The sequence below is a fragment of the Conger conger genome, chromosome 13 (genome assembly GCF_963514075.1).
Source record: "Conger conger chromosome 13, fConCon1.1, whole genome shotgun sequence".
NCBI classification, from domain to species: domain Eukaryota; kingdom Metazoa; phylum Chordata; class Actinopteri; order Anguilliformes; family Congridae; genus Conger; species Conger conger.
In genome coordinates this window covers 29,629,159-29,773,337 of record NC_083772.1, presented here as the reverse complement: position 1 = coordinate 29,773,337, position 144,179 = coordinate 29,629,159, and the positions used below count along the sequence as shown (strand labels likewise).

The 144,179-nt window shown below is 43.2% G+C and overlaps 2 protein-coding genes across 9 annotated transcripts; both read left to right on the top strand.

The window, feature by feature from the left end:
* The first annotated feature begins 33,598 nt into the window (after positions 1–33,598).
* On the top strand, positions 33,599–95,387 carry LOC133108681 (muscleblind-like protein 1). Of its 8 annotated transcripts, none has more exons than XM_061218329.1 (11): positions 33,599–33,813; positions 45,713–45,879; positions 76,986–77,156; positions 80,043–80,249; positions 84,842–85,081; positions 87,095–87,245; positions 89,379–89,414; positions 90,129–90,220; positions 90,731–90,775; positions 91,531–91,604; positions 91,911–95,387. In XM_061218329.1, exons 3-10 carry the CDS (start codon positions 77,088–77,090, stop codon positions 91,585–91,587), a joined length of 897 nt encoding a protein of 298 aa, XP_061074313.1. In that variant the 5' UTR covers positions 33,599–33,813; positions 45,713–45,879; positions 76,986–77,087; the 3' UTR covers positions 91,588–91,604; positions 91,911–95,387. The 8 variants fall into 8 exon arrangements, with proteins under 8 accessions (XP_061074313.1, XP_061074307.1, XP_061074305.1 ...); XM_061218323.1 differs by having other exon boundaries at positions 33,655–33,813; positions 45,033–45,879; positions 90,749–90,775; XM_061218321.1 differs by having other exon boundaries at positions 33,655–33,813; positions 45,033–45,879.
* A 28,956-nt stretch (positions 95,388–124,343) lies between these two features.
* Positions 124,344–127,429, top strand: p2ry1 (purinergic receptor P2Y1). Its single transcript, XM_061217379.1, has 2 exons — positions 124,344–124,568; positions 124,819–127,429. Exons 1-2 carry the CDS (start codon positions 124,566–124,568, stop codon positions 125,905–125,907), a joined length of 1,092 nt encoding a protein of 363 aa, XP_061073363.1. The 5' UTR covers positions 124,344–124,565; the 3' UTR covers positions 125,908–127,429.
* Positions 127,430–144,179: the final 16,750 nt, after the last annotated feature.

The window sequence follows — 144,179 nt, the reverse complement described above, 5'->3', positions numbered from 1 at the left end:
AACTACATTTTGAGCAATTTTCCACTGTTCCCTGGCCCCTCTTCAATGCGTTCTGTAAATTTTTTCAGTCAACAAATAAAAAGAAATCATATTTTAATCAATTTTTTTCTGCAGCTTCTCCTGGATCTTTACTCACATGCTCATTTAAATATACCGTATAATGAGCTGTAGCTGCGATTGGCTCCTGATTCTCACTCACTCCACCCACAAACAGAAGGCTAGAGGAAAGCAAGATGACAGCAGCATGGAGGTTTATCAGGCCTTAGTGGGTCTACCGAGATCCCCTCAACATGTCTGAATGGTAATTTCATATTTTCTCAAGGTAGGCAGTACAGTAGGTCAAAGTTCAACAATCCCTATCACATTTGAGTAGAGATGAGCACTGTGGCTACCGGCTACTGTACCAGGTCTACTGCCTGAGGTGAGTTTGCATTACATTGTTTGCAATTAATCCCTTTCGGTTCCCTACTGTATATTGGATTTCCTTGATTCCAGTACCAATTGAATGTTCCTGGGAGCTACATTCCCATAATAATTTACAGATGTCCAACTCAATCCACCTGACACCTCAGCACAAAGGGAAATAATTTAACTATCAATATCTATGTTTGCCTTGTATTGCATATGTATGGATGCCCTGTACAAACAGTGGTTTGCTTTCGTTACATTTCAAAAAGTATAGTAATAGTCATTCACCAAAAATGTATAGGTAAAACATAGATTTACATGCAGAACATTTGCAGTCGGGTCTGATATAGTTAGAACTAACTTGGAGGTCAACCCATCATTGTTCTCAATTTCATTGAGAATAGCTGCACAAGGGACTTGCAATAAAAAGTAAATGAACTGCACCTCTTATATGCATCCATAGGGAGTTGGTGTAAAGAGTTGTTCTTAAATGTATCTTTTTTTGGAGCCATTGCTAGATTTATATAAAAAGCTTTCAGAGGCCCACAATATACACTCAGTCAGAACTTTATTAGTATGGGTTGTGTTTCCCTGATGTGGAGTAGGGAGGTCCATGCTTAGTCTGCCAAAGGAAAATCTTCCCTGGTGTAGCAATGCCTTGGTAGCGTAGGCTTATCCTATCATTCTGCACAACCAAATACATCCATAGTTTGTTGATTGCCTGTCAGTCAAACAGTTGTTTCAATAAAGCAGTTAGTCACTTAATGAAAACAACATCAATCAATCAGTCATTTCATCACTCAATTAGATGATAGTTAGCCTTTCATAAACATTGCGTGCCTTGCAAAGAACACACGTATTGCAGAACTCGTATTGAAGTGAATTTCAAGGTTTGATTTAAAGTTGCAGGTTTGATTCAAATGAACAGCACTGCTGTTGTGTCCTTGAGCAACTCAGTAGATAAATATTCATCTTGTTTATGTAATGGTGTTTGCCAAGAAACAATCGCATTTATGTAAGAAATTCCAGCAACTGTGTTTGTTATGATCCTGCCTATGGCAGAAATTAGAAAGCAGCATTCCTCTAAGAAACAGAGACACACTCATGTGCACTTCCTGTCAGTCTTTCACTCAGGGACGAACACGACTCGTTGTCAGCGGAGATCGAATGCTGGTGCTCTGTGTCCGGTTCGTGACTCACCTGGCTGGGGTTGATGTACTTCCTCTGCCTTGTGTGCAGCTGAACCTAGCTATTTAGCGCAAACCCGGGCCACTGTCGTTCATCATGGCTTTCGGATCTATACCGATTATTCAGCCCCACAGTAGACTCTCCGCTGGGTTGACAGGGTATCAGAGCCCGAATGCTGACTCACAGCTCCCTGACTGCTGGCCACTCAAGGCCTGCCTGCCTGCCATTCTCAATTTCTTATTCTAATGATATCAAAGGCTTAGAAGTGGAAAGGCTTAGTCAGTCTGGAGAGCCTCTGGGTGAGGGGGAAAAGGGGATGCAGTGCATGCACTATATGTTAAATCCATCATCTGTTTGTTTGTACTGTATGTTCCTTTTGGGCACTAGGGCTAGTACTTCCACATGGTGTGGAAGACTATCAGCGCCTTACAGAAGCTCAGTAAACCACTCTTTATTGTAAAGGATGCTCCTGTTGTTTCTATGATAACAGAGTGTCATTGCTGATACTGTTATCCATGACAGAGCTTCCACTGTTTACATGTAGTTTTTAATTCCAGGAACATTCACAGCTATTGAAACCATGCATTTAAGTCAGGGCTGGTGTGGGGGCAGGCTTTATAGCACAGCACTAAAACATCTGATTCAACTAATGGAATCGAATCTGATTCAATGGATCCTGTTCTTCAATAAAAACTTTGTCCCTTTGAATCAGCTGTTTTGGGTCTGGGTTACAGCGGAAGCCTGCCCTGCACCCACACTGGCTGCTCTCATCTGCTTCCATGATTCAGTCCTCAGATGGATTTTTAAGCAGGTTTGTTGTCATTATGGTTTAATTTGCCTCTAACATCTGCTTTCCACAGCAGGTGTTCGGTTTCATTAACCGTAGGTACACATGTTCAGCAGTGCGTTTCTACCTGTCTGTAAATCAAAGAGGGAATCATATCAACTCTTTTCATAGGCACCTCCACAGAACGCACGACAGAGAATAAATCTGTTAGCGACAGTGCTTGATAACTGCGTTCTGTTAACTTGACACTGATAACTACAATCATTTGATCAACGTCACCTAGATGTATTCTTCATGGACCATACATCTATTTCTAGCAAGCAGTGTCCTCACAGGGAAAGTCACTGAAATGGATCATTCTCAGGAGAGTTCATTAATAGCTTGTTACACTGGGGTAATTGACATTTCAGTTTGAGTGACACCTGGTGCTCCCAGGGGACCAGGAGGACCCAGTTAGGGCGATGCTGCCATAGGGCAACATTGTGTTGTGGAAAGCTTAAAATATCCCGTACATCTCTTGTGAAATCCGCAGTATAACCCATTTACAGGGCTGCTGTTGAACTGAAGGTGAAGCAGCTTGTTCAGGGGCCCAAGGTGTAAAAGCACCGAGATACACATTCCTTGGAGGGATCCATTTTATTGCAAGGTTATGGATAGTTCCTGTTTGCTTTTTATCCAATTTAACAAACGACCATCTGGGACCAAATAAAGCAAAATTATTTGTGTGGATAATGTGATAAGGTATCTTAGGCTGTGTTTAGTTAGCAGAGCTTCATGCTCAAATTGGATTTGTTTTTTCCAATACAACCTTTTTGGGTAACTGTCCACACAATATTTTTACTAGTGGTAACATCTGATTTGTGTGTTTAGACATACTACATTTCTTATTTCTGTTATGCAATGATGGTGCCACTTGGAGAAAAATAAAATGAAATAAATGTGCTGCATTGATATGTACAGTGGGGTGCAATAATTTGGGCACCCCTGGTTTAAATATCTGTTACAATTAATCTATATATGATCAAAAGCAAACCTGAATGGTACAGAGTTAAATATGAGACCTTTCTGTAAATTTTAAAGCAAGATTGCTTTTTATTTACATTTTTTGCTATTTATGAATTCTAGAAAAAGGAAAAAAGCCTAAGTTTTGGAACCCTTTTGGGTTATTCTTACTTTTTTAAGGGATGATTACTAAGGCCCAGATCCAGTTAATTTACTCGTTAGGGCTTCAATAAGTCAGGTTAGTATAAATCCAGGGCTGAACTTTTTATTCTGAAGTAACTGTATGACTTCTAAAGTATCCAGCTGCAGTGGCTGTTCTGTCTGGTGTTAACAACCATGTTAACTCTAAACAGTCTAAACAGGGTTTCAGAATGAAGATTGTTCATTTCCACCAAGAAGAAGTTGGCTACAAAAACTCTCAATGTTTCAAATTACCAATTTCCACTGTTAGAAACCTTATTCGAAAATGGAAGATAAATGGAATAGTTGAAGTCAATGCAAGGCAAGGTCTGGAAAACCAAGAAAGATTTCAAATAGAATGGCCTGAGACCTGGTGAGAAATGCTCAGAAGAACCCACACATAACTGCAAAAGAGCTGCAAAAAAAGAGTATCAAGGGACAACAATACAACATACTTTAAACAACAAAGGCCTACATGGCAGAGTTTGCAGAAAGAATGACCTCAACACAAAATTAAGCCTGTATGCGAAAGAAAACATTGAGAAGCCTGAAGCCTTTTGGAACGATGTGCTTTGGACTGACAAAACCAAAATGGAACTTTTTGGCCAGCAGCAAAGAAGGTATGTTTGGAGAAAAAAGGGGCAAGTGTTTGTAGAGGAAAAACACCTCGCCAACTGTTAAGCTTGGAGGTGGATCCATTATGCTCTGGGGTTGTGTGGCAACTGTTGTACATGCGAGGAGGCCGAAGAATATTTCTGAGCTAGAGGTTTCTGCCAGGAAGAATAGGGGAAAAGGCAACTCTTAGCTGGCTACAGGAAGTGTTTACAAGCTGTTATCGTTGCCTGAGGCATAATAACAAAGTACTAATTGACAGGGTTCCCAAACCATTGCACAGGGCCCTTTTCTTTTTTTTATTATTTAGAAACTGTAAAAAATTCTTAAAGTAATCATGCTTTAAGATTTGAAGAAATGTGTCACGTTTAACTTTGTACCATTCAGAGGTCAGGTTCGCTTCTGTTCACCAAGATTTTAATAATTTAAAAAGCCTTTTTGGCCAGGGGTGTCCACATTTTTGCACACCACTGTATTGAATTGATGACCACATACAAATGGGTTTGGATCAGAATTGAATATATCCGATTGCACATGCTCATTTGTGATATAGACTTCAGTGAAAATATCAGATATGCATCAGGCATTTGATAAAATTCATTTCATTTCAATCTTCCTCTGTAGAACAATTCGCTCTCAGTGCTGATCTTCCTCTGATTCAGACCATGTGTGAAATATAGTCCGATATGGACTGGCATGGTATGACGTAACACTGGTATACTTTCCAAGTCCAGATGCTAAAGAATTAAATGGTTGCCAGACGTACAGTACAAATCTTTTTTTATTCCCAATCATGTATCCTCCATCAGTTTGGGGAGGGGAGTATACACGAGTGTGCATTCTGCCAGTCACAGAAACTCACCAGCAGGGCTGCACTCTGTGCGTTGGAGGACTGCGTGTTCAGCAGGCACAGGCAGCCCACGCGATGCCCGACAACTGGCTGTGGATAATCGCCTCGCAGGGCTGGCCCTGGCACAGCTGGGATTGGAGTCTCATGGTGCTCTAGGCTCAGTCAGTCGCACACCGCGGGTGACAGGGAACCACAGGACATACTATCAGCAGCTCTATCCGACAGGTTCACAGTGAGCACGCTGCTATTTAATGACAGTAAGCCGTAGCACCCTGGACTAGAGCAGGAACAGGAGCGGCGGTGTTAAAACTGAGAATGAAGGGAGTTGAATGAAGGGCAGCACGTATCAGGTTCACTTAAGGACCGGACAGCTGGGCCTGGTGACTGTTGAACTTTGCTCATAGTTCCTCTTTCTCCAAATGAGGCTGCTGTTCAGAAGGAGGAACCATGAACCAGAAACTCTTGACAGGGGAACCGATCCTCTCCTGCATCCTCTGCTCTGTTGGACTATTCAAATCCTCACTTCCCTTGGTTTCTCACTGATGACCGCACACACCCACCCGACCACACACACACACACACACACCGAGGCAGACACACACACACACACACACACCCAGGCACACACACTCCATGAACATGTGTGCTCCCTATTGCCTCAGTAACACGCAACATCTTTCACTTTCATTCAGTTTGACTTACAGGTTCATCATCATAGAAAGACACATACAGACATAACAGCTAACAGTGGTAATTGAACCATTCTGCATAACCAATTAGACACTATACACCTCTGTAAAAATGTTTTGCTTGTGACACAGTATGTTTCTTGCATAGAACTACACAGAAAGCCAGAACATAAGAACTAAAGCTTATCATACTAAGCATGAACGCACTTTTAACTGTCATCCATATTATTGCATCCATCGTAAGTGGGGGATTGGAGATGTCAGGATGTGAACAGGATCTGGGTTCAGTGATGCAGTGCGATCAGGCAGATTCTGAGTTTCTCATTGTCTGACTGCTGCAGGTAGCACATGCCACCACTGGGGGGCCAGGAGGGAAGAGAGGAAGGTAAACACATACAGATAAATTACAGGAAGATACTGTAAACATAGGTGATGATATCATATATTTCTAATGCTTCCACGGTTTGGCCTAAACCTCATCCCCAGACAGAGAGAAATGTCCTGATGGGGTTTATAAAGGAGAATATTGCAGGTAGTCCATTACTCAAAGACCTGGTGGTTTTCCAAAAAACTAAGATTGCACAAATCCCACTGCACTAGCCTGGTCAGGACCATGAAGCCACTCTTCTAGGAAAGATGAGTGGAGTTGTTGGACCAGTAATCATGGGCCTGTGGCCTGTGACTCTGTAGGAACCCCCTAAATACACCAAAAAGCAGAAGTATCTGAGAGGTGAAGGAAACACATGTAGTCTTACCAGGTGCTACTGGAACAGGGTTCATTTAATGTTGTTCTCATTTATCTGACTCCAAAAGATAAGTTTCAACTGCTCTTCTGTTCTAACAGTTCGACAAAAGGAACTGCAAATGTCCGCCAATAGTGTGGCTTTATACGATCGCTATCTATCTGTGTAGACGCGGACGTGCCTGTGGCCTGTATAGCCTATAATGATACACTTAATATATCTTGTGACGGCACTAGTGTGTAGGCGAGTGACTATGGGGTGCAAGTATCCTATGTTGTCTATGTCTGTTAGGACTCTAAACTGCTTAGTGTGCAGTGGTGTGAGTCAAGAGGATGCAGGTTCAAATTAATACAATTTATTTGACAATGAACCTGACTAAAACTTTGAAGTGTCTAGTGGGTTGCAGATCCCCTTTAACATGCCATGCCCAACTCCTCCCTGTCTTCTGGCTGTTTTCCAGCATCCTCCAAGAGGGCCCACATCACTCCGCTGCTAAAAAAGCCCACTCCGGATCCCTCCATCATCCAGATATCTCTTCTTCCTTTTCATTCTAAAACCATAGAACGAGCCGCTTCTACTCAACTTTCTTCTTTCTTTTCTAACAACAACCTGCTAGACCCCCATCAGTCTGGCTTCAGATCGGGCCACTCGACAGAGACCGCGTTCTTCTCCATCAGTGAGTCGCTCCATGCCACACGAGCAGCCTCCCTCTCCTCTGTCCTCATTCTTCTAGATCTCTCTGCTGCCTTCGACACTGTGGATCACTCCATCCTCCTGTCCGCCCTGTCAGCAACGGGCATCTGTGGCACAACCCTGGACTGGATTGAGTCCTACCTCTCTGGTCGCTCCTTCCAGGTTGCCTGGGCTGGTATGGTATCGACACCTAGGCCCCTTGCCACAGGAGTTCCCCAGGGCTCAGTCCTAGGCCCGCTTCTTTTTTCTCTTTACACTCGTTCCCTTGGCCCTGTGATCACTGCACATGGGCTATCCTACCACTGCTATGCGGACGATACCCAACTCTTCATCTCGTTCCCACCATCTGATACGCAGGTTTCAGCCCGTATCTCTGCTTGCCTGAGTGACATCCAGAGCTGGATGGACAACCACCATCTAAAGCTCAACCCAGGTAAGACTGAAATGATATTCATCCCAGCTAATACCTCTCCCCATCTGGATCTCTCCATTTCCCTTGGGGATACCACACTCACGCCATCACGCAGTGCAAGGAAGCTCGGCGTGGTGATGGACAGCAGACTGTCCCTTTCCGAGAACATTGCGGCGGTGACCTGGTCATGCAGGTTCTTCCTTTACAACATACGGAGAATCTGCCCCTTTCTCACCCCCTACAGCTTCTGGTCCAAGCGATGGTTCTGTCCTGCCTGGACTACTGCAATTCCCTCTTGGCTGGCCTCCCAGCGTCCGCCATCAGACCCCTCCAACTTATTCAGAATGCAGCAGCTTCAACCTTCCCAAATACTCACACGTCACCCCCCTGCTTACTTCCCTCCACTGGCTGCCTGTCATGGCTCGCATCAAATTCAAAACATTGGTGCTAGCCTTCCAAGCAGTTAAGGGGTCTTCCCCAGCTTACCTACAAATAATCATCAGACCCTACACCCCTGCCAGACCTCTTCGTTCAGCCTCCACATGCCACTTGGCACCTCCCCCTCTCCGAACCTCCACCTCACGCTCACGACTGGCTCCACGGTGGTGGAACGAACTCCCCGTTGAGGTCAGAACTGTAGAATCTCTCCCCACCTTCAAGCGCAAACTGAAGATGCACCTCTTCAACAGCACCTCGCCCCGTCCTTCCCTACCTCCCTGTGAACCTTAATTGTTGTCTTTGTGATTTACTTTGTGTATCGGTATTTTTAGTTGGCTAGGTAAGCAGTGTTTGGATAGTTAAGTTTGGTCGCTTTTGCTTTGTTGTTTGTTTGTTTATTTGTTTGTTTATGAAAAAATAAAAATTAAAAATTAAAAATTAAAAAATAGGCCCTGGTCCTCCTCTTTGTTGTACAGGTAGCAGTTGAAATTGTACTTCCCTCTAGGGTCTTTCAGCGCACTTATCCCTGGTTATGGGTATTCACTTTTTTGTATGTCGCTCTGGATAAAGAGCATCTGCCAAATGCCATTAATGTAAAAATGTAACAATGTACATTTCAGAAATAGAATTACAATGTGTTACAAGAAATACAAGGTGTAATATGAATGGTTATACGTAAATGGAGGTCGTACTAGCGAGTCTCCTCAAACCATTCCACTTTTCCCTCGTACAGTATATGGAGGGTTTACAGGAAAACAACAAATCATCAAATAGAGGGTTACAAGATGGCTGTAACAACAATGGTCCTGCTGATGTTATCTCTGTATGTCTAACAAACCTGGTTAACCTTTGTAGCACAGCTGGATGCTGACTCATAGGTAACATGCATTACCTGTGGTTTATTTCTAAATGCTGTTTCAAGATCTTTATTCAGCAACCAGTGTACTACACCACCAATGACACCAAACTATTTCCCACAACATTAGCTATCTAAAGACACCAAACCCATGGTTTATGCAGTGCTATTGCAACTCAACAGCATTCCACTGAGGTGGCAGAATAACGCAGAGGCAGCCCAATGATGGGAGCAATAGTCCTGTATTGACGAGCACTGCCTTTTCATCAAGCCTTGCTGACCCTGTGTCAACATGGTAAACACAGTCTGTTTCCTTTTGAGGGGCTGCAGAGGCACACTTATGTAAAATGCCCTACAACTCCATCATGGTCTGAGGTGGCAGTACACATATTTTGGCCCCTGCCTGGGGACATACTGTTAACTGTCTTTCTCCAACAGATAATATTACATCCCAGCCTCCTTAGCGTATACTCAAACCTAGCTCATCAGTAAGAAATAATCTTGCGCTGATATGTATTTAACACCAGGCTCAAGTACCTCTTAGAAACATTTTGTCTTATCTACATTTTCAACTCAAGGATATCACTGTGGCGTACCTTTACCAGGGAACATTGTATACCCTCAGATCGTTGGCTTACTTTGACACATCAAGGTCATGTTGTGTGCATTGCAGATAAGTAGCTTTTTATTTCCTGCTCCATATCAACAGAATCCATCTCTTTTTGTTCTGTGAGAATCTGACCATGGCTATCTGCAGATTCTTGAATTCTTTCTGCTTTTTGTATTCAAGGCACATTTATCCACTGTAATGTTCTCAAAGATTTTAAACAGTACTCACTGTGTCACGTGAATAAATTGTAGTGACTTTAAATTAGAGTAGCAATGGGGAATGTTTTAAAAATACATATAATTTTATAAATATGTTAATTGGCCCAAAACGGCAATACATTTTAGGCTAATAGGTATTTAACTGAATTTGATGTAAAAACCCAATGCGATTCTTACAAACTGAAAACGTGATTGACATTTTTTAATGTAAATGAATGAAAATGAGTGATACAGTAGTGTAGTAATTGATTCAAGGATACATCAGCAGGCCTCCCACTCAGGCTGCTATGCCTACGAGCATCAAAGGGCAGCTTTCTAACCATGAACCCGCACACATCTCAGGAATGGAGCAAACCACAGAATAAGAATCAAAACATCCCCTGTGTACTGCTCCCTGTGGACCTGCAGAAATCACAGAAATGAACAAACATACACACACTTCAGTGTCGTGACTGATATCGAAATCAAACTGTCTGTGGAGGAGAAAGGGAAAGGCATACAGGTTTCCTCCAGACAAAGCGCCAGCCTCCATGTCATTCAGCTCTCAAGCCCAAATTGGCCATTTTTTCGTTTGGATGAGCAGGCAGGGGCTGTCATTCCAACTTGATTCGACTAGCTGAAATTGTGTTTGACATCCTCCTCCTTTATTGCTTTGTAAAATGGTTGTTCTCTCTCTATCTCTGTTCCTTCTGGGACTTGTGGGTGTCTCGCCTCTCTTTTACAGTCCACACTTTTATTGCTGTTGCAGCTGGAAGTGACTGAACAGAGGCGCTATTGGCAGCCTGTCTGTTTCAGCGGTTGACACGGGGCTTAGTGTTACATCATTTCTGCAGTTTGCTTCAGCAAATAAATGATGAACGAATGAGAAAAATCACAAGTCAATCAGCAGGAATTGGACAGACTGTCAGCTGCCACTTTGGCAGTGGAATAGATCCCCCTCAGATCATTAAAGAACAGGGTTTATGCACAGTTCACATTCGAAGCGCCAGCATCGGCAAGGAATTTGGGAAGTCAATGATATTCTGTTATGGAGCTAGGAGTGTTTCACTGTGATGCTAAATAATACTACTAATAATAATGATAATAATCATTTGAGTTGCTGGAGATCAGAGATACATGTGGGTGGATATCCAGGAGGAATTCTCTCTTAAACCACTGATCGTAATGAAAGGAGTCTCCCCCTTATACCAATACCAGTAAAAAAAGAAAAAAATGAGGAGATAGGAACTAACTGTCCTGGGGAAGTATGTAACATGTCTGTGTATGTACATGTGTGTGCGTGTATGTCATTTTGGAGAAGAGGAAGGGTGTTGTAAATAGCTTTGATGAGACCCATCTGTCTTGGTGAGCTATGTGACACATTCCTCTTTAATTGCACAGTGAGATTTTACCCAGTGACACTGTTGAAGCAGTCGGAGCAGTGAGGTAATAAGATCTGGCCAAAACACCCTCCCAAAGTGGGAGGCCCTGTAGCGTCGGGTCAGTGTTTCCAGTTTTAAAAAAACAGATTTTACTTGCTGGAAGCCATGCACTGCTGTTTTTACTTTTGTCTGGAGGTCTTTGGTTCACAACGAGGGGTAATAATGCCAAAACACCACCTCACCCTGGATTCAGGTCATAACAGGAAAAATGAACTCTGATTAATTGAGTGTGAATAACATTGTGCTTGAATATGTGCCATTTTCCTGGGAGGTCAGACAAGTGGCAATCATGATGAGGTAAAGAGAGGGGGGCTGTGGACGAAGAGATGCACTGTTTGAAACATGAGCAATTCAGCCAGAACTGAAAAAGAAAACAGAGGAAGCAGGCTTTTGCCACAACCCCAGCTGCTACAGGTTGGATTTAAATGACAAAAACTAAAACTGTCACTTGCCTTTTTCGAGAGAGAGAGAGATGACGTGGCATACTGAAACTCATTGTGGTGAGAGTAGAGGAAGTCTCACATCTGTCTTTGAAAAGCAGTGGAGACAAGGTTATATTTTTAATCCTAGGTGAAATTACCACACACTCAGACTTTCCTGCAAAATATTTCCAGCGAAGTGATTCACTGCATGTGGTCTCACATATATGAATCCTATTTTTCTTCCTATAGCTACCAAATTTAATTTGGGTGTGTCCCCCCTTCTCCAGTTCCCCTGTGTCTTAGACCTCCATCCCGATGGGTTAACAGTGGTCCCAGTCATTGTGTCACCATTATCTCTCTCTCTCTCTCTCTCTGTTCTTCACCCCTTCCCATTAGATTCACTTTCTCTTCCCCTCCAGCTCTCCATCTTCCTGTTCCTCTCTGGCCTTCTTCACATCTGCTCCAGGCCATATGGAAGAAGGAGGCATTCATGAATGAACAGAACTTGAAATTTCAGGGAAATTGAGTGAATTTCATAGTTACTGAACCCTAGCCCTACTCCATCCCACCCTATAGCCTCTTCTCCATCTCCATTTGCTCCTCTTCCTCAAGCTTATACCATCCATCTCCTTGACCTTCCACCTCTGAGCCACATCATATATAACATATTGTCATTTAGAATGGGATTCTCTTGTGTGAGTGCATTTTAGCATACAAAATAGAAGTGAATGCAAAAAATAAAAAATAAAGAATTGACAAACGATAAGTTTGAAGTGAAACTATGATCAGAATTACCCAAGGGGCCAAAAGATTATGAAAACGAAGGCCAGGTTACAGATTGATACAAAAAGAACGATGGGAGGCAAGGTCATACAAACAAAAGTAACACCAAATAAAAAGGATTAATAAATAAGAAAAAAGACCTGGTTCACAGAACAAAACAGAGCAAACAGAATGGTACAAACAGCAGGAGTGACAGTATGAATACAGAAAAAAAAAAAAAAAAAGAATCACAACAATCGCTTCCAAGAACACATTCTTCTGTTTTTACTTTGGGATGTTGCTCTAGGGGCCCTCATTCAATGTGTCATTACCCATAAGCCCTGTGGTGCGCTGCCCAGCGCTCCACAGACCTCAGCGTGGTTACTGCATCACATTCCATCTTAGGTCACCATGACATCATTATGCTCTTAAACGGTGATCATGTTCTGCGTATTCTCTACAGTTCATGGAGAGTGGCACTGTACATGCCACCCTGTGCCCTGTGCTGTGATTGGGTTTGCTGATGCTGGGTCAGGTGTTCTGGGCGCAGGATAACAGGATGTAGGAGCTGTGTCCCTCTGCTTCCATTCTCTGGCCTGTGATTACTGGTGCTGATCACTCTCACAGAGGAGCGTGAGTCACTGCGGGCTGCTATGTCGCATGCAGGGCACTAATGCATCCTGACCGCAGTGCATGGCTCCATGCCCGTTCTTGCTCATTCTCAAAACCCAGCGTTTCCATAACGTGTCCTGCAGCTCTCCTTTAAACCACCACATAAACTCCTCCCAGGGCTATACCAACTAGGATATCTCAAATTCATATTTCACATTTGGGGGGCATCTTATTTTTTGTTTGGAACAAGAGTCACCCTCCTTCCATATCCCTAGTATGTACTGTACTCACACAAACCGCTTCTCCAGAATGTAATCCTGGACATGAGTGAGTGTGTGTTGGTGAAATCAGAGCAACTGCCAACAGTTCTCTCTCTGTTTTTCATTAGACAGAAATGTCTCCAGTGATCCAGAAGCAATGCAAATCATGATTATATTTTCTATCTCTGTCTTCTGTAAATAGTGTCTGTGTATAAATTAATGATTATTTTTTAATAAGTGAGCTGTGATTACAGTGAACTCCACTTAAAGATATTGGTAGTTTTCTGATAAATTATTCTAAATTGTTAATGTTGTTTCATTAAGTGGTGCCCCCTGAGTGAAGAAAACACAGTCATATTTAACAGAGAATACCACTATACATAGCTGCTTCAGATGGCTCTAAGACATTAAGAGATCATTATCCAAACTCATGGACTCTTACAGTAAACAACACAACAAAACCCCTGGACTCTTACAGTAAACAACACAACACAACCCATGGACTCTTACAGTAAACAACACAACACAACCCATGGACTCTTACAGTAAACAACACAACACAACCCATGGACTCTTACAGTAAACAACACAACACAACCCCTGGACTCTTACAGTAAACAACACAACACAACACAACCCATGGACTCTTACAGTAAACAACACAACACAACCCATTGACTCTCACAGTAAACAACACAACACAACCCATGGACTCTTACAGTAAAGAACACAACACAACCCAACCCATGGACTCTCACAGTAAACAACATTGCACCATCCCTCATTTTCACCATCCCTCTTCTTCAACATACGGTACACATTATCCCACAAAGATAATTTGGAAGACAAGCATCATTTTACAAGTTTTACAGTTGTTTTACTCCTTATTCAATGTTTATTTTATCTATTTATTTTCTGGGACAGTGCACATTGATCAACATTTTCAGTCCCCACATCAATTAAATCATTCAAGGCAACATCTTGAAGTTAGAATTTTATACTGCCATGCCCATTGTTCTGAAAGCAATAGGGAGTAATATGTGTGAAAGAGTCCTTAGTAATATCAGTGGTATTTAAATTGCATTTGCATAATGACTTGCAATAAATACCCCATTAAATAAAAGTGCAGGTACACCCCCATTCCCCCCACACTTATCTTGGAACATAAAAAATGCATTTAAAAGAACATTTTCACATAGTGCTTTGTAGCCTTGGTTAAAAATAATAAAATACTAATTTTAACCTAGAGTTAAAATGGAAGAGGAGAAAATTAATTTATATGAAGCCAGCCTGCCGCAGGCTGTCGCCTTCTGAGAGGCATTGGAGCGGAGATTAAAAACACAGCCGCTGTACTAAAGGCTTTTCATCTGGTTTGGTAAAACCAAATGTTTGTGGTTGAACACAGACGCTCAGAATTAGCTGAGTCACTGTCAGTGTCTATCATGAATAAAGGCTGGACCCGACAAACTGTACTGTGATGTCAGTGACTGACTATGACAAGGAGTTTGCAGTGGCGATGTGTGACATCGCTAGCCATTACTTTAATTTTTTTTCATCACCAATACCCAATAGTAATTTCTCTAAAAATTTACTATGAGATTTGTGATGCTGTACCAGCCCCTAATGCTTATAATAAGAACATAATTGGCTCAAAATACTCTCCCGGATATATGGAGTAAAAGTTCGCAAAGTTTTATGATGATAGCATGACTATGCACTGAGAAAAATGGTCCTGTAATATCATCCAAAATAAGGTTTTGAGATAATCGACTCCAAAGATAGAAATGGTAAATAATTACACTAACTTACACATGGCGTAATCATTCAAAAGGTGGTATTGAGAATTGGATTTTTGAAGGATGATTTGCAGCAGTAAACAGACAAAGGTACATTTGACTAAAAATGAGATTTTTTCAGTGGAACAGAACCTTAAACAGAAGACATATTCCTTATAACAGGGATCTTATCTGAAACGTGTCAGTGTAGGTGCAAGTTTGTTTTAGTCCAGCACTACAACACCTGGTTCAACTAATTAACTAATCATGGTCTTCAATCAGGTGTGGTAGAGTTAAAACAAAAACCTGCACCCCAACGGCTTTTAGGATAAGATAGGATGACATTTAAAAACATTTCAAACGTGAATGAAATGTTTTGTGAAGAGTTCACAAAACATTTCAGATCCTCATGTGAGCCTCATCTTCACATTATTATGTGAATACAAAATTATTTTCGTCCCATCAGGGGTTGAATGAGTTTAAACCAGCTACAGTGCCGCAGTGTAGCGATGCACTGGGTGTCAGTTGTCATAAGTGCCTTTTCTCCGATTGGTGCAAACGCTGTGGTGTGGAAAACACTCACGTGTCAAGCGGCAGTGCGCCTTGTGAAGGTGGAAAAAAAAGAAGGAATCATTTGTGAATGATGCAACTGTAATGTGAGTATGGTTTATATCCCTTGGTTTCAGCTCTCCTGTGTCACCATGAAAAGGCTTGGCTGTCCTTGCAAGCGTTTTTGTTCAGCACATTTTAATTGGCCTTCAAGCTCAATACATCACTCAGCAGCATTCCTGATTGCAGCTCACAGCCATAGCCCTATTGGCAGTATTGCTTAGAACAGTGCATCAGAAAAGCGATTTTCTCCTTTTATTTTTGCCACAGCACTCTTGTCATCCCACCCACAAAATATCCCTCTGCATACACTTCATCTCCACTACAACTTTCATCCATCCTCCACTGCCATCCACCCCTGAACCGCTCCACTATTTCACCACTCCATTCCACTGGTAGCTTGTCCGAGCTAGTAGCTGCACGGTCAATTTCACTGCACGAAGCAATTCTGGCCAATTCCACTGCTCAAAGTCTGTGGTTTTGTGGGCTCGTTCCCTCAAGCCAACTCAGATTTGCACTTTTTTATTGCCAAGAAACCAATGGCACACAACTACTAATGGCAATAGGCAAAAAAATGATATCTTTAAAGTGGCAAGAAGTAAGATTCTCATTTTTCTCGATATCTGTTTGGTCGGTGTTTAGCCTTTCATATATCACCCTTGTTGTGATGCAACTAAACAGCCAAAGAAAAAACTGATGAGACCAAACCATTCTGACTAATTCTGGAGGGTACAAGCAGGATTACAAAATTAGCTGGATAAATTCCCCACGTGAACTTTTTTTCAGAAATTATATTTCCTGCATCAATTGACAACTGCAATGGACAACAGTCATAGGAAATGAAATATAGACAAGATTTATACAACATTCTTAGGGAATTACTGAAGTCTCATCAGTAATGCTATTTCTGAGCCATGGCAGCCATCCTGTTGAATGAGATTTAATGGAACCATATGAACATGTTTTGTGGCCATACCTTCAGCAAAGTTCTATGGGGACTAAGGTCACATCAAGAGCCCATGCCAGGCACAGACAAATATAAAATTACAAATGACTGCTTAATACAAAATATGCATCAATACAGAGCTCTAAGGAGGTGTGAAATAAAATTTCTGAAGGCAACAAGGCAAGGATTATGAAAGATTGCACAGTAGCTATTCAATTCTCACTCCAGCCATGAGGCAGAACAAAACAAAAATACTTCCTGTTTCCTGTCTGCAATACCAACATTAAATAAATTACAAGTATCGAGTTGTATTAAGTAAACTCAGGGAGCAGAATATTATTATTATTATTATTATTAACAGTGCTGGGGACATTCCTGTGTGTATTGATACTGCATAACTACTTAACTAAATAAACAGTGCACTATCTTCAAGTGTTTGTGAGTGATAAATAATATGCTACGTTTATTCAGTGGGCAATTAGCTAGGTGTGTTTGCTGAGGCAGCCTGTCCTGGTTCAAGTTATTTAGTATCTGCAAATGCAATGTCTCAGGCCTGCTCATGGCCCTGTAGAATCTGCCTGTGTGAGATTTCTCCAGGCTTTTGTAGTAACTGATTTTTAGGAGGATTTTAAAAGGCAATATGGCTGATGGGGCTAAATACTGTTGATGTGGCTAAAGCGTAGGTACAGGGCTTTCCTTGGGACACCCTAAATGGGGGGAGGTGGGGAAAGTCATAGTGTTGTTATGTTCTCTCATTTGGCCCAAACACCACAGTACAGTGTGAACTGGGTTCATCGACATCCATGGGGCGGCTCATTGGCATTAATGCTCACAGGAATCAGTTTCTCAAATGATAAGCAATTTAGACTAATGCTAGAAGGCTACTTTTACTTTTTGAATTTTGAAAAAGGCTTGTTTCAGTGGTAGGCTTCAGAAGGCCAACTTAAGTACCACTAATCCAGCAGTGCCATCATTAGAAAAGAAGGAAGGCAGACTTTGGGCTGGGCAGAATTTCACCATTTTTTAAATAATTAAAATTCACTACTGCTTTCAGGCTTTGCTGACCCTGTACGGCATGTGCTTGTGAGATTTTGGGGAAATAATATGCTAGAAATCAGGGAAAATGAATTTGAGTTTATCGTCTTCCTTGGTTAACATCACATGTACAACTGTGTACAGTAAATCGTTAATAATGAATAAAATTCATGAAAGTTCCACAAGCTGGTCAAAGTTTTTTTCGGACCACAGGAGCGAAAAAAAAACTTTGCGGTAGAATTGCGGTTTATTATTTTGGGAAATGCTTTGGGGATTGCATAAATTAACTTTAAGCATTCCTGAGATTCTCTGGATATCTTAGAATGCTCTCTTCCCTCCCACATTTTCCAGAACACTCCACCATTGAGATTTCAGTGCTTTATCGGCTGTCCGGCTGCTGAGAGTCATTACAGCGGTGTTGAAATTGTAATTCACACCTTGCCTTTTGTGTAAACTGAGGCTGAATGCATCATATTTGTTTGGCAGCTTGAGAAAATAGCCCCTTGATGCGTTTCTCCTTTCTAGTAGTTCCTTGCTGGCCTTCAATGGAATGAGTTCTCATTATCATGATTCAATAGTTATAATATACTATGTGAACAAAGAGCTTACAGCAGGCATCTCAGTCTCCAGCCACTGTGTCTGAATATTTCTATGGTTTCCTATTGAACAGCAGCCAATTTTGGTCTTGGAAACAAGTTTTGTGAACTCTTTAGTCTGTTAGTGACTTAAATTAAGGGCTCTATCTTGGACTCTACGCTACGTGGCAGTAACCGAAACGAAAGTCTCTTTGCTAGTTTCAGACAGATGCAGTTTTACGTTTTACTGTCCTGTGCCTACGCTGTTAAAATAGCAAATGACCATGCACCCATGTGGGCGGGTTGGTCTTAAAATGAGGTGTGGTCATGGCAATGGTCGATGAATTCCTATTTTGATGCAGCTGACATCATTTTTGTCATGACCAACCAAAACCAGGTTTGAGGTCATATCGTGTTTCATTGCTATTTTACACACGCAGAGACACAAACAACCATGCATAAAATATCAAGATTATAATGTGAAAGATTGTCATTGTGTATATCTTTTTTTTAATTTTTTTAAAAGGTTATAATGAATGGTCATAATATTAATCTGAATTGGACAATCACAGTAATAATGAATAAAATCAGCCAATGGCCACATTTTGGACAATGGCAATCCATTAAATATGATGACATGTACTAGATTAAGTGAAATGTCATTGAATGGAAAACCTGTAGTCTAACAGAGAGGGGTTTCGTAGGACTGAAAATGTGCTTCAGATGTTTGCCTAAGTCAAGTAGAACATTACAATGCAGACCTGAATATTTGTGGTGTGTTTTGTGTTGCATAAAATTGGCAACAATCATTGATAAGAACATAAATGACAAGTTAGAAGGCATGATGGTGAACCCCATGTCCAATTAATGAACCGAAATACTGGCAGAAGAGCTCCCTCATCCATCGCCTGGTAAGCGGATGGAATGGCTTGTTGCTTCGTTCAGCAAATATTGCATTTGTTTGGACATTTTAAATCACCGTAATGCATTGCAATGTGTTTCAAATACACAAAACAGGATTAATTCACATTTCACCAGTTTAACACTATTTTTAACGCTAGGCTTCATTCGACACATTTGTTAAATTACAGCAATCAAATTTCCATATTTCCATATTTCCAAGCCCAGTAATTTCACCTGTTGCCCCATAACGGAACCGAATGATTTTAACTGAAACTGAAGTCGAGAATCGATCAGAAATAAAAACAGATTTGCTCCACATTACCCAGTTAATTCAGAGGATTTTAATGGATTAGTGCTCTAGCAGGTCTTTATCCTCAGAGGTAAATCCTTTCCAGAGTCTTGCTAAATCCACTGTGATATTAGCAATTTGCTATGGGCAAATGCAGGTATTCTGATTGGTTTATCAGATGTTACAACGAAGACACACCTCTTAATTAATTTATCTACTAAGTCCAGACCTCTGAACCTTGTGCCTTACTTTGTGCTTGAACTATCCGTTGTGAAACTAGCAAAAGTGGATCTGCATATGCCCTAGATACACTTGTGAAAATTGAGCCGTAAGTATTTAAGTGTTAAAACATGAAAAGATTAGCAGGCACTGCAGCCCACCAAGTACCCATTGGTTTATAGTTTAGTATTAAGTCATTTTCTAGCATTTCTGTTCCCTCGACTACAGTAGGTTTTTCCCCACTGTTTCTTCAACAGAATTAAGGGACGGGCTTTCACAAGTCCATCGCTGTATTTTTGATAATGAGATAGAATTCTGGCCCTGTCTGCAGCAGAATAGTGACACTCTTGTACCTCCAGGCTGCTTCATATCAATAACTCATATCAGTCATGTCATTACCTGTAGACACATACAGCAGGAGCAATGAGAGACAATGAAGAAAGAAAGAAAGAAAGAAGGTAGCATTTGGTGAAAAACTGCCCTGCCTATTTTAATTACAGTGGTGTGAAAAAGTGTTTGCCCCCTTCCTGATTTCTTTTTTTTTTTGCAGTTTTTAAATGAAGGTTTTTATTATTAAGGGAGAAAAAAAATCCAAACCTACATGGCCCTGTGTGAAAAAGTGATTGCCCCCCCTGTTAAAACATAACTTAACTGTGGTTTATCAAACCTGAGTTCAATTTCTCTAGCCACACCCAGACCTGATTACTGCCACACCTGTTCTCAATCAAGAAATCACTTAAATAGGGCCTGCCTGACAAAGTGAAGTAGACCAAATGATCCTCAAAAGCTAGACATCATGCCGAGATCTAGGAACAAATTCAGGAACAAATGAGAAAGAAAGTAATTGAGATCTATCAGTCTGGAAAAGGTTATAAAGCCATTTCTAAAGCTTTGGGACTTTGGGACACAAATGGCGAAAACATGGAACAGTGGTGAACCTTCCCAGGAGTGGCCGGCCGACCAAAATTACCCCAAGAGCGCAGCGACGACTCATCCAAGAGGTCACAAAAGACCCCACAACAACATCCAAAGAACTGCAGGCCTCACTTGCCTCAGTTAAGGTCAGTGTTCATGACTCCACCATAAGAAAGAGACTGGGCAAAAATGGCCTGCATGGCAGAGTTCCGAGACGAAAACCACTGCTGAGCAAAAAGAACATTAAGGCTCGTCTCAATTTGCCAGAAAACATCTTGATGTTCCCCAGGACTTTTAGGAAAATACTCTGTGGTCTGACAATAGTTGAACTTTTTGGAAGGTGTGTGTCCCATTACATCTGCCGTAAAAGTAACACCGCATTTCAGAAAAAGAACATCATACCAACAGTAAAATATGGTGGTGGTAGTGTGATGGTCTGGGGCTGTTTTGCTGCTTCAGGACCTGGAACACTTGCTGTGATAAATGGAACCATGAATTCTGCTGTCTACCAAAAAATCCTGAAGGAGAATGTCCAGCCATCTGTTTGTGACCTCAAGCTGAAACGAACTTGGGTTCTGCAGCAGGACAATGATCCAAAACACACCAGCAAGTCCACCTCTGAATGGCTGAAGAAAAACAAAATGAAGACTTTGGAGTGGCCTAGTCAAAGTCCTGACCTGAATCCTAATGAGATGCTGTGGCATGACCTTAAAAAGGCGCTTCATGTTCGAAAACCCTCCAATGTGGCTGAATTAAAAAACAATTCTGCAAAGATGAGTGGGCCAAAATTCCTCCCCAGCGCTGTAAGAGACTCATTGCAAGTTATCGCAAATGCTTGATTGCAGTTGTTGCAGTTGGTGGCCCAACCAGTTATTAGGTTTAGGGGGCAATCACTTTTTCACACAGGGCCATGTAGGTTTGGATTTTTTTTCTCCCTTAATAATAAAAACCTTCATTTAAAAACTGCATTTTGTGTTTACTTGTGTTGTCTTTGACTAATATTTAAATTTGTTTGATGATCTGAAACATTTAAGTGTGACAAACATGCAAAAAAATAAGAAATCAGGAAGGGAGCAAACACTTTTTCACACCACTGTATATTCACCTGGTGTAAAAGTATACATAGATTCAACTCTGTACCACACCAAAAACACCTACGGTAACTCATTCTGTGGTCTGGTGCTCCACACTGAAAATTGTTATGTATTAGTTAATGCCAAAATATAATTGCTAAGTATACACTATGAGATATTACATTAGACGAAAATGTTCATATTATAGCAAAATATGTATATTTGATTAAGCTATATTATGTTGTTTCTCATGTATTCCTTGCTGCTAGGTGAAATAACTTATGAGTTATTAATACAATGATGAACAATGCACGCGCGCGCGCGCACACACACACACACACACACACACACACACACACACACACACATTTAGCTGGATTCACCTGGCTTCTAGTTAAGTGAGGTATAAGATTCACCTAGTGCTCCCATGAAATGTTTAATTCAAATTTTCCATGTTCCTCTGAAGAGTTCCCATAATGCAATCCTTTGCAGTGCAGGGCAGGACTGGGAAGGGCTCAGTTAGAGAGCGTTAAAATGGCAGGCATTTGAGTTTAGCTCCTGGCGCTGCATGAGGGAAACACTGAAACAGGCTTGAGTTCTGTAGGCTGAATTAGGCCAGGACTTTGATCTACACTGTCACATTTGGTGGTGAAAACTGGAACCTACAGATGATCAGTTACAATGGAGTGCTTGTGGGAGAGAGAGAGAGATAGAGAGAGAGAGAGAGCGAGAGAGAGAGAGCGATCATTAGCCATTAGCCTTACCTAAGCACAACCCCTCTCTGCCAGCCAGACTCTACACCCCTCATCATTATCCTCCAATTTGGAATGTCCTTTTATAGGGCCTTTAAACCTGTAAGTGTAATGCCACAGTGTGGCTGGACTGCCTCCCAGCACAACAGACACGTCATCTGACCAGCCAGCCTGGTTTCTGTTAAAAATAAAAGTGAATGACTGAATAATATGCTGCTTCTCCTTATGACAAGAATAGAAGTAAAAGAGAAGAAGATGGATTCTCAAGTAGAAAAAATGTGTGCGTTTTTATAACTTTGATACTCTTTATTGAAACCACTCTGTCTAGAATTGCCATGTTGGTGAAGTAAGCACAACCTGGAATTTTAAATCATTTGCAAAGAAAAAATCATTTTTCATGGATTCTAATTTATGGAAATGTTGTCTTGTGTGTAATGGTGTTTACGTGTGTGGGCTGTTTGTGAATTGAGGTTAGTTTGCAGAAGCCATTTATTTCAACCCCATTTAGCAGATCTATTGTATTTATCTTTTGTCTGTCACTTGTAGTTGTAGTGTGGATGCAGGTGGGTGGGAATAAGAACAATTTATTGATGCAAATGTTGTGTACTTGACTGAGGAGCCGGTCGCTGTTTGTGTGATGCACTGGCAGAGTGGACGTGCTGATTTCCAGATAATGGCCAAATGATACCATGTTTTGCATTCAGCCTTTTTTATATGCATAAACGATGATTCGAAAACACAACCTGGCCCATCCTGTTTCTCAACCTTTCGGTTCCCAGAGCAACTGCCAGCTCTATTGCACTCCCCTGCACCCCAACCATCATTTTTGACACCTCCTTCTTTCGCCTAATCTGGTTCTCTCTCCCCCAACTTAGTTCCCCTATTCTCCCCCACTCTGTCTGTATCTGGACTTCACTGTAACTGCGCAGATCTGCTGATCTTATGTTGTCTTGTTGGCCTGAAATATGATATATAGCATACATAGCATACATGATGTAGCAGACCCATTCATGTATTATAAAGATCAGTAGATTTGCATACATCCTTGCTGTGAACCAGTAATGTGTGTTTAATGTGCATCACCACATCTCCAGCCCTCCCCTCCAGCCTTTTCTCAGTCCCATAGTTGGAGAAATTGAACTCCACCATCAAATAGGCAGTGATGTTGAAAGTATTACAAATGATATGCACATTGCTCATTAACAGAAGCAGCCATAGACTTCAATACCATGCGGTCAGAGGAGGAACATGCACCTGTATTTGCACAAACCTCTGTGGTTACAGTTTGGACTTGAAGACTGCTGCTTCAGCCCAGCCCCAGGACTGTGGGCCTGAGGGTGACGTTCACAAAGCCGGTTTCTCAGCCCGAGGCTTATGAAAAACAGTGTTGACTTTGAGACACACAACCCTCTTCCACTCCCTTTTAAAGTCATGACACGATGTCTCTATACGAGTCTGCAATATTTCCACATTGCCACAGCCACTTAGTGAACGCACTGTTTGAGCAGAAAAGACTGTCAAGCCTTTGATACGGTGAGATTGCTCTTTTGAAACAGGCAGCCCTGGTTCTGGGCTACACTGAGAGAGGGGTGCGTCATAGCGGTGAATGAATTATGCAGGAGATGATGCCCTGAATGGTCAAAATAATAACTATCTACGCACATATATGCATGCACAGGATGGCATTCATTGCCAGGTTTAAAATGGAGGTCTGTGGTGACTATATTTGTGTCCCTGGGGATGAGTCTCCCTAAGACTGACAGGTGGCTGTGGAAACAGGTCTTGGGATGAGAAGCACCATCACACCCCCACCATACCATCTCCCCCTACTCCACAACAGAGAGAGCTGTCCATCAAGTGGTCACCTGGGAACAGCACATAATAATGAAAGAAAATGTTCTCTTTCAAGAGTCGCTCGGATGTTGAGTGCGGAGTCCACGTGGGCAAGTCTGCAGTGCCTATTGCTTCAATTACGAAGGACTAAATATCTTCTTATGTGAAAATTTCAATGACGGATGTGAGAAAGAGTGTGCGTGCGTGTGTGTATGTGTGTGTGTATGAGAGAGAGAGAGAGAGAGAGAGAGAAAAGAGACAGTAAGAAAGGAACTCCCAGACACAAAGGTAGTATACACTACTTGATGGCAAATTACTTGACAAAATGATGCTAATTTAACATTAGCATAATGGCCACTCTTTCAGCTTGTAGGAAAGTGCACTCTTTGGGATGAAGACATTCAGTCATATTGGAATGCGTTTCACTGCACCTTCCGTTCTCTGACCGCTGACCCCAGAGCAGTCAGAGCACTGTAATATGTTTACGGAATGTGCGATTAGCTGACCAAAATGGCCACGTTCATTAAGGAGGGGGTGAATGGGAAAAACAGCGTGTCCTTTACAGATGAGCGTGTAATCAAAGGTTATGGATACTGAGGGAAGGGACCATGACTGTGGTAGATGGATCAATATGATTCTGAAGAGGGGGGAGATTAGTTGATAGACAAATGTTCTGTGTCAGTATAATATACAGTATCTGTATATTTTGCGTGCGTGTGTGTATGCGTGTGTGCATGTCTGCGTGTGCATGATAGGAATTCACAAATGCATTATACACAAATGAAAAAATACGGGACTATATTCATTATTGTGACTTACGTATTTGTTCTATGATACTTTCTCACATTATATAACATTTTAATTACAATATGTGTGTGATATTTTTCGTGGCGTTGTGTACTATGGAAAATATGAATAATGAAAATATGTAACGCGACGGCTCTCTCGGCGAAATGGAGGAAACAGAAACGGGGGAACGCCGTATTGACCCTCACCGCCGCACACCGTCAGACCCGTCCTCTCTATTGATAACCCTGATTAATTAAGAGCTCCCACACAGGAGATATGATGGATTGCTCTAATTACATTCAGAACATGGTAGTTGCTGTGTGCGAGCGTGTTGGCTTGCTGACTCCTGCTCAGGGCCGCTGTGTTGTGCGTAACCACTCTCTGAGTTTATCTGCCCCCCTGCTCACCTGACCAGACTGAACATTGCCGCATACGGGGCTGTGATGAAGTCATTAAAATGATAAACAGCTCATCTGTATTGCTGGGTGCTGTTAGCCCACACACAGAATGTGCAATGCCGGGGACGCTCGGATGAAAGGCGGCCCTGTCTGCACGTAAATGATCGGCGAAACCGCCAACCTCTGGAGACTTCAGTTGTTAAGCTGGCGAGCGCTGGTAAATGTTCTCAAATAGCTTGTCTTAATAATACCTGCGCTCATACGTGCGTATTCAAGTGCACGCACGGCGCACACGCAAACGCGCTTCGGTCAACCAGAGCTCGTTTTCAAAGCCTGTAGTTTGTTTATTTATTTTCTTTTTATTTCTCCTTTATTTAACCAGGTGAGTCCCAATGAGATTGTTATCTATTTTACAAGGGAGCCCTGGCCAAGGGAGGAGCAAGCAGTGATGACAACATAATGTTCAATACAATACAAACGCACAACACAATTACACATGAATACAATCTCAAGTAAAACGGTCCGTTTGTGTTTCCTGGTTCAGATGTCTACGTTCCTGCTCGGAGTTCCCCCATCAGCTTGCGTTTCAGGAGAAGGGCTCTTGCGGAAGGAATGGCATAAATGTAATTTGCACTCGGACTTGATACTGTACGGTGGTGTTTCCAAGTGACGGCATATAAAAGCAGTAAAAAGAACAGGAAACGGTACACGAACAGGCCGTACGTGTGGGGCAGCGGGAGCTGTCTAAGGGGTGCGTGGAGCTCAGCGGAGGTGGGCTAATGAACTGAGCGTGTTTGTTGGAAGGGTGTTGCGTGTGAACAAACACAGACGATGAAGGAGGGAGTGCTATGAAAGAGGGGCAGCGGAGAGAAACCGGAGACTGACGGATGATAGAGGGAGGGAGGGGAGGGGATGTGACCGATATTTGCGTCTGCAGAGGACAATGATTGACACCTGCAGGAGAGCACTCATCCTCGTGTAAGTCTGTCTCCAGGGGAAACGCGGCAGGTGCTGCTCTTTGTATCTCAGGAGGAGTTCGCTTGTTTTTCGGTTTACCTAATTATTTTATTATTTTATTATTTTTTTGTGGATCGAAAACCCTGCACTCCAAACCCACCAGCTGCCTGATTAACCATGATTAAGGGAAATGGAATCTGTTACCATGGTGACAGGCTGGTAAATAGTTGGTCGTGTCTTGCTGTGTCTATTTTCATCACATTTTTGAGGGATGCTGCTGTCTGTCTGCCTTGTGAAGATGCCATCTCTCCCATTCCGCATTTTGGTATGATTTTATGTTCTGTCAGTGAATTTGGTCACAAGTGCACTACGTGAAGCATCTACAGTGTGTAAAAAAAAGTGTCATAGTCATGTAGGTGGAGCAAACTGCTTTGAATAGGGAGCCATCACAGATAATCACTATTTTATTATTGGAATTAATAATAATGTCAGAAAATTGCATTCAATCATTATATATAGAGACCAAAAATATAGTGAACAGGACTCGGGTGCTGTTCTTATGTGGTTACACAGTGGACAGATGATCCATCTCTATAGCCTGAGGGTATCACACCCTGGCATTATCTTCTATCTTATGAAATCCCATGTCAACTAGGAGACTAACTAGCTAGTCTAACTAACCAGACTACATAGTTGATCATAATCTTTCACGGTTTCATTTTTTAGGCTAATGCTGTTAGCTGCTGTTAGCCGCGGGCTTCTTGGCAAATAAAAGTGAAAATCCGGGTTTTAAACCTATTTTCGCTAAGGCACACTTTCTGGAATTTTAAAATAGCTATAATATACAACTACATTTTGTGCTCATTTAAAGACCTGTAACTGACCCTTTCGTTAATTTCCTATGAAAAGTTCACCAAACTTTCCCCCTCGGGGGTTGAGCCTGGAGAGATTATGAAATTTTTGTGGGTGTGTCCTCTCTTGCCGACTGGATCTATCCTCAACAGTGAACCAATGTACTCTAGGTTAATGGAAAAGTGCTTTCAGAATTCTTTATTTTTATTTATCACCATTTCCCTCTCTCTCTCCGTCTCCCTGCAGGGAGAAAAGGGTCAGACCATGTCACAAGTCGCATCGGAACCCCGTCGTCAAACGCAAATAGTAACTTGGGTTCCCCAAATCACACTAAGGCCTCATCTTGTGCTTAGCACGTTGCTTCTCCAATCAGATGCTATCTCGTGTTGTCCTGTGTGAGGGGGGGACTTCCTCTTATCAGAGTGTAAAACAGCCAGCCAGTAAAAATAGAGGAAGGTGAAGGAAAAAAAGCACAAGGTATTACCCTTTTCAACAGTGAAAATACATGCAAAGAGAGAAGGGGAACCAGCTTGTTGCTATAGAAACCCCGGCAACGGTCGTGCAGTGGGCTAATTTGGTGCTCTCTGAGACCTGCTGGGCTGTGTGGTCAGTAGGAGTCCTCCAGACGCAGGCCTTTAGCACAGAGGCCGTGCAGAGAGAAAGGAGTGCACGTAACCGACATCCCAAAATGCATTGCAGCACAGTCAAGAGTCAAGTCCGTATTTAGGATCTTGTTTGAACATTTATATGCTGCTGTGTTCGGTGTGATCTGGTTTGTTGGGAGACTTTAACAGCTTTGTTCCCTTGGATAGTTTTGGTCTCTGGTGCAAACAGCTGTTGAATTTGTTTTGAATATAGAATGCAGATGCACAATTAAAAAGTCATTACATATAATGTATTCATAGGTTGAGAAAATGTAACAAGTTTAAAACTGTTTAAAAACAATTCACAGTACCAACTATAATGATATTCCAAAGTGCAGCCTTGATTGCACCATTACCATGTGTTACTAGATATAAATAAACACTGTTCAAAGGGGTACATTTTCATGGCAGAAGACTGCTAATACAGTATATAAAATCCATGACCGTTTCCATTTTCCTATGACCTGGTATCTTTTCTTAAACATTTGTGTGCAATGGTATTTGTATGGTTATGATTTACATTTTCAAGAGCTGTGCTTCGAGCTTTGCATTTAGTCAAATGATGTCTTTGAGACTGAGCAGAACTCATACATAGAAGCAGGAGAGTGGGAACGTTAAAGAGGACTGACAAGTGTTGGGAGCCTCAAAGGACTGCAGCATTTGCCGCTTTTAGATCGACAGTCGAGGACGTGACTGCCTCTGCTACTGGTTGCTCTGAGCCTTTTCTCTTTGTGAGTGGGCTACCCGGTCTGTCACTCATTCACAAACATACACACACACACACACACGCATACCCGAAGTTTAAAAGGGTTCAACAAAGGTTATTTGAATGAATGTCTGTTAGAAAAAGTTCCAGACACATTTTTGGTTAAACTCATCTTGAAAATTATCTCAAATGAAGGAGGAAATTAAATATTTAGTTGTTTTCCTCTTCTGTACAAACTTTCACTACATAAACTTTGTCCAGACCAGGCAGACTCTCTGAGCACACCTCATGAATAACCCATGAGTGCTGCTGGTGAGGGCAGGGCCTTCTCTTCGTCATATGTGCAGTGCTATTATAAGAACCTGCTATGGAGAAAGGAGGCTTTTATTAATAAGGATGAAGCATGGCTGGGATTCACCCGGTCCGGTGAGAATTCACGTCCGTACTTCAGTCATTTGCAGGGTGCTGATAAATATCAGACCCTTGAGCAGAGCAGAGTGACGGCCCTCAGGGAGGATGGAGAGTTCGGGCTGGGGTGCTTCAGTTCACTTTGACCTGTAGAGTTACACACGCTCTCATGTTGTCCATGTTGAAAGTATCCAAAATCTTCCACACTTGTCAATGACAGACACACACACACACACACACACATCAGCTGACATGCACTCATGCACCATGGGTGCGAGAGTAACACACACACATACACACATCAGCTGGCATGCGCTCATGCACCCTGGGAGTGAGTTTAACACACACACACACACATCAGCTGCCATGCGCTCATGCACCCTGGGAGTGAGATTAACACATACACACATCAGCTGACATGCGCTCATGCACCCTGGGAGTGAGATTGACACACACCACACACACAAACACACACATCAGCTGACATGCTCTCATGCACCATGGGTGCTGGAGTAACTTTCATTCGTTAGAGGCAGAGTCATAAATTCAGAAGAGATACAGGGTGAAAGATTAATGATGCCGTGCAGCTGAAGGACATAGACAGAGAAAAAGTATTCAATTTGAGCCCCAGGCTTGTGATAGGTCCATTTCAGAACCATCTGTATGGAGTTCATGTGACCAAGTTTCACTGGTGGAGCCTTTCCTTTATCTCTTCCTGTTTTGCATGACACTGTGACTGTTCATTTGCCTGAGGGTCATGTCCAAACCCTCAAGGCACAGCACAAAACCACACAGCACCTGGGCCTGAATGTTCCTGTTGGTCACCTACTTTCATGTCTAAACTACCTATCCCAAAAAAGCAGCACCCTCCCTGACAGACACAGATACAGCATATGGAAAGGGTTCAAGGGTTCAGAGTAGGTAGGCTAGCTGTCTGATGAACTGTGTCCAAGCAGCGTGAAGCAGAAGTGCATCTTTATTTTGTGTATATTTGACTCTGTATACTGTATGCAGGTCTGTGTGTGTTTACTGATGGATGAATCGCATACGGTACTCTATGTATTTATTTGAGGATGTGGAGGTGTTAGTGTGGAGGTGAGAATGAGGAGATAGGTAAGATTAGGGAGGCATTGGTGTGGAGATGAGGTTGGGGTGGTACTGGTGTGGAGGTGTTGTGTGGAGGTGTGGATGGGGAGGTGTTGGTGTGGAGGTGAGGATGGGGAGGTGTTGGTGTGGAGGTGAGATTAGGGAGGCGTTGGTGTGGAGATGATGATGGGGTGGTATTGGTGTGGAGGGGTTGGTGTGTAGGTGTGTAGGTGTGCATGGGGTGGTATTGATGTGGAGATGTTGGTGTGGAGGTGTGGATGGGGTGGTATTGATGTGTATGTGAATATGAGGAGTGTGGATGGGGGGGAGGATGGGGAGGTGTGGATAGAGGGGTGAGGATGGGGAGGTGAGGATGGGGAGGTGTTGGCATAGCAGTGGTGAGTTTTCAGAAATGGCTTCTTATTTTAAACACTATACTGTTCCAACGTAACAGAAGGGGTTAGTGGGTGCATTGTTCAGTTTGGTGTAGTCACAGCGACAGTAGAGGTCACTATGGCGATGGCTGTTGCAATTAACTGATCTGAATTTTGTGTAGATACCCAGCAGGTGCTTCCAAAACTGTTTAAATGCTCTTCCAGCTGTTGATGTATGAAAAGTAAAAGGAATGAGACATCTTTCTCATTTTGTTGGTGTCTCTCTCTTTCTCCTACTCTTTCTCTTTCAGACCAGCTCACTTTTGCAACAGTTGTGTTGAGCAACTGTTGGCCTCATTGGCAATCTGTAGGGCTGTGCCAAAAACAAATGATCAGTGTCAAATTTGTGTCTACATTGCAGGCTCGCTATTACCAGCCAGGTGTCACATTTTAACCAGCTTTCAGGGCGTTTTTGAGAATGGCAAGAATATTGTACATTCATAGATACTAGGTTTTAATGAATTGCAGTCTCTATTATGTTAAGAAGTACACTTACATAATGATATCTGTTCATGGAGGAGGAAAGGTCTGTGATTTGGACAGGGCAGATGCCTCGGCTGGGGACGGTGGGTGAGAGTATCCATGGGGATTTGAGTCAGCTAGTTTAAATTGGAGCTGACATATCACCATGGACAGACAGGAGTTTTGTTTGTACTTCCGCTTGGGAACAACATTCAAGAGTTGCCTAGGGGTGCTTTCTGAGAATTATTCCAAACGTCACCTTTAATGATTGCAGACATTGTCTTCTATCGAACTGAAAATATCAAACAATTTTCAATCTGAATTGATAGCTCCTCTTGAAGAAGTTGAATTGAACTGCATTATGGGTGTGTGCATGTGTGTGTGTGTGTGTGTGTGTGTGTGTGTGTGTGTGTGTGGATGGGTATATAAACACCTTCACACTTGGGTGCCTGTGTGTGACTTGTTGACTCACAGTTTTCATTTTAGCTCTGTGGGCGTTGATGATTTGTCAGTGCTCGCTTTCCTATGAACCAGGAGTCTCACGGAGCGTCACTGGCCAAATCCCTCTGGGAAAGTAATGCATATTTGTTTTAGTCTTCGTCTTCAGAGACAACATAAAAAATGAGCGTGTGTCACTGCATTTCTCTGCTGAAACACCTCTATTGTGTTCTGACATCTCTGACACCTTGTAGTTCACAGGGTGAACGTCAAACAAAGGAGCTTTAACATGCAAAGTATTGTATGAATTGCAGGCACTCACTTTATCACTCAAAAGAGAACTTAATAGCTTATTTTCAAAAAGAACCAAAAATAGGTTAAGGGATAAATATTCCTCAGTGTCCAGCCATTTTGGGCTCTGGTCTGCAGTGATTCAAGACTGGTTTTCACATCAATGTTCGACCTTAGCCTTTCTGTAGTACACCTGTGGCTCAGATCTCATTTTGAGACCATCAGCTTGTGATGAACAGGACATCCAGTGAAGTAGATGCTTGTTTAGAGTGAGCCTGAAAATAGCTTCTAATTTTGCTCTTGCACTTTGCACATTTCCTCTAGTTCCATTCTTATCAAGGCCAATTATCATTACTTTTTATTCAAAATGAGGGAAACCTTTTGAAAGACTCAAATATGAAATTGGCAGTGACTGACGCAACACTATTACTCAGACACCTACTATACACTGCGCTGCTCAGAGATCCACACTACACTGTACTGCTCAGAGATCCACACTACACTGTACTGCTCAGAGATCCACACTACACTGTACTGCTCAGAGATCCACACTACGCTGTATTGCTCAGAGATCCACACTACACTGTACTGCTCAGAGATCCACACTACACTGTACTGCTCAGAGATCCACACTACGCTGTATTGCTCAGAGATCCACACTATGCTGTACTGCTCAGAGATCCACACTACACTGTACTGCTCAGAGATCCACACTACGCACTGACCTGCTGTACACTACACTATACTGCTCTGGGGCCCACACTATGCAGTGATCCACACTACACTGTACTGCTCAGAGATCCACACTACGCACTGACCTGCTGTGCACTACACTATACTGCTCTGGGGCCCACACTATGCAGTGATCCACACTATACTGTACTACTCAGACCCACACTATGCAGTGATCCACACTATACTGTTCTACTCAGACCCACACTATGCAGTGACGTACTGTACACTACACAGTACTGGGTGACATTCGCTCAGGCGGTAAGAGCAGTCGTCTGGCAGTCGGAGGGCTTTACTGTACTACTCAGAGACCCACACTATGTTGTGACCCACATAGAGGGCAGTTTAAGAGTGAGCAGCCATGGGGAATGGGGCTGTAGTCACTGTGGTCGCAGTCTAAGCATCGTAACCTGGTGTCTTTCTGCCATTACAGCCCAAATTTCCATCTGCGGGGGACAGCATTCCCGCTCCCAACATTCAGCATGCCTTTTTCGGTCAGGGATAAACACTCAGCCAGGTCCAAATCCCAGTGCAAAATGAGATTTTATGCCAAGGCCTTTGGTGGATTATAAATATTTATGAAAGCCTAATCTAAACATTCACACTTGAGCCAGCATGCAGATAATTCAAAGACCGTCAGAGCCCAAAGCCCCGCTGCTGAGTCTAGCTCTCCAAATCACCTGATGTACTAACTGGATGGCAACAATGCAGTTCACAGGTTACTGTACTCTCCAAATCAGATCAGATTGGACTGAACCAAATGGAGGAGATGGGCAGGGGGAGTTTCAGAGGAGATGAGAGAGTTTTGCATATGGTGTGTGTGTGTGTATGTGCATGCATACATGTTTGTGCGTTTGTGTGTGTATGTGTATATGTGTGTGTGTGTGTGTGTGTGTGTGTGTGTGTGCTTGTGTGTGGATGTTTAACTCCCCTTTTTCAGATTTCCCACAATGTGTCAGCCCTTCCTGATGTGATGTGTCTATAAAAGTCACATAACTACGTTACGTATTAAGTAAAATGTGTTTTTATTGCGTGCAGGGAGAAAACTGACCAATATACAAGGTGGATTCCAAGGGGACTGCAAAAAGCTATTTCATTTCTGCATCTTTTTTCCTTTACTGTCTTTCCTTCTTTCTCATTCCAGCCTTTTTGCGTTTTCTGTCTCTGTGTGGCCCCCCCTCTCCTCTCGGTAGCACACAGTTGAAAAGGCCAGTGTGCTGTAATAGAGCCAGCTCTTCCTGGTGGGGCTGGATTAGGGGCGGGGCCACGGTGAGTGAGTGGCACGAGGCGGCGGCAGAAGCACTGCCGAGCGAACGAGGGAGAGAGAGAGAGAGAGAGAGACCGCTGCACTGTGCAGCTGAATGAGTCCAGACAGGAGAATGCTCCGCTTGCGACGGCAGTCCGAGACGCTGCGGTCCTGAAGAATGATCCTCTCAGTGCCTGGGGCTCTGCCGCGGCCGTCCTCCCTCATCTGAACGCACACACACAGGCGCGCGCGGCACACACACACACGCTGGACGATGTGAGAGGTAAGGCTGGCTTTTCTCTCCGTCTCTATGCGGCTGCCGAGCGCAGCTGCTGCAGGAGTCCCGAGCCCGCTCGCATCTGGAGGAGGAAGTTGAGGACTGTGCTGACTGCGTGTGTGTGCGCGTGCGTGTGTGTGTGTGTGTGTGTGCTCTCTGGGGCTGTCGGGGGCCAGGTTCGTCAAAGCCCCGCGTATCGCGCACACGGTCCGGCGCCGGAGAGAGAGGGAAGGTCACACCGCTACAGATGCGCGGTGTAGCAGGGGCGTCCGGTGTGAGGGGCAGCCGGGGGCTGTGGGAGCCGGGCCCGCAGAGACCCCGGCGAGGTGGGGAGGTAGGCAGGTGAAGCGCTCGCCACGGCCGCCCGCACACGCATACGCTCTCCCGCACCTCCGCGCAGACGGCGGGGGGGATGTGGCGCGGCTCTTTTGTTTAAGCGCACAACTTGTGAGTTTTTTTATCTCCCCTCCCCGCCCCGGCGATCGGGATCCCAGCTGAAGTGGCTTGTTTTGCATGTGGTCCAAATATGTGCTGTGAAAGGCGAACTCTCGGGCCTGCCACGTATAAATTATGCGTGACATGTTTAGCAGCGCAGCCTTGTATGGCGAGCGCCGGATCGGAGCCCGGCGGGCCCTGCCAGGAGAGACGCGCCGAGCGTGAGCTCTTCACTTTCCACAGTGCGTCACTCGCTCCTCTTGACTGGAGCAAAGTGAGTGCAGGCGGGCTGCTGGCCAGTGTGCCAGCGGGGGCACCGAGGGGGGGGTATTTACCACAGCTGTGCTAGTTGCCGTGTTTACCTGAGTGAGAAAGCACCGTTTGTTTTTTGGAGCGCGTTATGAGTATTTCGAAGCTGAAATGTCGGTCGTTTGTCTGGCGTTTGTTTTCCGCGCGGTAGGTCAGACTGATGAATAAAGTTTTTGCCGGGGAAGATAGGAGTGAAACGCACGCTCCGCTGCGTATCGTGCGCTGAGAGAAAGACCGCCGCGGCGGAGGAGTTTCTGTGTTTGGACTTCGACAGAAACACTGAGTGATATTTGTCCCCCCGTGGGTTCTGTTATTTTCCCACACGATTGCGAGAGCGGGTGTTTACTCTGGAACTGCCCTCAGGAAGTGATTAAACTCCCGCGGTACTGCTCCATCTAGGTGCTCCTGAGTGACGGTGTTGCGCGGGCGTCTGTGTGCTAGCGCACCTCGGTGTGCGTCACTGGAGTGGGAGGCTGGCCAGCCTCTCCCCTGGACCCCACGCCCCCCCGTCCACACCCAGAGGCCCTGTCTCAGTGGCTGCTGGGAGGCGATGGACTGGGGGTAGGACACAAGACAGATTTATCAGCTGAACCTGGATACAGGCTAAAATAAATAAATAAATAATAATAATAATAATCATAATAATAATAATAATAATAATAATAATAATAATAAAAATAATAATGCCCTTGCATTTTCTATTTAGCTCTTTTCTCACACTCAAAATGCTTTAAAGTGATGAGGGGGAAACTCACCTCAACCACCACCAAGGTGAAGCATCCATATGGGTGAGGCAAGGCAGCCATTTTGAACCTTCACCACACAGTAGCTGAGGTGGAGAGGGAGGATTGGAAGGGTACTTTAGCAGGATGGGGTAGGAAGTCAGGAAAATCTGGAGCAGGGGGAAGTTTTGCTGGGGTTAGGGCCAGCTCATTACATGGCATTCAGCTCCTTCATGCTGCAGTGGGTGTGTGATCTCTACAGGCGTAGACTGCTCGGATAGGACCTGTTTCATCAGGTCCTCATCCTGAGAGGACTCCCAGGTCATCCGCAGTGAGTTCTCAAACTGTAGCCAGCTTTTCCGCCTCAGGGCTGCATATTCGATTGAACGGCACCCTCTTGTCTGATTATTTTACTTCGCTGAGTTTAGTTTTCCTCAAATGTGAGTTTCAGATTGTGGAAGGGTTGTTGTGGAAGGCAGATAGGTTTCTTTGCAGTTAGGAAAAAAAACGCCGCAGTAACCGATTGTTAGGAAGAGCCCAAACACCTTTCATTAGTGCATTATTGCTAAATTACTGCTCTCTGTTCCCCTGGGAGAGCCCACCGAGCCCAGACTGCCACTCAGACAGGGCCACGCTGTAATTTGGAAGATTATGGTGTCAATAAGACAGCCGACTCTCCGCTTCCCCCTCTGTAATGATACTAAACTGCTGGGGAAACTCAAACCGTAAAGTCTTACAGGGAGGCGAGGCCTCAGCCATGGCTTTTAATGGCACATCTCTCTCTCTTCAGTCTCTCTCACTCTCTCTCACTCGTTCGCTCACTCCTTCTGTCCTCCTCCGTGAGCAGGGCTAACAGTGTCAGTGAATTAACATTCCTGGCCTGGACCGTGCTGCTGAACTCTGGATCCAGATGGTTCGAGCCCGGCCTAGCTGGCCGGTGACACTGTGCCGCTCCATTGCGTTGCAGCATACTGCATGACACTCTAAAATAAATGTGTGGCCACAGCTGTCTTATTTGTGCCGTGAGTAAGGGCCTTGTTTCCTGCCGCCTGCCCCCTTTCCCAGGGAACACACACAAACACAAGTGCGCATGCATATGTCCTGGCTCGGGGGATCAGAACCGTCTTTGTTGAGCGAAAGCATGCGCGCATATGCTCTTTCATACTTGCGCGCACGCACGTGGGTGTACGCGCACACACACACACACCCACACGCGCACACACACAAGGATGTACACCCGGAGAGAACCAGCTCTCATCCCTGAAGTCAATGCTTCCTTGTCTGAGTGCCTGTGTGTGTGTGTGTGTGTGTGTGAGAGAAAAAGAGAGAGAGAGAGAGAGAGAGAGAAAGAGAGAGAGAGCATTGTTTGCAGGGTTTCTGGTCTGATCGCTGAGAGAATTGCTATTGTGTTTTACGTGTTGTCCCCTAAGACACGTGTGACATCTGCAGCATTAAGACTGGAGCTCTGTAGGATGGGGGCGTGCCCTCTATTCTCCAGTGTGTACTACACACCGGCCTTGCTGTGCTGCGTCTCCACTTGTTACTGAGCAACATACTGAGTAATGTGGAGTATCTATTTCTATGTGTTTGTATGTGTCTGTGTGTGTGTGTATGCGTGTCTGCCTGTGTGTGTGTGAGAGAGAGAAAGAGAGAGAGAGCAAGAGACAGAGTGAGAGACTGAGAGAGAGAGAGAGGAGGGGGGTGGATGTTTGTTTGTGTGTGTTTAGGTGGGCTGTAGAGGAAATCGGTTAATTAAGTCCATTGATAATATCATTTGAGCCAGATGAGTTTGTGTGTGCACTCGCTGCTGGGCATTGAAGCCCAGGGTGGAAGCAGTGTGCCTGGCTGATGCGGAAGCAGACTGTTAACACTGCCTGTGTCTCTGAGGAACCCTCTCCCTCTCAAACAGCATATATGTTTTCATCAGCCAGCTCACTGAAGAACCTGAAAGCTATGTGAGCTTTGCTCCTTTTAGCATTGCTGTACAGTGTGTGCATTGTACATTGCAGGCAGCTTTCTGGACAGCTATACTGGGGTCCTTGCATAGTCATTGTGACCTACTGTACCGAGCAGCAGCATTGGGTGAAGTGAGATGCCAGATTGCTCAGTCACATGACTAAACTTAACAGGCAGCATCTCCTTGCTTTCAAAGAAACACTTTGGAAAAAATAGATGTTTGATTTCCAGTTTGTCAGTGTGGGCTGCATTCTACACCACAAGCCACAGTGAGACGTACACATAGACACACACACGCTTATGCGCACACACGTACACTCGCACACACAGACAACACACGCAAACACACACACATCTGTTGTATGTGTGTGTGCGCGTGTATGTGTGTGTGTGTGTGTGTGTGTGACAGAAGGGGAGAGGTGGGACAGGCAGTAAGAGGTGACGGTGTGCACACTCTGCAGTTGCTGAGTTCACCTTGAGGGACGGCACTCTGCATACAGACACCAGCAGAGCACCTGAGGAGGAATATTGCTCTTATTTTCCCAATGCAATGGAGACTTGTTTCACTGGTGCAATAGGTTGCAACTTTTCTTACAGCATGAGCTACACACAGAAACATTACTTTTTACTGGCCCTTGTTCATAACATTGTACACAGAGCTGGAGTCTATAGGACTGTAGAGGCTGTGAACTTTCCTCAGTTAGGACAGTGGCTCCAGTATTTAAACACATGACCACCAGGTTCTGAAGTGGGTGCTTGAGCCTTTTGACTTGAGCAAAGCCCTGGGTCAGAGTGTAAATGTCTTGCTTGGTAAGGATTGTGGGAAGGCAATGTGCAAGGAGATAAAGCCCTACTAGTCTGAAGTCTATTTGTGTACATTTAGGCTCTGTGCTTTCATGAACACCCCCTATTCTCTGCCTGGGGTTCCATGCGGTACCCGTGGCGACGGTGACCTTGCAGCTCATTGCAGCGCGTGCTGCAGCATGCAACGTTGCACCGCACAGCATGCTGGGAGAGAGGCAGCCGGCCGGTCGCTGGCGAGGGCGAGGGGGAGGGATGAACGCCGGTCCCCAGCCTCCCCGCGCCCTGCCTGCGAGCCGAGGCGCGGGGCGCAGGCGTCTGCAGCGAGGTGAAGGAGGCGGAGGAGAAACGGCCACCAGAGCCGTGGCTGGAATGCAAACAGCGACGTCTGCCAAGCGATCGCCGCCGCGCGTCTGCAGACTCCGACCGCTTATCTCCCCTCCCCGTTTCCTCTCCCCCCTTTCTCTCCATCAGCCCTTCCTCTACCTTACTCCCTTTCTTCATTCTTCTTCCCCTCCCCTCCTCGCTCTCTCCCCTCTTCTCTGGCCTCTCCGTTTAATCTCGCCATCCCATCCATTCTACTTCCCTCTCCCGCTCCCTTTCTCTTGCTCTTTTACTCCTCCCCTCTTGCCCTCTTCCTCTCCAGAGTCTCCTCTCGTTTACGTCCCCCCCAGCCCCCCCCCTTCTCCGGGTCAGCTCAGGACGTATAGAATATCGCCCATATCAGGCAATGCGGTGTAATTTGAGTCTGCGGACCTCCGCTTCCTCTGCTGCAGCTGTGGCGCTTTGAACCGTCCCGTTACACAGCGCATGGCGGCCGGCAGCCTCCCGCCCCGGCCGGCGCATGACTGCAGCGCAAAACTCCTCCAGCGGGAGAGTGACTGGCAGGGTGACAGTTTAAGTCCCCCGCCGGAGAGACTGCTGCCGCTGTGTTTACTTTTACAGTAAAGAATGCACCATTCACGAACGCCTGAACCATTCCACATAAGGACTGTGGCTGTGAATGGATGTCGGGGAGTCAAACGACACCAGTAGTCCTGTTGTTTTGAAAGTCTTGGCATACTGTATTTTACTTGTGTGACGTATTGAAGTGGACGTCTGTTTCCTTTTTTAGCGTGGATGGGGGGGGGGGGGGAGGGGGTTGGTCATATTGTTTTTGTAGTCACTCCTTTTCCCTCCCTCTGTCAAATGTCTGGTTCATTATCGTTCACTCCGGTTTGTTTGTGATCCAAAGGTCAGTTTTATGGCGGCTCACAGGAGCGTGTGCCCCTTCTTCCCGGCTCGAAGTCATTCGAGGTGAAAAGATGGCGTTTTTTTCCCCCACCAGGATTGCTTTCAGATGTGGAGCCTTGCCTTCTGTGGCAGAGAGGGAGAGTGCTGTATAAATACATTTCCATGTGGTTCTGTCTATGTAGCTAGCTGTATGCTGCGGCTACAGAGACCGCCACATGTAAACAACATATGGAGAGTCATGTTTCCATGGCTCACAGCCGTGTGGAATTGTGGGAAACCTGACTGTAGGAGATTTTCCATTTTTATCTACACATAAAGTAACTGAAAAGTTTATATTAAAACTACAGGCCCTTTAAAATGTTATAAAATATTTAAAAGACGGACCCCCTTTAAAGTTCATTGGTCTATACAGTATGTATTCCCCTTGTTTCAGTCTTGGTGGAGTAATCTGTTACTGAGTTTCAGTTTTCCCCTTCTGAAGCTGTGGAAAGTACCACAAATCCTGTCATTATGTCAGAGAAACAGGGCTGGCTATCTTTATGAATAATTAATGAATAATTATCAAAACAAATGTATGCCTTTCTTACACAGAAAAAAATAATCTCAAAACACAAGGTAATTATTTGACTTTTTATGACAACATTCATAACATTCATTTATATAGCTGGGCATTAACTGATGTGATTTAGATTCCGGATAAACCCTGCTTGAGGGTACAACAGTAGTACCATTTAAATATAGAATTTAGACCTTAATCTTTCAGGTTACAAGGCAATGTATAGCTACAACAGTGTTGACAATTAAATGTTGTGTTTGCCTATCCCTGTCATTTTACATTTTACATATTCATATATTAAACAGTACAGTGGTATTTGTATTTCCAATACAAATTACAGTAAACTGAAATATACTGTAAGTATAACATCATAAAAATAACATCAATCAAGAATCTATCAAAATGCAGTAATAGTAGTCAGTCAATTTAATTATTTTATGAGGATAAAGATGACAACTGCCATCCATGGGTAGACATGAGAAAATGGCAGTCACAGGTTGGCACTTCAACTGAACACAAATGGGAATTACTTCTGGGCTTGAGAGAGGATAACAGTGGGGCAAATTGCATGGGTTTAATATAACTACAATTTGAATAGGCTAACTATGTATACCATTATACAGTTATTACAGACACAGTCACAACTTGAGCAGTATTAGGTTATGATAATAAATTTGGCAAGAACAGACAGCTTAATAGAATACCGGTGATGAGAGCAAATGGGGGAGAGGGGATGAATAAAGCCAGGAAATGTAGGGTTGACGATCTCCCGTAAGTGATCTGATACATCCATCCATCCATCCATCCATTATCTTAACCCGCTTATCCTGAATAGGGTCGCAGGGGGGCTGGAGCCTATCCCAGCAATAATTGGGCAAAAGGCAGGAATACACCCTGGACAGGTCGCCAGTCCATCGCAGGGCACACACACTATTCACTCACACCATTCACTCACACACTCATACCTATGGGCAATTTAGACTCTCCAATCAGCCTAACCTGCATGTCTTTGGACTGTGGGAGGAAACCGGAGTACCTGGAGGAACCCCAGACAGACACAGGGAGAACATGCAAACTCCGCACAGAGAGAGCCCGGCCGACGGGGATTCGAACCCAGAACCTCCTTGCTGTGAGGCGGCAGTGCTACCCACTGTGCAGGCCTGAGAAATCAATTTGGAGTATTATCAGTTCTACTGCCAGTTAAAAACAAAACGTTTTCAATGTATGGTTTTTTAAGGCACTTCACATGTAGTTACAATGTCTACAAGGTTTGGTTCAGATACCTCAATTTACACTGTCACTCTACATGGACTTATACATATGGACTCTATATGGACTTATATATTTCCAGTTCTTCTTAAGACACATGCTTCTGATGCCCGAGTATCCAATACACTAAAGCTTATAGCCAAATAGCTGAACATTTATTTTAGGCACGGGTAGTTATGTACGAACGGAAATTGCTAAAATTGCTGTGTCATGTTGTCCTTTATTGAACTAAAATTCCCTTGCATGTAGGCTTAGCCAACAGTCTCTGGGTGAGATTCTTAAGTATTGATTTATCAAATTTATCAATTTATCAAATGTAATTAACAGTGCTACATGCTAATAATAGAACAGCAGTCATCAATCAATACCCCCATCTACATCGTGGAGGTATCTCCAAATTCAAATGACCTGCTCACTGCCGTTCTTAAAAAATGAGGAAGGATAGAGGTGTATTGTATAAAATAATTTGCACTTTTCACTATCGATATCTCAGAGTTTGTTTTGGCCGGTCACGCAAAGAGAATTCCTCAGTTATGCGTTGATCTGTTAAATGAGATAAGGTTGTTTTTCAGTGGAATTCTCCTTTAAGTTCACACCACAAATTCTTTATCATTCTGTTGCAGTTTTGGTATTCAATGGATGAATAACCTTAGAATATAAATTGCGAAACCGAATACAGTTGTGTGAGTTCATACGTAAAAATAAGGTATACTGCCCAGCCCTAGTCAGTCTGTACTGAATGCTGATGAAGTCTTGTTCATTTGTGTCAGTGGTGGGTGTAAATCCCTCCTACACAACAGCACCAGCAGCATGATGGAGAGAGTGGTCGCTGTCTCAGTGTCCCTGAACAGTTTTTCAAGCGTAAAAACCAAAGTAGGCTGCCAGCAAAAACAGGTTTAAGTGGGCAGATTTGCAGATTATCAAATGGATGAAGCTGGGGGCCTGTTGCCTCAGTGACTCTCTGCTTCTGTTTACAGATGGACATCACAAAAGATTTGAGGGGAAGGATGCCAGAAACAGGCAGTCTCTCTCTCCTGGTCCCTGCCGATATGATCTGTCCTGTTGCTTGAAGAGCTATTCACTCCAGGCCTCTGAAGAGCTTATACAGAGCTGCTTTCCCTGGGTTCCTGCAGGGCTAACCTCTCTGGGCTGGTTCACTAGTTTTGATGTGTCTATAGTGCAGGTCCCTCTGGGTTGGTTCACTAGTTTTGATGTGTCTCTATAGTGCAGGTCCCTCTGGGCTGGTTCACTAGTTTTGATGTGTCTCTATAGTGCAGGTCCCTCTGGGCTGGTTCACTAGTTTTGATGTGTCTCTATAGTGCAGGTCCCTCTGGGCTGGTTCACTAGTTTTGATGTGTCTCTATAGTGCAGGTCCCTCTGGGCTGGTTCACTAGTTTTGATGTGTCTCTATAGTGCAGGTCCCTCTGGGCTGGTTTACTAATTGCTCTGGGTTCCTACAAAGCTGGCCTCTGAGCCTTCTCTTCTCTGCAGGGTTGGTTTCTTGTAGACCCTGTTGAGCTGCGTATCCACCGTGTCATTTCAATGTGTATTTAATGCTCGTCTGCGTCTGAAAGGTTGCTCAATTCCTCAGGCATCGTTAGCATTCAGGAAGGGATTTGATGGTATAATAATATCTCAGTGCCTACGGCTATGTGAAATGGTGCTATTTATTATTCATTTGGTGTAAGATGTTTATTGATGACTCTTTTATTTATATATTTTAAAGAGTGGTGGAATTTTCACATTCAGTCCTCTTGGGGTTTAGTCCCTGCTGGTGTTTCCTGTGATGCTGAGCTGTACGTATACGATTCTAGATCTTGGGCTTTGTGTTGTGTTTATTCACACATCCCGTTTAGATCTCCCTCTGAGTTCTGCCTTGCTGAATGTTATGTAACCTGACTGCTGTGGCTATTAACTAATCCTGTCTCAGTCACTGCAGGCTCTATCTGCACAGGGCACAGTGTATCGCAGTGCACCTTTCTGACCCCATCATTCAAATCCCCTTATCGACACTCACAACTGAGCACAGATCACGAGTCTCATAAAATGTGCTCTCATGGAGTTTTTGTTTTGCTACTTCTCATAAAATGGCAATTTGTACATGATAATAAAAAATCTGCTTTGCAGCTGTTAATGCCTAAAAGTTCCCAACAAGTAGCAGCAAGTCAATAAAATAAGATTTTTAATGGGCGTTTTCAGCGCCTATTTCACCAAAGGGCTTAATGTATTTTGGGGGGAGGAAAGATAACTGTGTTGGTAAAGTGATAGAGAAAGGCGGGAGAGGGGTGGTTGGGGCGAGGAGCAGGCTAGGACACGTGAGGAGGCGGGGAAGGGAGCTTGGCCAAGGCGTCGTCCCGCCTAACAGGGACCGGAGCCACCCATGAGTTCATCGCTCGAATCCGCCGGCCGCCCCACTCCACTCCGAGCCGCTCCGATCCGGTTCGGCAGTGTTTGGGAATATGGAGCCGTGGTGCATGGTGTCTCTGTAGTGACGGTTGAGAGGGGGAAGTCTTGTAGCTACGCTGCCAGTCACAGCCATGTAGAGAGGGCGTTTCCTCCTCTGAGGTACGCAGAGGAGGAAACGTAAAAAGGGGACGGCATGGATTTGGGGAAATGAGCTGAGCCCCCTGCCCCATCTTTAATGTGGCAGTTCTGTCATCCTGTTTGACCCAGTTGCTCTTCCTCATCAGCCAACAGAGACTGTTGCCCTAATTGCTTACTTGTCTCAACCCTCTTTTTTTTTGTTCTGCATGAGTGCCATTTCATTGTATTTAATGTAGCTATATGCTGTATTATTTTAAGCGTGACAACATCAGTACAAAGTTAAAACTGACGTGTTTTGTTTTTATTATTAGAAAATGATTAGAAATGCAAGGGTAATCCTACCATATTTGAGCAAATTCGGTAATAAGGGCATTGGCGATGGGTGTCCCCTTTTAAACTGGCACACTTGTTAATCACGGGAAACAAGCAGAAACGGTTTCAGCAGCCCTGCAGGAGGAGAAAAGAGGTCACTATGAAGGGGACCACAGCGCGTATTGGTCAGGCCGCAACATATTGACAGTGTCTGTTGGCTCAAGGGAATGTGTTGGTCATTGGTCTCTCACTCTCTGAGCTGGTGTTTCTGGTGAGAGTCTGTAGAGCTGGGGAGGGGTGAGCAGGAAGTGGATGTGTGGGTGTCAGGAGAGCGTACCATTCTCTCACACCCTGCTGCATGGTGGAGAGTGAAAGAGAAACAGAGAGAGAGAGAGGGAGAGAGAGGAGGGTGCAGGGAGGGAGGGAGGTGTAAAGTGTGAGAAATAAGATGACGGATCTTTACATCCTTTCCTTTTCTCTTTTTTATTAAGTTTTTCTCTCCCCCTCACACACTCCTTTCCTCCCTGGAGAAAACGTCCTAGTGTTGAAGATAGATGTGTAAGTGTGTGAGTGTCCATGCACGCCTGTGTATATATGGGCCCATGATACTGTAGGGGAAACTAGACCAGTTGTCATCCACATGCAAGTCAGAGTCTCTTGAGGTGTCTATCTCTCTCTCTTTCTCTCGCAGTTGTTCTTTCTCGGTCTATTCGTTGGATAGAAATGGCCGTCAGACAGGGCAACCTTGCTTATGCCCCACCTCCTCTCACCTGGCTCTCAGCCCAGAACGCTGCTGCAGCACTGTGTGCTCTGATTGGTCCACTCCCAGCTACATACTGCATTAGAGTGTTGGTCCAAGCATCCACCCACCCTGTCTCTCTCTCTGTTTAAATAAATTAACCATGGCTGGCTGGGATGTGCTTAACTCTAAGTGATAATGGTGCTTTGATTTGATTTCACACTTGAGAGCAGAAACTGTGAGGCTGGGGGGTGTTGTTTGTGTACCCGTGTGTGTGTGTGTGTGTGTGTGTATTGTCGGGGGGTAAGGCCTCTTCTTACAGACTGCTAACTGTCTCTCTCCTCTACAGGTTGGTACTAAAAGAAGTGCCTTTCCTGACGTCTGCTGCTGCTTGGATCCGCTTCTAGAACAGTCTCTGCTTCTTGCCTTGCTTGCTGCCGACGCCACTGCGAGGACGGCCTTCTCTGCTCACCTGAACCCTCATCGCCTCCGCAGCCACCTTCATCCCCCCCCCCCCTGCTGCTTCAGCAGACACAGTGCTCACAGTCTGTCTCCCTCCCTCCCCCGAAACCTGAGACCTAACACCGCCGCACAGAGGCGTTTTTTGGATGGTCAATTGTTGATTGTCACTGTGTACAGACGCGTATCTATCTCCCCGTGCCGGGGCCGTCGATAATGAGCCGCGCCATCGCTCCTGTGCGACGCTTCAGTTGAGGGGCGGTTCGGCCTGCACGGCTCAGCGCGGGCGCGGTCACAGACACACCTATCAGCCCCCCCACGCTCACTCTGGAGATGGGCCACTGATCGCAGGCGTGTCCCAGGCCCCTCAGTCTCTTTGTCCTCCCCCCTAACTCTGCCCCACTGCACCCGCTCCGGACAGCTACCCTACTTTTTGTATCGCTATATTTGCAGTATTTTTAAGTGCCGTTTTCAAGTTCATTTTTTGGGAAAAGAAAGACGACAGGAGACACACACACCGTAGATTTCTCTCACCTGGATTTCTTTCGCTCTCGGTCATTGCCATGGCAGTGAACGTCACGCCCATCCGGGACACCAAGTGGCTGACTCTGGAGGTCTGCAGGGAGTTCCAGAGGGGCACCTGCTCGAGGCCGGACAGTGAATGTAAATTTGCACACCCTGCTAAGAGCTGTCAGGTGGAGAACGGGAGGGTCATCGCCTGCTTCGACTCCCTAAAAGTGAGTAATACTTCCCTCTCCAGCTGCATCTCTGGGGCCCGCTGCCATCCTCAGCCCATCTCAGACCCTTTATGTAGATGACAAGCTGTAGCTTGAGCAGATGTTAACAGTGTTTGGAAGCTTGTGATATATTCAGACTCACCCTGATGACATACAGGTGGAATCTACAGTAAGCTAGTGAGAGGAAATATTCAGTTTACACTCATGGAAGTGTTGGAAACAGTAAACTCAGAGAATAAGGGAACGATGAGAATACACTTTGCATGAAGCGCTGTGGTGCGATACAGAAGATAAAGTGGTTGGAAAGGTATTGAGGGGTGGAAAGAGTTAAGCTTTGAGTGATTATATAAAAGTGTGTGTCACAGTTTCCAAAAGCCTGTTCTGCAGCGCAGTGCTAAAGAGTCCAGGAGCACTGCTACCACACTGGCTCAGCAGGGAAGAGGTCAGTGAGGAAATGAGTGTGTGTGTGTGTGGGTGTGTGTGTGTGTGTGTCTGTGTGCGTTTGTATGAGCGTGTGTGTGTGAGTGTGTGTGTGCATGTGTGTGTGTGTGTGTGTGTGTGTGTGTGAGAGTGTGTGTGTGCGTGTGTTCTTGTGTGATTGTGAGAGTGTGTGTGTGCATGTGTGTATGTGTGTGTGCTTGTGTATGTGCGTGTGTGTGTGCATGTGTGATTGTGAGTGTGAGTGTGTGTGTGCGTGTGTGTGTGTGCATGTGCATGTGTGATTGTGAGTGTGTGTGTGTGTGTGCATGTGTTTGTGTCCGGGTGTTTGCTGCATTAGAGGGAAAGAGACCAGACAAAGCTATCGATGACCTTTTGCACGAACAATGACCAGGCAGACACACACATTCACACACACACAACCCTTGCGTAATTTGTGCGCTCATTTGTAATTCTGTCCTTCCGTCATTACCATTGTCAGTGGTGATGGTGAGCAGGCTTGCCCCGCCCCTCTCTGGCCCACTCAGAGACACAGCTCTCTAATTTTCTGTCTCCGAAGTGGTGCAGGGAAGGCAGTGTGTCCAAAGTCCACTGCGCCATTTTGGCTCTGACACACGCAGCGTGGCATAGGCCGAACGCTCCGAGTTTCTGGGGGTTTCCCGGGGGTTCTGATCTGCCGTTTGGCCGACTGGCCTGGAAACCTGCGTTCTGGGCACACGGCTGGGGATAAATATGGGCCAAGTGTGAAGCCAATGGGACGTTTCTTCCCTGGCCGGAGCAGACCCCTGCCCGGCGGGGGGAGGCTGGGGGCTGGCTTCGTGGCTGAGCTGTGTGTAATCGTTTGCTAAAAGGCCAGGGCTTTGCAGCGGGGATGAAGAGCGCACTGTTATACAGACGGTCAGGGAGCCAGGCCTGCAGGCCCGGTTCCTGCAGTGCCAGAGATTTCTTCACCGCTGTGACAGAATGATAGATCTGCTTTTATCTGCGGATGAATTAATAATGCTGGAGGGAGAGGGAGAGAGAGAGGAGGAGGGAGAAAGGGAGGGTGGTGAATGAGGCAAGGCACTCCAGGAAGATTGGTTACAAATAGCTAAAATTGACATGGTCCTCCCTTCTAAACGAACCCCCAGTGACCGGAGAATGCTGCCTACCAAGGGGTCTCCATGACGAAGCTTAAAATGATGTGACTTTCTGTCACCATTTCTCTCCACTGGTAATAAGACAGATATCCTGAGGCCCAACAAGCTGGGGACAGGAAACAGGAAATAAAACAGGAAGTGATGCGTACAGCAAGGCACAAAGGCACAAAGCCACAATGGCACTGTTATTTGTATTCACCTCGTGAGTATAAAGGTTAAAATGTGAGTTGATGGAGACATCATTGTCCTTCCAAGCTGTCTTTTCTCCTTCCAGCTGTAATGATGAAATGTGAGATTTCAAGGTCAGCACAGCTCCCTGTGCGACAGTGAGGATACGGAGCAGGGGTTGGGGGATGTGGGGGCGGTGAGCACGTGTAGATACTCTGCACAGGGGGGGGGGGATGGAAGGTGGCTGGAAGAGCGCGTACTGTACATTCTATCTTGACCATCACCTCTTTAAATCAATACAAAATTCTCCGGAGAGTTAGATTACAAGGTCTGTACATAAGAAAGGGAGTCAGTGTGTGAGGCCGAAGATGCATGAGAGATGATGTGGTTCATCTCCTCAGAGCGCTGGTCCACACTCTGTGGGAACCTGCTCTGGGAAACGTGGCCCGCTTTCTCGGGGTATAATTAGCACCCCTGTCACACGCAAGGGACCATGGGAAACTCAAATGTGCGAACAGGGCTGAGAAGTATTGTCAGTTTTTGTGTCTTTTGTGTCAAATTCATTACATCATCTATGCTGGCAGTTATATATGGAATGTTCTGGTATGTCAGAAGAGGAAACATTGGTTCTTTTTAGGGAGTAAAATATTTGAGTCTATTCCTTTTTCCATGTTTTTGCCATGAAATTGAAATCATTAATACAAAATAAACTGAAAACAAGTTGGTTTCTCTATGTCGGGAAGTACAATAAAGGCTGAATCACTGTGTAATGGGAACCGTGTGGTGCCAATCATGCTGTTTCAGATACTGCAGATAACTGTAACCCCCCCCACACACACAAACACACACATACACAGACACACACACACACATACACACAGACACACACACACATAAACACACACATACACAGACACACACACATAAACACACACATACACAGACACACACATACACACACACACACACAGACACACACACATAAACACACACATACACATACACACACACACACATTCACACACACAAATACACACATACACACACGCATACATACACACTCACACGTGCACTCACACACGCCGTGGCACAAATCCCGATGCAGAGAAGAGAGGCATGAGGGTGTTTTGAGCAGAGGAAACAGTTATCGTTTGGTAGTTTATGAACACAGGTTTGGGAGAATGGAAGAGACTAGAGAGAAGGCCATTACCTTGTAAATGTGAAGTAGAGTGTCGATAGAGAAGACACATTGACTGCTAAGCCAGTAGAGATATCCCAGCATGGCAGTAGTCCAGGTGAGGAGGTAGTATGGCAGTTATCGGGTGAAGTGCTTTTGGCTCATAAGTTGGGTGGTCTGGGTGGTTACATTTATTGATGAATTTTAATTTCATTTTAATTGAATTGTCAACACTCACCTATCAGCAAGAAGAAAATGATAATCGCCACAATGTCAAGAAGACTATATCAAATATTGATCAACCAATATATACATATTAAACATGCTAAAGATACAGCTACTTCTTTACCATTTAGCTAGCTGGCTAGCTGGCTACAACTATTTGCTAGTCTAAGAAGAATGTATTCATGACACCACATTCATGACACCACATATTCAAGCTCCACATATTTAGATAGACACCAAACATTGCTGCGCTAAACATCCAACCCCCTCAGCTCTGGTCAATGTGGTTTAGATAAGATATTCCTTCTATGATATTCCACTTCACTTGACTGTGTCTGTAAGAGGACTGTAAGAGGAAGTGTGACAAGGAACTCCCATGGTGCACTATTTCAAGTATTTCCTGTCTTTTTCCTGTAATCTCGTGTAATTTTGATCAACTGCTCTCCTAAAAATAAGACAAATAAAAAGCATGCTAAAGGTTGCCCAGGGTCATGAAAGTGAGACAACATCAGCTCTCTGACCGTGACATCAATCAGTAAATCATTTACAGTAAATCACTCTGTCAGTGTATTTTTAAACAAGGTAGGATTCAAGCTTCAAATGTAACATGCAGCTAGGATACTAGAAAGAGAGCGAGAGAGAGAGAGAGAGATCACAGAAAAACACAGGCAATATGTAGCCTGACTAAAAGCTGCCTAATACAGCATTTGGATTTTAAAGCTTCAGTGAGAGACCTTGTGCTTGAGAATGTTTTATATTACACTTCAGTCATTTAGAAAATTCTATTAAGTCTCACAGTTTTGTATATTTGAAGCATTTGTATTAAAGTCTCCCTCATTTTCAACAAGAAGCTTTTACAGTGTGACGATAACCTCAACGCTTGCGTGACTCAAACTGGGAAAAGCCGGTAGAGACCTGACTGCTACATTTTCCCTCTTTATCTCCCAGATTGAGTTAAGACGGTAAAATGAGAAAAGTGCAGCGGAAAGGAAAGAATTTGTCTTCTAAAGAAATATCCGCGAGAAGTATTATGTATAATATCTTTAAGACATGTCGAAAAAATTGCTTTCGGTAATTTGGATTGAAGATGTAATGAAAGGTTGTTTTCTCTTCAAATGAATGAAAAGAGACACACAGATAGGGAGACAGAGAAAGGACATGCAGTGCATTAATTCAGTGTGCGACCCACATCTCTCTTCTTCTCTCTCTCTGTCTCTCTTTCTCTCTCTCTCTCTCTCTCTCTCTCTGTCTCTCCATTCGTGTCTCTGACAGAGGACAGAATCTGTACCCAGGTGAGGCGCTGCAAAGGGAGGGGAGGAGGTGTTTAATAATAATAAGACCCCCCCTCCCCCAGAGAACTACAGAAAATACTCAATTGCTGGTTCAGATGGTGGGCTGTAAGTGGCTCTTAAAAAAGAACATTCAGCCATTAACTATCGCCCGTACCTGATGGTGAGCCAGCAGCGCTGACCTGGGGCCAGAGAACAGTGCTTTCTAAAAGTCACTGAAGGAGGGCATGCGTTTCAGAGTCTCCTCAGGTGCAGCTAATGTAAGCTAAATGAAATTGTTTATGTCGGGCGCATTTATAATGCCCTGCAATGAGCTGAGCTGTGGAGAGCAGCGATGGTGAGACAGAGGGCGGTTGGAAGCGAATGATGAAGGGGAGGTTGTGGAGGTATGCTTGGGGGGAATGGAGGAGTTTGGAAAGAGGAGTTTGAAGAGGACTGAGCAGACCAGATGTGTGGAGCGGGGGATGGAGAGAGAGAGGGAGAGAGCCTACAGGGAGTGGGATGGTGAACTGGGAGGGAGAAAGTAAGAGAAAGTGAGAGAAACCCATGATGCTATCACTATAAAAGAGATAATGACTTAATGACATGTTGTCATCTGAACAACGTTTCTTTCATTAGGGTGGGCTCGACGTATATTATAGCATCGTCTTGTAAATGTGGGTTATAGGATCTCTCTTAGGATAGGAGGGCTTGCTCTAGTTCCTGGGCCTGGGTGGGTTTAGCACAGATATCTCACTGTGAGTTAAACAACAGGAAGAAAAGCAGTGTGTGTGTGTGTGTGTGAGTGTGTGTGTGAGAGAGTGTGTGTGTGTGTGTGTGTGTGTGTGTGTGAGTGTGTGTGTGTGTGTGTGAGACTGTGTGAGCGTGTGTGTGTGTGTGTGTGAGTGTGTGTGTGTGTGTGTGTGTGTGTGTGTGTGCAGGTGTGTGTGTGTGTGTGTGTGTGTGTGTGAGCGTGTGTGTGTGTGTGTGAGTGTGTGTGTGTGTGTGTGCGTGCGTGTGTGTGCAGGTGTGTGTCACAGAATTAAATACTGATCATATCAAATGAAATATGAAACAAGACGTAGCATTCTGCATGTAAATGTTCTCTGTGGCTAAATCAACTATTGATTGGTGAGTTTCCTGTGAGAAACCCATGCAAACCAAATTATCAGACAAGCTATATTTGCAGCTTGTTTGAGTGTAGCATGTATTTCATTTTCAACACATGCAGAAGAAACAGTTTGAGGAGGGTGGAAGTCTGTGGCTGCAAATGTGCAAAACCCTGTACTGTTTTGGCAGGACCACTGGGTTCTGTTGAGGTGCTTCATGGGTTTAAAGAAATGAGTCACAGCCACTGAAGGATAACCTAACAAAAGACCCCATTCAATCATTCATCATGGAAAAAACTAGGTTTTACACTTCAAGCTGTAATTAAATCAACAAACTCCATGTTCCCTTCTCCTAGGGAGAGATTTGTATGTGTGTGGGTATGCATGTGTGCGGGTGTGTGTGTGTATGTACGTACGTGTGTGTGTGTGCGCGCGTGTGTGAGTGTATGTGTGTATAGTATTGGTACACTCAGCCCCACAGTCATTTGACAAACATTAATTAGCAGAAGCCACACTCCTTCATGGCACATTGCTTTCATGAAATATTGATCCATTATAACACCAATGCCATATGCTGTAATATGTGTGAGTGCGTGTTTCCTTCATTTATAATAACTGAAAAAGGCTCATTATTATGCAGCTTTCAGATTGTGTTTAATGCTGAGTCACAGAGATTTATCACTGACTTTTTCTTTCAGACCCTTAATAGGAGAGGGGGACAAAGAGTTACCATATTGCAGTGGCCTAGTACAGTTCAACTAGCGCTCAAAGCCATCAGGATTCTATACTTTATTCAGTAACCTGGAACTTCTTCATTTTATCCAGTCCTAGAGTGATCCAGGGTCCTAAACTCTTCCCAGGTTTCTTAGAATTGCTCACCGTTCTGGAATGTTCTGTGGAGTTTAAATGCCCCTGAAGCAATAGACCCAACAGGGAGCAGTGTCCTCAACTTTCCCCCTCATCACCTCAACACCCTGCCATCTTGTCCTCTATCACTTTGCTAGACTGTCCTTATGACTGTGACAATGTCATATTTCCCCTCCGCCCATTCTGACGCTCTGTCTGCCCATGTCCCTCTCTGGCAGTACACATTTCAAATAGCATGAAAAAAGAAAAACGTATCTCTTCTGTTAGCTCTGATATATTTAATTTTTCTGTTTCAGTAAGACGGCATCGCATTTCGATCACCAAGTTGTAACCAAATTCTGTGTTGAACACACTTTATTCAAATGAAGTCAAGTTGCGACTCCATTGATGTTTATTTCACACTTCTGCCTTGCGCAGTGCACATTGTTATTAACTGGGCTGTTGCATGGAGAGGCTGTGTGTAAACAGAGTTTGGGAGCGTATGCTTGGTCTGTTTCTGGGGATATTACTGCAATATTGGACACAGTATGGTTCCCAAGCTGTGCCCTGATGAAAGATAAAGTGAGGGAGTGAGGCTAGAGTCGATGAAAGAGAGGAAATAAAAATGTGAAAGGGCATCTGAAAGCGTGTAGACAGGGAAAGGGTGAGAAAGAGGGGGTGAGCGAATGAGGACAGGAGGGGATGTAGCAGCTCATTAAAGAGAGCTACTTGTAGCAGGGTGTAACACGGTGTAGACACAAAACAGAGGCGCAGGGTGTAATGGTGTAGACACAAAATAGAGACACAGGGTGTAGCAGGGTGTAGACAGGAAACAGAGGTGCAGGGTGTAGACAGGAAACAGAGGTGCAGGGTGTAGACAGGAAGCAGAGGCGCAGGGTGCAGACAGGAAACAGAGGCACAGGGTGTAGACAGGAAACAGTGGCGCAGGGCGTAGACAAGAAACAGAGGCGCAGGGTGTAGCAGGATGTAGACACAAAACAGAGGCGCAGGGTATAGACAGGAAACAGGCACAGGGTGTAGCAGGGTGTAGACAGGAAAGAGAGGCGCAGGGTGTAGCAGGGTGTAGACAGGAAAGAGAGGCGCAGGGTGTAGACAGGAAACAGAGGCACAGGGTGTAGAAGGGGGTAGACAGGAAACAGAGGTGCAGGGTGTAGCAGGGTGTAGACAGGAAAGAGAGGCGCAGGGTGTAGCAGGGTGTAGATAGGAAAGAGAGGCGCAGGGTATAGACAGGAAACAGAGGCACAGGGTGTAGAAGGGGGTAGACAGGAAACAGAGGTGCAGGGTGTAGCAGGGTGTAGACAGGACACAGAGGCGCAGGGTGTAGAAGGGGGTAGACAGGAAACAGAGGCAGGCGGAGACTGAAAGGGCCGGGCTGAGTGCTGATCAGACTCAGGCGATGCTGTGCTGCCTCAGGCCCGGCACACTGCTCCCCACTCACAGCCCGTCCGCGGGGGGACAGTGACCGCTCTAATGTGACTGAGAACAGACTGACAAGTTCACATGTAGTTCATTATGGATCCACTGCCAGTGTTGTGAAATGACCAGATCTGGCAGCAGAGCACTACCTAGAGAGACCAGACCTCTCTCTCATTCACACACTCTGTCTCTCCTAAAAATAATAGTAACCTGAATGTGGCTGAATGCGAATATGGAAACAAATGTCCAAAAAAGTTTATTTGTTTTGTTTTGTTTTGAAAAGGTAACTTTTATGATACGGTAAAATGCTTTAAATTAAACTGCAAGGATATAGGGCCTCAAATTTGTAGTTACAATAAATAACAAAAAAACAACACACAGGCTATAATCTTTGGCTAATTTCACTTTTACATAACGCAGCAGACTGGCAATGCATATGTAACTGGGTAAAACCTTCATAGAAAAATATACTTTGACCTCATTAAGATGGACTACAAGAAATCCTTATAAAATGATATATCAACATTACCGCAGTAAAAGCAGAATGTACACTTAACATAGATCTGTGCGAGTTGTGACTCACATGCACACATTTTGGCTAGCTTTTGCCAAATTAAATGACAAAATAGCCAAAACAAATATTTTAACATTATTCAACAGTAGAAAGCTAGGAAACACACCACACAGGTAACAGCAATGGCATTGGACAAGCTTCAAAGGTGTAAGAGCCAAGCTGCCAGCTGTGCTGAATTTAAAACAAAGCTTGGCCCCAGCTTGCCATTTCATTGGCCAGGCTTAGCCCCAGCTTGCCCTCTCATTGGTCAGGACATCAGCCTCTCAGTATAAACTCCTGGTCATCAATTAGGTGACCCCATGTTCCATCAACACCTAAAATAAGAATGCAAGGAGAGACACCAATTAAGGGGTGATTAAGGAAAGTCATGATTCATGGGAGAATGCAAAATAATCTTATTACAGCGAGCTGGTATGATTGGCGCTAGGAATACCAAGTTGCATGACAGTGCAGAAGGGTTTCTTTCCTTTTTGGTTTGCTTTAGGCACTGTCGTCCATTACGAATGTGTTTATGTCGGTGTGGTCGAGGTAATGTCTGTAATTACCCTTGGTGTGTGTGTGTGTGAGTCTGTGTGTGTGAATGTGTGTTTGTGTGTGCATGTGTGTGTGTATGTGTGTGTGTTACCTGCAGCTGGCGGCATTGGTACAGTGTTTCTTTGTTCCCCCGTCCCGCGAGAGCAGGGCTGAATAAGGCCACAGTTTCTGGATCAGTGTCTGGACCTGCCACCCCGACCTCAGCTCTCTCAGCTCAACCCCACCAAATGAGCTCCACTCTTAACACACACGCACACTCACACACACACACTCACAGGGACAAGCACACACACATGGAAACACGCACACGCATACACACACACCTATTCACATAACACACACACACACATACCCATTTACCCACTCACCCACATAAACACATGCACACACACCCATACACACACACGCACACACCCTCTCTGGTGGGAATGGGAATGGGAGGGGTCCTAGCCACATTTTTTGCCTTAATTGTGGCATGCATCATTTAGACAGGCTCATGTTGTGGAGACGTTGTTGTCTATTCAAACTTAAAAAAACGGAATAACTGCCTTGGGTTGTCATTGTTATTTTGAGGCAGCTGCATGAATCAGAAATCCAGAAATATCTTTTTCATAAGAGCGAGAGAGAAGAAAGGATAAACATTTTTTGGTTTAAATGGAAATGGAGTCAAGGCAGCTCTTATGAAAACAGATCATCTTTGTAAGATGATGTCTTCATGGGATTCATACTTTATTTGGCTATGCAGGGACATTCATTGCTGTACAGTAGAGTCACAGAGCTGACGTGGACATATAGTGTACATGGATCAGCTCAGATGCTTTTGAGCTTAGGAGATATTTGGAATGAAGAACAGTTCTCAGACGGTAACATGCAATATTGCCAAAGAAGGACATTGAAGATTCAATGTCATTCATCTTATTACTATGCTGTAACTGTATGTATGTGTTTCTGTGTGTTTATGTATGGCTGTTAATCCATATATTCAATTACAGATTACATATTTTAATATGTACACAATACGATTCATATTCTTCTTTAGTTCTTTTTTTTTTTTTTTAGCAGTGAGATGTGTTGTTAACACCATTAATTGTTTTGTCACGTAAAAGACAATATTATTTTAACACACTTTCCAGGGTGCTTCTGATTTTGTGCCAAGACAATCAAAAGAGGGGCTTGCATGATTATAAAAAGCTTTTTACCTAATTTAAAAGTCATGGCAATCACAAAAACCTGTGACATTTGAGAAAAGGCTTCCTGCCAATTCTGAAAATGTCTGCGTCATGAACAGGGCCCTGGTGTTGAGGCATAGTGCATCGTGCATGTTCTAGTGCGTGGATGCTCCCCAGGGCCCAGGACTGAAGCCTAGCCGTGCCACTGCGTGGTCGGCAGCCCTGCAGGGAGGCACATAACTGATAGTGGCCCATGGTTAGGGAGGGTTCAGTCGACCGAAGTGTGTGTGTCACCCACCCTGGGCACCTGCGTGTGAAGCTCATATCTGTGCAGAACTCTGCGGTGGTGCTGGCATCACATCACTTGCTTCCGAGGGGAGTACGTGCTTGTCCGCATTCGCTTCTGGAGGTTCCAGTATTGAACGCTGATACTGTATACACGACTGGGCATTGCAAACAGGGGAGTCGACAAGAAAAAGGGCCCTAGCAGTCATTAACAGATTCCTTTCTATTTTAAATCCATACCGATCCTAAAAAGACCTGCCAATCGCGAAACGACTTGGGCGAATCGCTAAACGGCCTGCGCTAATCACAAAAAGGCTCCGGCGAAGCATCTCGCTGCTCAAACATGCCGACGCTGCAGGGTCTGAGAGCCGCTGAAATGATCGGGGCAGAGCCCGTGCCTACGCATGGCGACAAAGAGTGCCGGCTCCATGCTCCATCGATTAGCAAACGGTGGGTGCTGAGTGGCCAGACCTGGCCGAGGGCCAGAGATGGTGAATCTGCGTTTCCACCTGAAGGGGAGCGGGCATAGGGTGCAATGGGAGTGGAACAGGGACACATAAGTATGAACCGCTCTCTGTAACTATAACAATATGGTTGAAATGCTCTCTAATGCTTTGCCACTGAAGATTTTATGTAGATATTTACTGTTATGCTGTTACAGAAAGCATGCTCGACATTATTTTGCGGAAGACTTTAATGTGATTACACTTGTAACATCTGCTGAGGGCGTCTGCTCCAGTGGGAAATGTTTGGCTACAGTGTGGTAGTCACAGGGACAGATGTGTTCCTCCCTCACCCCGCACGAGCCCCCCCTGATGCTGTCTACGCTCTAATGGGTGAGTGTTAATTTATGCCGATCGATGGGCGGTCCAGACAAGGCCATGCCCCGGGGCATTGTGGGAAAAGCAGCAGCAGGTAGCACGGTGTGGCCGGGGGTAAAAATACACAGTTTTATCAGTGACCCCGACCTCCAGCTGTCATCACATGGTCGCCTCGCTTATTTGCTCTGCTCGACAAATTTAAGTCGCTTAAGGTTACGCACACCTTTCACTTGGTTGTCAGTGGGACTGCTTTAGCACAGGGATAGCTTTCTTTGTATCAGTCATCTGCATATGTCCGTCTCTCAGCCTTCAGTCAGAGGTCAGAGGTCAAAGGAAGTGTGCTGTGTGCAGGAGAGCAGAAGGGAAACTGCTTTGAAGGTGATGACAAGGACCTGTAATTAATTTACTGTCCTTACTTTTTCTCTCCCTCTCTCACTTTCTATCTTTTTTTCTTCTTTGTCATCTTTCTCCTTGTCATTTAGTGCGCTATTTTAATGGAGTGCACATCCATTGTGTTTGGCTAATGGAAAAATCAAAACCAAGAAACTTACTAGCTGTTTACGTAATGTGCTTGGCATAAATGAGTCATCAAATAATTTGCTCCCCTCTTATTTTTCGCTTTTCTCTTCCTCACAGAAAACTTTTCATTTCTTTAGGAATAGAGAATTAAAATGCTTCCAGTTGTTTCTCACACCGCTTTGTCCCTCTGCTCTGTCTCTATATCTTACTCAATGGTGTTTTGGCACCAAGCTAGTCAAGCCAAGTTTGACACAGTGATGAAATCCTTATAACACCATCACTAGCTGCCCACATGCTAAATAGGGTTACAAGAAAGTAGCCTACCCAGGGAGCACAGATGGGCCTTGCATTTTAAATAAAAGCCGTTCACATGTAAATTTGGGAGGAACATGAAATGAAAAAGTGGTTCACAGTTTGGCTTGATCATTGTCAATTCAGTATTTGATCACACAAGGTAATCAGGGGAGCTGGCTTAACTATCAGCTCATCAAGTTAGCTGGTATAATTACCTGTATATATTGTGGGGAAATTGGTCTACAACTGCACTATGCGGTGAGGAAAAGGTGGATTAAACGTAGACAATTAAAACAGACGGTCATTTCAGAAGGCTATGCTTTGTTATAGTCAAATATTAGGCTACCACACAGAGTAAAAACAGCAAATTAATTGTTAAATAGGCTATAAAATCAGATAAATCTACCTGAAATAATGTGTAGGCTACGCCAACTATTTTAATAAATTTTACAATAGCGCAGTACTACTCAGCGTTAATACAACAAGCTGTATCACAGAATTATTCAATGAAGACCAGTCCAGCAGAAGGTATGAATGGTGTGATTTTCCTGAGGGGAAAGGCAGAGGTCAGTAAAGCTGTGGTGAATGTACATGCGGGCCATGTACAGTATGTGTGCATTTCTAGAATAATCTTACCTTCATAGAACATTGAATATCCACTGAACACGAGGAAATCATTTTCTTTGACCTTCTTCACTGAAGAGTATCAGAGATATTACAAATCAGAGGTGTGTGAGTGCATGCATCTGTGTGTGTGTGTGTGTGTGTGTGTGTGTGTGTGTGTGTGTGTGTGTATGCGTGTGCACGTGTGTGCTTGTGTGTCTATGTATAATTTCATGTTTGTTTTTGTGCAGGGAAATACCCATTTGTTAGCGTTTTGTTGTCAGAATACATTACAGGCAGACAGCCCTCATGGCATTTTTGTTGTTGATTTTGAATAGTTTGAGGATTATTTGCTTTCTAACAGTGCGATTATTTTCTCATACATAACTGGCAAATACTCGGTTCCTTACAATTAGGCTATTGCGGGAAGCAGGGGGCGGGCACGGCTGCGGTATGGTGTCGGCAGTTTGGTTTGTAATGAATCTTAATCCCTTCTTATCTGCTCGTGCCCAGAGGCAACCTTTTAATGCTGTTAAAGACACGACGAGGAGCGGACAGATCCGTCTGTGCCGGCTGCGTTCCGCATCTTTGTACAGAGCGCTGCGGCGCCGAACAAACACACTCCCTCATCCCGGAGGCAGCGTCTCGCGCAGATTACACGCGTAGATGTCTCCGCTGCTTCTGTACGTTCCGCCGGATTTATCTCGTCAACACATCGCGTCAATGTCACTAGAACAGTAAAGGAAGTCAGCTTCGGCAGGATCAAATAATACAGCTATCTCTCTTATCTTTGCTCATGTGTGTTTTTTGTTTGATTGCCCTTATTCTTTCTAAGCATTTAAAAAGAGGAAAGGCGCTGTCATTATTATTGGTGTAAACTTATTCTCTCTTCAACCCGAATTCTTCATCATTTCACAATCTGAAATACACCTTTTTTGTACAGTAGAGCCTATGGTGGTGTATCCTTTGTTTCAAACTGCCACTTGAGAATATTCTATGTTAATTGTGAAAATCCTGAGAATCATCTTGCAGGAGCTATTTTTAATGACCACTCAGAATTCAACATGATGAAAGACATGCGTCTGTATGTGTGTGTGTTTCAGGTAACACAGGTGTCTTGAGAGGTTTTTCTGGAGTAAAAGTTGGAGGAGTCAAAGAGGCTTGTTGCTATGATACTCTTGCCGCAATGTCAATATTGAAATAAAGGCATCTATGTACATAAGATGGGTGTGCAAGCGTGTATTTATGACTGCATGTGCGTGTATTTGTGTGTCTCATGAGGACATATTACAAGTCCACCAGTGCATAGACCCAGACACAAATATGGACACTGGCCTACTGGCTCTCTGGACCTCAAACTCCCAGTAATATGTACAGGAAATGGAATCCTGGCACAGAACCTGACGTTTTTCCTTATTTCTATTTTGCTCCAGTGTGGGGTTCTGGCAGGCTAGCGCGCTTTGCACATGGAGGTAGCTTTCCCCTTCTCTCCTTGTTCTTCCAGTGTGCACCTACGGACTCTGTGTCTCCTCTTAATTGAGAAGCAGTTTAGCATGTTTGCTTTCTCTCGTTTTTCGGGGGGAGGGGTGATTGTTGAGACACAGCTTGTTATTAATGTAGGGCGTTGCTCTTGGAGGGTTGCCTCAGTACAGAACTTAGTCACTGTAAATGGAATTTCCACATTTTGAAAACCAACCAAGTCTCTCCTGGAAAAAAAAGTCATTAATCTCTGACTATGCTTTCCTGGAGACGCTCAATTATTGTCTTTATTGTCTTTCTGAGGAAAGCCACAATTCTCCCTCATATACATACCTGTACATACCTTATTTGAAGTAATATATGAAGGGTATCTCTATCTGTAATATTTCCTTAAATGTGGAAGGCTCACAATAAAGGGAGAGATATTAAAACATTACTTATCAATCATAAATGATTTGTTGGGTGAAAGTATTCACATTGGCAAGAGCAATAAATGAAGACTGGAGAATTAAGAAAACATGAATAAGGCAACTGCAATGTCCTTGCTCCTTCAAACTTCTGTTCGAAGTTCAGTTACAGACATGACAGATGGGGAGAGGTGGATCCACAGGTTAATCATTTATATGTAAGGCTTTCTGAAAAAATACTTCCACAAAGGATGCGCTGATGTTTTTGGGAGTTCATAACTTCTACTTCTAGCTCCTACGGGTTGGAATGTCCTTAAAGATGGCAGACCTCGATCGATTTCTGGGTCAGGAACGAGGCATAGTGTAGGGAGTGTTCATAGTGTGTGTGACACAGTGTGGGGAGTGTTCATAGCGTGTGTGGTACTGTGTGAGGAGTGTTCATAGTGGGTTTAGCACAGTGTAGGGAGTGTTCATAGTGTGTGGAACAGTGTGAGGAGTGTTCATAGTGTGTGTGGCACTGTGTAGGGAGTGTTCATAGTGCGGGTGGCACTGTGTGAGGAGTGTTCAGTGTGTGTGGCACTGTGTAGGGAGTGTTCATTGTGTGTGTGGCACTGTGTGAGGAGTGTTCATAGTGTGGGTGGCACTGTGTGAGGAGTGTTCATAGTGTGTGTGGCACTGTGTAGGGAGTGTTCATTGTGTGTGTGGCACTGTGTGAGGAGTGTTCATAGTGTGGGTGGCACTGTGTGAGGAGTGTTCATAGTGTGTGTGGCACTGTGTAGGGAGTGTTCATAGTGTGGGTGGCACTGTGTGAGGAGCATTCATAGTGTGTGTGGCACTGTGTGATGAGTGTTCATAGTGTGTGTGGAACAGTGTGAGGAGTGTTCATAGTGTGTGTGGCATAGTGGGGGGAGTGTTCATAGTGTTTGTGACACAGTGTGAGGAGTGCTCATAGTGTGTGTGGAACAGTGTGAGGAGTGTTCATAGTGTGTGTGGAACAGTTTGAGGAGTGTTCATAGTGTGTGTGGCACAGTGGGGGGAGTGTTCATAGTGTGTGTGGCACTGTGTAGGGAGTGTTCATAGTGTGTGTGGCACAGTGGGGGGAGTGTTCATAGTGTGTGTGGCACTGTGTAGGGAGTGTTCATAGTGTGTGTGGCACTGTGTGAGGAGTGTTCATAGTGTGTGGAACAGTGTGAGGAGTGTTCATAGTGTATGTGGCACTGTGTAGGGAGTGTTCATAGTGTGTGTGGCACAGTGTAGGGAGTGTTCATAGTGTGTGTGGCACTGAGTGAGGAGTGTTCATAGTGTGTGTGGCACTGTGTAGGGAGTGTTCATAGTGTGTGTGGCACTGTGTGAGGAGTGTTCATAGTGTGTGTGGCACTGTGTAGGGAGTGTTCATAGTGTGTGTGGCACTGTGTAGGGAGTGTTCATAGTGTGTGTGGCACAGTGTAGGGAGTGTTCATAGTGTGTGTGGCACTGTGTAGGGAGTGTTCATAGTGTGTGTGGTACAGTGTAGGGAGTGTTCATAGTGTGTGTGGCACTGTGTGAGGAGTGTTCATAGTGTGAGTGGCACAGTATAGGGAGTGTCCATAGTGTGAGTGGCACTGTGTGAGGAGTGTTCATAGTGTGAGTGGCACTGTGTGAGGAGTGTTCATAGTGTGTGTGGCACTGTGTAGGGAGTGTTCATAGTGTGTGTGGCACTGTGTGAGGAGTGTTCATAGTGTGTGTGGCACTTTGTGAGGAGTGTTCATAGTGTGTGTGGCACTTTGTGAGGAGTGTTCATAGTGTGTGTGGCACTATAGGGAGTGTCCATAGTGTGAGTGGGGCTTGGTGGGGAGATGGGGTGGGGCTTGGTGGGGAGATGGGGTGGTGCTTGGTGAGGAGATGGGCAGAGGTGTTTTTGGTCTGTAGCACTGCCTGAGCATGTTGCCAAGGGTGGGCACTGAGAAATGGGGGGGGGGGGGGGGGGGCTGGGGTTGCCTTTTATGGTGTGACCTTTAGGGTGGAGGTGAGTGTGATTCTAAAATGATCTTGTCTATGTGATTTATCTTCATGGCAGATGCCTTCATCTTGACAGATTAAAACACCGTATTTTAAAATGTTATACATGTATATCGCTGTAGATGAAGTGGAGAAATTCAGGATGGGTACTTTATCTTACTAAAGGGTGCAACAGCACTGTCGCACTTGGGAATGGAACCCACAACCACAGACATCTGAGGTCAGGCTCTTCTCCATAGCAACCCACTGGCGCTGCGATTATCGTTTGTTGCACAACTGGAAGAGTCAGGCCAATGCCAAAATGTACGGGACCCACAGAAGTGTGGGCGTTTATTATGAAATCATTTGCATTGTTTGGAGGTTCTTCAGCAGCAGAAACCGCTCTAGAGCTGAGTGCAGCCCTCTATTTCTCATTTTAGGCTTTTGTGGTGAATTCCCACTTTCAGCATGACAGACACAAACGTCCTACCTGTCACGAGCTAAAAGAAGTCATGAATAACAGGATGCAAACGGCAGGATTATACAAAAGCCCTTCTTTGAGAATGCACGAAAAGAAATTGCGCAAAATGCAACAATTACAGACAGCAGCTATTAAGCAATCGACACAGAGCAGGAAAGGTTTTCACATAAAAGCATTTTATTCCCTTTGATATTCAAGCCTGTTTCAGTGTGATCCAGAATAAAAATGATTCCATTGGAAAGGAGGGAGGGCAGAAGGTGGAGACTTCTGTCTAAAAGCCATGGGGACCTTTTTTCCGCTCTTTGAATTTCCATGTACTGTAATAGTGCCTCATTTTCTTGGAACTCATGAGTGGACAGGCAAGAGTGAATTAAGTTTTTGCTGTGAGCATGAGATTTTGAATAATAATTCTGAGGTGCGTGTCAAAGTATCCTCGTCTCTGAAGCTCTGTCCTGTGTGTGTGCGCTTGTGTGTGTGTGTGTGGGCATGTGTTGATAACTGGATAACTCAATCGCGGGCAGCCTGTAGCGTAGTGCTTAACATACATGACTGCAAGGTTGGTGGTTCAGTCCCCAGTGTAGCCACAATAAGATCCGCACAGCTGTTGGGCCCTTGAGAGCAAGGCCCTTAATCCCACATTTGCTCCAGGGGGGATTGTCCCCTGCTTAGCCTAATCAACTGTAAGTCACTTTGGATAAAAGCGTCAGAAAAATAACATGTAACGTAATGGTTATCCCCTGCATGCAATAAGAGGAGACGGCGATGTTGAGAGCAGCACTGTAGTATGAGTGAACGGCCATATTCTTTTATCGTATGAGTCAGCATTCCTCGGCCCTGCTCCCTGGGTACGTGTGGAGATTTACACGCCCCTTGTCCTCTAGGCACACTCCAATGTTGAATTTGTCAGACTGTAAATTAATTAGAGGCTTGTCTCACGGAATGCACTCCCTGTCCCGACAGTGGGCTGTTTTCCACACTGGAGCAAAGAGTTTGTACTGAGGAACAGTCTGAACGGAGATCAACTTTGTCCCTAATTTGTTAATCTTTAATGGATTTTGAGTTAGTTTTTTTTTCCAAAATCATGTCTGTCGGTATGCTTGCCCTTGTTATTCTTAGATTCTAAATTGTTGTCTGTCTTCGGCCTTGATAAAAATACAGCTAGTATACAGTAGCAATAGTACTATAGTGTGTGCTACATCAGAAGTTTCAATGCACTAATATCCATACAGATTTCCCCACATAAAATAAATCCTTCATGTTATTATACCCGTTGGATTCCCACCATGCCATTGCCAACATAAACTGTGGTCATTCAGACATACACTGTGTACATTTATTATGGCTGTGATTATTTTGTTATTGACATGTTTTTGAAGTACGATGTCTTACTGCTTTTCATATATTGACTCATTATAGCTTAATATAATTCTCTAACTTTATTCTCTTGAATTAATATAACACCCACCAGTTACGATTGTTTTTCATTATATACAATTTATCTATGCCTGTAGCTACATGCTGAAAAAAACAGATTATCCGATGGAGGGGCTGCACTATGATTACTTGCAGAAGCTTGTATTTGTGTTCGTCTGTGCACTACGCAGTGTGTGTACTTGTTAATTTGGCTAGGTGTTATTACGTTGGACTTTGACATGGAAACATTAAAATTCAAATTTGTTGAATAAACATATTTATTTAGTTATTTATATTTCGAATGCGACTCATTCATTGCGCACTAATTAGATTACATGTTGCTCATGTTATGACATTGAACGTCTGCCATTTCCACTGCGAAGACAGCACCTAAGTAAAATCAGAGATGTTATTAATCTCACTTTACAACTGGTTCATTTAGACAAGATTTTTTAAGACTGTTTTCGAAACGAGGTATCCATAGTTACACAATGGATAGAGAACTATAACAGCTGCTGATGTTGCCTTTTGTTTGCCTTACAAAACGCGCGAGCGCTGATTACATTAATGGAATGTAAAACCGTGGTCAAAGTTTTGAGTTACACAGTAGCCTAATATTCCTACCAGTATGCATAACGTTTAGTGGCTGCAGCCGTCAGAACTCAGCAGTGGAAGTAGGGCTTTGTAACGTTAGTGTAACTGTGGCGTTTTAACAATTACAACTGTCCAGTCGAATTCTAACAATTATCATGCCTGTATTTACATTAATACGAGAGCTCCAGTTAGATTTCAGACATGCGTGGGTTTTAGGATAATTTAACTAAAATCACGCAATCAACACACTATACATTAACACAGCTCATTCAATGACATGTCCGAGAATAACAATGTTGACAACGTTACAGAGCTACATACACATAACAATAGCAAAGCTAGATAATTTAGCATCACAGCTCCTGGGTCCTTTCTTTTAAGGTGTTCGTGCATGGCCGTCGTGCTGCCGTTTCGTCTTTGCGAAGCGCCATATTATTTGGTTTTTGCATAAATAATTCCCACACTTTGGATGCTCGGGTTTTTTGGATTAACTCTCGCTCTCCCAGGTGGGTTTGCCGCCGCCATGTTCAAAACAATATGACGCGTCGGTTATGAATATCCAAATCGACGAAATTTCATGGTCGACGTCGACTAATCGTTGCAACATTAACATTCACAAGTTCAGTCGTTCTTACCAACTAAATAACTAGCACCTTTGTTCCAGTTATATTGTGTGAAACACATTTTTAGTAGGTTGTATCCCTGATAAGCAGCTAAATTGAAGCCCCAAAATAATCTGTATTGCCATTGCTTTTCTCCCTTTTTTAATTTAACGCATTCAGCCAGAGAGAAAATTAAACTGATGCCTACTGCCATTTTTATCTTTCTCCTGTATTTGCTTCTGTGCTTCAAGTCTCTTGGCAAAAGGTCTGCAGCTACACATGGTAGAGAAAGACATCATGTGTACAGTTGAGACAAATCTATTAGTTACATCCATTGCCCTTTTCTTTCTGATCAGTTCAGAGAGACACCACACCATCTAATTACTGAGGGAATGTCTAACATGTTTGTAATGAGCATGTATTTGCACTCAGTGTGAATGCAGTATAAAATAAAAGGCTAGAGTTTTGCTGTTTTGCTGTTTTTTTTGTTACGCCAAAATCTTTTGTGGTTTTTGTGTTCTCTGTCAGGATGCACTCCCCATACTTTTGAAGGCCATTGTATATGTTTATATAGCTCATTTATAGCTTTATTTTTATTTTCATTTTTTAAATTCTGAACACAGCAAGATGACAGCACCCGATAGTTATCAATTATTTAATTTAAGCAAATAAATGTTTCCTGCTCAGGTGAGTTTAAAGATATTCCCTTTCGTTGGGGTACCTGGATTAATGAAATGCAATTAGTTTAACAAGTTCAGTTACTTTTTAATCACTCAGTCAATCCCACACTGCGCTGTTCTGTCTCAGAGCATGTCCATGTCAATGGATGCGTAACCCAGATCTTTATTCAATTATCAGGACAGTCAAGCCCGATTAATTAAGAGCACGGCTAGGACAAAAGCTACCGTGCGCAGTGTGCCCTCAGGGCTAGGGCTAACAGTGAATTGGACAGGGCAAAAAGAGAAAAAACATGTCCTCTGCTGAGAGAGGAGGTGTTGGGCAGACCACTCTGTTGCCCTCTCTTCAGTGCAGTCAGGACTGTGTATCAGGGCACACGTGGCTCCTCCACTGCCAGGTTCTTCAGCTCACGCCATTGGCTGACAGAAGAGAGTGAGGTCGCATGACCTGGACTGACACACGCTCAAGTACAGCTGGTGAAGCAGACTGTCACGTCAACACCCCCTTGCCCTCTGCAGCGCTGGCCCAAGGGATCTTAATTGGCCCATTGTCCACAGAGTCAGGTGGGTAATTTGGAGGCTTAGTGCAGTGGGTGGGGGGTCACCAGACAGGGACTAGTCGTTTTGATCAGCTTGGAGGTCATTACATTACATTATTGGCATTTGGCAGACGCTCTTATCCAGAGCGACGTACAGTTGATTAGACTACGCAGGAGATAATCCTCCCCTGGACAACGCAGGGTTAAGGGCCTTGCTCAAGGGCCCAACGGCTGTGCAGATCTTATTGTGGCTACACCAGGATTAGAACCACCGACCTTGCCTGTCCCAATCACTTACCATAACCACTACACTACAGGCCGCCCTACAGGTCAGTGAGAGGGATCGTTTACTGGTCCTCCACTGTACCCTGACAACCTTGAGGAGCCACCTCCCGGGTACTTGTGTCTCAGTGTGCTTGCTCTGCGCATTGTCTACATCCTCCATAGGATCTCCTGGTCTGTCCCACTGTGGGAGAGCTTGTGGAGCACTGACATAGCAGAGTGAAGGAGGGGCAGGGTCACCATCTGGGCTTCTTGTGTTGAAATAGCGTTTGGGCCTGGCTGTGCTTCCCAGAATCCAATGGAATCCGCCCCCTCTCCACTCAAGCACTATCATTATAACAAAAAAAGTTTTCCCGTTGTGTTCCAGTGATTGGGGCTAATTGAATGTCGACTACAAGCATTCAGTCCTCCATTTGCTGCAGAACACTTGGGTGTTGTCGACTGCTTGAATACAGTCACCTCATACATCTTGAATTGATTCCAATTAATCGGAAGCAGACTGGTGCAATTCATTTTTTACATTTTCTGAATGTGGCCTGATTCAGGTTAAATCTGAATCAACCTAGATTATCTGTGATAAGCTCGCCATAATAGGACAGGTGAAATGTCTGTCTATCTCTCAGTCTGTCAGCGTATGGGTGTTGGATGCGCCAGTCTCTCAGTTTCAGCTTTTCTGTTGAACTTCTCACAGGGTGATTCATTAGAAGCCAGGATCACCCACAGAGTGAGAGATCACAGTTAACCTCCCTGCCACCACTCATCCCTGTCCTGGCATCCATCTCCCACAGACCCCTGCTTCAGACTGACTTGTAAAACTAAACGCTCTGCTCTTCCAATGAGGGTATTTCGAGGTAAAAATGTTAATAACCCTTGATTTCAACATGCCCCTCTAGATGCAAAAATGTAAATTAAAACATGGAATTCTTTTTCAAATTCTTACTACAGATCTATTGTATACTAGACACATGGATTACTTTCCGATGTGAACATTTATTTTTTTATTTCTTGTGAAAAGTAAGAATTAGACTCACTGTTTTCAGGGTACATTTGCCCTTGTTACTCTCATCTTCCCCAGACAGCAGATCCAATGGCCCAATCAGTGGACTGGGTGGTTATTCAAGCAACATGAAGCAAGAGCCTTCATTGGCATGTCTGGCTTTCTGAGCAATGAAGTGACTATCTTCCAGCCTTTTTATCCTGCTTTCTGGAAGGTTCTGCCTGTGCATTTTTCCGCCGGTGCTGTTAGCACATATGGCTGGGTGTAGGGCTGGGATGTGACCCTGTGCTTGTGCAGTCGGCACTCTTAAGATCTCGGACACTGCCTCCTTTGTGGCGTGTTTTCCGTCAGCAGGGGCCTCGCGTTTGCATGCTAACAGGGCCTGCTCAGACGCACACCTGGGCTGACCCCGGATGATTTACGGCCCTGTGTTCAGCCTCTCCGCTGCGGGACACAGCCATGACCGCGGTGTTAGGCCCGGTGGACTGGCCCTGAATGTGGGACCAGAGGACTGTGGCTGCCAGTCCTGAAGACTGAGTGCGACACTTAGGACAGGCTGTGAGACACTACAGATTGACTGAGTGAGACACTACGAAATATGGACTAAAGGCCTGTCCACAGCAATAATTATAATGATAACTATAAATATATCAAAAACATTTTGTACAGGGCTACGCGTTCAAAATGGCTTGGTGCCACCAGAGCCGTAGGCGCCAGTATTTATAGAAAGTTACTGATGATCAGATCCTCTCATGGTTATCATTATAGTGATAGTTATAGTTCTTGGTGTGGATGGACCTTAAGTGAGACTACAGACTCAATGAGACATTACAGACTCAGTGAGATGGTACAGACTCAGTGAAACGCTACAGACTCAGTGAGACACTACGGACTCAGTGAGACACTACGGACTCAGACACTACAGACTCAGTGAGACATTACAGACTCAGTGAGATAAGACACTACGAACTCAGTGAGACACTACAGACTCAGTGAGACATTATGGACTCAGTGAGACACTACGGACTCAGTGAGACACTACAGACTCAGTGAGACACTACAGACTCAGTACCCCTGTGGCAGCTCCAGGAGACATGGCTGTAAGAGGGCCATGCCCACATGTGACACACAGAAATAAACAGTGCGCTGTTTTGCACTTTTGAAGTGGAAAAACACAGAGGTGGCACGGGGCGGTCAGTCAGAGGGATTTATGGCTCTCCGTGGCTATCGATTCCCCGCCATCCCCGCGACGCCGCTCCCTCTCCCCGCGTCGGCGCGTATCCGTTACCCGCCGCTTCGTGCCGCTTGCCATTTGGACGGCAGACGTCCACGAGGGCCCAGATCGTTACCCCTCAGCGCTCTCCCTGGGCTTCAGAAGAGACCCGCATCCGTTTATAACCCCTGCTTCCTCAGGCCCAGGTCTGTCCAGGCTCTGGCCTGTGAGAGGGGAGGTGGTGACATTAACAGCGGATTAATAATGCAGGGGCTCGTGGGTGGACGTGTCCTCTGTGGTCCCAGTGCTCTGCAGTCCTGTCACACACCGTGCTCACACAGCCCTGCTCTGAGGAAGGGTTGGGTTTGTGTGATGGGATTAGAGTATTTTGTTCTGTGTAGGGAACTTTGTCATATTGTTGCAGAATGGGATACCATTTGTTGCTGTTCTTTGGGTGGCAAAAACACTTTAATAAATGTAATAATAAAAAAAAATTAATAAATGTATTACCTGAAGTAGTGGAATCAAGTGGGGGCTCCTTCGAGTGGATTTTCCTGATCCTGGAGTTAACCATTGTGTCTCTAACTTGGGCCGGGACTTGGATTCATATTCTGATCAGGGATTGTAGTTAAAGGGCTACAAATGTGCGCGGCACAAACATACATGGCACTGCGTATGTTTCTCTTATGTTATTACCATGTGTACAGGAAGTGATGTCAGCTCATTGCAGGTCAGGGGTGAAGAAACGTTGATTGAATTATGGTCATTGCACCCTCCTGCTCAAATGAATACAGTACACATAACTCCACTCCCTGTCTCCTCTGAAAAAGCAGATTAGATAGTTTTCATTTCGTCAAACACAAGAGAGCGGAACCACCGCTACATTTGCTTTTGATTAACACTGATGTGAAAATGCATCCTCTCTCTGTCTCTTCTTCTATCTCTCTGCCACTTTCTTCCCCTCTTCTCTGAAAACTATTATCTCTTCTCATCTTCTGCTCGGCTTTCGAAGAGGGGAGACGCAGGCGTAGTCACTGAAGGGTCCCATGATGCATTTTCCCTCCCAACATTGAAAGATTAATCTTTCCATGAATCACCTAAGCGGAGATGAAAGATAAAGTCCAATTTTGCTGGATTTTGCGCAGAACTATGCCTCTCATTAAAGCCTGACGCACCCTATTGGTGATGCAAAGAATCCAATGGGTCTGAATGACACAGGCAAAATGGCAGCCGAGAGGCAGTGGCACACGTTTTAGCATTGTGCAGCATGGTGGCACTCATTCACTCTCTTTGACAGGTCAAATAATGCATCCATCTTCACGAATGCTTTGCGTCTGCAAACACTGGCTTCCTGCCATCCATTCTCCCTGGTCAGGTTTGTTCCTGACTTTTGACATCACATCTTTTATTTCGGGTTCCACATATTTGCTCTTTCTCCTAGCAAATAGTATTACCACTCTCTGTGGTCCGGTGATGCACATGAACAGATATGACCCAATTTATTGAGATAAGAATATTAATTTTCAAGGATACAACTTCCCTGCCAAGGGTTTGAACTACCAATCACTTCTCCACATCTGCCTCTATGGTAGAGCAGTAGGACTGTGTGCACCCACCCTCTTGGTGTCCTTCACAGATACAACTGTGTTTGTCAGCAGAAGAGTGCTGCATTGTCTAATCCTCACTCCACTCTCACTGCAATGGAAGCCAAGCTAGCTGCCAGCCTCACAGTCCCAACCCTCACCTGCCCCACACTGCATTATGGGAAATGGGGTTATTCCACCTGGTGCAATCTATAGCCATGTGTACCAGTTGTGTGGAAGGAAAAACAAAAACAAAATTTTTTTTTGTATTTACAACAAGGAAAGTGTTTTTTTTTTAATACAGCTTTTTGGATCCATTTACTCGGCCAATTAAAATGAATGAGAATCACTGGCAGCTGTTCCTGTGAATATCATGAATTACTGCATAGGGGCAAGGGTGGAACGGGCGATTGTTATTGCACTGCGCCGCTCAAACATGGGACTGCAATATTCTGCTTGGGGGGGGGGGTGTCTCTGTGTCAGTGGAGAAGCAGAGAATATTTATGACCACCTCATTAAATTCGTAAAACAGCTCCCATTATGTATTAGTCTGAAGTTCAAGGTTATGGTGTTATCATTATTGTTGTTGTTATTGTGCTTTAAAATAGTTTTGAAATTTGAGGGCCGGTGAGTATCGCCCTCCCTAGGGACAGAAATAGGAGGGAGCTGAGTGGAGGTGTCTGTATTTGGGGGAGGCAGCGCACCGGGTCTGTCTTTCGACTCAGCCAAGCCCGACTGCCTGATATAATATTAGGAGGAAAACATCATGTGACCGACTGTCTGTATGTTCTGTCCAAGTTTTGCATTCCTGCGTGTTAAGAAGTGGTGCTCCCCCCCTTCCCGATAATGAGTTTGCATGCCCGTGTGAGATTATCTCGTTAGGGTTGTTCTCGTTTAGGGGTTCGATGTTTATTCAGCGTGTTTATAGTGTTTACCGCTGTCTTTATTTGCGCTGGCCTTTTCTGTTGTGGTGAGCGTGGCTTGAGACAATTTCCAGAGCATTACCGACGGGCGCTGGCTCGAGTCTGTCACATGACACCGGGTTGTCACATGGTACGTCTCTGCGAATGCCGCAGTGGTAATTGCATTGAGGGGTTGGCCCAGGTCAGCCAGGGTGAGTGCAACGTGATCCCACCCCTCACCCCCCCACCCCCCACTACCCCACACCCCCCACCCCCACTCCTGGTGCCCCTCTCACTCATTCGCTGGTAGCCGAAGGTCAGGTTTATCTCGGCTGCCTGGAATCAGCTATTGGGACGAAAGCCTTGCGTCCTCACCAGTGAACCTGACACACAATGGATGACAGAAAGCAGGACTTAATTATTTTTGGGCTGTAAGATAGGGGAACAGTTTTGTAAAAGAGGTGTGTGTCCTCTGTATTAGAAAATTAGACAGTTTAAGCTAGATTACAGTCACACACTGTAGTGATAGAGCTGTACGCACACACCTGCATGCACGCGCACACACACATTCATGCACGCACACACACACATGCATGAACACACACACACACAGAAGCACACACACACACATGCATGCATACACACACACACACACACACACACACACACACTGAAGTACACACACACACACACACACAGAAGCACACACAGCTATGAACCCCGCAGGTCAGAGACATATGGATTGTAAAGTTATAGAGTGCCCATGTGAGTCCATTTGTGTTTGTTTAATATTACTTGGGTGAAACCATCTGTCTATTTGGTCTGTTGATGGTAAATATTGTGAGCAGAAGGCCAGGGTGTAAATTACACTAGGTTGCCATTGCTGGCAGGGTATCTTGAACACAACCCTGCATACAGTATTTCCAGGAGAAGGGGAGTGAAGTCCGAGAGGTTACTAAGACACCGTCTTAACCCAGCTCTCCCACAGTTTTATGAGCGGTTGAGCGTATTCCAGTCGGCGCGGCTGCTGGCCTCCCCTGTTTGGAGCACTGCTGTATTAATAGGTGCCGATCAGGGGAGCTGGTGAACGGGTTCTCGTAATTCATTCCCGTCTCTGTAGATCTTTTTATAGCGGGCCTCTGCTGCTCTGCCAGCAGCCAATGATTCGCTAGAGCCTTTATTTCCATTTCAAATAGGAGCAGTTCCCCTGCAATTGTCTGAGTAAGTGAATGTTATACACAACAACTATATTTGACAGTATGTTATGTTCAGGTGTGTGCTAATATTTGAGGCATAGACAGAGTTCACGGCTTTAAAACCTCTGTGGCTACACTTGTTTGTCATGGGTGTAAAACTTGAGTTTGTAATGAAATGAATGTTTTTTTTTTACATTCTTCATGTTTTGTGAACGTAGGAAATAAGGGCATGCAGTCAATGCTGTTGAATTTCCATCATTCTCCAAATCACATCCTCACAAATGCCAGAGAATTTACAATGGACAGATATTCAATGGTGTGTTATTACAGGTACACATTCCTCAGATGTGGCAAGGGCGAGATAAGACTGTTGTGCATTATGGATTGTTTTGCAGTGGATATCAATTTAAAATAAGAATAATAAATAAGTATCAACTGTAACCTTTTGAATTAGGTAATGTAATCTATTTCTCGGATGCCATTTTCTCAGTCATATGTCTTGGTGTTCATATTTCGGTCTATCTTTCTGTTGACTTGCTTGATAGGGCCCATCATTGAGGTCTGTTTGTGGTATAAGAGTGCACTCCAGTGGTCTGACAGCAGTGGGAGGGGGGGCTGGGGGGGTGTCGGCGAAGGCCAGGGAAATATTTGGAGAATGTCCTTCTACCCTGAGAAAACCAACAGTGAGTGTGAGACTGCACATAACTCCCTTTTTTATTTAAAAGCTGAAATATGGCCGAAATACTTGTGTAAGGAGGCCAATGTGATTAATGACTGCAGATAGCCCTACGCACAGACACACCCAAAAACACACGCACTCATTGTGCACACTTTCACAAACATACCCTCACATAGGATTTTGAATGCATGCATGTACACAGACATGGACAAGCAGACACACACACACACACACACACACACACTCAGGAAATGTGCACATATGTATAAACAGAGGTCATTTTTGGGATAAAATAATGGGATAATTGATGTGTGTGCATGTAATTAAACATTAGGAAAATTTGCACAGAAAGGAAAGGTGAGACCAGCATGAAGTGCTGTATTGCTCTGGGTATTATTAGATTCCACAGAGAGGCATTGAAAGGTGTGTTTATGTGCACGTCTATTGAAAGCACTCGGACTGCATGCGGTTTCCACCCACATATTCTAAAGAAGATATATTTCTGCAGATGCACATTACATAAACATGAAGGCATAATGGTGCTCATTCTTCTATGTGCCAGAGGATAGGCTGCTGGTCTACTGAGGGGAGCAGTGGTTAGCTGACACTTTTTCCCGGTCGCCATGACTTCCAATCAGAATTATTTACCACAACCGTTTCCCCTCAAACCAGAAAAGTGGAAGTGATGGTGTTTAAAAAAAAACCAAGTAAATGCATTTATTTTTCATTATTCTTTTGTGTAATCCGTTTGTGACTGACTGAACAGTGCTTCACGTGTATTTTGATGACTATTTAACTGTTCAGCCTCCTGCATTATACTGTGTGCAGAGCACAATATAGAACTAAAAAGGTGTATTGGCCGACAGATTGAGCTGTGGAATAAGAGGGTGAAAGAAGGGAGAGGAGGGGAAAGAGTGAGTCCTCCAGTCGACTCCTCCGTACTCACCCTGTCCATTCAGCCCTCCTCTGCCTCTCTGACAGTCACTCCATCGCTTTAATAACCCTAACCAAATACATCCTCTGCGGCTCATCAGTAATAACAAACGGAGGCCGTGGCGCTGCACAGCCAGTCCATTTCAAAGGAAATTAATACCCACGATGCAGTGCTCCAGTCTGCCTGCCACGGGCGTATGTTTTTTCCTGACAGGTATACCACTTAGCCTGTTGTAAAAAGCAGCTTGGAGTCTTGCGCTGAGCCGCTCAATATACGTACACGCATTCACATGTACACACACACACACACACACACACCAGCACACCAGCACTGTCCCCGCAAGGATAGGGAACTCGCTCGCCCCTTTTCCGCCTCTCGTTGGCTGTCCGTTTGTGCCTCAAGTTCAGACTTCTTTGGGGTGTAGATACAAAATACCTAAAGCAATAACACAACCTCTACCTTCACACTTCATTGTGTTTGATGGAAGAGGGTGTAAGGGAGAGGACAAAGAGAGAGCGATAAGAACAGGCCCTTGGGCAGTGCTGATTGGCATGGGCAGGCTAACGTTGTGACTCTGAGTTCAGCTTTCCTGTCAGTGCTTTATTTGCCGTGTTGTAAAAGTGATACTCATTCCCACTCGCTGTCATAAGAGCGTGGTTGTCACGGTAACACCTTTGTGATGTCATCCGGGAGGCGCTGGAGGTGTCGGGATCTGCAGCCAGGGCCTGCGCGTGTTGTTACGGATGCATCAATGACCCTTCTTTCATCCTTAGAGCAAGACATTCCTCTGCGCAGAGGAGAATGCTGATGAGGGCGCAGCATTGCTGTCTGGACTCTGCTTATTGGACCTGTGTCCTGTTTGAGTGGATGAGCTGACTGCCCCAGGACCTTGCTGAGGCAGGAGTCCGACTGCAGCCTAGCCGATTGAATTAGGCGGGCGGTAGCCTCCGTTAGCGGGAAGCAGTGGTTCACAAGAAAACCACAGCTCAAATTCCAGTTCTCGAAGGCTCTGTGTGTGTTGAGCATTGTGTTTGGGTAGTAGAAGGGATGTGGAACCACCAGTCTATTGAACCCATTTGTGTTGGACTATAATTTGTATTTGTGGTATTCTTTTGACATGCTGAATTGACAGTGATTGAAGCATTCAGATCCTGATTGGTCTGTGGGCCAGGAAGTTGTATTACCCAGGGGCTGTGCCGAATACCAGCTTTTTGTACCACACTTGCATTTGGACAATTGTCTTGCACGGGCTGTGAAATATATCTGTATCAATCTAGTTCAGTTATTGGATTTTTCAGGCACCCTTGCCTCTGTTATATGATGGTACGTATTAGTTTGCTGGCTTTGACATCCACGGACAAAATGTTGTCACAGAACTCACGACATATCACAAGCCACCAGAGGCTGTGACTATCCGGTGCAGCAGTGTTTACGACAGGCAGCTTCTCGCCTTGCCACCTAGTGTAACTTTAAATTGCCGAGGAGAAAGGAAGTGAGAGTTTTACAGCTGTTAAACCTGACTTTAGACTGACACACACTAAGCCCGCAGCGGAGAATTGCCAGCAGTACCTGACACAAGTCACAGGTACTAAAACAGCGTCTCTGGCAGTCTCCTTCCCATCAGTTCCAGGCAGAGGCACTCAGCATTCCCTGTGGGGACGAACCAGAATGGAAAGTCTTTAGCAATTAGCAGCCATCGATCGGGAGAGTGGCACGGGGAGTCGCGGGCGTCGGGCTAAAAACAGCTGCCCTGCGACCTTCCTCGGGCGTCCCCGGCTGACCCGCCCTGCCGCCGAGCCGGGCGCCGGAGACGCGGGGGAGAGAGGGGCCGGCTGGGGGGCGCCCGGGCAGGGGTGCATCATGGGACGGCCACAGTGGCAGTCTGTGTCGCCGGCCCAGGGGCATTATGGGACGGTTGCGGCTATAGTGGGTGTATTGTCCTCGGAGGAAAGGAGCGGCGTTTGTGGGGCAGCGCGTCTTTGTGCTCCCTCCCTCCCCGGCGCGATTACGCCAGAATCAGCCCATCGGAATAATCTGCTCAATATTCACCGGGGGAAGGAGATGGTTCCGTGTGACTGGCGTAGAAATGTGCGGGGAGCTGTGAAGAGAGGGAGACGTTGATCATTTTCTGTCCGGGCCACAGCGTCAGCAAGCAGACATTATTACACCCCCCCAGCACTGGGCTGGGTATATGAATAAAATCCTCTCCGCTCCCCAGATGGTGAAGACACTGTGCACCTGAGAGGAATGTGGAGGCAGGCGTGGGCCTTTTCCGTCTCTCTCTCTCTCTCGCTCTCCCCTCTGCCTGTCTGGTAGAAAGTGTTTTGGCTGTGGTGAGACTCTTTGTAAGCTGCGCTCTGTTCAGACTCCTTAATCTGACAGAGGTTAATGACCTTCATGTGCGATTTATCTGCTAATTTGACTCATGCAGGGTCGGCCTGACATATACATGCTCCCTGCCTGCACTTTCTGCATCTTCACCAATGATGATGGGTTTTAATGTTTTCTTTTCCCTTGCTCTCTCTCTCTCCTCTCTCTCCCCCAGGGCCGCTGTTCCAGAGAGAACTGTAAGTACCTACACCCCCCTCCACACTTGAAGACTCAGTTGGAGATTAATGGAAGGAATAACCTGATCCAGCAGAAGAACATGGCCATGCTAGCACAGCAGATGCAGCTGGCCAACGCCATGTTGCCTGGGACACAGCTGCAACCAGTGGTTAGTATCTGTACTGCACCCTTACCAATACAATCTCCCCAAACAGCAAACCACCCCCAGCACGCTCCCCATTTCCCACTCAACAAGACAATACACCTCCCAGTGTAGTATGTCCAACCATGCCATTTCTTTACCTCACCTGTGAGACCTCCTAGCAATGCATACCATTCACTTACTGCTCAAACTGCAGTCACATGGTCCACCTCCACCAAAGTCTTACCCTGCAACAGCACAGAGCCTCTGGAGATCCCCTGGAGTGACACCCGACACTAGGGGAGGCACAGAAAGGCAAGCGTAGCCTTTCTCTAATTAGCCTTATTCACTTTTGTTTTAAAAAGCTGTCACTGAACGGATATTGCAGTGTCTCAGTGCTGTGTGTTTCTTTCATGTGATTTATCCTTTGAGAGGCTAGTGTAGCGTCACAAATGAACGCTGTCTGCAAACAACGGCCAGACAAACCCGCTTCTCTCTTAGAAGTCTCAGAGAAAACTCTACACAGTTAAGTTCAGAGTCAGCTTTTAGGCAACAGCTCTCAAGACACTTATTAAAAAAAAGAGATTTAATGTGAATATTATGGAAGACCATTGTTTAATAAATGACTGTCATAAAACTACTGTACTATAAAGAAAGAGGGCCCTGTTTCATTTGAATGTAATGAAAGGGGAGCGGATTTAAATGAAGACTATAATGCATTTGCAGATTTGACTCTTGACAGGAGCTTTGTTTCTTATTCTCTTGCTTGTTGGTTGGATAGCCACGCTATACTGATAACCAGGCTGTGCTGATAACCGTGCCTAATGACTCAATATTTGAATCAAAATCTTATCCTGGATAGCACCTTCATACTAGCTTGGCAAAAGAGAGCTTTAGCCTTTTTCTACAGCCATTAGCAGCAAAGGACAATGCTAGCTCTCTGAGCCCAGGAGAAGCTGCTGCCCAAACGCACTTCAAGCAGAAGCACACCGACAGGCTGCACTCTGCTTAACAGATTAAACACCCACCCAAGATTTGTCCTTGACACACGCAAGGATGATTGCTTTTTGTCACTTAGCCCAAAAAGGAGGGCACTGATTGAGTTTTTTTTCTTTTTCCTTTTTTATTCGTTCTTTCGGCTGTGGGGAAGACAGGCGCTGCAGACTGGTGCACGGGCGGTCTCAGCTCTTATCGGGAGTCTCAGTCAGGGAGTCTCGGTCAGGGAGTCTCGGTCAGGGAGGCAGAGCCATTAACCGCGTCGTGGGGAAGAGAGACAGCCATTAGGGCAGACTACGGAGAGAAACCCAGTGACTTCTCAGTCACCTGAGAATGAGTATGAGAAAGAAAGAGAGAGAGATAGATGCACCATTGAAGAGAGAAATAGATATAAAGAGGAAAAAGACTAGTGATGAAGGGAGTCTTAAACATGGAAACACTTTTTAATTTCATGCATGGTGTGCTACTGAAGGTGATCTAATTAGAGCACTTTAATTCCCAGCCTCCTGTATGATCTCCAGGATTAAAGGCACTGTTAATTGTGCTGGTTAAAATAGGACCTTGCTTTACTGCCCCCTCCCCACCATCACACACACACACAGGCATACACACACATGCATTCATGCACATACTGTATACAGCTTCATTTATAGCAGTTGTCACTCATCCCACCTTTATCCTCAGAAGGAACCTCCGAACCAACACATCCTAAAATGGCCGTTCAGGAGTCACGTGTAGTTTCAGAGTGCTCTCTCTGTCATCCTCTCTCACCATTATTAGTGTCTCACTTGGTCTCTGGCACTTCTTTGTCCCAAATTTCCATTTTTAAAGGTGTCACGTGTACATGCGGCTAATTAATCAGTGAGTTTGCAGCAAGCACCAGGCAGCGAGACAGCAGGCCCAGACAGACCTGGGAAGAGGAGGCTATGAACATAAATTACATTTCGCTCCTCTACGCTTCTCCACTGAGTCACTGTTTCCTCCGATCAGATAATAACTACGGGCTTTTATTGGAAAAAGGAGGTGCCGCTACTGCGGAAAGCAAACCCTGCTTTCGTACTTCCATAGAATCTACGGCAGAAACGAGCCGGGTCTTCGCCAAAGGAAACCCGAATAATTTAATAATTTACCATCTTTTCAGAACTATTCAGAAATGAGAAGTAGATGAAGTACTGCACAGAACATACATATTTTTGAGAGGATGTGGGACATATATTATGTGTCCCAGGATTCACAGCATAATCCTCCTATGCTGGCTCCAGTGTGTAAAACAATGTGTTGTTCCTCATGGTTGTGGTTACCTCGTGGCTCTTGGAAGTACCTTCTGGTAGTTTCCTTGAACAAAGAGAATTTGCTGTACGTGTGATTATGTACGATTATAGACTGCAGACATCAAACACCAGTAAACAGCCCTAAAGATCAGGCTTTCACCCAGAACCCTCCCCCCTGCAGCATTTTTTTGGGTTGAGGAACTCAGGACGAAGGACGGGGGAGAAGATACACAGTCACACACAGACATACACAGTCACACACAGACATACACAGTTGTGGATACAATGGACATGCTTACATTTACCAGTGTTAGTCTAAAACATATGAACACACTGACATGCACATTTACATCGTACACTCTTAATTATACTATGTAAATACTAACATACTCATGCACTCACACACTTGCGCTAACATGTATTCACAGAGGGGTGCATCTTGGGACGGCCACATGTATACGTGCATCGTAACATACAAACGCACGTATACACGTTGCCACAAAATAAAAAAGGGCACGTAATTGTGATTTTAAACTTTTCTGGTAGAGGGTGCATGGTGTGTATCAGGACGCTTTTGCACACAGACAACACAGATATATCACTAGAGGTGACCTTTGACTCCATCTTGTATCCGTGTCTCCCCCAGCCCATGTTCTCCATGGCCCCGAGCCTCGCCAACAACGCCAGTGCCGCGGCGGCGTTTAACCCGTACCTGGGCCCGGTGTCGCCCGGCCTGGTGCAGGCAGAGATCCTGCCCAGCGCCCCCATGCTGGTGACCAGCAACCCCAACATCCCCGTCCCTGTCGCTGCCGCGGCCGCCGCACAGAAGCTAATGAGGACAGACCGGCTGGAGGTGAGACACCGCCACAGTCCCACAATGCACTGCGTCTGCGTGGTACTTCCTCATTCTTCTGTGTTCTCTTCTGTGTTTTTCTGTGGCATAATAGGGAGGCTAAAAACACGCACACAAACATGTAAACGATGATTTATGAGGTTGACATTTTTATTAAAATGTAATGCTGAATGTAATACTATAGGCATGCTGACACAGGCACGGTCACACACACACACACACACACACGTGTACACAACTCTGCACACACACATGCACGATTAAAGTAGAGGTTTATGTCTCTGTAGAACCACATCCCATTCAAAAAGCTTTTCTATAATACTCCAATACTATATTCAATGTACACTTCTTTGACACATTTTGCTTTTTCAGTGAAAAAGTGAAACATTATATAATTTTATATTTATGTATTGCCTTTAACGATAAAGGCAATAAATAAATATAAAATTATATAATGTTTCACTTTTTCACTGAAAAAGCAAAATGTGTCAAAGAAGTGTACATTGAATATAGTATTGGAGTATTATAGAGACTGAGGGAGACTGAAGAGCACCAGGCTTGTCAGACAGTCATCCTTTATTTATACTGTTAGCAGGCAGGGTAGAAGACATGACAACAGCACCATGAGCAGTGATGACAGTCTCCAGGTCTGAATATCTAACCAAACCTGCAATAAAACCTCTATCTTTATCAAGGTTTGTTTGTTTTGGGGATTTGCTGAATTAGCTTTTTAAGCTAAATGGTCCACAGGTAGGGTCGCTCTCAGCTGGCTGATTTTCAGTTGTCTCCACATCAAGGTTGCTGATGTATTGGACCTAGATCACATGCGTATGTGTCTGGATGCTGGTCTACAGTACAAAAACCAAACCACAGCATTCACTGTTAAATTAATTAATTCAATAAGATATTTACTAAAACTCATTAAGAATATTTACTTGCTCAATGGTACAAGCGTAACATCCACCTGGGATTTGAATCTATAAGTCTTAACTACTTTAATTCTCTGCCAGATAATTAGCCTTAACGGTGACCTCATGCAGTCTCCAGTGCTAGCATGTTTGAATGAAAATGAATGTAAAATGGAGTAGTGGTTTCTGGGCATGTACTTGTGGCAGGTCGACCTCATGCACGATACACCTAGGGCAAGGTTCTGGGATAATTACTGCAACTGATACCGGATGATGGTTTGAAGCTGTAGCCAATGAGGTGAGGTAAAGTCAAAAGTATATGAAAGGGAAGGCAGCACTGCAATCTTTCTTTTTTTGTACAGATTTTTTTTACATTTCAGTATATGGTATTTGTATTTTCATTTTTGAAATATTTTAACCATTCAGGAAAAAATACAAATGGCAAATTATATTTTAATTCTGCTGTGCTACGTACGTCAACATTACTTTAGATATACACTTTTTTCCTTCATTTTGCTAGCTAACTACTCATCAGCGATTACAGAATTTGTATTAAGTATCAGAAGATTTGTGCACGTATTCTCCATGTATTTGTTCTGTCTTGGTACTTGACTTTTTAAAAGAAATAATTAAAATTATTACTTATATAAGACCCGCAGTCTGCCAGTACTATCATTACTGTCAGACACAAAAAGGATAAAAGGCAATAGATGTTCTTTAATCTTACTCCCATTTTGTGAGAATGAATAACTGCTTAGAACCAAAACCACTCAAATCACTGAGATAATACTGATTACTGTATATCAGCTCCTTTCATTTCCTAAAATCTTTACCTGCAAAATGTATCAATTCTTTCTTCTTCTTTTTCTTCATCTTATTTTACTGGAGAAAGATTGTAGTTACGGCGGCACGGATGGTGCAGTGGGTAGCACTGCCGCCTCACAGCAAGGAGGTCCTGGGCTCGAATCCCCGTCGGCCGGGGCCTCTCTGTGCGGAGTTTGCATGTTCTCCCCGTGTCTGCGTGGGTTTCCTCCGGGTACTCCGGTTTCCTCCCACAGTCCAAAGACATGCAGGTTAGGCTGATTGGAGAGTCTAAATTGCCCGTAGGTATGAGTGTGTGAGTGAATGGTGTGTGTGCCCTGTGATGGACTGGCGACCTGTCCAGGGTGTATTCCTGCCTTTCGCCCAATGTATGCTGGGATAGGCTCCAGCCCCCCTGCGACCCTGATCAGGATAAGCGGGTTCAGATAATGGATGGATGGAAGATTGTAGTTACTATCCATAGCACTTTAAGTGTTGGCACTGGCATGCGATGAAAACAAGGGCTTGCTTGACCATGCAGTTAAATACCTATGATGTTAATGCAGCATACTAATGCCAATAATCCACTGTACTAACCATTTTGATGACTTAAGGAAATCATGAGAGTGGTATTATTGTTATGATGCCTTGCCCTTATTCAGGGTAACTCAAATCCCCGGTGTGAAATCTAAGGACATTAAGCCGGCCAGCATATTAACTGCCTCGATTATTTTCCCCAGGCAAGGCGTGAGTGAGCAAGAAATGAAAATTACAAGTACATATTTCACTGTTTTTACACCTACGTAAAGGAAATTCTCACTTCTTGCCAGATTGCACACATTGAGCATGTTAAAGGGATAGGGAAAGCTAGAACAAACAAGCTTTAAATTCTGTTAATGTCTGTTCATCTCACAAAAGATTTATCCAGCTAAAGACAACCTAAAATGAAATTATCGCTAAAAGTCACAACATGGCTTATACTTAGCTCTCCTTACCCTCACTGCCTGTAACTATGTATTCATATCTTACAGTGCTTCTGGCCATCCTCACAACTCCACACAAAGCCCATAAGCTCTATAAAAACACAGTACAGAGAAGAAAACTTCATAATGCAGTGTAAAAGGCTTCATGAAGCAGAATAAGACTTGTCTTCTGTGCCAAATAAAATAAGAAGTGGTCAGATAGATTCCAGCCCTGGTTCAACACGTTACAAGCAAAAGGATGCAGCCCCACACACACATTCACGTACACACCCATTTCTTTGCGCACACACAGAGCACGTGCACGCACAGCAGGTGACATCATTTTTTTTTTAAACAACAGCTGCCAGGGGAAAAACATCAGGCTTGGCTCTCCCACCCTTGAGATTTGGAAACCAGATTGGTTTACCTTTCTCCTGCCTGCACTGGGCACAGGTCTAGTCATGTATCAATCTAAATGCTTTCAAAGCCTTCATACTATATCTTCCTTTTGTATTTATTTAGTATTTTTCATAAATAGCACGGGAGTATTTAAGAGAACGGGATAGGGGTTGTCAAGTAGTTGCTAAGGAAATGAAGTGATGTTATGGATGTAGATGGAAACACATGGCCGGAGCCCTCTGTTAACATGGGCACCCTGTCAAGTGAAGGGCTGCCCCCTTCTGGCCACATGACATAACCCCACTAAGTGCTTACATATACCGAGAATCCTTCAAAACACAGCAAATCATTTGGGCTCAAAATCATTTTCTCTCACTTCACTTCCTAACAGTCAATTAACTAAACTTGAAACACTAATCTCCGCCACTTGAGTGCTATTAGCAGCCCACACGTGTTGGACTGGGTTCCGTGTGTCCAAATGTGACTGTGATCTAGCCAATTCAATTCCAGCAAAAAAATCATTTTTCTTCTGCACCTGTGACCATGAGTACAAAAAGCTGCAAAATGTTTTTGCTGATTACAAATTAATGAATGCTCCTAGAAATTAGATGGGAACAGGCTTTTTAAGATTGTGAGGATAGGAATGCTAATGTTGCAATATTCTTTGGTGTGAAGTAGTTGGCAATAACATCCTCTCTCCATTTGCAGTAGATACAGATGGGATAGATTTAACACCAGACCACGCCATATGTCACTTCCACTGTGTGCAATAGATGTATATCTACGGTTTCTAGCAGTTTTCAATATTAATTCAGTCGGCTCAGGAAGTAATTGAAACTGAAATAATGAATTGAAAAATATCCAGATACCCAATAGATTTTTGATTTAATTGAATTTTAATGAATTCACCCAACTTAATTTACATTTAATGATTCATTAACCTGGATATATCCCATACATTAAGAGTCACCTTGATGAAGGCATCAGAGGCTTCTGTACCATGCATCTCACAGTGGGAAACAGGCTAGGCCCACAGACATTGCATTTCGAACTGGGCAAACGTAAACCAGTTCAGTGTCCTGTCGCAGTGTAATAAGGATGGAGATCGCAGCTAGTGTCTCCTTAGCCACGCAATATTATAATGGCAATCCTGGATGGCTGCATACATAATAGATTATGTATAATAACAGAATGTGTGAGATAATAGCCTCACATTAGCACATGACAACGCAGGGCTACATTCTGAATGTATTACCTGAAAATACATATGAAATGTAATTAAGGCAGATGATGAGTTATCCCCCCCCCCCGCACAGCCTCACACAAACATCAACATATTAATTATGTATTGGAGATGTACACGTAAACATAACAGGAGACTCCTTTTTTAATGTGAGGGATGTCTCAGACGTTAAACTGTCTCCCTCACATATAAGGCAACACATTAATACACAGGCACACGTCCTCCCTCTCTCTAACACACTGGCCTGTGTTTTCGGTGGCTGTGTCATCCGCCCTGCAGGTGTGTAGGGAGTACCAGCGGGGGAACTGCACCCGGGGTGAGAACGATTGCCGATTCGCTCACCCTTCCGACAGCACTATGATTGACACCAATGACAATACGGTGACGGTGTGCATGGACTACATCAAGGGCCGCTGCTCCCGGGAGAAGTGCAAGTACTTCCACCCCCCGGCTCACCTGCAGGCCAAGATCAAGGCCGCCCAGCACCAAGTCAACCAAGCTGCTGCTGCAGCCGCCATGGTAGGTCGAGCCGCGCCCCGTCCAGCCCCACAACAACCCCCACTCAGAGCTCTGCTGCCCTGCCCTGCCCTGCACCCCATCAGTGAAAGCCCCCCCAGCCGCCCCATCCCACCCCAGAGATCCCTGCTGAAAAAAACAGCTCAAGCTAGGTTTTGAAACAGCCGGTAGCTGGTTGAGCAGTTCAGACCAGCTCTATACTCAACATGGTTTGACCAGCTCAAGGTATGTTTTTTTGAGCTGGTTATAGCTGGATTTTACACCAGGGATGGTAACCATTAATGACAGATGAGCGAGGCTTCATAGGCCCCAAAGCGAGTGGAGCCATCATGTGCCATCAATGATTCGCTGATTTTAACTGAGCGTGTTTCGCTGTGGTTTGTGAGTGATTCACAGCACATGGTACCTACACCCATCTTGGGGCTCAGAAAGCCACACTTTCTAGTCATCTGTAACCATTCCAACTGACAAGTGAACCTGTGGCATTACTGGGGTATATATTCCTACTCACATGTGAGAATACAATATGTGTTCCTATATGCGAATGTGCCTTTGCTAACATAAAAGGACAGAATCCTCTGTTCTGAAGCTCAGCTCCTGCAGCTATGCGTGTTTCACTATCTTTATTAACCTTCAGGGGTCTGAATTCATGTTGGCCTTTTTTGAGATACAGTAGCTGTTGTACAAAATTGCGTACATAATGGAAGAAAACTTGTAGCTTGTAGATTTCTAATAACAACAGTAGTGTCTTCACTGTGCATGCTTAGTCTTGTTATTTGTTGTATATTGCATTCCGATGATTTCTTTTTTATTTGTTTTTTTCTCACCTACCCAAACTGCACTGCTGCCCCCATGATGCACCTCTGCTTGCTGTTTATGTTAATGCGCTTGAACCCCATTGGCCCATTGCCATCATGTGCTCGCTGCCTGCTAATTAAGACTCAGTCGGCTGTCAAATCACTGAAGCGACCCCTCGAGGCAACCTTTGACCTGGTACTATGACCTTTCACCTTTTAGCTTGGCATGTAGCTTTATTGTACATACAAGTTTTAACTATGGCATTATTCAAGAGAATGACTATTTTTGTTGCTAAGATTTCACTGGTGGGGTGGTAAATTGATTGTGGCATATCCAATTTACACATTGAACAAATCACTTCTTGAATCTCTTGAATTTAAACTCGAGAAAAATTGCAATAGATAAAAAAATGAAATGGTTACATTCAGCAGGAAACTGCTGTTCGTAAGTGACCGCAATCAGTTCATCACCTCTAGTCTACTCTAACTGAATATGTATGAGGATGAATGGTATAGCGTAGCAATATATTATCTGTGTGGTGGCATGTCTATAGTCCATATGAGATGTCAAGTATTTACATGTCTTATTTTGAAATATCTTGCATGTATTTGTATTGTTTCTAGTTTTGCATGGCTAATTTGGGGTGGGGGAGGGATTTAAATATCCTTGTTTTATCCCTCTCCAGTGAAATAATTAACACGGCTTTCACCGTTGGTCATGGAGCTAGCAGTGCGGCTTTCCTTATTAATACAATTTCCTTTATAGCTTTTATTATTATTATTATTATTTGTATTATTGTTGTTCTTGTTCTTGTTCTGGTTGTTGTTGTTCGTATTATTATTCATGTTCACAGCTCCAACGTGTTATTGACGTGTGTTAGAACAATGCTTGGTTATTTTGCTTAATTTTCAGTAATATTAATACATTGATATTTTTTAACTGATATTTTCTGATGATGTTTTGTTATGATGATGATTATTATTATCAGTATTATTATTAATATTAATTATAATATTATTATTATTATTACTACTATTATTAGTATTATTATTATTGATGCCAGATTACAGCTTGCTTGTTGGTAAAGATCATGTGAAGTTATATTTTTGTCCTCTAATGACATTATTTATATTTTTTATTCCACTGTCACTCTACTTTGTTTTCTCCGCTCCCCCCACTTTCTTTCTTTCTTTCTTTCTTTCTCTGCTTGATTGACAGGGAATCCCAGCCGGAGTCCTGCCTCCGTTACCAAAGAGACCCGCGCTTGAAAAAACCAATGGTGCCACAGCCATGTTTAATGCTGGAATGTTCCAGTACCAACAAGCCCTTGCCAACATGCAGTTTCAGCAGCAAGCCTTTATTCCGTCAGGTAGGGCAGCCCCCTTCCTGATGAGTGTGAAAGCTCCCATGTGAAAAAATAGCATATTAAGCATACTTGATATGAACTTTAATTATACTGCTAATATTCTGAAGTGTAAAATAGTATACTTCAGCATACTATTTTTTCACATGCAAGGCTAAGGGCCCTCCTGTGTCACTGGCTGCTTTATTTTGTGTGGTTTGTGCACTTTACAGCATTTACAGCACTTCACAGCATTATTACAGTACTCTGACATTAACAGCACTGCGTGAAATCAGAAACAGGAACAGGTTTGTTTCCTAATTTCTCTATAGTAAGTCTGCTCAGAGCCAGCTCAGAGGTGTAGCCGCACAGGAGGCCTGCAAGGTCAAGGTGAAACTGACCTGTTTAACTGCGAGTATCAGCACAGGGTTAGCACCACTGTAGCAGAGCTGTCTCACAACGTGATCTGTTCTGGAAGGCTAAAAATAGCGTAGCATCCATTTTCCTGGGCTTGGCACAGTCACCGCGGTGCGGTGTTGGGTTGTTCTGTATCATGGCTGTAAAACTGACGTTTACCCTTCACAGTTGTGTGAAAACCTTTAGATCTCTGGGTAAATCAATGTTCAAAGTTTCTTCTCTGTAATGCAGCCTAAACGCGCCCCTGCCCCATGGAGTATGTGAAAACTGCAGTTTTAATATTCAGAAACCAATTACTTTACATTATTTATTTTAGACCACTTAAAATTAATTTCCTGACCGTATTAGACAGATATTCTGCAAAATTCATATTTTTAATATTGCAATGGCTCAAAATAAATAAATGAAAGGCATTTCGCCCAGTCGCTGAGCTTGCTGCTTCTTACAAGCCCCACAGGAGAAAGCGAATCCAAAACCGTCTGAAGACTAACAGTAACTTGGCTCTAATTGTTTTCCATAAAACGGACAGTCCATTAGAGCCAGCCCTTTCCACAGAGGCCGTCCTGAGCAGGTTTTGTTATGGAGCCAGGATCAGGGCAGTGGTATGGAACTTCATGTCCTGAGCTGTTGAGCAGAGCTCTCGGTGCTTGGTGTTTAAGGAGAGAAGAGGGACAGAATCATTTTATCAGAATAAACTTGATAAAACCAAGTTTAATATTTAATCTAATTAGAGAAGGTGACATTGAGATGCACCATTCTTATGGAACTCTTGACTATTCTAACATTTACTAAGCTGTAGAAAAGTCCACTGTTTACCTATAAGCTTACAGTAGGTCCCACACTTACACGTAATATGAAGAGACATGTGGGTGGACCTCACCCCTCTTCCATGGCCAATGCCCTGCCAAGCTGACATATTGGTATATTGGGTCCAAGTATACTTGGGTTCAGTGATCCTGGTCATATGAACCACCTCAATCAGAACCACCTGTGTGATTTCTGTGCTCACCACCTCACTGCTGAACCCTACATCTCACACATATTCTACTGTGTGTATGTATGTGTGTGGGTACATGCATGTGCGTATGCGTGCACTTTATGTTTCTGTGTGAGTGCTGGTAGGTGCCAAACAGCCAGAGGTCCACATAGGGCGAGCTTCTGTATGCTAGCATGTGATGTCTTTTTTCTGCTACCATTTTTAAACTAATTTTGTGAATGTATTTTGTGATAGACATTGCATATCTTTAGGTGATACATGAACTGAATAGGCTTACAGCAGTAATTACCTTTCTCCATTAGCGAATGTTTATGAAAGTGAAATGAGAATTATGTTTTATTATGCCAGTGACATCTCATTCTGTAGCTTTGAACAATCGTGCCAACCTTATTTATAGAGCGTACATTTATATGTTTTATTACTATCATTATTTATATTGTTGTTGTTAACCATATTATTCATGTTTTATTTATCTTTATTGTACTTATTACACATGGATGTGCCATCACTAATGAATGTATCCACACACTGCCATAACACTCTGTATTTTAGCAAATTTTGCATTTGAATCATTCTCTACACATTTTAATTAATTGATTGATTGATTATGCTTTTAATTTATATCCTGCTGTTCCCATAACAACATACTCTATCTTTGTTATTCTAATGACACCTGTGATGGGTTGTTTTGATTCTTCTCCCTGTCCCTTTCCAATCCACATCCTGTTGCAATGCATGATGGGCAGGCTCAATATTGTGCATGACACCTGCAACAAGTGTTGGTAGGTGCCAGGTTTTCTTTTTAATTATCTTAAAAACCTTTTCGGTTGCTCACATTCAATCATTATCCACAGCAGCATGTACTCTGAGAGCAAAGCGAATATTCACTCACTAACCATATAAATTAAATCAAGGATCTAACATTAAATTTACATTTAGTGTATTACCAAATCAAAAGAGGCCTTTCATAACCTTCAGCAGTATTCTTCTACCTGTGGATGTTGATGGCCTGTGAGTCACAGACTAAGGATTGCTGTTCTTTATCATGATTATATTGTTAAGGAGGTTTAGGATAATTCTATTTAATGTTCTGTGGTCCAGAGATATGTTCAGCAGTATATTTGTGTCAATAAACGAAATGTTTAAAATATATGATAACCCAATTGGTATCTGAATATGTAAATGTTATATAAGCCTTATAAGTAAATATCCCCCCTTGTTGGACTGTGTACATGTACAGCCCCTCATGTGGAATGTTGCCTCTTGCTATGCAGTGTGATTGCATGTCACCTTGCTTCTACAGTTTATCTCTTGAATATGTCACCTTGCTTCTAAAGTTTATCTCTTGAATATATCACCTGGCTTCTTGCTTGAAAAAAACCCCACCCCACCCCCCCACCCCTACCTATCCCTAGTACTCCTTTTCCCGTTGTCTGCTGTTATAGCCATAGGTTCACCTTCCTGTAAGTTTGCTTATATGATTTTCCCTTCGAAAGTTCCCATGATGCACGGTGCTACACCAGCCACTGTGTCTGCAGCAACCACATCTGCCACAAGTGTTCCCTTCGCAACTGCCTCAGCCAATCAGGTTTGCTCCTTTACTGCTCTGTTTCTCTGTACAGTCCTCTAGAGCAATACATTCTTCCCTCCCTTTGTATGGGGGAGAAGGAGACCTCCCTCTTGTTGGCCTACACAGTGATAGTATTGGATGGCATCATTTGGCTGGACAAGGGCCTTTCTAGTATAACCAGCAGTGCAGGGCTTTGAGATGTATTATTCATTCATTGTGCCTTGCCAAAAATAAAATCTGTGGCAGGGGCAAAGCATTTTTCACACACAACCTCTTCTCGCTTTAGCAAACAACCTCCTAATTTACATTAGATTTTTTATTTTACCAGTATTGATGTTGTCATTAAAGCAGAAGTTCAATCATATCACTTTTTTTGAGTATTTACTTGTTGTCATTTATAAAGCTTACTTATAGTACTAGAAACAAATCCATTTGAGTCTTTATTTATTCGTTTTTTACTGTCATCTTTAATTCAATGCAGTGAATGCACCACTTTCATTTTTTACTCTTTTCCTTTCTCATTTTGAGGAACCTCCTTTATCAAAGTTGACTACCCACGAATACATGCATTTGGTATGTATGAGGTAGTTTTTATTCCAGAAATCAATGTGTCCTATATGTGCAGTTCCAGGCACTGCTTATTTCTCCCAGCTGTATAAAACTCTTTGGCACACTATGACCACCTTGTCACCTTCTGCACCATGCTGATATGGCTGTTCGTGCCAAAGTGCTGTATAAACATATGACTATGCCACCACACTTGCAGTGAGGGCTTTAACGCATCACCAGTATACGATGTGACAGGGCTGTGCAGTTTTGAGTAATAAGATGCCATAGAAAAGAAACCGAAGCCTTTTGAACTAGGGAAGTCTTGTAGAATTTCTGCCACATGGATACTGTTTAGTGCAGGCGTTCAGAGCTGCAGAGGAGTCCTACCCGTTCTTACAGTCTCCCAAATCTGGTCCCCATGTGTATCAGCCACACAAACTCTCTGTGGAGGTCAACACAAAGGGAGAGATGCATGGAGAGTTACTCATCCTTTCCTCCTCCCGCCCACAGTCAGCTTCTAACGCTGGTTAGAGGTATCCTGCAAGTGTCACCCAATTTACCCAATTCACGCTGTGCTGTTTTTTTTAAAAAGAACATGAACATGAATGCCTCGATACCTGTTTTCCACACTCTGCTATTTTTGTCACCGTGTAAAATGGAGAAAATGAACTGCAGAAAGCGTTTGACGTATGGTGGAGAGTGCTGCGTTTTGGAGCGCTCCCCAGGCCTGATCCCACAGTTGTTTTATATTAGCGCTGTATTCTTTCTTCTGTCTCCAGATTCCAATAATATCTGCAGAACATCTGACTAGTCATAAGTATGTGACACAGATGTAGGAGCTCCATCCAGAACAGTGAGTTTCTCCCCTTCTCCCCCTGATCTGTCGGCCATTTTGTCCCTTTCTTCCATCCATTTTCAGCTCTTTCTTTTTGGTCAATTTGTATATAATATCCCCGACATATTCAGCTATTCATATTCTGTTGTCGTGTGGACTCCAAGCTGTTTTCTATTTTGTGGTCTGTTTGTCTGCTATTTTACTCAGGTGAAATATAGTACATTCTTAAGTAGAAAATATTTGTATTCACCATCTCTGTATTGTTATTGGTAGTTATCTAAGCTGCAGGGCTTCCTTTAATCTTTTCTGTATTTTCCATTGCAGATCATACGGGAGTGTGCAGGTGTACTGTTCAGAGGAAAAGACCACCCTTCATGTATATAACATCGAGAACAATAAGAGACACGGAGACTCTCAGCTGGAGTGCCACATACATCATGCATGCGAAGGCGGAGGACGACAGGGCTGAGGATATTAAAAAAACACGTATATCGCACACGTCCCTTCTGCATCCTCTCCGTCTCCAACTAACCCTCCGGCTGAGATCAACTGGGGCGTTACCATTACCGGCAGCCCCTCCAGCTGCACCGGGCGGTGAATACACACGGGCGTTCGTCCGGCCGAACGGCCACGCCCCATTCTCACTCCTGTACGTGCTCAATCAGAAAAGATCGATTATGGTGATGTCACGCCTAACATATTGGTACATCTGTAGACCAAGAAATAGTTCTCGTTTTGTTTGTTTCTGTCATTCTGTTCATTTGAATCTTTTTTCGATGTTAAGTTTGTTTCAAATTGATATATTTCTTTCATTGTTTACAAAAATAAAAGTGCACCTTGTACTTCGATTTTTAAAATATATATAAAAACGAAGAAATGCCATATTTGAGGGAGTGGATTTGAGCAAGCGCAGTGTTCTGTGTTTAAAGCCAGCTGGATTGTCGGAGAAGGAGTACAGGTTATCGGAGGTGAAGACAGATGAATGTCCGGGGTATAAAAACACAACTGTACCTTATAAAGCACATCAAAGCTTTAACCACCTTGTGTAGGCTCTGCAGCAAGTGCCATAGACTCTACACCTAAATCTAGTGTTATTCCAGAAGTGTTATCGTTTACCCAAACGCCACCTAGTGTACGCTATTTCTTTTTGCTGCCCTTTCCTTTTCTCACGATGCCATGTTCTTTATTATCAGTGCCATGTTTGTGATCGTCACGAGCGGCCAGGATTGGGTGTCTCGTGCCGGACGAACACAGACGCACTCAACATCGCTTTTTATCCTTCATGAAAATAGTTTTTTTTCTTCTTCATTGTTTTTTGGGTTGGTTTTTCCTTTTGCTTTCCCCTCGATGGAAGACGTGCAGCTGGCCTAAGCTGGGCTCTGCTGGGGTTTCAGGGACTTCCTGGGTCAGAAGTTCACAGACCCTGAAGGTGTTGAAAGACTAGCTCAGGATTCTGGAGTGGTTGGTCACAGTCTCAACTGTAAGGGGACTCTAAACATAGGGAAGATTGAAGCACTGTCGAAAGATGCATGTTAAAACAAATGAATGAGTAGGAAGAGATGTTTAAAACAGTTACAGGGTGGGAAATGTATTTGGGTGTATTTCTTTTTGGTGTTATTTTAGTATTGTGATTCCTTTTTTAGATTAAGTGCATATGGTCTGTGACAGCCTTTAAGAGGAACATGACATCAACAACAGAATAGATTTTATTTGTGAGCACTGCTTTTTTACTGGGTTAAGCCAAAGTTTTTCATTTTTCCTTAAACATTTGAGTTACTTAGAGGACTTCTGCTGAGCAAACTTAACAGTTGGTGAAGCAGAACCAAATTCCATAAGGTTGAACACAGAAGTGGAGGCTGTTCTCTAGAACCCGCCAAATTTCCCAGTGCATTGTGGGTTTTTTAATTGTGACAGAGTTGTGGGCACTTATGCAGGAATAGGTTGTTGATTTACTGATTGTATTGTACATCTATTAAAGCCTTAGATTAAATCACAGGTTTGATACCATTCAAATGTAATTTTCAATCATTAAATAACCGAAGACATTTTATTGTAGGTCTTATGTGTACAATTTATGCTTAATTACATTTAATTTGTTTCTGTGTTTTTCCCATTACATATATATATGAATATATATGTCTGTCTCTTACATTCTGGACATAAGTATGTTTTCATTTTATATGACTTAAAGGTTGGATACTGTTTTAATATTTAGTTAGTGGATTTTTGTCTTACTAGATTTACTGATAAATTGTGTAGAATATTAAATATTAGAAATCATTTTGTGTTCTTCATACCATACTCATAGTTTTGAATTTAGTGTCAATTTAAGTGTTAGTATTATTATTGTAAACAAATTGATTTTTATTTTTAAGTGAAATGTAATAATGTCGGTCATTTTTCCTTGTCTGTTGGAATTCTTTGAACAAAGATCTTTTATATGGATATCTTAAAATGAGGACGTCATTGCTAAGGAAGATGTTGAGTTGTTGCTGTGGCAACAGCACTGGCTGAGAATTGAGTAATATTTTAATGATTTATGGTTTGTATTTAGTCACTATTATAAGAAAAAAATATTAATAGAAAATATAGTTCTTAGATGGTAGAGTGAAAGTTATTTTCTACTGTATCCATTTCAAATAGTAAAGTATTGTTTTAATATTTTTAAATTCCCTGGATGTCAGACTGCAGGATAGACCGTAGGGCTTTCTGAGCGCGGGAGACTGTGGGGAGATTGGGCTCCCAATCACTGATTATGCTGCAGATGAGTGAGTCAGAACTTGACGGACTAAGGTTGACTTTTTGCACTTCTGTATATAGTCAAAAAGAGAGAAAACATGTATAATATTGAGATCTTATTTTGAATAAAAAAAATGTCTATAATTATGAGGAATTTTGTTAGGTTAATTAAAAATAAACAAAAGACAGGCTGAACAAAATTGCTTGCAAAAAATGGCACAGAGTTCTCAGTCTCTACCCCTTTGGGAAAAAGGCGAAAGGCTGCTCTGCTTTCTGTCAGCAGCTTGTAGTGTGCCAGGAAGCCTTCAGGAGGACACCTTCTCCTGTATCCTCACCTGCTTTCCCACAGGTGTGACTACAGCTCCCACCATACAACGACTTCTGTTCCTTAGTTTGTCACGGAGGATTGCATGTTCAAGCAGAAACACACAATATTATTAGGTAAAATAAATATGTTATACAGCAAAGTGTATTTAAGGTATACAGTATAATATCAACATAATGGATAAAGAGAAATAAATACAAAAAATCGAGTGGTTCGCTGAAAAGAATACGAGGAAGCACTCAGTTTCACTACTTCAAGTAATAACAGACCGGCACATGCATACACACATACACGTACACGTATATGTACACAACACATCCTAGCTTTAGTGGTCACATGGCTATTTTTATTTGTTTATTTGTACTTTTAGCAGATGAAACCGATGCCATTGATGAATGTGTTGGATGTGTAAAAACATCATTTCGACCATCTTAATTTTGAGTTGACTCTGAAGAATCGATGCACCATCTTCCCTGACTGGGCGAGTGCAGTTTCTCGCTGGTTGATTCTGACGGTCTTACAACTCACTGCTGATCGCTCTTCATCTGCTCAAAGTGCACACACTTGGGGTTTAATGCAGTGTAATCTTTTTCTGCTTGTAGTTGCTTAAATACAATGTATTATGTCTTTTGCTGCAGTTTGTTTTATGCTAATTTTACGCTACATTTGATTTTTTGCTGTTATGAATAAAACAACAAAATATAAAGAAAATAAAAGTGGATTTGCTCTAAGAAAAACTTTGGCTCTTCATTTCTAATGTTTAAAAGCATTCAGAAGCATTTGTAAGAAAGAATATCACTGCCAATGCACAGCAGAAAGCTGAAAAACACTGTTACAGTATATAGTGAATAGCAATATAGCCTAAATGTTCTAGCACACAGTGTGGAACAATATATTGTATGTTGCTGACATGTCAAGTATAATGCTATATAAAAGTAGTCTCACAGGGTTCCAGACTGATTTTGGATGGACATCATTTTACATTAAATTTACAAACAATGTTGATTGTACAGGATACATTTTGTATGAAACTGTTGATTTGGATTATTAAGGACAAGTACAAGGCATATCACACATACATATGTATAAACATGCTTTTTTTTCAGAAGTGACACAGGGGAAAGGTTTTTCCATCCATCCATCCATCCATCCATTATCTTAACCCGCTTATCCTGAACAGGGTCGCAGGGGGGCTGGAGCCTATCACAGCATACATTGGGCGAAAGGCAGGAATACACCCTGGACAGGTCGCCAGTCCATCGCAGGGCACACACACCATTCACTCACACACTCACACACTCATACCTATGGGCAATTTAGACTCTCCAATCAGCCTAACCTGCATGTCTTTGGACTGTGGGAGGAAACCGGAGTACCTGGAGGAAACCTACGCAAACACGGGGAGAACATGCAAACTCCACACAGAGAGGCCCCGGCCGACCGGGATTCAAACCCAGGACCTCCTTGCTGTGAGGCGGCAGTGCTACCCACTGCACCATCCGTGCCATCAAGGTTTTTTCTAGATAACGCAAAAAAAAAAAAGTTAAAAAAACAAAACAAAAAAAACATTAATCACGGAGTGATGAGTCACTGACACCCGATGACTGAAGCGGATTAGCGCCATAGGCGCCAATTGTATGTCACCCGGAGAAATGAAAATAAAACGCTACGTAACAGCAGTTTTGTAAAAGTAATTGCAAAGTTTTATATCACAATTGCAAAATAACAGAAACATATCATTAACGAGGGGAAAATGTTTCTGAGGACAATAGCCGACAGTGTGTGTACAGAATTAGTGATTCACTCTCAGCCTGAAAGTGGTGTAGCAGGCCTGCAGCTGAAATGTTAATATGTGGGTTTGTATTCTGCCAGCATCAGACTTGTACACTCTTGCACATTCTCTTTGCTTAGTAACCTGTGGTTGTCTGGTAACTCCTTCCCTCTTTTCCAACTGGCCACACTTTCCAAATTCACTTCCTTGCGAGACTGTCCCCCTAGTGGTTGGATGAGGCTCCTGCAGCTATTGGAATGGGACAATTTTCCCCATCTGGGGCCAGTATTTAAAAACTTCTTGAATTTGAAATCCCTTTTTGCTACCCCAGATCAATATCATCCTGTACGTTTTGTTCTGGTTTTTCAAATCATTTTGAGATTGGACCATTCTGTTCCCGGTACCACAAGAACAGGATTACAGAATATAGATTTGCAATCTTTGGATCTGTCTCTATCTTTTGGTCAAAATAATGCAACATTTAATTCAGTGAAACAAACATGAATGAACATGTTGGAAAAAGGATAAATCAGTTTGCATATCGCTCCTATTCATCTGCATTAGTACACAGTAGATAGGTCAAAGTCAGTCTAATTGCAGAATTCAATACCTCACTGGATAATAACAATAGTAATAAATGCAAGAGAGTATAATAGCTTTACTGATCAAAGGACCCGAGTTAAAATAATGGGTTGACCTTCCAGCTGGTCCATCTGGATTCTCCTGCAGCATTATCTCAGCATTAACTGAGATTTCAGCAACTCTTTAGGTCACTGTTATAGAATAAATAACAGATTTACTGTTTTTACAAATGATATGTTCAGGCATTTACACATTTCTAAGGCTTGGAGTGTTCATTAGATAACTTCTTCTTGTTATATTTTATTGTCCATTTAGAATGGATATTGTTTTGGAAGGGTTTGTGTTTGCATTGATATGCATTTATCAAATAAAACTATTTATTAAAGATGTCCCACATGTCCCTAAATCAACCTTGAATCCATCCTGAGTCCACCCTTTCAGTGGAATCACGATTATCCTGATTTCCAGTATCAAAACCAGCTTTGAAGTATCCATTTTATCTAGATCCATGGGTTTGGGTTACAAAATACTTATCCCATTTTTTAGGATCAGGATAAGCTTCTAGTTTTGAAATCTCCAATTTTGAGATTTAATCCTATCCAATTACTGAAATCCTATCAAAAAAAATGTTAAATACGGGGGATCATTGCAAAATCCATTTGTTCTGACCACAGAACTGTGTGGTTAAGACTTATTTCTTGTTTCCCAGATATATTGAGCTTCCTTCCTGATCAACCATCCATTCCTTATATAGGTCTATCCCTGGAATTTGAACATTTGCTGTGCAGTATGTGCACTGCATATTTGGTGTCAGTGCAGAAATTTTAAAAGTACAACTGGATAAAATGTCAATTAAACACCAGCCATTAGACTGAGAGCTGATTATAGGCCCCATGAAAAATGAAAATTACTACTGGGGATTGGTTTATAAATTGAGCAGGCTTGGCTCAATTTATAAACGAAACATTCAGTCATTTGTCTACCTAACATTGAGTAATTTACTGCAATGAAAGTGATGTTTAAAAATTCATAAGGAATCAATGATCGTATTGCAGTAAATGTATAAATGTTGAGCAGCTAAGTGGCTGCATAACATTCAGTAATTTACTGCAATGCAAGTAATGTATAAAATGCATACAGGAATCAACGATTGCATTACATAGAACTGACACTAGATGGAGACATCTGCATTATTTCCAAGGTCAATGAATTCATCTGTGAAAGACCCAGTTAAAATCGCCATGCTCAATTTACACCGCGAAATACAATAAAAAACATAATAACCGCACACTGCTCTTCATACTTTTAATTAATATCTACGCAAAACATGGGAACTGTGTTAGTCAGACACGACTTGTTCCTTATATTGCCCTCTGCCGATATCTAGCATATAATACAACTATTTCCAGTCCACGTTGACGGCCCACATCGGCAGTAATCCAGAATCACAGTTATGTTAACAATACGTACCAGCCACCTGGCTCCCAGTTTAATCTGTGTGAGTACTTCATGAAGGAGCGTGAGTCAGCACACTTACTCTCTTACCTTTATGGCCACACCCACACACTTACGTTAGTTAATAAATAGTTCATGCCTCACCGAAACACTCCCATGCTCACACACATTTCTCTGACCGCACATTGCTCATCTTGCGCATAAATGGATGCTTTCCCAATTGATTTGACATTTGTGAGACTGTGGCTTTCTTGCCCGGGAGAAGCTATTGCGTAAAGTCAAAATGTCCGACCGTTTCTATTTTGAATTGAATGTCCTGTTCTTGCATTTAAAACCTTGCAAATGGGATCAGACGTTCCATCACTTCAACCAAATGAATATAGCTGCTGGATATCATTATCAAGACCAGGCAAGTATGCAAAGTAGACACAAATGTAGGTTGGACAGCTGCAAAGATATTTTGCCGAATTTCGGCTGCTTCTTCAAGGTTAATACTGTACGAGGGAATAATGATGTATATAATATTACAATTATTTACAGTATATTGTTTGAGTTATATTTCATTTTAGTAACCTTTCCTGAACTGATAATGATTTTTCCATGTACACAGTTACATGTTTAACCACACCCACACCTTCAGTGTAATAAGTCAGAGGGAAGGCTTAAGATAAGCAGGAAGTAATTGTATGGTGAACAGGCACTTTATATAGTATCCCTCCACTCCTCCCTCAAATTGAGCAATTACCTGCTTCAGACTGCCTGGAAATATTCTCATAATCCACAAACTTTCACAATCATAGCATACCATTACAAAACCATTATAAAATACATGCACACACACACACACACACAATGCAAGAGACTTTAAAGGGCTATCAGATAGTAACCCTGGAGAGGAAGGGCTTCACAGACATTATTGCACATAGTATCCCCGTCATGGTGGAATGGGATTAATGGACAAAGGGGAAGAGAGCCTCTCGCTGAGCCCTCCTACTCTCAAAACCGCTCCCAATCCCTGTCCAGACCTGGCCGTCTACAGAGGCCGACAATAAACCTCCAGTAATCCAGCAATGACTCAGCTCGCCAGCATCTCAGTCCCACCTGCACAGCGGAATATACCACTGTCATATACGCCTATTACCCACGATTTCAGAAATAATATTATCTCTATCCGCCAGTGTCATAATTCTCTTTATGAGAGCCTGAAATGTTGAAGTTGAAGTCTATCCTTCCTTCTGTGAGATTTGTGGAGTGGGAAGCAGGTGAAGAGGACAGGAGAGAAAAAAGAATGGAGATTAGGTTGAGAGGGAAGGAAGCAGAGAGAATAAGAGAGGGGGAAGTTAGAGTTGAAGTGGAGGGAGAGAGAGAGAGGGAGAGAGTGAGTGAAGAAGGAGGGGGGTGAGGACATCAATAGAGTGACAGCACCATGAAGGGCGGATGAAGATAGACAAGGTTAAGAACAGGGAGAGTGGTAAGCAAGCACCCTCTCAGAATTGACACGTCGCTAATGAGCTTCCGACGCTACCAACAAATAACAAACATCGGCAGGCAATCTTCCCTGCCCCTGAGCCGGAAACTCCCGCTGCAGGCGACATTAGCGTGGGGGGGGGGACTTAATGATCCAGCGCTGATCTAATAATGGTGGCTTCGTTTCTGCACCTCACGGCTCCTGATACACAACACAAGGCCCGCATTACAATTACACTCCTCACTGCCTCTTGCATATTCACATTCAATTATGAAACTCTGGGGGGTCAGCAGCCGCTGAGATAGAGACAGAGGTCAAGCAGTTTGCCGGAAAGAATTCTCATCGTTTTTCTACGATGAACGACAAGGGTCAAACGCATTATCCTTAAAACTTCTGAATGTTTGTCCCACTACTGAATGTAGATTAGGTTGAAATGGGTTTTATATAAAAAGACGAGACCTCGGCAGATAACCCTGCCCGAGGCACAGGGTGAAACGCATGATCCCTGTGATTATTGTATCCCATAATGCACCGTGCTTCTTTGATCGATGTTGAATTGCTTGCCATCCACACCTGTGATTCCTTAGATCACTACACAATGAGACGAGTCTAAAGGCAACAGGCTGGAGACTGAATTTGTATGGGCAGGGTAGGAGGGGAGAGAATGGAGGCCAATCTATTACAATCATTCAGGCGTGAACAAGCATCAGGCTATAAATGTCAGCAAATGAGAAGTTCTATTCACAGCTAGAGAGCTTTCCTCTCTGAATTCAGCTGAAATCACATATTGTGTGTGCGTGTGTGCGTGTGTGTGTGCGCGCGTCTGTGTGTGTGTGTGCGTAGAGACAGAGAAAAAGCAAGCAAAGCAGGCTGCAGAACTGGGATTCTTACTGGTGGGCATCACGGCTGGCCAGTCATTGTTCACGTTCTCATATCAAGGTGAGTCAGTCAGGAGCACTCATAGCAGGTCTCTTAGCCTGAGCTTCCTGTCACTGGGTCTCCCTTCCAGCACCTTCCCTCTCCCTGTGTCTCCCCTCCTCCTGGGTGTTTAGTCTCAGACTCCTGCTCTCAGACAGACTCAGACGGCCAGCCTGCGGAGGGAGGTGGAGGTGGGGGAGGAGAGGCAGGGTGCTGCAGGTGTATGTGCACTGAATGCGGAGACTCGCTCTTCTCTGTCAGCTCAGAGAGGAAGCCTTGATTTTTTTGCACTCGCCGCTTCACCCAACCGGCTTCATCACGCCACTCTGGGGAAGGAGAGAAGAATCGACCTGCAAGTAGGACTCAATCACACCGCTTCGTGCAGACAGGCCAAAGAGCCAGAAAACACATGGAGAATCAGAAAGAACCAGTCTACCTGGACTCTCATACGTTATACACTAACCTTTACTTTCTACATAAATACTTCTGTGTGTATGCCTGTGTCTAAGTGTATTTGAGAAAGGATGAGTATGTCAGAGTATGTGTGGGCTACTGTTTGTTTGTAGTGTCCACATTTCAAAGTCAGTGTGTGTGTGTTTGTTTGCTTGTTTGTTTGAGAAAGACTGAATGTGAGAGTATGTGTGTGTCTTTTTCAAAGGCACAAGGTGTAGGTGCTTGTGTGTCTGTGTGTGTGTGTGTGTGTACATGCATGTCTGTGCATGCTTGTGTGTGTGGGTTTTTGTTAGTTTGTTTGTTTGTTTGTTTGTTTGAGAAAGGCTGAGTGTGTGAGGGGCACAGTGTATACAGTATGTGTGTGTGTTTCATGCGTGTGTATCTGTATGTGATTGTGTGTGCATGTGTGTGTGTGTGTGTGTGTTTGTTTCTTTGTGAAAGGCTGAGTGTGTGAGAGGCAGTGTGTATACAGTATGTGTGTGTGTGTTTGCTTCAGTGAACACACAGCCTTAGCTGTGAGATGCTGTGAGATGGCTGCAGTGTTTGCTGTGAGCAGGAGTAGAGTGTTCTGCACAGCTCGCCACTCGGGCCAAGAGAGATTCAATTTGCTCCGGTCTAATGAGATCAGCTGTGGGTTCTATCAGCAGCCTGGCCCAGCAGGGCCCAGACCAGAGTCAGAGCCACAGCCGGATCAGTGCTAATCGCTTTTAGCTCCAAATGAAACGGTGGTGCGCTCAAAGCACAGTCTGGACCTGAGGGCCAGGAAGGGAAGGGTCAGGGGCCCTGTCCTGAGTGTCTCTCCCTCTCTTCACCAGGCCTATATTTATACTCCAGCGTGATGTGATGTCACACAAAAGAGGATCTTGGCAGCTCCTCGGCAGTGGGAGTCTTGCAGCTGTCCCAAGAGGAGCGGCCATCTTTTTCGGAGAGAGGGGAGGGGTGGGGGGAAACGGTCCAAGGTGGGGCTCACATATCCATGGCAGACAGACACAGGCTGTTCAGAATGTACGGGGTAAGGGGGGGATTTAGGAGCTGTTTCAGAAGGAACTGCACTGCGTAGAGCAGGGATACTCAAAGCCGGCCCTGCTTTTTCATTCTTCTCCTCTCACCTGGGGAACCGGGTATTCAATCTTTGGCCAGTCAGAGCGTAGACAGTATTCCTGTCACAGAGGATGTAATGGCTGACGCTGTAAGCACAGGGCATTTAGACATAAAAGTACCCTCAGTAGTGTCTGTTCTGTTATAGATTAGAAGGGGATAACTTCAGATGATCTGTCTTTGCACTGTGCGTCTTTTCATCTCTTAATTAATTTTTCATTATAAATGCATTCATAAGATCAGATTTTCCACAAAAATAGTCTTCACCATTGTGTCATAAGTTAAGGGAATGAAAGAAACCTTTAATCAAAACATTCTTTGGCTGCTTATTGGCAAGGGATATGAGTTATTTTACACTCGGTATACCTGTGACAGGTCACACTTGAGATAGAAAAATAGTGTGCAGATCAGAGAGGTTTGGCTACGTTCACTAACAGCGACAACTTTGTCATTCTGTGTCACAGACTGTATCTATGACTTCACTTCTGTCGGTATCGTGTAATCCCTGACCGCCCTCTCTCCCTTTTCCATCAGATCCTGCTTTGTGGAAATTGCTTTGCAGTCTGACAAAGGGTTTCCCAGCCCCGCGCTCATAAATCCGAGCGCTTTGCGCTTTTTAAATGAGGAATCCTGAAAAGTGAGTTTTATAGTACCTTCCTCCTCGAAGGCAAGAGCAAACGGTTGATATCAGGGCCAGGCTGCAGTTCCACTGCTCTGATTCATTCCCTGTGAGTGATTTAGAGTTGGAGAGCCGAGCTGCTGTACCTCTCATCTCAGCAGCAGCATGACACACACATGCACACACACGCACGCGCACACATGCACACACACATACACACACACGTGCACACACAAATACACACACGCACGCACACACATGCACACACACATACACACAAGCACACACATACTCACACATACACACACACACACACACACGCACACATACACACACGCACACATGCACACACACACACATACACACACACACACACAAGCACACACATACTCACACATACACACACATACACATACACACACACACACACGCACACACGCACACACACAGACATACACACACACACCTCTTTAGTTAAGAGTTTAAAGAGCTTTATCAGTGCCCATTTGACACACCTTAAGACTATATTTATGTACCTGTGTGTCCACACTACACACAAAGAGAACAGCCCTCACTCAGAATCATAAAACTATAGCCTTTGTATGTTTATAGATGGTTCTGTTCTGTTCGCTGAGCCTAGCTGTCTCTACTCATTTTGGTATGTCCCTCCTGTCTAATCCTGTTGACTTTATTCCTTGGGCAGTATGGCCTGATTTCCTTCAAAACAACTATATGAGTACAGTATACAATAACTTTGCTTACTTAAGAACTTGACTGTAAAATTGTTAACAAGCACTGGTATCAATGTATGACCATAGACTTTTTTCTTTTTTTTCAAATTAAATAGTGTTCAAGCTGGTGTTCAATTCAGTTGCACCATATCCACCTATAGTTCAAGGTAGCAATAAAGAAAGGCACCACCATAATCACCAATTATGTACACCCCAAAATACGAGTAAATATGAGTCAATATGCCCTCAGGTCAAAGGCACAGGATGCCACTCTTCTAAGTCATTTGTTGCAATTCCACATTTCCCCTGTTAAACATTAGTTTTAGATAATGGGCTTTTAAGGTCAGTGTTTATTGCGTGGCCCAAGGACAGATGTGTAGTTTTCATTCCTGAAAGAAAGAGGTTGTACTGAAGCAAGAAAAAAACGAACAGCCGCTTCACACCACAGCTGTGTGATGTCGCTGGACTGCAGTTGCCTCTAGTGTGTCAAATAAATCCCTGTGCATTAGGCACTGTCTCATAGTGTGTTTGGGCTGTCCTTTTGTAGAACTCTGGATACATAAAAATATGTCTTGAAGAAGAAATAAATTACACTTCAAGTGCTTCGTTTGCGCAAACATGGAGATAGACATGACCTCAGCCAGGTTGAGGGAAGGAAGAAGGGGGAGATGGAGGAAATAGACAACAAGAAAGAAAAACAGGGGGGGAGAGGAGGTGTGGAATCTGACAGCAGAGCGGGCAGGAGTCAGATACAGCAGAGAATAAGGCTGGCAATATGAGCCAAATTTCATTATTTCATCATTTAAATATTTTGGTTGACACAAATCATTATCACAATATACATTAACTCCTGCTATATAGAGGAATCCACGTAAGGCATAAAAGATGAAGCATGAAGAAATTTGAGGGTTTGTCTTTTTTCCCCAGAAGCAGCATACAACGCAGCATAATAATATCCTGTCCAGGAAAAAATATCCTGTCCAGGAAAAAATGCTAACCTTGCAAAAAATATGAAAGCATCACAAACTGTAAGCAAATGCCATAAAGAATGTAGCCCATGTGTTTCGATTACAGAGGAACTGAAAGATATTGACTCAGAAAGGCATGGGAATGACAGAAGGGCTGAATCGTGAGTTGAAAGCAAGCTTAGAGGTTGTTCATGGTCATAAAAAGCACCAGCAGGGAACACTGAAAGGGGCGCAGTAGTCACATAGGACACATAGGAATCTCCTCACTACCCTCTAACTATACTGCTATAGCTGTGCTGATAAATGAATGCCTCTGTCAGTACACCTCAACCCCGGAGGCTGCTCCCGCCTCATAGCTGCTGTTGCCCTCACACTGGCTCATCTTGCTGCCTTTACTGAAAAGAACGCTTTATTCTTGATTATTTTTAGAATCATTGCGAATTTCACTGTGATAATCATGAATATTGTTTCACCATCCAGCTCTAGCAGAGAGACATGGCAATGGGAAGATATGGGGAGAGCAGATGTCGAAAGAGAAGGGATTCTACATCTATGGCCTGATATATAGCAGAGCTCAGAGACACAGATGGACACGGTGTTGAGAATACCATATACAGTCAGTAACATGTGGTTCCACCCATGGTTTGATACAGGAAAACTTGTTCTCCTCTCTGGCAGTTTGCGAAGCTCTTCTGTGACATGTCTGCATAGTGTTATCCATATCCATAATTACTGTATCGAAGAAAGTGAGTGCACTGACAGGAAACAGGACCTGAGTTGAAACTGGTACTCTCTTGACGATTGTCAGATAATCAGAGAGTCAGCTGTCTCCGATATCCCAATTTTACCCGTAATGTCCATAGCTGGAAATGGGATGAAGCCTTTTAAGTCTGCATTATGTGTATCTGTCTGAGATTCCAGAACAGAGACACACACACACACACACTTGCATGGGAATCCAACTTCAGGCCTACATATCATCTATCAGCTTTGTAGATAAACAGCCTTGATAACAGGTCCATTAGCCCATGTGTGCAGTGAGTTCTTCCAGAGAAGACACATGTGCATGCTTTGGGAGTGCTAACATGTTTTAGGGGAAGTATGGTCAGTTCATTAGATTTGATTGAAGAGAGATATCATAGCAACAATGTTTTTGCTAGGCATTGCTAGGGTTGTGTACTTCATGGTAATTGCTGTTTATAAACCCCAGAAATATTTACTGCAGTCTCCCAGAAAGTGTGTGTGTGGGTGTGTGTGAGCATGCGCGTATGTGTGTGTGTGCGTGTGCATGTGTGCGCGCTCTTCACTCGTTCTCTAACTACGTGTAATTTCTCTGCTATTTCCTCTGCCTAGCACTGCCAGACCCAGCCCAACAGTCAGGAACAGTGGTCTTTAGAGGCCTGTGGGGAGCAGTCCTGATGATCCTGGCCATCAGCTGTGCCGCTGACCACACACTTCCTGTGGCACGGCGTAGAGGGCAGGTCAGTGGCTCCCTCGGTTACAATCACTCAGTAGACCGGGGGGCTATTGGACCTGACTGAGTTTCTTGAGCTTTGCAGTTTATACCTTATTTGGCCTGGTAAATGGAAAATCACCTCAGTTTCTGAGCAGACCTTCACACCTGACCGAACTTCAACCACACCACTTTATCACAGGTTTTTATTTTTTATGTTTTAGATTCAGTGAAGAGGGGAGGAACCAGGAGCAGAGAAACTTCTACAAGGGAGTCTGGATAATGAAATATTAAAAAGTATCCTTACATCTCATTCTTGTAACCAATAAAATTATACATGTTATGTATATGTACACTCAGTGAGCACTTTATTAGGTAGATCTGTACACCAGCTTGTTAATGCAAATATTTAAATCAGCCAATTATAGGGCAGCAACTAAATGCATAAATGTATACGGACATGGTCAAGAGGTTCAGAATGGTGACTTAGTGATCTTAGTGACTTTGACCAGGTAATGAGTTTTGGTGCCAGACAGGGTGAGCATCTCAGAAACCACACATTTTAGCAGTGGTATGCAGAAGAGAATCTCTCATCACAAAACATGTCAAACCTCTGAGTGGATAGGTCAAAAAGTTTTTTTTTTTAAGTCTAATAAATACCTAATACAATGCTCACTGAGTGTATACATTGTATGTATATAAATTTCACGGCTTTGTCAATATTGTTTCATTACATCCATGCCAATAAAGCTCTTTGAATTGAATTGAATTGAAACAGACGCATTCCACTGGAAATTATCTGTCAACTTGTGTATACCCAGCTGAACAGAGCTCAAACAGCTGGTTGACCAGTTCAGACCAGTTTTATAGTCAACATGGTTTGGCCAGCTCAAGCTATGTTTGAGCTGGTAGCTGGTAATTTGAAGCTGATCATAGCTGGATTTTACAAGGGAAAACATCAGGATTACTGAAAATGAAAGCACTTTTCATCTTGGAGAGTTTCGTCTGGTGTTAGAGGAGAGTGATGACTAACCCGTGATGCAAGTCCCTCTCCCTGGTTTGAACGGATCCCTTGCTTCAGCATTCCCAGAATCCTGTGCTTCCTTCCTGTTTGCACTCTAGGGCACCAGATGATAAGAAAGGCAAAACTGTCTCAGTCTTGGCGCTTTCCGCCGTCTGCCCCCCGGCCCCCAACCATCATCCTCTGCCGCCTTCCCTGCGGATATTAATAAGGCAGACCTTGACATTGAGACTTTCTTCTCGCTGACTGCGGGACTTTTAATCCAGGAGGCGCTGAACCATTACACATTACCCATTCTGTCTGGCTGCTTAGTCATTCCCGGTTCCATTTAAATCAAATAGGCTACTTCTTTCTAATTCATCACGATTCGATTTTTAACCATGTCATTTCTATAATTTCTTATTGAGCGAAATTTCTTTGAAAGCCCACCTGCTAATTCAGCAGTTGGCCAAAGCAATCCTTTGTGTCCCCTAAGGTCCAGCATAAAAATTAACAGGCCAAACAAAACTCATTTTAAAAACCTTCTGTTTGGGAAAACATGGTGTAAGTAATACAAGATGCTTATACACTGCATATATCTCTCTAAATTATTTAAATAGAGAGGGAAGATTTTGCCCCAGAATAAACTACAACATGGTGTTAGCTGGTTTACATGGACTAATAACAGGGTCTGTGTGTGTCTGTCTAGAGAGTCTTTACCTGCTGGATCATCCTCCTTATAGTAGCAGCCTATTACAACACAAGATGGTTACCAAAATTGCTCTCTGAACATAGCTACATGTTTGGGCAGGTCAGAACAGTATCTGCTCAAGCAAGTTCAAGCAAATGCCTCCAAACTCATTGGACCGTGCAGAACTTTCATTTCAAAACCAGACATTCTGGTTCAAACTGCCAACCCTACCATGACCACAACACATACATACACAGCACAGTTTCCTACCTAGTTCAGTCGTGCAAGTCCATTAAGTTGTTTGTCAGTCATTATACTCCATAAGTAGACCTATGTCTGCAAACGATGCAAACTGCTGAATGACCTTTTCGCAGAGGTGGTACACACCAGAATTGTTAGCAGTGTCCTCAGCACAGTGTATATTCGGGTAAGAGTTGGCCTAGCTGCTGGCTGTGGTTGAGAACTTGCACTGCCACCCGAGACTGCTGATGCATCCCCCTCTAACTTACACCTTTTCCGGGCAAACTGACATTGAAATGGAAAAATGTGCTCATTATTTGTTTTTCTCATTATGTATTTAAAATGGTTTTGCTTCCGTCTTAGTTACTGGTGAAAACGATGAGTCACTCTCCTGCCAACCACTACTCTAGTATTTTGCAGTGTTTTCCAGCAACTAATCAGGAGTCTAACATGAAAAATAACAAGCCAAACATCAACTATTAATTTTTGAAAAAGCTTAACGGCAGATGCCAAGCAGCAGTCATTTCCAAACAACAAACAACCCACGCCTTTCTGCAGTTTTATTGGCAGGATGGGAAGTTTAAATAATTGTGTAGGAGTGATGGTACGCACAGTGTATACTGGTGTACAGCTGCAGGTGCCACTGCTTTGTGATAGGAGTGACTGACATGGAATAAATATACAAGGGGTTTAAATATCATATTTGCATTTCTACAGTAAATATCCTGCGCACATCCAAGTCTTCAAAATGGGAGGGTTCTGGGGAATAAGATTGAGGTGTGATGGGGGTAGGGGTGTTTGGGCTTTTGTGGCTTATGTTGCTGTAAATATGCAAGCGACTGTTCCGCTTACTTCCAACAGTCAATCGATCATTATCTATCTCACATTTCTTTTCTGGACCAATTCCGCTGCTCTGTGGGTGTGAGCCTTGCCTCAATCACCTTGCTCTTTGCGGAGACCTAGTGCCACTGTCCGCCAGAATAAAATGATTCAAACCATAAATATTAAAGTGGCACAAGCGATTATCACTGCCTTTCTAAAGAGGATGATTCCCGGCGGATATCCAGTAAGGACATGCTATGCCTGACACAGCAGTATGTGGTGTGTGAATGTACAGTAACGTGTAGATCACAGCGTAGAACACAAATCTGTCCATGATGTGCATACTGGGAGGAAACAGCCATTAAGACTCAGCTGTACCTCCATTCATCATTCAGAAAACACCATTAATGTGTGCATACGGTATGTTCTTTCTCTTGCATTTATAAATTAGTCAAACAAACAATTGAAATCATAACTGATTATGGTAAAAAGTAGGCTAACACAGGTGGCAGTTTGGGACTTTTGTATACTTAAATGCTTGGCAATAGGTTTAGAATCCTATAAGGACTGGCAGTTTCTATTATCCAATGTCATTTTTACCAACTCCCGTTCATTCTTGTCACACCACAACATTCCTCAAACTCACATTCCCAACTTCTACTAAATCCTCCAGACAACGATTTCAGCTGAATGGTTCAAATCAGTCAATGTGTTATGTAAGTAATCCATCACCGGAGCTTAGGAAGAACAAACAACAACAAAACAGTTTAAAGAAGGACACTGGGAAGATGCGGGATTCCGAAGAGAGACGGCCACACATTGAGAGGCAGCTGTAGAAACACTGCAGCGGCAAATAATGTAAACAAGATGACTGAAAAGCATACGAGTTGCCGAGAAGTCCTGAAAGTGGGGGGGGGGGGGAATCGATCGCAGCACACCAGGAGACTCTGGCCATCGGGATACCCATTAGGCCTCTTCCTGAGCCACTCAGCACTTTCTCCCAAAGAAGCTATGCGGAAAGTATAATGTGACCCATTAACGCCGCAGTCAAGCTACCCTACCTCTCCATTACACACAGCCTCCTCCAAAAGCCTGGAATACACTTACACTCATTTATTCAAGCTATTTTATCACAACATAAACAAATCTGATCGAGTGGATCAGAATGGAAACCCTGAACCCCAGCTGAAATATCCAACTAATATTTGCAGTATTTTTCACAATGAACCACAATCAGATACAAACACTACAAAGCCCTGCTGTAAAACCCAATTGGTCATAAGCTGGTCTAGCTGGGTATGAGTTTTTCAGCCAGTGTGGCCAAGCTGGTGATAAAACTGGACTAGTTGTGTATGAACTGGTCAGCCAGCTACCAGCTTCAAAACCAAGCTTGAGCTGTTTTTTTCCAGCAGAGAGTACTTATAGTTTCTAGGTTTTGTGGAGAATATTTACAGTATACTGGCCTTATCTTAAAAAAGGAAATGGGGTGTGTGGAGTGAGGTTATGGAACAAGAAATTATTATATGTCCAGAGCTTTGCCTGAAACCCGAAGTGCATTAGTGTTTGGAGCTGTGAGGGCTTCAGTGTTTATCATATTAAAGGTGAGATGATAGTGGGGCATACTTGGCTGCAGTAAGCCCCAGGAGGGCATGAGTTATTACAGGAATGGGTGCCAGCCATTGATCCAGTTCCTCCAGCATCACAAGCTAAATGCTCTAACTGGAATACAACACATGCAAGCAAAATACTGGTCGAGTGAACCAGTCAATGATCGGGGTTGAAAGGGGATGTGACACAAGTGCCTGTGCAAGAGATACATAAAGAAAGTTAGTGTTCCGGTAAGGGGAGCTTTTGTGAAACATGAAAGAGTGCGACCGTGAAGGGGATTCTAAAGTTACTCACAGACCGTGAGGTAACCACTAGTAGTAAAGTTCAATAAAAATAAGGCAAACTGCCAACATAAAGCTACCCTGAAACAAGGGAGCAAGAATAAGAAAACTAAAATAAAGTGGGGGATGTCCGACACATGACCTAGTTCAATCAAATAACCCTCCGCCTCACGCTCTAGTAATCCCAGGAGCACACATCCGAGGCGAGGAAGACAATGTGACTGCCTATCCAAGGGCTGCCTGTCCTAGAGTGGAAACCAGACCTCTGGCTAACATCTACCTAACGTGGTGAAATTGCAGGTCATGACAAAAGCTGTACTAGCGGTGAGAGAGCTACCAAAACGAGGTGAGAAGGGAATAGGTACAGCCCCCTATCCAAGTACAAAGACATGGGCCATTCCTACATTGCTAACCGTATGGCATACCGCACTACAGTCATGCAATGCTGTGTGGCTTACAATCCTACACACAGCACTGAGTAAGTAGGATGTTCAAACTGACATGTAGCCCTGCACACAGCATACAGATCAGCATTGTGTACAAAGTGGCTTCAGTGCTATGCACAGTATTGTGCATAGTATTATGTTCAGAGGCACACACAGTCCCAAACATAGTGCAGGGAACAGAAAGGTGTTCAGACTGCCTTATAGCTTTACCCACAGTACAGTGTTCATTTGTGGCATCATCGCACCACCCACTGTGCTGTGTTCATAATGGTTTCAAAAGAGCAGTCTCTGGATAACGCTGCCATGGCTTTGTAACCAACAGAAAAGAGAAACGAAAATAATTGCATAAAGCCACCCAGTCTCCCGTACTTCTACCGGTGAGGAAACCGTTAACCCACTTTACTAACCATGACAGAGCAGCCAATCGTACACGTGGCTTTGTGAATAACCTAAAAGTGACAACAAACTAAGACTGAATAAGGCTCTATAGGACCTAATAAAAAATTACCCCAGCCCAGGGCTAAGACTCTAGCCGAAATGAATGGGTCTCTAATTGAATACGAGTGACGCAGATCTCCCACGTAGCTACTTGTACTCCCTATGGGTAAATGACTAAATGAAAAGATGAAAACAAAAGTAAATGCGCAAGGCAGACTCTGCCTCCAACTAACCCTGAAGGGAAACCGCTGATACGCGAGGCGGAAAGGCAAATCTCAGGTAGAGACCAAACGGCCGAAATGTAAGGCAGTTAGTCTCCAGGCTAGTAACCATCGGAACGTGGCAAAGAACGCCACTCCATAAACGTGGTTACCTAGCTACAGGAAGGCCCGGGATTCATTTTTATTTTAAACCATTCACGTCTTTCTACTACCGTTTACCTTGCGTTACTAAGGAGTGATACGAATTCCATTCACAAGCAGACTCGCCTTCAGCTCTGCTAATAACAAACGAGCTGATAACCCAGGCGAGAGGAGATTTCAGAGATATTACTGCCGAAGTGTTAGGCAGCAAAACCCTAAAATAGAAACCCCAAAACGTTCCCCAAAATCTGCAACAGCCCCAACTAGGGAAAGTCCCGGAATCCTTTTAATTTTAAAAGGGGTTCCAGTCTCCCGACTCTCTCATTACCGGCTTTGTGCGTTAAAGGACTTAAACTATAATACAGGAGCACCGGGCTTAGACAAGACTCAGTTTATATAGATCACTAACACCTGCTTGCGATTACCAACTCCTCGTGAAATCAGCGATACTGGCTGCACGAGGGAAGCATGAATGTGTCAGGCACGCCCTCTCGTAATCCCGAGAGTGCCTACGAAGCGAGGCAACCATGAACCAGGTTCTAGCTCTTGCTCTGGAATATGTCCTGGTGACCCTTTATTATCGCAATAGTGCATGCTTTGGGATGAAGTAGTTGGTGTTGGCATATTAGAAGTTGTTTGGAAAACTTAAGGTTATAAACATGAAGCCTTTAGGTGAAATGCATTACTTGAATCATCTAAATAAAGAAGTGTGCACACCTAAGACACACATCCTGAATTTGTAATAAACTAACAAGCTTAATATCATGAAATAATAACAATTTATGACATTATACACACTATTTTATACTATTTGACTATTTGACACTTCAAATAGGTCTTCTTGAAAAAGACATGTCAATTCCATTTTTTAATGGTAAAATTAAAGCAAATAGGATTTCTCGCCACCCAGAGCTGGTTCTGAATGCTTACAGTGTGTGGTCTGCTATGCATTGTGTTGCTCTTGAGCCCTATGGATGTGGCACAAGGGACTGTGGTGTCCATTGTACATTCAGTATTCAATAACGCACAGCGAAAGCAACAGAGAGAAGGACTACAGATGTAAGTTTCCTGTCACTATACACTGAGTGGTTTGGAACAGGTGAGGGGCAGATGCCCCTGGGAACTGCTAGCATTCGGGTGATTGGTGGTGTCTGAGGTCAGACTGTTGTGTAATTTGGAAGGAGCAGCAGAGGATTGTGTGAATACTTGTGTGCTTTGTGAGAACAGGTTTATGATTGCCTGCAAGCCAGTTTTTGTGAATATGTCTGCCTGTGTGTGATTGTCCTCTCCAAAAGTATTGGAACAGCAAGGTCAATTCCTTTGTTTTTGCTATACACTGAAGACAATTGAGTGTGAGGTCAAAAGATGTACATGAGATGACAGATCCGAAAATCAGCTTTGATTTCCTGGTAGATTTGAAGAAGATAAGAAGAATGGAACAGTTTAATTATTGCAAGCAACAGATATGCTAACAAATTATTTACTTCCATTTACTTAAATACTCTTTGTTCCAATACTTTTGCTCACGTAAAAATTGGGTGGCCTGATACTAAAGGTGCTCTGTTCTTAGTTCAACACATCTATATAAATACCAGGTGAAAGCTCATGTTCATCTTTTCATCACAATCCCAAATGTATTCAGTGTATTGAAAAAAACAAAGGAATTGCTGTTCTAATACTTTCAGAGCTAGAATGTGAACATCTGTGCCTTGATATGTTGTAATTCTGCTTCTAATTCATCCAGGGTGTGGGGGTGAGGAGGCGGCGAGAAAATAAAGAAGAAAGAAAATATACAAAAGCAAAAAACTGTGCACACATCCGTTATGGCTGGGAGTGGTCCTTGAAACATGTGACCAGAATGTTTTGCCACAAACAAGTGTAATGAGAACAGCTTTCCTTCCTTTGATCTTCCCCACAGTCTGGCCCCAAGCAGGAGGATAAACCAACATGCACAGAAAATAAATGAGATACTTGTCCTTCCATTAAAATGTCCTTCACCTTTAACCTTCGACCTTTACCCTGTGTTTCTAAAGTTCCGGTGTGACTCAGGGATTTTACAATCAAATATTCATTGTTTGAGGGAGTTCAAGGCCATGGTGGTGACCGGTGACTAGATGAACCAACATCCTGTTTTAAGTGTTTCTGTGCCTGGTTCAGTTGAAGAGTCAGCATTACACACTGTGTAGTCACTGCATGTGAATGCCCAGGGACCGTTTGGATCCCACAACAAGAGGAGGTGAGATAAAATGGAAGCTCAAATCTCTGTGCAACTGCGTTTGACACTTGCGCAGTGTCCAGGGATCTGTATGAATGATGAGAAAATAAGACATGCATCAGCAAAGAGGCTGCATGACAATGGAGCCAATTCCCTCCCAATAATTAACTGACAGGCTCAGCTTTAGAGTTCACAAGTTGTCAAAGTATCTCTCCTGGAACAAGCTATAGTATTTTGATACATATATGCATATTCATACATATTTTCATACATATGTATATTTGATACATACAGTGTATTCAAGCTTAATTTCTATGTATTTGATACTCACAGTATATTCAAGCTTAATTTCCCAGTTCTATCAAGCACTTTGCTTAATGCCTTCCTGCAGAGTTAATGTGGATTTCCTGTGGAACTTGTTTCTCTGTGGAATGATTAGGCCTGTATAGCACTCTACTCTCTCTGATTGCATTGATGTTTGAGAATCAGCTCTCGCATCTAACCTGGGAAATCTAGAGTCAGCTTCCGTTGAGAGGAAGACAGAGCAGCCTTCCACTGCATGCTTGATGAGTCTTCACCTCTGTCTTGCTGCGTCTCTGATATTAAAAAGGTCTGGCTAAGAAGATGAATAAACAAGATAATTGGAGCTTTGGACAGGGGCTGGCTTGGTAATTTTGAGCGAATGCTGCGTATGTATTTATTTTTTTGTCACTTAATGATTTTTCTTTATGTTTATACATTGTACACTGCTGGCTACACAAGCCTTTGAGGTGGATACAAATGCCATGATTAGTTATTTATGTTACTATGTGTGGCTTACATGATACGCTTAATTATACTTACACTGTGATTTCCTCCAGACAGAAATCTGGGACAAAGTTAAGGCAACACATGTGACCCTCTCAGGACTCAAACTAGTGAAGTGTTTACAGAAGGATACAGTGTCTTGCCCACTTAACAAACAGGATCGGAGCTATTTATTTGTTTCAAGGAAAATGCTTGCAAAAATCATGAAGACATGATAATTTCTCCCCTGGGAACTAGTGAGACTGTGGGGTTCAGTTAATAGTTTAGTTCCCTCTTCCCTGCATTCAGAGCCAGCATGAACTTTGACCTTTATGAAAGGACTCAGGGTAATTTATTGGCTCCTCTCGTGGCGGAATGTTAAATGGAGCATGTCCCGTGAGAAAATACGGACAAATTTTAGACGCTATTAACATCCGTTGTTTTGGCAGAACTTTTAAGAATAACAAGATAATGGTGCAGGAATTAAAGGACAAACATGTGGGAACTTTTCGACAGGGGGTGAAGTAGGAGTTGATCCAGGTTCCGGGGAGTCTGTGTCCCGCTGTGTTTCTGGGGCTTAACCTGACTGCTGAACCCCCACCTGATTACTGCCCGGTCGAAAGCACATTTGTGTATTCTGTGCAGAAAATATCTGTGCAAAATAGGTGAAGCACCAAACAGAACATGTATCAGGTGAGGATGGTTAGACAGGACAGATATTATAACAGGTGTGTGTGTGTGTTTGTGTGTTTGTGTGTGTGTGTGTGTGTGTGTGTGTGTGAGGAGGTGTTGGATAGAGGTGAGAGCAGATCGTGGTGCTTTACTGCAGCATCTCAAAGTGCTGCAGCAGTGACCATTTCCTAACTGCAGTCACCTTTCCCAGAATTCCACTGGAGCTGTACAGCTTTGCTGCTTCCTGGCACCCCTACCCCACTGTCCTTACTCACCTGCTGCACCACAAGTGTAAACAGAGCCTCCACGTGGTCCGTTGTGTGTTATCTAGGCGCTAGGTGTCGTTATTGCCTGAAGGAGTGCCTATCAATCACCCTCTGTGAATCACTCCCACAAACATTACCAACACTGCCCTGGGAGTTTTCTGAATCTGAAGTAAAATTATATTTAATGTAATTGAAGGCCCTACGGTGTTTTGGTTTAATTCAGGGTGGGAAATCATTTTTGTGTCCTTGAGCAAGGAGCTTCAACTGAATGTTTGCTGTGGACGTGCAGCTGCATAAAACCAAATATGAATGAGAAAGACCTGGGTACAGGGTGATTCAGAGACGAAGAAAGGGGGATATGGGAAGAGAAAAATGGAAAGAAACAAAGGTAAAAGAAAGAATTGTAATAAAGGGAGGAATGAGAATAGAGGAAAAGGGAGGGAAAGGGCACACTCTGAAAGCATGAGAGGAAAGATTGGTACAAGGCTGATTTTGTTTATAATCCAACCAGAGAGCATCCACATTGACTGCCTTACTGTACACTGCTGGCTGGGAGGGACCCTAATCAGATCTGCCCATCTGACAAGTAATGAGATTGTGGGTATTGTTATAGCTTCACTGCCTAGCTACACTCTTCATTCTTATGCATCCCTAAAATTACCATAATCATACCTGGGCCACCATCAGAGTATCAGATTAATGACATTGGAGACTTGAGCCATGGATTCTGATTCTTACTGGGTTGTCAGGGTGTTCCATGTCTTCCAATAGCTTTCTTATGTGCATTGTATTGTGCATTATATGTACACTATAAGTTTGCGTTAGCTTCCATTCAAAAGAGCAGATTTTGAACCTCAATATCTCACCCATTTCAATGCCATTTTACAGCTTGGAAAATTCCAGAAAATGATGTCATGGCTTCAGAAGCTTCTGGTATGCTAATTGACATCTAATTGACTCTTTGTGTGGGAAAATCAGCCTAGATAGTGGCCCTCCACAAGTGTGGTTCATCCTTGGGAGCAATTTACAAATGGCTGAAGGCACTATGTTTATCTGTACAAACAACAGTACAGAAGTATAAACACCATGGGACCACACACCTGTCATACCGCGATATCCGAGAGATGAACATACTTTGGTGCAAAAAGTACAAATCAATCCCAGAACAACAGCAAGGACCTTGTGAAGATGCTGGAGGGAACTGGTACAAAAGTATCAATATATCCACAGTAAAACGAGTCTGGTATCGATATAACCTGAAAGGCTGCTCAGCAAGGAAACTACTTCTCCAAAACCACCATAAAAAAGCCAGACTCAGTTTGCAACTGCACATGGGGACAAAGATTTTACTTTTTGCAGAAATGTCCTCTGGTCTGATGAAACAAAAATGTAACTAACTGGTCATCATTATGTTTGGAGGAAAAAGGGTGAGGCTTATAAGCCTAAGAACACTATCCCAACCGTGAAGCAGGGGCATGGCGGCATCATGTTGTGGGGGTGCTTTGCTGCAGGAGGGACTGGTGCACTTAATAAAATAGATGGCATCATGAGGAAGGAAAATTATGTGGATATATTGACTCAGCATCTCAAGACATCAGCCAGGAAGAAAAAGCTTGGACGCAAATGACTATTCCAAAGGGACAATGACCCAAAGCATACTTCCAAAGTTGTGCCAAAATGGCTGAAGGGCAACAAGGTCAAGGTATTGGAGTGGCCATCACAAAGTCCTGACCTCAATACAATCAAATATTTGCGATCAAGGAGGCCTACAAACCTGACTCAGTTACACCAGTTCAGTCTGGGCCAAAATTCCATCCACTTCTTGTGAGAAGGCTACCCGAAACATTTGCTCTAAGTTAAACAATTTAAAGGCAATGCTACCAAATACTAACAGAGTGTATGTAAACTTTTGACCACTTTAATGAACAGAAATGAAAGCTGAAATAAATCATTCTCTCTACGATTATTCTGACATTTCACATTCTTTTTTTAAAAATTTTTCCAGATTTTTCCCTTTTTCTCCCAATTTGGTAGCCAATTGTACCTCATCTGATTCAATTGGAGGTAGTCGTATTAGATGTACCGCCCGTACCCGGTCCCTCGGCGGCCCGAATGAGAACGACACACCTTCTTCAAGCCGTCTCGTCTCGTGCCCGTTGCCGTGATTCCGAGGCGCCCAAGGTGCTTATTGTGCAGTGATCTAATAACCCTGCCAAGTCCCTCCCTCTGGAGTAGCGAGCCAATTATTGCTGCCCCAGCCGGCCAAACTTGGCTTTTGGCAGGACCGAGAATCAAACCCCGGTCCCCGGTGTGCAACTGCAGCAAACTGCAACCGCAAGTCTGCTGCGTCTTAGCCTGTTGCGCCACCACGGCTCCCCTGACATTTCACATTCTTAAAATAAAGTTGTGGTCCTAACTGACCTAAGACAGGGAATGTTTACTAAGCGTTTAAATGGATTTGGCTAAGGTGTATGTAAACTTCCGACTTTGATGTCTATATATAGCCTACAGCAGGGGTGTCAAACTGAATCCCCAGGGGGCCACAGTGTCTGCGGGTTTTTGTGGTTTCCTTTCAATCGGCTGCCAATTAAGGCCAATTAAGGCCTTGAGAACAAGGCATGTGGATACTTTAACCAATCAATGACTTGATTGGCCCTCCAGGACTGGAGTTTGACACCTGTGGCCTACAGTATGTAAACTGTACATACTGCAGACTATATATCTGCTTCTACATTGTTATCCAGAATCCAGTATGCCTTTATGAATGAGATCATAGCAATATACACTCTATCCTCTACAATATACACTTTAATGCAGGATATATCAATTAATCACTCTAGTTGCTACGTATGTACATAGTTTGTGGGCAAGTTATGTTGAAAGAGTGGTACAAGATATGTGGTACCAAATAGTAAACATTGGACATGTTGGAAATAAAGCATGCTTTTGAAAAATGCTCAATAAGTATATTACCTATAACTGTACAAAATTGCCAATACACTTTACAGTGCACTACTCTAATATTGTGAATTCTTTGAGAGGTTTGAATCTTAAAGAATCTGCCCAGCGGTGAGCACATTTGTTTGGAATATAGTAACAAATTATAGGTGCTGATACACCTTGATGAAGAGCAGGTGGATGTTAGCGTTAGGGCTGATCAATTAAATTTCCTGACTTTTGAGGCTCTCGACAAATTCAAAGATTTCACTTAAAATGTACATGTACACAGAATCATCATTACTGTCATAACTTAAGGATAAGGATTATTATGCTACTCAGATGTTAGGGGTTAAGTACTATGTACAGTTCAAGCATATCAGAGACAGAGTATCAGAGAAGGCATCTATTATAGGGCCAAATAGGCACATTAGTTGCAAGATGTGAAGTATGTGACCAAAATCTGAAATATGTGCATCAGATAGCCTTCCTCCACAGGGAGTTTATTTGTGGAAAATTTGATTGTAAATTAGATCTCAAAGGAATTTTGTGTTGAAATTCACACAGAATATCCCAAAGGTTTTTATATTGCCTGGCACGCTATTATTGCTCACAAGTAAACAAAATGGCCAGAAGTTTGGGCAACTCATTTTGAATTGTAACACATTGTTCAAACTTTCAGAGAGCTACGAGTTAAAACTGAATTGTGACTACAACATGCTTGTAATTGACATTCATGGTGGAATGTTCCATACGTCCGTATATTATGGTATTGAATAAATAACAAGATACAGATTAGCTCAGATAGCAATCCTGTTTGTGACAGATTTAATTAGGCTATTGATATAATAGATTCACAGACACAAACATGTAATGCTTCTCCCATAGAGATGACACCAATAAATCATTTTGGAGCAATTCTAAGATAATTTGTAAACACATAACAAAAATTAATCAGACTATCTATAATCTTATTGTTTTTGTTGTTTTAGCACAAACAGTATATGCATGTAATCAATTGGATAATGAACCCACTTTTTTAACTCCTTCTACTGAGAATCCATATTCCTTTGAATGCCCATGTATGGATTTATAGCTATTGAGCGGAACCTGAACTGGTGAACTCGATGATATAATGGGCATTATTCTCGTCAGTGGATATATTCTTGCCATGCATTTTTGACTGACAGTTCATCCCAGTTCTTTACTGCAAATGTTATTTGCTTTAACAAGTAGCTTTTAGGTGAGGATTAATACCCAATTAATTTAGCCCATTCTCAATTACTATACTTAGATTGTCCGGATAGGAATGGTGAGGATGGGACATGTTAGATATATACCTAGAAGATTTAAAAATGGCAATGGCTATCAGCGTAACATATGACCTTAATTAGGCTAGCAAACTGCATATGTGTTTGAAGGTGTGGGAGGGTAGACAATGAAGCTAAAATGGAAAGTACTTGAAAAGTGCTGGGTAGCAGGTTGGCATGGCCTCAAAAGCTTTTAACCTTGCACAGAAATCAAGTCGGATTTTAGTGCAACCTGAAAGGAGTGAGAGCATATCAGTGTAATGTGACTTCCTGCTGATTTCTGGCTTCTATGATGCGTGGCTTTCCCTGACTGCCACTCCATTAGCCATCTCATCTCCACTTACTCAAAATGGAATATTATTTGGAATGGCTAAAAGTTGGCCAGTCATAAATTCTCCATAATGTGATCATTTCCTCACAAACCTGGCCTGCTGGACTCTTCATCCGCCTTGGCAGCAGCCTAAAAGAAGACACCATTGTCTCTGCCAGTTGCATTTCCCTAGGAAGACACCAGGATTGCAGTTTCAAGGAAACTCCCCTGCTTCATACAGCTGCGTGCAAACATAAACACATAAGCACACATCTCTAAGCTAATCAAAATGCTTGTTGATATTCACTCCCTCTCCATTCCCTGTGGATAGAATTCCACTTCTCCATTGTCTTAGCAGATGGCTATCCATATCTCATGTGTTCAGGGTGTAACACATGCTCTCGCTCTTGTGACACATACGTATACACTCACTGAGCACTTTATTAGGCAGACCTGTACACCAGGATGTTAACGCAAATGTTTAATCAGCCAGACCACGCTGTCTGGCACCAACAATAAGTTTGAGTATCGAAGAAACTGCTGATCTCCTGGGATATTCATGCATAACAGTCCCAATAGTTTGCAGAGAATGGTGTGAAAAACAAAAAACCTCCAGTGAGCAGCAGTTCTGCAGGCAAAAACGCATTGTTAATGAGAGAGGTCAGAGAAGAAGAGCCTGGTTGAAACTGACAGGAAGTTGACAGTAATGCAAATAACCAGACATTATAACAGTGTTATGCATAAGAGCATCTCTGAACACACAATGCATCAAACTTTGAAGTGGATAGGCTACAGCAGCAGAAGACCAATAAGTCAAAAACATAAGTCTAACAAATACCTAATAAAGTGCTCACTGAGTGGATATGCAACCTGGCCTTTCGCCTTCACCCGTCTGGTAAATTGCGGAAATCTTGCATTGCATCGGCAAGAAAAGAAATTGCAGCAACAATTTCAAATGGTAACAAAGTATGAACCTCCACATTATTCTATAAAGAAGCACTTAACAAAATTAAGTGCATTTTGAAATTCTGTTCACAAGCCCAGAGAATAGTTAAACCTGTTTCTCATCCTGCACACATAATTCTGTCTGGATACACCCTTTCCCATTAGCTCATCTGCAAATGCACTGATTCTGAGTGTGTTGCTGAATGGGCAGTGTCTCAGCTGATGCATGTGTGAATTATATGTAGATTTGCCTGCAGAAGGGGATGCCTAAGCTGACCTGTTGTGCCCTCCCTGTGGGCTTATTTGTTGTGCTCATTGTTGCTGTATCATTGTAACAGGGCTGCCGTGGCCTCCAAGCAACGGACCCTGCAGAGAATTTCAATTAGCTCCTCTGCTCTGCCCTCGCTCTGTCTCTCTCTTTCTCTCTCTTTCTCACTCCCTTGCTCTCCCTCCCATCTCATTCCTTCACCTTACTTCCTCTCTTTACTCTTGTATCCTGCATTTCTTCAACCCCCTCCCCCCTCTCCCTCTCTCTCTCTCTCTCCTCAAACTGAGCCAGCTACTGAGCCAGTAAGTTTAACTGAAGCAGCTAATATACACTCCTTCTCAATCTTCATAATATCATTCATCTTCGAGCCAAACCCTTGAGGACAACGGTAAAGCAGTTTAACACTTATGAGCAGTAGGTTTTAGTCATGTGACAAAGTAATCAGATAGACTTTACATATTACCACATCATAGCATAGTATAGCATAGTATACCTGAAATACTTCCATTTGACATAATTTAATTATTAATTGATTAATATGCACAACTGTCAAAGATTGCTATGCTCATGAATTAAGTTCTTTAAGTTCATTTTTCCAATTGGCATTGCAAAAATTTTATCTTGTACAACAGCTTCCTTTATGTGACTTCCTGCAGCAAATCTATGCTGTCCTTTACAGACAGAATAGCTGACAGCATCAAACTGACATCTATCCTATATAATATGCTATTCATAGTATTTTTAGCAGTTGTACAGTTCTGTCTTTTATGTGTTGGATAGGTGGAGAAACCTTTGTCCTACTGGGGCATGTTGGGATGAGTTTGTCCAGGATTCATAAGATTCTCCCTGCAAAAGCCCCCTGGCCACTCACCAGGCACGACAGGTTATCACTTGTTGTCAGTGAACAAAGCAGCTCTTCCATTTTGGTTCTCCTGTGCTACAATGAGTAATTCTATTTTTAGGAGGGGATGAGTACAGAATGGTACAAGTAGCAAAGATGTGTGAGTATGATTCAACTGCTGATTCCAAAGGGTGGTAAAAATGGGTGGAGATTTTTGCATTATACCCAGTGAGAACAGAATAATATTGGATGTACTGTCATGCTTAGAAATGAACTGGAAATGCGGTGGATTTCTTCAGTTGGTGTGCAGGATAAACCTCTATACTCCACATGCTCCTCCTCTGGTGGCACAGGGGGGAATGACAGTAAGCGAAAAGCAGATACTGTAGATGTACATGAATGTGTTTTTCAACATATGAAGACCCATGTAGGTAAGTATTTCCAGATTTATTTCAGCATGTTGCTTCGAAATGAATTTATCCTAATCCATATTAACTGCAGCAGAGAAAGTGTATTTACAACATTATGAGAAAATATGAAATTGTAATGAAAGTATTCATGAGCAAACAGTTTGTAAAACTAAGCTTTATTTTAACAGGAAACAGCACAGGAGCAGTTTCATTTATAAGACAGAACACACAATGTAAGAAGCATGACCAACCAGTCATCAAAGATAGTAAAAGAACCTAAGCAAGAAAATATAGAGCTTCTGAAATCACCATACATATTTGTGATGAACAATAAAATGCAAACAAACAAAATCATACTTGTCATACCAAAACAAAATCATACGTTTCATATCAAAACAAAATCATACTTGTCATAAACAAAATCATACTTGTCATACCAAAACAAAATCATACTTGTCATAAACAAAATCATACTTGTCATACCAAAATCATACCTATCAGGAAAACACCTGTCTGGATATAGCTAGTCAACATAATATCCATGTGTGATGTTAGGGTGTGTGCATATTACACTTTAATGCGTTTGTCAGCATTCTACAAACAATTCAGCTGTCACTTCCCCTGCAATATACATCACCCTTCCTGATAAAGATTATTTAACATTCATGCTACAGTTCAAATAAAAAAGGCAAGAACCTGTTATTGTGGTTACAGACATGCTCATGTGTATAACCTCAGGGATATGTCAATTTCCCTCACTATGTCTACTACAACAAACCCTTTCATATGATAATTAGCACACAGGCACTAGGAAGTGAGCTTGTTATATTTAAAAATGGGATGAGGTTCTACATTGAAAAACTTTAAGGGGCATATCTTATAAATACTGTGTCAACAATAGGTAATAATAATAATCTGCCACCTAGTGCACCATAGTGCTCCTGGAACTGTGGAAAATGAAAAATACAAGTTTATTTATTTTTTACTTCACTCATTGGGTAAGAGACTACGATGTGAGATATTGAATGCATTTAATGAAAGCAACATAATGAACAATTACCACGAAGACACTGTAGGGAGAACTGTATTGTCTTTCATAATATTGAAAGGTTGTATCTAGTCTGACAATATAGTCAAAATACGTTATTTCCAGGGAATTCAGTCAATGATGCAAGGAGCAGCGTTGGTTTGCCAAAAAAAAAACCCCGCGCAAATCCGTTTGCGACATCAAGGTTATGTATATTGCGTCACAAGTTTTGTTACAATGGACTTGTCAGAAAACCACGCCTGTGCCTAAACTTTGCCCCTCCCCCTAGCGAGCGGAGTGCTGCTGCTGGAGCAGTTTGTAATTCCTCCGCTTTGCAAGTGCAGCTGTCTGGTGCCTGTCTCATACTAACACTCAATAGAGCATGGACAAACCGTGAGAACAATTCCGCAGACCAAACTTTGAAAAGACGAGAGACGCATGCAATCAAATACCCCGGCTCGCGACCGCAGGAATTTAAATAAGAAAAAACATATGTAAGGAATGTGGGACTCTAAAGCCAGTCAATGGTAAGATTGATATCAACGTGTTTAAACTGAACTGGTTGATGTCGTAATGCTTGTTTTGGAGGAATAAATACATGGTGATATGAGCCTTAGCTGGCTTTTTATGCCTCTTTGAATGTAGGCTATGCCAAAACCAAAACTGAGCGAATACATTAGGATATACTACATAGTTTATCGCATTTAAGTGAAGATGTAGGCTACATTATTTTTGAAAATATCGCAATTCTCATCGTTTGTCTTCTCTTTTTAACAGTCGACACAACTGCCCTTTGCAGACACCATGACCACAGACTTAAACTTTACTTCACTTCTGAATGTTTCTGAAATTCAGAACCACACCAGGGGCTGTTCACTTACAAAGACTGGTTTTCAGTTTTATTACCTGCCAACTGTTTACATAATGGTGTTCATTACTGGATTAATAGGAAACAGTTTGGCGATTTGGATGTTCGTGTTTCACATGCGGCCGTGGAGCAGCATCTCCGTGTACATGTTCAACCTGGCGCTCGCCGATTTCTGCTATGTTCTATCGCTCCCTTTCCTGATTTTTTACTATTTCAACAAAACGGACTGGATATTTGGGGATGTTCTGTGCAGGCTGCAGCGCTTCATTTTCCACGTGAACCTATATGGAAGCATATTATTTTTGACTTGTATCAGCGTGCACAGGTACACGGGAGTGGTGCATCCGATCAAATCTCTGGGCCGGTTAAAGAAAAAGAATGCTATTTACACCAGCGCGCTGGTGTGGATCGCCGTGGTGGTTGGAATCTCTCCGATCCTGTACTATTCCCGAACGGGGCCCAAGAACAATGGCACGACCTGCTATGACACTACAACTGGGGACGAACTGCAAGGGTACTTTATATACAGCATGTGCACGACGGTGTTCGGGTTCTGCATCCCCTTCATTATCATCCTTGGCTGCTATGGGTTGATAGTAAAGGCACTGATATGCAATGACATGAGTAACGCGCCTCTCAGGAGGAAATCTATTCACCTGGTGATAATAGTGTTGGCAGTTTTCGCTGTTTCGTATTTACCTTTCCACGTAATGAAGAATCTAAATATGCGAGCCAGGTTGTACTTTCAGAGTCCGGACATGTGCGACTTTAATAACAGGGTCTACGCCACCTACCAGGTGACCCGGGGACTGGCAAGCCTCAACAGCTGCGTGGACCCTATTCTCTATTTTTTAGCCGGCGACACGTTTAGGAGAAAGCTATCTAGAGCCACTAAAAAGACATATAGGAAAGGGGAAAACGTCCTCCACTCCAAAAGTGAAGAGACTGCGCTTAACAGCTTGCCGGAATACAGAGAAAATGGAGACACGAGTCTCTGAATATGACCATTTGAACATTTTTTTATTTGTATTTTTATTTGTATTTTCTTTTTATTTTAAACACGACCCTTGGGGGCATAACGAATTGAGCCGGAACCACTGTCAGGTTCACCCACCACCATGGCTGTAACCACCATTGAGGACACAGAAGTTGTGTCGTCTGTATTTGTATTTATTTTAAGTGTTTTTATGACAGATAGAAAGTGATAAAACGTACAGCTCTTCACATGCATTCTACCTCCACATGAAACTTAAAAAAATAAATAAAAGGTGAGACAGGAGGCAGGTGATTGTGTCTATTAGCTAACGTTTTGGTCAGTAGACCTTTTCCCAAGACATGCAAGATACAATGGTACATTATTCAAAAATTTATTTATTCAGGCTACTTAAAATGTTGGGTGTGAAAATGAGTCAAGCTCAAAGTCTTGTATTGGTCAAGCTATTGCACCACAAAACTCAACAAAAAGGGAACTAAAAAAATGGTCATTTTTGGATCCTGGTTACGACCCTGCCCATCTCTGCAGCAAAACTCTGACATGACATTTGTAACTGAGCTAGTGTTGTAATATGCCCAGTTTATGTCTTGTGAATACCTTGCCTCTTTTACTATATCCCAACTCAGTGTATCAAGTTTATTTTCATAAACTGGTTCAACGCGTTTTGAGTTTAACCAACCATATGTCAGTTACTGAGAAATGTTTTACCCCAGCTGTTTCTCAAGGACTTAAAGGTAATAGGTCGAGCATACCTTAAATTGTGCTTTCTGTTTCTCAGTATATGCAGTTATTGAATGAAGTCAAAAGAGAAAAAGACACAATTAATGCTTCCTTAGTAACAATTAACCAGCTTAATGAGCTCTTTGTGTGATGCGAACAAAACACTCATTTGCTTTGTCTCTCTGCCAGAGATGGAACATTAATATGTTCTTATTTGAAGGTTTGTCTATGTCAGGCCTGACATATGCACTGTATGAACTGTATATCTTTATTTTATTAAGACTGTTGGTTCTCACTTGAGTTTTTATTCTTTTTTTTTTTTGTTCGGTGCATTCACAATTGGGATATAATTAGTGATACATTAATAGTCTTGACATTTCATTTCATAAACAAGTGCAATACAGTCTATGACTTTATGTATGTGCCTCTTCCATTATGTACCTGTCATTTAGCCTACTGTTCATTACATATGAAGGTTCAGGGTATATTAATCCCATAAAAATATATCAGTGTACATAATTTGTAGAGCTATGCTTTGGCAAGCATTTTTTGTTTTAACTTGTCCTAACAATATTTGAGAGAAATATAACTGTTAAATATTGCATGTTGTCAGTGTTAAGATATGAGAACTAAGGGAATTAACACCCCCCTACCCCCCTTGTGTAAAGTGTTTGTCTGCATGTAGGTCACAGTGCATCCCAGGAACAGAAGTGGTAGGTGTTTACCACTGATCTATACATCAGCATAGATCATTGCTCTGAGCTTGTACTTTGGTGACTATGTGAATAAAGTTTTATGAAAACACATGTTGATATTCAGTTGTACTAAATGGTGTTCATATGAAGGTCACCGTGTATTTTGTAACTGCTGAAAGGAAAGAAAAAAAAAGTATTTGAACTTGGAGAAAAGAGTTTTCTTAATGTCCCTTAATGCCCCATTCAATGGGTGTTCATCTCAGTGGAGAAGCAGCCTCCTCGTCTTGGAACAGTGATCAGAAAGGACATAGCACTGAGGTTCAGCTCTGTCTTTCCTCTCATCCTAACATTATTATCTTTGCAGTTAAGGTTTGGTATCGACATTGTGGTCTCTTGTTTTCTGTTATTATATTTAATGAGAATGATTTGATTTGAGTTGAGGTGATTGTATAGGGCAGAGCATACATGTCCTGGTATTTTCTGCGTCCATCTAAATAATTGAATTATCTGTAATGTGAAACATTTCTACTCATCCCAGCGTATTTGAAAGTAATCTTCCTTGACAGTGGTGATGGTATCGCACTGTGCTGTATAGAAGTTCACTGTTGACTAAGGCACACTCCTTTCGCTATTGTATGCGTTTTTCTCCTCATAATAGCGTGAAGCACGAGGGGATGAGGGGAAATAAAGAAGGAGACATTTTTTCCCAAGAAGCGCTTTGTGAATTGAACAAAGGGACGGGGGTTATTGATGCAGGCAGCGTTGGGATTCTGGGAACTGCCGAAGCCAGGTCCGGAGATCTGGCTGGCATTCGCTTTCAGGAAACTGACTGCTTTCTCTGCGTTTTATTTATTTATTTATTGTATAAATAGAAAAGAATCTGTCTTCGAAGGGGTGGCTTTGCGGTCAGCCTACTGATAGAAAATTTCCTTTGTGACACCTTGTTGTTTTGTATCCAAACAGGTGGCTGTTTATGTTTCTTTATGTTGGTAGTGGTGGTAGTGTCATTAGTGGCGTCATGTGGATGTTTGTGCTCAGTTGGGAAAAAAAAATCAGGTTTCAGAAGTCCCCCAGAAATGAGCATAAGTGCATGTGCGTATTCGACTGACTGTCTGTGATCTGTGTGATCGTGTGCATGGCCATGGGGTGTGACGTGCTGCGCATGGCAGTAAGTGTGAGATTGTGTGCGTGCATGCGTGATTGTGTTTTGACTGTGTGTATGTGTGCGTGATTGTGTTTTGACTGTGTGTGTGTCTGTCTGTGTGTGTGTGTGTGCGTGCATGATTGTGTTTTGACTGTGTGTGTCCGTCTGTGTGTGCGTGCATATTTGCGTTTTGACTGTGTGTGTGTGTCTGTCTGTCTGTCTGTGTGTGTGTGTGCGTGTATGATTTTGTTTAGGCTGTGTGTGTGTCTGTCTGTCTGTCTGTGTGTGTGTGTGTGTGTACGTGTATGATTGTGTTTTGACTGTGTGTGTCCATCTGTGTGTGCGTGTATGATTTTGTTTAGGCTGTGTGTGTGTGTCTGTCTGTCTGTATGTGTGTGCGTGTATGATTTTGTTTAGACTGTGTGTGTGTGACTGTCTGTGTGTGTGCGTGCATGATTGTGTATTGACTCTGTGTGTGCGCGCGTCTGTCTGTGTGTTTGTCCAATGCTTGAATGTGCGCTCGTCTGTGTATGAAAACAGCCGGCTGGCCAGAACCCCAGAGCTGGCTTTGACAGCCGGTGTGCTGAGGCTTGAAGGGACAGAGCTGGCTGGAGCCGGTAAACCTGCACGGTAACGGCAGGGAGAGGCCGAGGCCACACTGCTCCTCAGCCAGAGAAGAAAGGTTCGGGCCACGTCCCTCTGCGGTGGAACGTCTGTGACCCAGAGAGGTCGAGGCAATTACCGGCCCGCACGCACAGATAAAATCCCGTTCTTTGTCACTTCAAATTTACGGGAGGTGGCGAAGCCACGTAAAGTCCCCATGGAAACCAGCAGCGGTCCTTAACATGGAGTGGCAATCGCAGCATGTCGATCTCATTATCAGCCCTGCGTGAGCGCAGTGTATCCAGCGCTCATAGATAACTACCACTCCAAAATTTACCATGGAAAGTAACAGTCAAATTTCATGTGCGTGTAAACTGGGTGGATATGTTCTCTGACATAGTAAGACACTGTGTCCCTGATGCGGTTTTTTGGTCGAGGTGGTGGTTTTCTTTTCCCAAAAAAATCCAGAAGTAGCATTTAAGTGTTTTTTAAATTTATTTATGGTGAAGTACATAGGGAAATCAAATCTTTTCTTCTGTAAATAGTCATTTACAAGTCATTTAATTAATTCAATTAAGTTGCTTAGTCTCATATCTTTTTAAGATCATTGGAGTTGGAGAGTGCTCCTCTGTAGCTTTTAAAAATTATCTGAATTACCATGATCCCAAAAATAGCAACCAGATTACACTTGGTATCCTTTTTGCCACACTAGAACTGAGTCAGTTGTGTCTGGCACTGAATAAAACAGTAGTCCTATTAATTCTAATTCCTAATAAGGAATTGCTTCTGGAATAGTTTTTGCAGTGTGTAAATCCGCAGTTGCCGTTTACGTACAAATATATGCTATGTGTATAGCCATATGTTGCTGCTTGTTGGAATTCAGAATTACATTTATTATTTAGAATGAATTCAGTCTCGACTGAAGTTCATGTCACCCTTTCAATGTCATATTTTTTCCTGTTCTGCACCATTACCTGGCAAATCAATATAAAGTGATTTGCTGTTAACAAAATGAATGGTTTTTGATTGTAATCACCCCTCTTGCATCAGTAAATAACACAATAGAGGAGCTGTAGAGAAGCTCCTATCAATCTTGTCAGTGAATGCAGGAGGAACCGAAGCCTGTGGTGCAGGAAAGGGTCCTCTGCAGTAACTAGATTTTTGACTTTCAGTTGCATTTTTACTTTCAGCTAAACTCTTTCCTGAGCTGTTGTTGAGTAGAACTGTGCTCCTTAAATCATTACAACAGCGAGCGGAATTCTTTATCTGAACAAGGAAGCATGACACAGGATGCATAGTTTCCCCAGTGGTGAATGGTCTTTGGACCCTCTGTACGTGTGTAAGGCAGTTAAACGTCTATTGTCTGGTCACATGCTTCCCCCTTATCAGGGTGCAGTTCATGTGCCCAAGGAAATGGCAAATCATTTGGAGTTCCAGGTGCCTGTAAATGAGCTGGGCACCTCAAATCCTTTGGAAGTGCACTCTGTGGCCATGCTGAATGCACAGCTATGTGGAAGATCGAGTTTCTTGATTGACGCATGTCAGCTATTTTGTACTAACCTGTCTTCCCACATTGTTTGGTTTCTGTCCTCAAGTATCTAGTTTTAATTGATGCACCTCATAAATGGCCCTTCTATAAGAGCAGTGATTGACTGGGTGATTGATTGATCTGTACAGTTGTTCTGGAGAGTGCCAGGCTTGATTCCAGTGGCAAAAAGTATACCAGAGTGAACATTAACATCCTCCCTTAGGCACGGAGAGTAAAGGCCACTGTACAGGAAGTGAAAAAGGGAACGGGAGTGGTTTTGTTTTTGAGCTCTCAGTGAAGCCTTGTTCCTCCTTTCTTGTTCCTGTGAATGCCAACCTACTCCCCATATCTTATTGGTGCTAAAGCTTAGAAATCTCCATTTGTCTCTCCCCATGTATGGATTATCAGGAATGAGGAAATTAAAACCCATTTTCCATCCTGTGTTTAGATAGACACAGCAAGACCTCAAGAATCATTCCAGGTGAAACTAGAAAATACACTTGTCAGTTTGACTCCCCTGGGAGGAAGGAAACAGGGAGATACGCAAATTCCGGATATTGCCGGCCTTTATTCAAGATACAGGGGTTACGGAGATGGAGAGAGAGGACACAACAAACGGGGAAAACAAACCAAAGTCTTCGGCCATCATGGGATTCAGAGTAAAAATAATAAACTAAACTAATGAATGCAAAGGAAATAACCCGACCTCCGTGCAGCTTTTCAGCTGGTTCGCATCTCAGCTCTCTCCTCTCCTGCGGTTTCCTGGTCTCAGCCACCTACTGTGGAAAGGAGGACACGTTTAACTCCTGGACTGATTCGTAACGCCGTCCAGGTGTGTGTGCCTACTTAACCAGTAGGCATGGTCCTCAGATTGCTCTACTTCCTTCCTGCACACCAAGTCTAGCCCCACCACTGTATAATGCTTGTCTTGCATAATTCGGCAGTGATTTATCATAAATTGCCTGCTCTTGTGTCAGATAAGCATTACTGTGTTGTCAAAGTAATCTCCCTTTGACACTCAAGCAAACATATCCAGTTTGTTACTTTATGTAAAATATGAGAAAAGAATGCTATAAAATATTACCAGTTCAATCCGGTGAAGGGAATGTGGAAATACAATTTTAGGATCGTGGTGCTGTGCTGTGTGGCTCTGTATGATGGATGACACTGTGCTGGTTGGTGAGATAAGAGTTATGAGATAAGACCCAAGTTGGAAATGAGCAGTATTTTCTCGGGGGAGCTGTGAGCCAAGATAACGCAGTGCATCACCTCAGGGATTCAAACAGCTCGTATTTACGTACTGACATGCAGCTCTACCTCTCAGTCTGTTTCTGCGTTTTCATACCGACACAGGCAACATTGAGGGACTGCAGATAGAAATTGTTGCTCAAATATAGAGAACAGCCCTGCTCTATTGCTTATTTTGAAAAAGCATCATGCATTATGAATGAATGTATTTATTAAATATGATTTACAGTTAGCAATACAATATTGTCAGAATAGCAATCATAATTTTGGACTGAAAAACATGTACTCACACAATCAATCACACATAACTGTCATTTAAGGGCAAAATTAATGTTTTTATTGACACTGGGAGTTGTGAGTGTTGTTCCTGGAAAGTGTGTGCATGTGCTGTTCAGATAAGCGGTGTGTTCTCACTTTGTACCTGTGTCTTCCGGTCCGTGTCAATAACACTTATACTTCATCTTCACCCACCTAAAGGCTATTAATAATTCACCAGCACCTAAGTGTCTCTTAAATTCATATGGAAGACAACATTCCATGTACTGGAACAGAGATAAATCTGCTGCCTCACATTTAATGATAATGCACAGTTTCTCTCTCTCTTGCACTCTCTCACCCTTCCCTCCATCCTAGAGTTTGTCTTCACTCAGTCACACTCTCTCACCAAGTGTCTTGATTATTTGCAGGAAATTTGGCCCTGCAACAATATAGCCCTATATATTCTTCTTTACTGAATGTCCCACCACTTTATCACACACACAGATACAAACATCACTGCCAAGAGAGATAAAATCAGTCACGCTTCCATTAGTTGAATGAGCCCAGGGATGAATTCTGTCAACAGATTTGCTACATATACTATATAATGCTGTGCAAAAGTCTTAGGTTTAATAGGTATTTCATATAAATTTGGTCTTGTTTTATTTTCGTTTTCTGCATTATTTTTCTGTATCGGTAGAGAAAGGCAAAATCTGAGATTTCCAAACATTCATATTCCAATTCATTAACATACAGTATTAAGACCACTTTTCAGGTAAAAACTTGATCAGTCTGGCATTTGGAGAGCCAGAAGCAAGGCCAATATCTGTGGCAAGCTCTCCCAATATGTTTGGTTCAACCAATCAGCTTTCTTATACAACTGCAGGAGTTTACCTACGAGAATTGATGCAGTTTTAAATGCGTCAAATAAGGTAGTTTTTAACGGTTTACTGCTCTTTAAGGTACATTTTTTATTTTTATATTGATAAATGTTTCATTTCATTACTTTTTAAAGCATCTTTCACACACTGGCAAGTGAAATAACTCGTTTTAAAATCTGTGACATATGAGTATATATGGGGATGAGTATATGACCCTTTCCAAACACTCAATTCATGATGTGAAGTGTAATTTTCCTATGGTTACCTTCTGTCCTCACTTCTGCCTTTCTCTGTCTGTCTCTCTCTGTCTCTCTCAGCCTCTGTTTCTATGTCTCTGTCTCTGCCTCTCTGTCTCTGTCTCTGCCGCTCTCTCTGTCTCTCTCTGTCTCTCTCTGTCTCTCTCTCATTCTCTCTCTCATTCTGTCTCTCCCCCCTCCTTTCACCACCCTCCCCTTGTTTAGTTTCTATTAACCACTCCTGCCGGGCTGCCTGATTATTAATCCTCTGTATCTGGAGGCCTGGGTCTGGGCAGTGCAGTTCCCTTGTGATTAACGAGCTGATCACCTTATGTTTAGTACAACATGTCGCCTTTCACTCTCCAGAGGACATCAGCGGAGGACTTTTGTCTCCCGTCAGCCAGCCCAGGAATTGACACTTTACATCTGAACGACCTGTCTGTGTGTGTAATTAACGACACGTGAGCTGGCTGCCGCGGGAGGAGATCGTTCGTTGAGAACAGTGAAAGCTTGCTAACATGACCCCCCCCCCCCCCCCCCCATCTTCTGCACGGAGAAGAGTTGACAAATGTCAAGAATAAAGCTAGATCATGCGGCAAAGCTTGTTTATAATTGCCTGCACTCAGCACCCGTGGGTGTGTATGAGGCCACGGTATTTGTGCGGGTGTTAATCTGAAGAGCTGTGGCATAAGGCAGCATGGGTTGAGAGTGTAAAACATGCATAAAATGTCATGATATGAGCATAATAAAGAGGTTACACGGGGTTTGGAAGCCCATGCTGCCCCTTGCATCTCTTGCCAAGGAGATCAGGCAGATCTTCTTAAAAATGTGGATGGATGACGTCCTCGATGCTTGCCCAGTCTGGTCTGACCATTTAACAAATTGGCAGGTTAATTGGATCTGTAGCTCTGGTGTGTTATTAATTACATAACCTGCCTTGAAGAGGTTTTATTTCTCAAAAGCAGTGCCAAACTGTGTCTCAAGCTGAAGCTTCAGGTCATTCCCAAACAGCGAAGTGCCACTCAGTCTGCCAGCCAACACCGAAATGTAGAAAAAAGAAAAAGCCTTTGACCTTGAAAATATCTGGCCAGCTTCCTGGCTTTAATTTCTTCAATCTAAAAATTTAAAGTAGGCCCTTTTGCACCTTGTGTCCATGACTGCTCCTTGTGGAGAGGTGGATGCTGGGAATCTGGCATGCATATTTGTGGAGCACAGATGTAAGAACTAACTCATGTTCTCTATAGGCTTACACATTGTGGCAACTGTCGAATGTCAGAATGGAGGGATATAATGTATAGTTAGGAGGAATACTGATCTTGGAGATTCAACAGAATTCATTACATTACATTACATTACGTGGCATTTAGCAGACGCTCTTATCCAGAGTGACATACAACAAAGTGCAAATCAAACACAAGAACAAGTGCAAAGAGGACCTGAGAGGACAGTACAGTTCCAAGTCCTAGTGTAAACATACAGAAATTCAGAACCCTTGAAGAGTACAATCAACTTTCAAACTAGCATACCACAGTTGGCAGCTAGAATACAACAATACAACAGCCAATAAAAACAACAATACCTATACAAGTAACGATATCTATACATAAGTGCCATTACAGTCTAAGGCTAATCACGGTGATTGTGAGTTGGGGAGGGAAAGGTGTAGCCTGAAGAGATGGGTGAAGAGAGACTCTGCTGTTCTGACATCCACCATAGGTATTGTTGTTTTTATTGGCTGTTGTATTGTTGTATTCTAGCTGCCAACTGTGGTATGCTAGTTTGAAAGTTGATTGTACTCTTCAAGGGTTCTGAATTTCTGTATGTTTACACTAGGACTCGGAACTGTACTGTCCTCTCAGGTCCTCTTTGCACTTGTTCTTGTGTTTGATTTGCACTTTGTTGTATGTCACTCTGGATAAGAGTGTCTGCTAAATGCCACGTAATGTAATGTAATGTAATGAATTCTGTTGAATCTCCAAGATCAGTATTCCTCCTAACTATACATTCTAACTATACATGACCGGGAGGTCATTCAACCTTCAAGACAGGGGAAGAATGGATTTCAAATACAGAGACTTAGTCACCCTTTTGGCCTGTCTGTGTATATAAAAATGGGAAGACTGGCTGACCATCATTTCAATAAACATGCACAGTTGCTAGATTTTATATTAGTCTGCCAATGAACAGAAACTGACACCTGCTGACACCCATAATGTGGTTAGTTGTGTGTTTTTATCGCTCTGAATGTGCAGTTTCATAATGAGAAGAGACGAGACATGAGAGGGAAGAAGGGAAAGAAGATGGTGGAAGTGAGAGAGAACAAGTCATGAGACTGCTATGGCTGGGCAAGTGCTTTGTGCAAAGGTTAGTGTCACATCCCTTGAGTAGAAAACAAGGAATCGTAGTTCTGTCTTCTGAAAGATTTGTTTGCCATGCAGGAACTAGATATTTTTCAATTTATTTTTATGTTCTTGGAGAAAAAAGACTGCAAGCACAGAATTAACTGTTCTCTTGCCATTTGTTGTGAAGGGTTACTCATTGAAAAAATGTTCCGAGCCCCTAAAGTAATTTGTATATGAGCCACAAATTGAATCTTATAATTTTGTATTTATGAAGGGGTTCTCGGCACAGCCTGCCCCCAGTCCAGTGCAGCTCTCATCCGATGTTCAGGTTTCTTTGCCTTCTTCGTAGCTCTTGATATTCGAAGCAAGAAATGTATTTGTGCCTTGAATTAATTTTCACCTGTGGCTTGTGGTTGCTTCAAAGAAAAAAAGATTCTCATTTTATCTGAAGATTGAAGTATTTATAATTAAGCGTGTCCCTATGAAAGGTAGGATAGGATAATATTGCAGTGGAATTAGAATTTCTAACTTCTCTGCAACTGCCATGGCAACAGTGTCATGGTTCAAGGAATGAGCAATTACGATGGACACTCTTAACCTGAACATTACCTCCTGAATGCGGATGGGGGAAGTTGGGCAATGGGGTCTGAACTCTACTCGACATTCCAAGGTTAAAGTGGCAAGGGAGACATTGTTTGTTCTCTCACTCAATAAGAACTAGAAAAAGCATGAGGTGCCCATAACATTACATTGCATTTAGCATTTAGCAGTTGCTCTTACCAGGAGGTACTTGCAAAGATTGCATTTGTATATACATTCCATTTATACTGCTCGATATTTGACTGAAGGAATTCATGTTTAGCACCTTGCTGAAGGGCTATAGCTTCTGACTAACAGCAGCCCCAGCTTGGAGTCAACTCAACCTTTAATGCACAATCCCAGTTCCACATCATGCTATGCCACTCTTTACTGGTGGAGTTCTAACAAGAGGAAAGCATCTGAAATGTAAAGAGGGAACAAAAATAATATTGCAGCAGCACTGTTTCCTATCTGTAATGGAGGAGGGAATGGAAAAATATCTCTAAACAGTGGTATTAAATTGCCACAAGATATCATATTTACCCACCTCAGTCAATTACCTAGCTACACCAGGAAATGGGTTGCAGATCTGATTTGCTAGCACAATCACTTGCAGTAGCCTATTCGTAGGTACAATGGGTTGATTCCTGATTTTTGGTCACCATGAAGGTGCATTCAACCAAATTTGTCCCATGCACAGAGAGCTGGATCAACAGGTCAATAATGTGTATGGACAGCGGTTTGTTGTGGGTTGGTTCTGTGTAAAATAAGACCAGCAAGGTAAGCGCTGTTAGAGCTGGTCCAAATTGACTGGATTCTGCACATAGCTTGTCTCATGGGTTCCCTGTAGTGTTCCAGTTGAGATAGCTATGGAAGTTTATACTGGTGGCCTGAATTCCCAGCTAATATTAGCCTGCCTGCTGAAGAGTGGGGATCCAAGCATACCTGCTTTCCTAACGCAGTGTAATATAACAGGGTGGAATGTAGCCTCTGCCAGGTTCTGACGAGGGCTGTTTTTGTAAACTTTTTTTGTGATATTCTTTTACATATGTTTGACCACAAGAGTAACACACACAACATGGTGGCACAAATACAAAAAAAAAAGCAAGAGGAAAGGGTTACAAAATGGACATTGACATGCAGTCTATTCAAGAAGCAGATTCTCGGCCCTGGCTACTGGTGGAGAGGGCATTTATAAAGTTCAGGGCTGAGACCAGGAGATAAATCCGGAGCTCCAATTTTGGTGGTGAAGTTTTTATTTCATTTTGTTTATCCTTTATTTCAGTTTGCAAAAGGGAGGAGCCGGTCGGCTGAAAAGTGGCTGGCTCCGAGCAGTTAGCTGATTTTACTTTCTTTTGCCTTTTTTATTTTAGTTTATTATGTCAGTTTATGGTGGCACAGATGGTATAGTGGGTAGCACTGCTGCCTCACAGCAAGGAATTATGTAACATTTAATATAGGCCTACTTCAAGGAGGTCCTGGGTTCAAATCCCGGTCGGCCGGGGCCTCTCTGTGTGGAGTTTGCATGTTCTCCCTGTGTTTGCGTGGGTTGCGTCCATGTACTCTGCTTTCCTCCCACAGTCCAAAGACATGCAGGTTAGGCTGATTGGAGTGAGTATGAGTGTGTGAGTGAATGATGTGTTTGCCCTGCGATGGACTGGCGACCTGTCCAGGGTGTATTCCTGCCTTTCACCCAATGTATGCTGGGATAGGCTCCATCCCCCCTGCGACCCTGTTCAGATAATGGATGGATGGATGTTAGTTTATTATTTTCGCCCAAAACCCATGAGGGGCGAAGTGATGAAGACCACTCTCTCTCTCTCTCTCTCTCTCCATGTGGCAAACAACGGCGAACATCTCCCTCACTGGCTTTTTATCGACGTAGCATAAATTTCCAGGAAATTGGAAAACCAGACTGTCTTAAATCAAGTCTCTGTCTCGGGCGTCAGGACTGATTTCTTGTAAGATGTCCAGCCAGCCAATAATTTACATTTACTGTCATCTGAAAACAATTGCTATGAATGATTGGTGATTTCCAATAAATGATTATTAATGAACTGTTCAACGCTGTGAATATTATTGACACATTGACATTTCTGAGATAAATTTTTGTAAGTACTCATATTCTCACTTGCACTTGGTAATAATAGCGCAACCAAAAGGTTATTTTTGAGTTAATTGATATTTTGTGCTTAGGTATTGGTCGATGAAGGCAGGGAATGTGGTGTCACAGAAAACAGAAAGTGAAACCATAGAATCCTTGCTGAAAAATCAAGCGATGCCTGCTGGAAAATTGAGCTGGTCATAAAGCTGGTCTAGCTGGGTATGAGCTGGTCAACCAGCATGGCCAACTGGTCATATAGCTGGTCTAACTGGGTATGAGCTGGTCAACCAGCATGGCCAACTGGTCATAAAGCTGGTCTAGCTGGGTATGAGCTGGTCAACCAGCATGGACAACTGGTCATAAAGCTGGTCTAGCTGGATATGATCTGGTCAACCAGCTAGTGCTGATAGCTTGTCTGAGCTGGTAGCTAGTCACCCATGCTGAGCTGGGAGAGGGTCTGAACTGGTCTGATACCAGCTGTTTCAAAACCATGGTTGAGCTGTTTTTGTTCAGCAGATATTCATTTTAATGTCATTCCATGTTAAGATTAACAGTCTAAATTCAAGTTTAGCTGAATCCACTTGGATATTATCAACAAAATAAATGATAAATAAAGGCAAGAAATCTTTGCTGATTAGACTAAAATTATTTTGAATTCTTAAGCCTCTTAATTGACTGAAGAATTAATTGGGAAAAGGTAGGTAAGCAGAAGGTAACAACTTCAAACAGCCTACCTGTACTCAAGAATTTCTGAAAAAAAGGTTTCAACATAGCCTGAAGATAACATGAGGCAATAAACATAAATAATACAGGCAATCAAAGGGCTTTTTAGTATCTAATGAAATCACTGGCAGGATATTCCTCAGTGGGGACAGCGTCTGTGATAAGGAGGACTTGACAAATGTTGTACATGGCTAACTGTTCCCTCCTGATGCCAGTTGAGTGTTAATCAAGTTTGCAACCACCTTTTTATATTTTGCAGATGTTTTGCAGATACCTTTGTATCTATATTCATGTAATAACTTAAGAGTGGCTTCAGGGCTTAAAACTGGAGCTTCCAGTGGATCTGCTAAAGATTAGTGTAATAGCTGAAGTATTCTGAAGTCTCTGGATAGCACCTGTTTCGGGAGAATGATGTACGGCATTCTGCATTATTAGATCTATGGAGTCCCACAGCGCTAATAAAAGCTTAGGCAGAATTCTGTCTGGCCCTAGAGATATACCTTTCTGCCTACAAAGAGGCTGCGGAATCAAATTGCTTTATTTGATTTGCTAAAATAGATGATAAATTAGGGGATTTGGGAACACATTAATTTCTTCTGTTGCTCCTGACAAGTAGAGGAGGGTCAGCTTCTCTCTCCTTCCTCTCCTCTTTCTCTTTGATTGGTAGCCATCTTAATTTTTTTTCCTTCAGAAACCTTGTGGGCAACTGGACAAAACATTTGTGGAGCAGATAAGTCTGATTGACACATCTGTTTGCAGATGGTATCTTGGTAAAGATGATTTCATAAAGCTTTGTGAATATGTTGCCATAGAGGACTGTTACAAGAGGACGACAATTCTCAAAATAAAAAATTCCCATGGGCCCTCAGAAATCTTGGAAAAATAGTTTTCTACTGCTATAACTGCTACCCTGCTCCTATACTGATCATGTAATTGTGGAGTTAGCCCTTATCCGATTCCGCTTTGTTATGTATTACACACAGTACCCCCTTTCTCAGAGGGCACATCTGCTGTAGAGACTTACAGTTACAAGACCAATACTGCAGCCAGAGTCTGTTTAGCTGTTCTCTAAAGGAAAAGGTCAATGTGTTAAGCTGAAAGACTTTAGATGAGGTGAAACATCGTACAATAGTGTTTACTTCTTTTATTTTTAAGGTCACCTGAAGCACAGTAGCCAATGCTGGATCTTTATATGAAATGTACAGTAATGCATTATGTTCCTAAACCTTTGCACACAGTGTTTTGTAGTAGCATGATCTAAGTTCTTGTCGAAAGTGATACACACTGCACAACCGTTTTCTGTACATATTTTGTAAGTGTCTAAACTTTAACCTCTGCACAGCCTCTGCCTTCACAGAGCGGGCTGTGAATGTCAGGGAGCAGAAACGCTCCTTTGTGTTGCATGCAGAAGCGAACGGTTAACTGACTGCAGATTCCACACTCCAGATGGAGCTCAGACACAAACGACTGCACTCTTTGGTCACACTTGCGCAACCGTGCCAGTGGACCGCCTGCTTTGTGTGGACTTGCATTTCGAATGAATTCTGGGTCAGTGGCTGCCATGGGTGATGAGCATGAAACATTTGAAAGTGGCTGTGTCATGACTCTGGTAACTTCAACACAAGGACTTCAACTTCTCGGACTATTTGATGAATCGGCCGACTATTCTTTCTGTACACTGCCTTTCCTTCAAACAAAGCTTTTACTTTATTAAGTTTGATTGAGCTGTTTGAGGAAATTCCTATCAGGATCTGTCATTGCTTAAGAAGTGTCTGCTGTTACCGGAAATGTATTTCATCAAACACAACATTTCATTCCCTGAGAATTTACAGCAGGTGTTAAATGTATGCTGAATAAAGTAAAATAAGATTCAAATTCAAATAAGAGACGGTCCATCAAACCAAATGGATTAAGATGAAGAGAAAAGCTGCAACACTGCATATCCCCTAAGGCCAAGAAGGAAGCACCATGTTAAAGATCAAGGGCAGGAGACACCACCCTTAACGTTGGTGTGATCAGTGCTGTTAAAGGCATACTATAGCAGGATCTTATTCCTTTCTTCCCTCCTGTGTTTTCACTCAAAAAATGTCTATGCTCGCATTCTCAACCAGGCATATACCACCAAGATGGATGGATGTTGGCAGCTTGGTAACACGGTATTGCAGACTACCATGAGATAGCCCTGATAGCAATGAGCCAAGAAAACTGGCATCTGATGATTCATAAAACATCTTTAGTGGTTGCTTTTAGCTAGCTAATAACTGGCAGTACAGTAATTATAAACTGTAATTATTTAATAGCTATAGATACATAATTTACTGCAATCGTGTCAGCATAGAAAGAAAAAGGGCCACACCCAGAAATATCCCAACTGTTTTTTTCCTTTTATTTTACCTGATAGTTTTTACTCCTGTCACTTTGTTTTCTGTACAGCATGATGAATGGCACCATTTGTTCGAAATGTGCTTGATAAATAAAGTTTATTATTGTATTATTATTAAATTTAGAATAACAAATACAAGTAGACAATCAAGGTATTGAGCAGAAGTGAACACAGACGCAGGTGTATCATAGTGATGACTGAGCATGTTTATTTTAAAATATTTTCAAGGTGAAAACCCTGCATAGTATGCTTTAAAGCTGTTCTTGCCTTAGTCTGAGGTTTCATCTTGTACCACTAATGAGTAGTTACTGGCTCTGTGTGTGTGAATTTGTGTGTGAGCGAGAGAGACAATGAGAGAGAGAATGGAAGAGATTTTCTGCATTTTCAGAAACGGTTACACTTGTAGGGGCCCCCTGCATGTATTATTAATGATGATGAAATGTCAGAAAAGAAAAGGGTTTATTGTCAGTTTCTTGAAAGAGGGTCACACTCTCTCCCTTTCGTCCGCTTCCGCCATTCAGTAATTTAACGGATGGGACAATCGGGAGGCTGTGTGGAACTGTGAATACCCCTGTCTTACTCTCTCCAGCCGATCTGTTCTCCGGCTGCACAGCTGACGGAACAACAGCACCCTTTGTGTTCAGGGGTCTCCCATTCTGCTGCATACACTTTGAGCTGTTTCACTCCTCTTATTTCCCTCCTTTATTTCCTTCCACGGGGACAACACAATTTACAAAGCATCAAATCCTGAATGCAGTCTTTATTGGAGGATAAAGCTCCTTCCTTGAGCAGTGATTGACCATTTCCTGTATCCAATGAAATATCCTACTGTAAGTATACCAGTGATACAAGAATGTCAAAATCATAAATTCTTCGACACTGAGAAATATTCAAACATTCAACACCAAAGGAATACTTAAATATGACCTGTGAGGCTTGCTCTAAAGGAGTAGACCTCTCATCAGAGACTGATTTAAACCTGATGCACCAGGTAAGTGTAAACTAGAAAATCAGTAACATCTGGACTATGGACCATCAGGCAAAAGAGAGAATCAGCAGTGCTACTGACCTTGAGTGCCAGAGTTAAGTATCCCAGCCCTCAAGTGGACTAAATGTATTATAACTGGTTATTGATTTCATATATATTAAATATATTACTGTATTTATTTATGTAGCATGTTGAACAAGCTACATTGTATGTATATCTGTATATTGACTGACAGTCAGCACATTTCTGAAATGTACAGCAGGTGGCACTAAAAAGCATTGACGCTGAGCTTCATTGCGCAATACAATTTGTATGTACTTCTGGACTTGTTTGCAAGCAATATATCCATATTTCAAAGCCAGAGTCCCCCTTCCAGTCTGGATGCGCCTGGGATGATGAATAGCTGACATCCAGGACCAGGAGAACACTCCGCGATGATTGATGCTGTTTTCCACTTTTTATGTGAGAAAGCTGCTGAGAACACCCATCTGTCAAGTTGGGAAGAGATGGAGGGCAGAAGTGGCAGAAGTGAAAATTTACTGAAACACGCTGCCTCGCATTTATCACCGGAAACTTCTAATCAGCCCGACCGCCTCTCTAAACACTTCCACCCCCACGGCCCATGCACTCCCGAGCAGAGGCTAGAGTTGTCACTGAGTCTAAAATGGGAAAAACACAAACAGAACTGACCAGTATTTCTGGGCCAAAAGTATGGGCAACAGAGAAAAGCAGAAGTAAAAAAATTTCTTTAAAAAACTGACCTTGAGGGTCGTTTTTTTAATAAATCAGTGAACATATGTGAGGTAGGTAACGCTAGAGCAGTTATCAGCAGTCATCTGGACAGGGGAGACATTAATCCGGCATTTATATGCTAGGGCTCCTAACCGGAAACAACTGCGATGATCTCACTTGGGCTGATGGACAACGGCTAATTCCAGGGAGGAACACTGGACCGTCGCGTAGATCAGCCTCCGGTGAGCTAATGCGTGACTCGCCTCGCACAGCCTGCTCGCTTCCTGCTCTTTAGAAACCAGTTCGCAGTCTACCTCAGCTTATCAGCCCACAAACTTTAAATGCGGCCTCGATTTCAGCAAAATCGAATAATAAATAAAATTACATTAAAATAATCCAACCCTAAAAATTCCTTTAAAATAAAATGTTAAAATCATATAGGCTGTTTAGCTCTGACTGCAGGCATCTGCAATTCACAGCGTACAGTGATAGCCGTTTTCATTTCCAGCTTTCAGGTGCATTTGATGCCACTATACTGCCCCCTTGTGGTTAGTGTTGGGAATATAAACATGAAATGAATGTTGTAACATTCTAATTCTAAACATTTTTTTTTTTTTTTTAGATTCTTGTCCTATTAGGAATGTATGGAATGCAATTATAATAATAAAACTGTATGGTTGTCATTTGTCACATACACTATACTAATACTATGTAGGGACTCCTCTAAAAACATTACATTTGTTTGCTGCACATTCATGCTACAAATCTCCCGTTCTACCACATCCCAAAGGTATTCTATTGAATTCAGATCCAGGGACTGGGAAGGCCACTGAAGAACATTGAACTCATTGTCATGTTCATGAAACCAGTTTGAGATTACTTTTGCTTTGTGGCATGGTGCTGGAAGTAGCCATTAGATGATTGGTAAATTGTGGCCATGAAGAGACGCACATGGTCAGCAACAATATTCAAATAGGCTGTGGCATTCAAGCGATGATTGATTGGTATTAACGGGCCCAACGTGTGCCAAGAAAACATTCCCCACACCATTACACCGCTGCCACCAGCCTGGACTGTTGACACAAGGAAGGTTGGGTCCATGGATTCATGCT

Coding starts and splice junctions, on each gene's coding strand:
- LOC133108681 (XM_061218321.1), top strand. CDS start 45,706: ATGGCAGTGAACGTCACGCCCATCCGGGACACCAAGTGGCTGACTCTG. Junction 89,415..90,128: donor GACACCTGCAACAAGTGTTG/GTAGGTGCCAGG, acceptor TCCCTTCGAAAG/TTCCCATGATGCACGGTGCT. Junction 90,221..90,730: donor CAACTGCCTCAGCCAATCAG/GTTTGCTCCTTT, acceptor TCTCATTTTGAG/GAACCTCCTTTATCAAAGTT.